The sequence below is a fragment of the Tasmannia lanceolata genome, unplaced genomic scaffold (assembly GCF_043159265.1).
Source record: "Tasmannia lanceolata isolate RefF3 unplaced genomic scaffold, GAP_Taslan_0.1 ptg000023l, whole genome shotgun sequence".
Classification (NCBI taxonomy): Eukaryota; Viridiplantae; Streptophyta; class Magnoliopsida; order Canellales; family Winteraceae; genus Tasmannia; species Tasmannia lanceolata.
Window position 1 is genome coordinate 25731801 of NW_027518700.1, and position 144179 is coordinate 25875979.

General features: G+C 39.9%; 1 non-coding gene and 1 pseudogene across 2 annotated transcripts; one reads left to right on the forward strand and one right to left on the reverse strand.

Annotated features, from left to right (window-relative positions):
* Positions 1 to 25024: 25024 nt before the first annotated feature.
* On the forward strand, positions 25025 to 83377 carry LOC143856252 (protein yippee-like; annotated as a pseudogene). Its single transcript, XR_013238138.1, has 6 exons — positions 25025 to 25115; positions 25211 to 25383; positions 81041 to 81084; positions 82821 to 82929; positions 83010 to 83065; positions 83142 to 83377. The product of XR_013238138.1 is annotated as a protein yippee-like (transcript).
* On the reverse strand, positions 59588 to 59688 carry LOC143856863 (small nucleolar RNA R64/Z200 family). Its single transcript, XR_013238405.1, has one exon. It is a non-coding gene; the product is annotated as a small nucleolar RNA R64/Z200 family (small nucleolar RNA).
* Positions 83378 to 144179: the final 60802 nt, after the last annotated feature.

Below are 144179 nucleotides of genomic sequence, written 5' to 3' on the forward strand. Positions count from 1 at the left end.
CAAGTTGCATCATGTAGGGGATCTCTTGACAATAAGCAGACAAGTCTCTTCCAGTGCATTAATATGCTCTGAACTATAATATAACCTTTTTGAGATGACTTGTTTCTTACTCATAGAGATTTACACATATCAAAGTGAAAGTCCCCCTGACTGTGTGCATCTAATCTAAATGTTAAAGTTCTAAGAACATAGGCCCTTGATTCACATTTAATCACCTTTAACCACTGAGATTGCTCCATTCAAATGATAATTAAAGTTTGAATTGTAATGATGATTATTAGACCAAGGATATGATCTTGAGGAAAATAGTCAAATAAACACATGGATAAAAGAATGAAACCAATGAGGTACATATCCATGACAGCCAATGATCATGTATATATACATAATAACTACAATACTCCATATTCATGAACAAATGATGGAAGATTGATACCAAATTTCAATTAATATTTCTTAAATGATAAAAGTGGTATTTGAAAATCTCTCGAGAGAAGCAAAGTTGAACTTCACATTCTTCTATCGGGAACTCTTCTACAGATGAATGTTTAGAAGAGCTTAGATCAATGCTTGACCCTTTCTTTCATGTAAGTGTAGCATTTTTAAAAGCTCTTCCTGAATTGAGAGATTGGCTATTTGTTTTAAATCTTCTCCTTCATCAAAAGATCATCCTTGGTAGGATTCAGAAAATGCACATGCCAGTAATGAATCTTCAATTTTTCTAGTCTCTGTTCATCCTTCACCATAGGATTGGATAGAGGAAAATTATGTACATCTATCATCTTATTACATCTGGCATGATAGAAGGGGAAAAGTACTTTAGACAAGCTATGAATGACTGATTATCTGAAATCAATCAACTTGAGGCCTTGAAAGCTAAAATCTTGGAAGTGATGATAGGACATGATAAGCTTAAAAATATTTTTAATACTTTATCAGCTCAAAGAATAGACTTTCTCCCAAGAATTTGTCATTGGCCTTTGATAGAACTTAAAAGGTAAGGCATGACAATATATAATGGCTATAGATAAAACTGTAAAAGTATAGCCATTGGATCTTATCATGATGAATTATATGTTTTCTTTCAAAAACTCATGATAAGAGACTCACTTCATAGGCAATGAGATAAATAGTTCAAGCACTATCCTATGAAGGAGAGTTCTATAGAGTTTTAAGACTCTAGAACAAGATACTTATCATTGGAAATGATGAAACCATAAGAGTACATCCAAGATAAGTATAAAGCGAAAGAAGATATGGCACTGAGGCACAGGCTAAGGGATTTTGTCACAAATGAGAGATGATCTCAAAATGTAAGCACAAAACAAATTCCAACTACCACACATATGAAGCAATAAAGCTCCATATGAGTGAACTCATCACATGTAGTGTGATGCTCATATCAACCTACATATGACAAGATGGAAAGGACAGATATTTTCATGTATTGCTCCTCCTTTGTTAGAGACTCATACATGGTATGAATCCAAAGGGATGTCCTAACACAAAAGCACCAAGGAATTTTGGGGTGAGTGATTGACAAACAACCCTTGGGCTACTAATGCATGATTGTTATAGGTAGTCATATGATATTAAAAGAGATGACAACCTATGTGCATATATATATATATTATGTATAAGTGACACTTTAATGCACATATGGCTTATCATGGTGAAGATGTTGGCTAGAAGCCAAAGAGATTAGTTGTTTTAATTAAAGGTGAGTGTACACTCTCTAACTTACTAGCTAAGAGGACTAAGAGTACCATTTGAGTAGCTTTTAATTTTAAGTTTACAATCTTTACCATGTAGCTAATACCACACAAGGGGAATTAACTATAGATTATATACATATGTCTATTTAGCACAAATCTATAGGACTCAGACAAATAACAAGTAAACTATAAAGGATTATGTCTGAGAGAGACATACATGGCTCATGCAAGTGATAATATATCACTTATGGGAAAACATGAGCAAGATATGGCATTTAAAGCCTCCATGGATAGTCTATGAAGATTGGACACAAGTAACATGACACATAGGGTTTATGGTCCAAACCTCTACATTTACATCCACAAACTATAGATGAACGAGTAAGGCATTAAGCACAAAGTGCATAAGCCCATAGAAAACTAAAATGTGAGGGAGACAAGTGTTCCCATCACAAGGTATTGCATGTCAACTACATTAATGTGTGAGTGCCCAACAATGATACTAGATTCCTATGACATTTTCAATTTTACTTAATATGAGTTTCATACATTGAATCTAGATCATTTTTAACTTCCGTATATAATATATTATTATATGAATTTAGGGAGAGATCAAGGACTCTTTTAGAGTATATCAAGAGATGAACACATTGGGCAAATGCATTCCAAAATGAACTACTATGACTAGGTAATTTCATCTTAGTCATGAGAGGATATTCATTTTAAACTTTTGGAACACATCTATTATAACCCATCAAGATTTCTTATGCATTTAATGATAATCACTAAGCACACAAGAATGGGTTTGAAGGACACCTAAGTGCAAAGTAATAGATATGATTACTCACATAGGGCACAAGAGATGTCTAGGAAAGGATTTGAGTGGATTTCCTTAGACATGGCTTTAAACTTCTTAATCTAGCTAGAAATGATATTCAAACCAAGTTGAATATTCTAAGATCTAGCTAATGCCAAAATTGTCCTAGATAGAGTTCAAATATGGAGGAAATGGACTTGATAGATTAAGTTGAACTCAAGGGCAATGGAGTGGTTGATTTTCATAGAAGCACACACATAGTTTTCACTTTGAGATTTTCTATTTTGGATTTTCTTTGTGGATGAATACTAAGTGCAAGAGGAAATGAGACAAAGTGTGTGAACTTAGACTAAAAATTTTAGAATGATATTCAATAAAGTACAGAGATATAGTCTAGTATAGCATTGTTTTGGCTTATAAACTGTAGCATGGATATGATGTGATCATTAAAGCACAATTTGCAAAGATCCATTCTATTAAAAACATGAATAATGGTATGTATCTTAGCTCAAAAATGAAATGATATAATATTAAAGCACATGTATTCTAGATACAAGGATGCAACATTTGAAATAAAGTATCTAGAGAGAATTCAAATGATATAGCAATTAAAGCACAACCCCATAAATCAATATGTTCAATAAATGGTTTGAGTGGGGGATTTTGGAACCCAAAATACTTTGATTCCGACCAAGTTTGTTTGCAGGAGTGTATCTTTTCTTCCCCAAACAAACTTGTTTGACTTCACAAATCTAAGCTTACACCTAGATTTGTGATGTCCTAATCTCCACAATATGAACAAGAACAAACATTGATAGATGATGAACAACTAGAACCATGAGAATACATATGATGACAAACATGTTTGTCCTTTTCTTCTTGTATTCTTTGGTTCTTTATAGAGAGTTCTTCATTTACTAATTTTATCTCATTTAATTGATCTTCAAGGCAATTTATCTTATGAGATGAATTAGTTTTTAATTTTTCTTCATTTTCACAAACAAGTTTATATTTTTCATTTAAATCCTTGTTTGTATGTTCAAGGCTTTTATTTTCTATTTCAAAGGCATTGCACCTTTTAATTAAGTCATCATTTTTATTTATCAAAATTTTGCTCAAATGATTTAATTTTTCATTTCTTTTCAAACTTTCATTTACTTCTGATTTAAATTATCTATTTGACTTTCCAAATCAGAAATTGAATGTTTGAAAGACTTTTCATTTGTAAAAAAATTTTGTAATCTCTTTTTGTCCATGAATTTTATCATTTGAAAAGAGACAAATATCTTTCTCAAAAATATTTCTAATGTGGTCCAAATATCATTTGCATTGATGCAAGTAGAAATTTTCTCAAAAATATTTGGTGTTATACCACAACACAAAGTAATCATTGCCTTTGAATTCAAGAAAAATAATTTTAATCATTTGAAATAGAAAATCCCCTTTCAATGACATCTAAGATGTCATAATTTTTTGATTTGAGATAGGCAAGCATTTGCACTTTTCAGGCTCCATAATTCGTTCAATCAAGAAATTGAGGAATTTGGGAGGCTCGGCCTCTCTCAAAATCCATTTGGATTGTCATGGATCTTTCTCTTGTAGATTTTAAATTTAAAAATCTCTTTAAGAGCCTAAGCTCTGATACCAAGTGAAATACAAGTGTGACAACCCAAGACGGGGGGTGAATTGGTCAATTAAAAATTTTGGGCTTGATTAAATGGATTATTAATTTACTAAGTAAGCACTTATTAATCTAACCCTTGTTCAAATATTCATGATAATGAAATTTAGGGTTTAGATATTACTTTAAGTCTATTTGCCCTAACCCTTGTTTTAATAAAACATAAATACAAGAAAGGGTAAAGTTTACCAATCACCACAAAGTGCAAAGAGAAGGAGGAGAGAAAGCATCCACAAGGTACAAGATTTATAGTGGTTCGGTCTATCACAAGACCTACTTCACTCTTCTAAGTTTACCTACTTGGGGCTCTCCACTAAAACAATGAAATTCTTCAACGAGCGAATCCCCAACCCATACACCTACTCCTCCAACTTCAAAGGGGACACACCATTTCTGCACGAAGCATTGCCGATGAGACACACCCTCTTACAATGATTCACCTTTGTTAACGGGCCGAATCGAAGACCCTGAAGAACAAATGAAGAAAATAAAAATAGAACTGTCTCTTGCCTCTTGATAGGCGGATTACAAAGATTAAAGCTCACAAACTCTCCAATGATAGAAAATGTAAGAAGCCTAGTGGAGATCATCTTGATAGAATGTAAAAATCAAGTTCAGAGACGTTTTGCTTTTGATAGAAGATTTTAGCTCAAAGAAGATGGTTTTTTATCTTTCTCAAAATGTTTAAAAGCTTGTTTCGATAGGTTTTAATCATGTATATATAGTGTATTTGAAAATATGACCGTTTGGGGGTAAAACTATAAAAAATAGGGTTGAAAAAGTCAACCCGGAAAAGCCCCAACGGCTAGTTTGCCCGACCGTCGCGGTTGCCCGAGCCACAGCGGTCACCCGCTCCTATCGGGCGCCCTTTTATATTTTTAAATTTCTTACCGTAGCAGTCGACCAACCCATGGAGGTCGCCCGGCGAGGGCTACCTGTTTGTTCAAAGAATTTGACTCATAAAATTATCTGCGATCGACCGACCCATGACCGCCCGCCCAAACCATGCTGGAATAGTTATGTTTCAACAGAACTTATTCCGTGGTCGCCCGGCCCGCTATTTTTCGCAATTGCTGGAATTCCAACTACCTTGTCGTGGTCGCCCTGGACACCCCGGTCGACTGGCCCTGTATAAAATTCTATTTTAACTTTAAAAACTCAGGGGCTTTTGGGCCATTGTCTTTGGGCTTAAGTCTAAGGTTTTCAAACATATTTTTTGAGTGTGTTGATGGTTTTCAAAGATGTAAAATGCTAAGTATAAAAGCTATTTGAAAACCTTTTGAAAGTGCATTTAATCATAAAATCAAGAAGACTCTAAATACATTCTAAAAGTGTATACCATGAGTCTTCTTGGAATGTATCAGCTCCCTTGCACTTTCTTGGACTTCTTCAGCATGTGAGTGAACTTCTTTACCTTATTTGGCTCTTCTGACTTCTCCTCCAATCTTCAATGCATGTTGCATGGTACATGAGGTGTTACCAATGGCATGTTCAAATCCAAGCTCCTTCTTGACACTTGCTTAGGGAACTTGTGAGATCTTCATGTTGAGCTTCTTAACTTGAACATCTGCAAATGAGGATGTCTCCAATGTAGGTGCAAGCTTCTTGGTTCATTTGATCCTTGATCCACAAGCCATGTGTTGAGAGGGGTTGTGTAATGGCGATTATGACATGAAATCCTGTAAACAACACAACACCTCAAAGCAACACATCAGTCCATAAATGCTAATCAATTTGAGTTTGCTAGCATCAAAATAAGTGGTAAGGTGGATGATTAGACCCATGGGAACCCTTGGGCTTACACATGTAGTGTCACTAGGTGCATCTCTGATCGTCATGATCCCTTCATCTGGAAATTCACGGCTTAGCTCTGTATCTTCAATGGGTGCATCAGCAAACTGTTCTACGACAATTATGCCTTTGACAGACTTCTGGGTGACATGTGATGTCAAATTCTGAATCAGCTCATGTCCATGATAAGTAGATAAGGGGAGTCATTATTGCACTGCTTGGCACTATATCTTGAACTTTCACTGGTAAAACCTCCCTTTTTGCTACTGCCTAAAGGGGGAGAATTTTGGAATTGATTAGATAGTCCACAGTCTATATGCATTTCTAGCTTTATATTGCCATGTTACATTTGTCCATATAGTGAGGGGGAGCAATGCTTCATTGCTTATATTATTTGATGCTTATTTGCGTACTATTGTGATATATCTTGCCTCCTAATCAATTTGGTTTGCCATTATAAAAAAGGGGGAGAATGTAAGCCCATGGGTTCAAACATTCACCTTTACCTTCTTATTTTGATGCTAGCAAACTCAAATTGATTAGTCTTTATGGACTAATGTGTTGCTTTGTAGTGTTGTGCCTTAGACAGGAACCTGACAGGTCATATCGCCATTATACAACACAACACAACTCAACACATGGCTTGCGGATCAACATGCACAAATGCACCAACGAGCTTGTACACACATGGGAGACATCATCCTCGGAAGATGCTCAAGTCAAAGAGATCAAGTAAAAGATCCCACAAGCATGCCGAGCAAAGTGCTAATGGAAGCTTGGAGTTGAACAAGCATTGGTGACCACCTCATGTACCTCTCGAAGAATGGAGAAAGTCACAAGATCCAAAGCAAGTTGAAGATGTCTAAGAAAGTGCGGAGGAGCCAAGACATCAGGAAAACTCAAGGTCTACACTTTTAGATTGTATTGGAGTCCTCTTGTTTTAAATGTACTTGCACTTTCAAAGGTTTTCAAATGGTTTTTCATAACAAATTTGACATCTTTGAAAACCATCCACACACCCTAAAATGTGTTTGAAAACCTTGGACAAAAGCCTAAAGACCATGGCCCAAGTCCCTGAAATTTTGATATGTAAAATAAGATTTCAAAGCAGGGCCGGTAGACCGGGGTTCCCCGGGCGACTGCGGTAAGGTGGCTGGAAGTCCGGCACCTACCGAAACAAAGCAGGCCGGTCGACCGCCATAGGGCCGGACAACCGCGGATAGGAACCTGGCCAAAAAATAAAAAGGTCTAGTTAGCCCTCGTCATGCGACCGCCTTAGGCCGGTCGACCCGACGATATAAATTTGAAAATTAAAAAGGTTTGCCCGATAGGGGCGAACAACCGTCGTAGCCTGGTCGACCGCGCTGGTCTGAAAAACTAGCCGTTGGGGCTTGCCCTGCTTGACTTTTTCAACCACGTCTTTTACGGTTTTGCCCCCAAACGGTCATACCTTTCCATGGGCTATTTAAACCCTATCCTAGACCAACTAAACAACCTTTTGCAAGATCATTTCATATCCTTGTCAGCTTAAACTTGAAATCTAAGGTTGTTTTTCAAAATCCGCTTCTATGCTTTGATTTGTGTTTTTACATTCAACAAGAGGCGCTCCTTAAGACTTTTATTTGTTATCATTTAGAGTGATTGATGAGCTATTCATTGTATTATTTTCCTATTTAGAGGCTTGAGAGAGCTTAAACTTCTTCCATTATTCATTGTACTTGCGAAGAGGAATCACTACCTTGGAGGTGGTTTGCGAAGAGGTATGATTTCCTTGGAGGCGGTTTGCGAAAATGTGTGATTTCCTTAGAGGCGATATTGCGAAGAGGGGATTGCTTCTTAGAGGCGATTTGTAAAAAAGGGGTTTGTTCCCTTGAAGGAGTTGATTGTAAAGCCCGGAGATTCGGCGTGCAGAATCTCAAATCGTGAAAGAAAATCCCAAGGAAAGAACAAGTACTTGGGTAGTGGAGTATGTCCGTTTGTGACCGAACCACTATATATGATCATGTCGTCTCCTATCTTCTTCCTCCTTTTTCTTGTGGTGATTGGTAATATCTAACCTTTCTTTATGTTTATAATTATTTGAACAAGGGTTAGATTTAAACTTATAATGCTTTTCAAAACCCTAATCAAACTCATTATTGTTAATTGTTAAAATTGGTTTTAACATTATACTTAATTAAGATAAAAATTTAAATAACCCAATTCACTCCCCTCTTGTGTTGCCTATTTTTATTTCAGACTTGATTCGTCGCATTTGATGCGAGGGAATAGATTTACGTAGATCCTTTGGTATATACACACCGTAGGACGCATTTGGAATACCCAAAGAGTTAATTGTTAACTTAGGAATATTTTGAAAATTATAGAATATTATGTATGGAGCTTTTATTCCATTGGATGGAAGGAAATAAGTTTATTTAATTAGAAAAATTAAATAACAAGTTTGTATTTAGCTTATAGACTTGTTTTACTAAAACAGTCATAACTTTCTAACCTCTAGGCCAAAATGAGTGTCTAAGTTCTCGCTTCGAACAACTTTGAAAGGGATACAACTTTTTAGTTTATTAAGTTTCCAAATTCGGCCACCTAATAGTTCAAAAATGAAGTAAAAAATTGGCCATCAACTATGTAGTGAGAAAGTAAAAAAGAGAGAATGTGGGAGAAATTTTAGGAGATTTTTTTGGAATTTGATTTGACCATTTGAGCCAATTGGGAACATTTTTCTGAGTGGAAATAGGTGTTTTCACTTGTGGGAAACACGTCCAAATTAGTATTAAAGATTTCCAATTAAATCTTGTTTCTCTTTAGTGAAAAAAGATAAAAAGCTAGTTTTAAGGAGAATTAATTGAAAACTTTAAAGGAGGAAAGCAAAAATTATATTAACACATATGGCAACTTTTGCTACAGATTTTTTGGCTGGGAAAAATGTTCTCCCTTCTCTCTTCTTTGGAAGAACGTCTAAAATTTCTCCTCTCTTCTCTCTCTTTTAGTTCTTCTAGTTTCTCCACTTCTAGTTGTAATTTTTGGAAAAATCATCAAAGCTCCATAAAAAATTCATTTTTCACACCCAAAGGTGATGATATGATCAGCGTACGCAGTTTAATAAAAAAAATTCAATTTCACTTCGTGCAATTTGAAGGAATTCATCGGTTCAACTTGTGAGACCACAGCGATGAGATTTATCATGGCCGTTCGAGGAATAGATCGAGCAGAGGCTATTATTGCAAATAGTCCCAAAGGTAATAATTATAACATTTTTTTTATTTAAATCACCATCGGATCATTTAGACCCTAAGATCCTGGGTTTAAAGACGAAATTGACAAGAAAATTTTTGTTCTACGCGATTTGTAGTTCCGCTGCGCGTAGCGATTTCACGCGGGGGTTACAACCCTTTTAACATTTTCATAATCTTATTTGTAACCTACTTTTTAGGCAACAAATCTTTTTTGTTTGGCTAGATTTTGGTATGATTATACAGATTTTTTCTAACGAGCCCAAGATCACGCAATATAGACGTGATTTGTTGAAGTTATCGATAATTTATGGATGTGGTACTTGTCAATTAGAGTTTCTATTTTTTGTGTTATTTTAGTAATATTTTATTTGCGTTACTTTGAATGGATGACTGAGATTAATTGTTTAAGTTATCATTTAGGGTTTTGGCAATCTATATAATGGAATGACATGAGGAAGGAAAGAGAATGATTTGAGTAAAGTAAATTTTTGGAACAATCTTTGTGATGAGAGCCTTAGCTTTTCCATGTGGTTGAAGGAGCATGGCTTCTTCACGTGTCATATTGGACTTTTTCTCTAGAACTAGAGTATAGATTTTTCAAACCCCCATGAGTCACTCTTTGTGTGATCTTCATTTTGTGTTGTTGGTCGACGGTCCTGCATCAGTTGGTATCAGAGCGTAGGTAAGAGAGGATTCATCATCCTTTGTAGTCCTAGCCTCCTAGGTCGGGACATTAGAGCTAGCTTACAAAGTTCCATCTATTGTGGATCTTTCAGAGTAGGTGTGACACTGAGTTATTAGTTTTTCGTCGACTAAATTCAGCTCTAAGTCACGTCTATTTCTTTGATAAATCAACATGAAGTATACTTCTTGGCTATTTCTGAGTGAAATCAACAAGAAGTACTTCCTGGCTATTTTCTTGTGAAATCAACGAGAAGAAATTGTTGGACGAACATTGCCCAACCTGATCTAGCCGTAGAGAATGAAGAACTCTAACAAGTGAAGACTATAACCCATAGTTAGCACTACTTGAAGCTTACATCCATGTGGAAGATACCTGTGAATCTGAGAGTGCCTTCAAGAGCCCTTTTCACGTCTAAGCGCCATGTAGGGGATCAAAAAAATATAAGAAATGGAAGAAGAAAAGGTTGATGCAACAATATAGTTATGATGTCTTTGTTGAGATATAATGAAAGTTGAAAGATAATGGCCTAAACTCGAGGTTGAGTTTTCTTTTTTCAAGCGAAAGTATGCAAGCAAAACTGCCAAGAATGTGCGGCATGGAACAAGTGTCTTATTCTTCAATTTCTATTTTCTTCATCTTATTTGTAGTGTACTAATTAGGCATAAAATCTTGTTCGTTTGTCTTGATTTTCATACAATTGAATTTTTTTTCCGATTATATATCTAACGAGCCCAAGATCAGGCGTTTTGGACATTATTTGACAGAGTTATGAACGATATATGGATGTGGTAAATGTCTATTACAGGATTTCTTCTTTTAGATTGTTTTATTTATATTTCTAACTTTTATTTATATTGCTTTAGATAGATGAGTGTGATTAGTTGTTTATGACCAAAGTTAGCATTTGTTGTTTCTTTTTTTTTGGGTTTTGACTAACTATATAATGCATTGACATGTACAAAGAAAAAGATAGATTTGAATAAAGTAAATTTTTGGAACATTCTTTGTGAAGAGAGCCTTGGCTCTTTGAAGTGGTTGAAAAAGCCACATGTGTCCTATTGGAGTTTCTTTTTTCCAAAATTGTGGTATGGATGTTTTTAATATCCCATGAGTTGATTTAGTACTCTTTGTATTATCTCCATTTTCTGATGTTGCTCGACGGTCATGTATCAGTTGGCATCAAAGCACATATCCTGGTTTGCGGCAAATAACAACAAATAACTAAAATGAAGAAGTTTCTGACGGTTTCTTAATGTTCACGATGGCCGACAGTTCCTTCCTAGAAATTGACGACAGTGGCCCCCATGGTTTTTATGTTTTCCAGACAAGGCGAAGGCACGATGACAAAAAAGCAGGGGGACGACATGGTAGTAAGGTCATTAGTAAAACTAATTTGAAATTGTGAGAAAAGGAAGTCTAAAGACAAAAAATGTGTTAAATAATATTAAAAAGACATTTGGCTTTTTTAATCCTAAGATAGAAAGACCTGAAATCATACAATAATGCCATTCACCTGTCATTTCAAATGTACAATGTAATTTCATTTTGTAAATTTCCATAAAATCTAATCAAAATGAATTTTAAATAACGCTTCAACATATATGAAATCCCAAGGGGCAACACACAAGAGGGGGGTGAATGGGTGTTGTTAAAAAAATTCTATTTGAAAGGCAAGGGCAAGTTAGTTTAGCCTAGTTAGTTCTAACCCTTGTTCAACTTATATTCAAAAATAAAAAGGGAAAGAGATTACCAACACCAAAAGAAGGAGAGGAGAGAGAGAGTAAGGAGACCACACAATGATTTATAGTGGTTCGGTCATAACTTGACCTACTCCACTACCCAAGTACTTCGCTTTTCCATGGGATTTTCTCCATTATGATGAGACTCCTTGATGCCGCCTCACAAAGCATATACAACATTCACCACCTCAACAAGGGGACACATCCTTGTATTACAAATCCAACTCCTAGGACGTTCTTCTTCGTTGCACTTTGGCCTTGAAGCAAGAAACTCCTCTTTTACAATCTCAACAATCAATGAAGAAGGATGAAGGAAAATGAAAAACACTCAAGCCTCTTGTAGGCGTATACAACTCTCAAAGCTCACAAATCTCCTAATGATTGAAACTAAAAGCTTAGGAAGAACCTCTTGGAAAGAAATGAATGCAAGTTTGAATGCTCAAGAGATTTAAAGAAGAATCCTTTTGATTTCAAAGAGTAAAGCTCTAGGGTTTAATAACATGCTCAAAAGGTGAAAAATGATATTTCTCTTTATGTTTAAATACCCATAGTTGATTTAGAAAACCTCAATGGCAAAACCGTAATAAAACTGCGTAGGTGGGATAGTTGCACCTACCACTGACAAGCTCAAATGACTCTTTCGCCGAACCGGCGCGGTCGACCGAGCCACCGCGGTCGCCCGCCCTTATTGGGCGCCTATTTTTATTTTCAAAAATTTTATCGCCGCGTTCGACCGGGCTAACCGCAGTCGCCTCCCGAGGGCTACCTGTTTGAAAAACTATTTTCGCTTGAGTTCAATATCGCGGTCGACCGATGGGGTCGCGGTCGTCCGCGGAGACCAACCTGGCTGATTTCTCAAAATTGAGAAATAATCCTGCAGTCGACCGAGTTAGCCCGGTCGACTGGCCCGATAAATTTCGAGATGCCCTGGAATTCGAGGTAACATCCCGCGGTCGCCCGGCCTAGCCTGGTCGACCGACCCTGCTTTAAAATCTTATTTTAAAATATCTGTGAGAGGGACTTAGGGCCTTGGTCTTTGGGCTTTAAACATTTGTTTTCAAATACATTAATACACTTAGAAAAATAGTTTTAAATATGATTTGAAAACATCAAAATATGCAAACATTAAATGCCAAGAGGACTCCTATGCATTCTAAACATATGAACCTTCAGTCTTCTTGAGCTTCAATCTTCTTGGGTGCTCGCATGAGTCTTCATTTGTCTTAAGATAGTCTTCAAAGACATTATTGCACTTGTGGCTTCCTTGATTCTTCAATACACCATACGGCTTGAAGGATAACCACCAAGACTTGACTTTCTCCAAGACTAACCATTGTTCTTCTCGCTTCAAGTGTTGACATGAATGAAACATGCCTAAATCACAATACTATAGAAGCCATTAACATCTACCATCAATTTGGGTTTGTTGATCATCAAAACATGAGAGGGATGTAACCTTGGGCTTACATTCTCTCCATTTTTTATGATGACAAACCTAAATTGATTATGGGGTTGGAGGCTCCCCCTTAATAAGACATTTATGCAAATTGCGCCTCCCCCTCAATATATGCTTATCATAAATATGATTATTAAGATATTTATGCAATCATTTGGACCATATGACAATTAGCACAAGATAAGCATAGGTAGAGCTAACATGGTGGCTAGGGAGATCATATGCATGGAGAACAACGAATGAAACAAGTGAGCATACAAGCATACATGCATACATAATTAATTTTCCTTCTTCTCCCCCTTTCGTCACATAAAAAAGAATGGGGAAAGATAAAACAAATGAAAATTCTCCTCTCTTTTTTAAATGTAAAAGCTTTTTCTCCCCTGTTTTATAGAATACATACCTAAGTAATTATAGTACTAATCAAGCAAATAGATATGTTCATGGTCTTGAAGCGGCAAAAAGCCAACTGATTAAATATGTTAATTAAAAAATGAGTGTACACTCTCCAACTTACAAAGTAAGAGGACCAAGAGTACAAATTGAGTAGATTTTAAAATTAACTTGACATCATGACCATGCACTTCATACACACAACCATTACAGTATATAGAATATATGTATATGCATTCCAGTTTAAAATTATTTTACCTGTTGAAGTGACCACATATTCAAACCACTTCTAAGATCACATAATCTCTCTTCAATTAGAGGTTTGATGAATATGTCAGCAAGTTGAGCAACAGTATGAATATACTCAATTGATATGTCACTCTTTTGTGAATGATCTCTAAGAAAATGATGCCTTATTTCTATATGCTTTGTCCTAAAGTGTTGAATAGGGTTCTTGGTTAGATTGATCGCACTTGTGTTGTCACAATGAATTTGAACACAATTAAATTTTAGACTATAGTCTTCCAGGGTGTTTTTCATCCAAAGGACTTGTGCGCAACATGCTCCTACCGCAATATATTCGGCCTCCGTAGTGGATAAGGCAACTGAATTTTGCTTCTTACTAAACCAAGATACAAGGGATCTACCAAAGATCTGACAAGTGTCGCTTGTAATTTTTCTATCCACTCTACATCCGGCAAAGTCAGCATCCGAATACCCTACTAGGTTAAAATAATTGCAACTTTCATACCATAAACCTAGGCTAGGAGTCCCCTTGAGATATTTGAATATTCTTTTGACACCTTGCAAGTGAGATTTCTTAGGGTCTAACTGAAATCTAGCCCATAAACAAACACTAAAAATAATGTCTGGTCGGCTAGCAGTCAATTATAGTAGACTCCCTGTCATACCCCTATACTTCTTTTGATCAATAGATGGGCCGAGAGCATCTTTGCTTAGTTTGGTGGATGTACTCATAGGAGTAAGCTTTGTTGAAGAGCTATCCATCCCAAAAATTTTAAGCAATTCTCTAGTATATTTTTCTTGATTAATGAATATGCCATTTTTCAATTAATGAATTTGTAGACCTAGAAAATATTTGAGTTCTCCCATCATGCTCATTTCAATTCATCTTGCATGCATTGAGGAAGCTCTTTACTCATACTCTCATTTGTTGATCCAAAGATGGTGTCATCAACATATACTTGTACAATGAGTATGTCATTTCCTTGACGTTTGATGAAAAGGATTTTATCAACCTTACCCATATCAAAGCCCTTTGTCTAATAAGAATGAGCTAAGCCTATCATACCACTCTCTAGGAGCTTGCTTTAATCCATACAAGGCTTTGTCCAATCTATAGACATGGTTAGGAGATTTGAAATTGAAAATCCGATGTAGGGGGGTCCCAAGTTATACTAGATTGGCAACACAATGAGGAGGGAGAATATGGTTGTTTAAGAAATAGAATCTACCAATTTAAAACCTTTAAACCGATTTTAAGATTAAGAGATCAAGAATCAATATTCAAGTTAAATCTAATGGTGCAATGCAAATAAAAGAGCAAAGAGATAGAAAGAGTGCACCCGAGATTTAAAGTGGTTCGGTCCTCAAATCCGAGGCCTACTCCACTCCACCAACCAAACTCGTTGATGGCTTCACTATTTGATCTTCTTAACCTTGGCGAAGATCGAATGCCAATTACAATAGCTTTAACTTTGGTGGCTATCCTCACCCCAATAGCTTTAACCTTGGTGGCTATCCTCACCACGGAGAATGGGCTACGCTTCTCCGAATACTCGCCCGAATACAACACTCGAAGGTTGAAAGAAAGAAACGAAAAATCCCTCACAAGGGTTACAAAATGGATGTACAAATTTGAGCCTATGATCTAAATCCTAAAGATGGTGATGAGAGGCACAATTGAAGTTTGATTCACTCTTGGATATTCAAATGAAGTTTTAGAGTGTTAGGATTGATTGTTTGTATGTTTAGAACACCCATATTTATAGGAAAAACAAAATATGACCGTTCAGTGGCATTACGGTAATTTCTGGAAAAACACCAACGGATATAAATCTAGCCGTTATTAGTGTTCTCGGAGTTCCGAGAATATTTCTCGGAGTTCCGAGAATTCTCGGAGTTCCGAGGAAAAATCTCGGAGTTCCGGGAATTCTAACAGAAGATGAAAATGTCTACTGGACCATTTCTCGGAGTTCCGAGAATAATTCTCGGAGTTCCGAGAATTCTCGGAGTTCCGAGAATTCTCGGAGTTCCGAGAAAAACTCTCGGAGTTCCGAGAAGCCTATGCAGAGCAGATTTTCAATTCTGTTTTGGGCTTCTAGTTCTCAACCATGATGGGATTGCTATGAGGGTTCCAAGGTGTTGGAACTCCACAAATACAATCACTTGTTTATTTAGGGTGTGTGAGATTAACTTAATTATGCCTCTAAAAGCCTAATCTAGGTTTGGATCAAATACATTCTAAAAGACAAAAAATGGTCTTCAATATGAATTTCTTCATGTCTTCAAGTCTTCATGACTTCTTGCTTGATGACTTTGGCCTTCCAATTGGTGGTCCAATGTGAGCTTCTTGGCCTTCAATCCAAGCATCCTTGATCTTACTTTATCATAATCTACAACTTAGACATTCAAACACATTAGTGATAAATGATCACTTGTGTATTGGAATCATCAAAACAAGATGGGAATGCCAAGGTAAAAACCATTGGGCTTACAGAAATCTTCAAATCCGGGAGGTTGTTCAACATAAACTTCCTCCATTATGTATCCATTTAGAAATGCACTCTTGACATCCATTTGATATAACTTGAACCATTTATGGCAAGCAAATGCAAGAAGCATCCTAATGGCTTCCAACCTGGCTACGGGTGCAAAGGTTTCATCATAGTCGATTCCATCTTCTTGATTGTAACCTTGGGCTACGAATCTAGCTTTGTTCCTTTGAATCTCCCCTTGTTCATCCAACTTATTTCTATAGACCGATCTAGTGCCAATCACGGGATGGTCTCTAGGTCTAAGCTCTAATTTCCAAACTGTGTTTCTTTTGAATTGATTTAGTTCCTCTTGTATGGCAATAATCCAAAAATCATCTTTCTCCGCCTCATCTATACTCTTGGGCTCTATATGTGACAAAAATGCAGCAAATTCACACCCATTTCTATAGTAAGACCTAGTTTTGACTCCTTGAGAGGTATCACCGATGATTTGGGTACTTAGGTGGCCGGATAGAATCCGTTTTCCTTTTCCTTGATCATCAACCTCTTTAGGAGGACTTTCTAGCTCTAGTGTCTCTAAGGTTTTACTAATATTATCAACAAGCACTTCATTTTCAGTTTCGTTTTGGTTTGTGTTTCGAGAGGTAACTTCATAATCTTCATCATCATGTGATCTCTTCATTTCGTCACTAAGTTCATCACATTTCACATGAATGACTTCTTCAACACATAGTGTTCTTATATTGAATACTCTATATGATTTACTTCTAGTAGAGTATCCAAGAAAAATTCCTTCATCGGATTTTGCATCAAATTTGTGAAGGTTGTCTTTGATATTCAAGACATAACACTTGCACTCAAACACCATGGAATATTTAATGTTTGGCTTTCTATCATTCTAAAACTCATAAGGTGTTTTGTGAGTGTGAGGCATAATCATGACTCTATTTATGATGTAGCAAGCCATATTAACAGCTTCTGCCCAAAAAATTCTAAGAACATTTTTATCATGAAGCATAGACCTAGGCATTTCCTGAAGAACTCTATTTTTCCTCCCCACGACACTATTTGGTTGTGGGGTTCTAGGTGTTGAGAAGTTGTGATCAATTTCATGTTCTTTGCAATATGAACTAAAGTTAATATTTTCAAATTCGGTTCTGTGATCACTCCTAATTTTTAAAATCTTGCAAAACCTTTTTCAACTTGTAATCTATTGCATAACGTACAAAATCTTTCAAAAGTTTTATCTTTAGAAGTAAGAAAACAAACCCAATTAAAATGAGAAAAATAATCAACAATTACAAACACATATCTTCTACCATTTAAACTACCAGTAACACTACATGTTTTCATGGGGCCAAATAAATCCATATGCATTAATTGTAATGGCCTAGAAGTAGATATGATATGCTTGGATTTAAAAGAATCTTTATGTTGTTTATCAAGTTAACAACCTTTACAGACAAGATCATTTCCATATTTCAACTTAGGTAAGCCTTTCACAATCTCTTTTGAGGCAAGCCTCAACATTAGATCCATATTTGCATGGCCTAGCCTTTTATGCCAAATCCATGGATTGTCTTCTACGGAGGAGAGACATTTCACATCTTGGTCATTTAGCTCTTCCTTGAACAAAGAATATAGACATTCGTCTCTAGCAGCTGCAAATTTGATTTTGCTTTCGTTTTCTTTCTTAACTATGCATTTGTTATTTTTAAATAAAACTTCACAATTAACATCGCATAGTTGGCTAATACTTAGCAGGTTTTGATGCAAGCGTTCAACAAGAAAAATATTTTTATGCTAAGGTCTTTGAATTTAATAGTACCTTCCCCATGATTTTTCCTTTGCCATTGTCTCTAAAGTGGCATGTCCTTTGTCTCCCATGATAATGCTTGAGAATTTAGTGGGGTCTCCCGTCATGTGTCTTGAGCATCCGCTATCCAAATACCATTTGTCTATTATGGATCTTGAGCTCAAACACCCATTGAGCTTGGAGGAATCACTTGCCATGTAGCATACAAAGTTGGATTTCTCGTCTCCACTTGATTTGCTCTCTGATGTGTCGCTTAGGCCATCCCAATTAACACTAAAACTCTTTTTCTTTTTGTCTTCTTTTTATTTTTTTCTATCTTCCTTCTTGTTCAATAACGGACAGTAAGTGTGAATGTGACCCTCTTTGCCACACTCGAAGCACCAGATGGGATCATCATTATTGTCTCTTCTTCTTCTGTCTTTATCTTTCCTTGGGGAGGTGCTCCTTGTTGAGCTCCTATTTTTATAATTGAATCTCCCAAACCTAGAGATCATTTTGGAGAGCAAGCCTCTTGTAGGCGTATACAACTCTCAAAGCTCAATAATCTTCCAATGATTGAAACTAAAAACTTAGGAAGAACCTCTTGGCAAGAAATGAATGCAAGTTTGAATGCTTAAGAGATTTGAAGATGAATCCTTTTGAGTTTAAAGAGTAAAGCTCTAAGGTTTGATAAAATGCTCAAAAGGTGAAAAATGAGATTTCTCAAGATGTTTAAATACCCATAGTTGATTTAGAAAACATCAATGGCAAAACCGTAATAAAACTGGGTAGATGGGGTAGTTGCACGTACCACTGACAAGCTCAAACGGCTCTTTCGCTGAACCGGCGCTGGCGACCGAGCCACCGCGATCGCCCGCCCTTATCGGAAGCCTATTTTTATTTTCAAAAATTTTATCGCCGCGGTCGACTGGGGTAACCGCCGTCGCCCGCCGATGGATACCTGTTTGAAAAAATATTTTGGCTTGAATTCAATATCGCGGTCGACCAAGGGGGTCGCGGTTGTCTGCGGAGACCAACCTGGATGATTTCTAAAAATTGAGAAATAATCCCGCAGTCGACCGAGTTGGCCCGATCGACCGGCCCGATAAATTTCGAGATGCCCTGGAATTCCAGGTAGCATCCCGTGGCCGCCCGGGCTAGGTCAGTCGACTGGTCCTGCTTTAGAACCTTGGTTTAAAATATCTGTGAGAGGGACTTAGGGCCTTGGTCTTTGGGCTTTAAACATGTGTTTTCAAATACATTAATACACTTAGAAAAATAGTTTTAAATATGATTTGAAAACATCAAAACATGCAAACATTAAATGCCAAGAGGACTCATATGCATTCTAAACATATGAACATTGAGTCTTCTTGATCTTCAATCTTATTGGGTGCTCGCATGAGTCTTCCTTTGTCTTAAAATACTCTTCAAATACATTATTGCACTTGTGGCTTCTTTGATTCTTCAATACACCATACGGCTTGAACGATAACCACCAAGACTTGACTTTCTCCAAGACTAGCCCTTGTTCTTCTAGCTTCAAGTGTTGACATGAATGAAACCTGTCTAAATCACAACACTAGAGAAGCCATTAACAACTAATATCAATTTGGGTTTGTTGATCATCAAAACAAGAGAGGGATGTACCCTTGGGCTTACAATATAAAAATGGACTAATCGATGATAACACTTATCCGACGATTTTTGACAAGCTTCATGAGCTGGTCTAGTCTTTTTCTTTGAAGGACCAGTTTGCCTTGTTAAGGGACAGTTCTCCACCCTTTCAAATCAAAGGTTACGCTAAGTTTTATCTCATGGTATCAGCAATATCGAACATATGGGAAGGAAAGAAAGGTTCAACTGCTAGTAGGGTAATGTTGAATGAATAGACCAGATATGAGATTTTGCTATTTCTTTTTCTTCCGAGGAAGATACTAAGGGTGTGTTTGGATCACTGGAATCAGGTATCGGTATCTGTATTTGATACCGATCTAGGCAATTCAAGTGTTTGGCTGAATTTTTCAAATGGAATGGGTATTTGTTAGCCCAAGGGTTCCCCATGGGTTCATTCAATCACCTTATTTTGATGATTAACAAACGCAAATTGATTAGTCTTTTATGGACTAATTGTTTGCCTTGAGTGTTGTGCTATGGATAGGAAATTCACAGGTTAATCCATGCTAGCACACACCATTGATGGCATATGCTTGAAGATGAACCAAACACGTGTCAAATGAGCTAGAGCATAAAAAGGATCAATCATACCTTTGAGGATCAACCAAGGAGAAGCTCAACATTAGTCATCTCAAAGCATTGAACAAACAAAGAAATATCAATGAAGGCCAAAGCTTGGAGATCAACAACTTGAAGGAGTGATCCATGCAAGAGACCAAGACTTGAAGATGAGCTTTAAAATTGAAGATGTGAGTAATGAGTCTTGTGTTAGATTGTATAATTTAATCCCACTTAGGTATCCCTTGTTGAGACATAATCAAGTCACTAATAAGGTCCCAAATAATATTAGAATATAAGAAAAAGACCCGTGGACCAAAGCCCTAGTGCCATAGATAGCTTAGAATTGAAAAAGATTCAAATCGGCACACTTAGCACTTGAATTTTGAGATCAGGTCATAAATCCTATCATAACTGATCCTAAACATTTTTAAATATTTTTGAAAATATTTTTAACAGAAAGCGCTCATCATTTTCATTCAAATCGAGTATAAGAACGTCGAAATCTGACGGGAAACGAGTGAGATATGAATTTTACAAAACCGAGTCTGAAATCTGGAAAATGTCAAAAATGCCATGAAATAGATCCGTAGGGAAGTTGCCTAGAATTACAGAAATGCCCTTGTAACGGCTAGTTTTGGGTTTTCTCTATATATATGGGTTCCCTAAGCATGTGAACCAATCTCTCTCATTCCTAAACTTGTTGTAAACATATTAGAGAGTGGAAAACACCCTTGTGCCTCAATTTGGGAATATCTAAAGGGATTAGACCTAGGCTTATCTTTGTAATTATCTTTGAGAGACTCTTGTGAGCTTTACATTGTATCAAGCCTTCAAGAGGCTAACGAGTGTGCTCCAATCTTCTTCTTCATTGTAAACTTGGCAACAAAGGGCGCCGTATTTAAGACCCTTGGAGCTTGGACGCTCGAATTGTACAAGGCGAAAGGAACACCGTATTTAAGTTCCTTGGAAGATAGTGGATTCCTCAAGGAGACAAAACTTGAGAAGAGTGGAGTAGGTCTTGGGGTTAAGACCGAACCACTATAAATCTTCGCGTCTCTTGTGTGGTATTTATCTCTCACCCTCACTCTTATTTATGCTTGCATTTATACACTTAGAATTGAGTGAGTAGTTAGCAATGGTAATTAACTTGCTTATCTGGTACCTTGCTAATTAGCCCATTTAATCTTGTTAATTAAGTTTGCATGAGCCTTCCACCAAGTGTTTGATAAAAGGCCTAAAAGAAACCATTCATCTAATTCATTTACCTTGTTGTGAGATTTACAATATTTAATCAACCACCATGTATTTTCATAGAAAGATTAAAAAGAGAATAATCAACTAGGGTTTTTAAAAGTCATCTAACAAGTGTTTGACAAAAGGTCTAAGAGAGGATATTCATTTAAGATTTTGAAACTAATCTTACAAAAGTTTTTAAAGAGGATAAATTTTTTTAAAGACACCCAATTCACCCCCCCTCTTGGGTTGCCTAGTGGAATTTCAGTATTGATTTCTTACTCCGGCGGAATAAATGGTGCAATTTTAGGTGTCTTTTGATACCCACCCAAGGGGGGGTGGTATTTTGATTCCGGGAAACAGTGAAAAAAGTTGCGTCAAATCTCAAATCGATTTTAACTCTATTATTAGGTATTTCCTAATTATAAAAATACCTCTCTCTCTCTCTCTCTCTCTCTCTCTCTCTCTCTCTGACTTACCTCTCTCATCTCGTCTCTCTCGCCTCCTCACCCCTTCTTCTCTATGCAAATTGACACAAATCTCTCTCTCTCTCTCTCCCGTTTTTTTAGTTGAAACCCAGAGATGTCTCTCTCTCTCTCTCCCTCCCCTCTATTCTTTAGTTGAAACCCAGAGATGTCTCTCTCTCATGCTCTGTTTTTTATTCGCATCATAGATATGTCTCTCTCTCATCCTCTGTACTTTGGTCAAATCACAAATGGGTTTCTTTCTCTCTCTATGGATTTTTCTAGACCTGGCAAAAAGTGACCCGGACCCGCGGGTCCACCCGGCCCGCCCGTAAATTACAGGTCCAGGTCACCAATCATTGACCCATTTGAAATTGACTTGCGGGTCCACTCGGCCCGTCAAAACTAGGTCGGGCCGGGTGGACCCGCAGGTGCCCGTAGAGAAGTGCAAAAGGTTTTTATTTTGTCACTTTTGACTTTTTTCCGTAGTTGTTATATTTTTTTCTTTTTATTTATAGTTTTTTCAGTAATTGTCATATCTTAGTACATTCTTTCGGTTTTTTTTCTTAATTTTTCTACTTTGCTACAATTTTTCCGTAATTTCTCATTTAAAACTTAGTACCCCATGATTATTATTTATTGCTAGCCAAATTTTCACAAATCGTACTTCTGCCAATCTTTGCAGTTTGTACCACGTCGATAATAAGACAAATCTCTCAAACAGTGAACATAAATGATCGGCGAAAGTGGCTAGCAAATCCCTGTACAAACAAAAAAAATCTTAAAAAATATGAAAAAATCCAGGTGATCCGCGGGTCCACCCGGCCCGGCCGGGTGCGGGTCCAAGCTTAGTGACCCGTAAAATTTTCCAAGTGATTTTGACCCGGTCCGTTTGACCCGGACCTATAGGGGCTGGATCAAACCCAGCCCGCCCGTTTGCCAGGTCTAGATTTTTCATTGTTCTTTCCGTCAAATCACATATGAGTTTGACTGAATCCTTAGAAATTTGGTTTAGAATTTTATTTGTTCTTGATTTGAATTCGTTTTTCTTAGAAATTTTGTTGATAGATAAAGTGGGTTTTGAAATTTTATTTCGTTTTATTGTATTCTTGATCGCATGTAAACATAATTTAGGGAAGAAATTCATGTTTTTCAATTAGTTGTCAAATGGGAAACTTATGTTTTTCAATTTTATTCTTGAAACTTAGGTTTTTTTCATTCAGTTTTTGCAGTGTCTCTCTAATTCTTTGTTGAAACCCAGCTATGGGTCTCTCCCTATTTACTACACAGAGAGCAAGTGGATTCATAACATTGGTCACCATTTGCAGTATGAGCAACATGCACATGTAGTTTGTTTTTGAATAGAGACAATCTTACTTTGAGTGCTATGCTAATAAGGGTTAGTGGGTTTGGTAGTCTGCTGGTTTCATGTTGAACTGCAATCTTACATATATAATTTGGCAACGTTTGTGGTTTGTGGGCCTGTGCAAGCCATTAAAAAATTTGTTGAATTGATCCCCATTAGTCGCATGTTTGGTTAATATTTACTATTTTTTGCTGATTCTTTTCCAGGAGTTTTTATATGGTGCCCGACCGTGAAGTACTGTCAAATCGGTATCACCATTGATATTTGATCCTCCAACACCATCACACTTTTTAAGAGGCTGCTGTTGGATCAAATATCAAGGATTGTACTTCCATTGTACCACTTTCACGTGACTTGACGGTCAGCCACCATATAATTTCTCCTTTTCCAGAATGGCTTCCCAAATTTTGTAGAACTTTATTTACCTTTCATTAGAATGATGAAATAATTATTGAAAATTTGATTCCATTCTGGCATGGGTATGGAGTCTTGATGGTACCAAACGCTAGAATGGGAATCACGATTGATTCCCTAGATAAATTCCGACGCTTACACAAACACTAGAATTGGAATCATTATCCGGTTACGGAGGGAATTGGAATTGGATAGGAATTTGATACCGATTCCGGCGATCCAAATGCACCCTAATAGTAGTGAGAATGGAATCTCTACAATGACTTCAAAAACTTTTAACATCATTTGAAAATCAAAATATTTGTTGTTCCTAGTCTCACATTTGCCATCTCCGGGTGTTGTCACTAAAAACCTTCTCTGATTGATAGAAACTCCCGCCGTTGTCACTAAAAACCTTCTTTGATTAATAGAAATCCCACCGCTGACAATTGAAAAAGCAGCTTTCAAGGTCTCGTTGATTTGACGAATCAATGAATCACTCGAGTCTTGGTACATTTTCCAGGAGAGGGTCCCATCTGTGTGCTTGTAGGCCTCACCTTTCTTGCATTTTTATATCTTATATCATTGGAAAAATGATATCACCGCTACCGTATTTTAATGATCGCACTCCTCTCATTATTAAAATGTACAGTATGGTCCGCACCATAAGATGATCCAAACCGTCCATTAGATGGGTTAAAGGCTAAACAGGTTGTGCCCCAAAAATCATTTCCGTAGGTTGATCCATCCTCTCGATCTATGGAGGGACTGAATATTAGAGGATTGATCCAAACCCTCTATAGATCAAAGGGTTAGTATTAGGGGTGCAACTCAGGCAGGCCCAACCCGAACCCGACGGGTTCAACCCGGAAAAAACTCTGGTTGGGTTGAGTTCAAGTCAGGTTCGGGTTGGGTTTTCTCAACCCAGGTTGAGTTTGAGTCGGGTTAGGGTTGAGGGCTTGGGCAACCCGACCCGAGTTCAACCTGAAATTTTTAAAAACACTTTTTAAGCTTAAAATCTCGAGTTGGGTCGGGTCAAACCTCGTCGGGTTGGAACTCGGGTCGGGTTCGGGTTGGGTAAATGGTTGCTCGGGTTGGGTTTGGGTTGGCCTCAACCTGAACCCGACCCGCGCGAGTTGCACCAACCTATGGAGATGTTTTTTTGGGGCACAACCAATTTAGGCTGTGGCCCATCTAATCGACGGTTTGGATCATCAGAATCAAGATGAAAAGCGTTCATTACAGTTGGGAGTGCCATTATCAACACAACGCTAGTGCAGATATTATGGCCCCGGTATAACGCTCGAGGAATGCCCATTTGATACATCTCCCACTTTTGCTGTGGTCTTCATCTCCACGTTTCTTGCAGGCTCTGGTAAAAGTCCATTTCTTCGACCCTAGTTTATCTTTCTCTTGTATTACCATTGTTAGTTCTTTTCTTTTCTTGTTGTATTTTTTCCCTCTTTACAGAGAATGGTGTTGTACCTTTGAGGGCAAGAACAAAAGAAGTGTGTGCATTTCTCCTGAGAAAAAGAGAGAGGGGAGATATGGGTCGGCTTTTTGTGATCCAACTCAATGGCAAGATCTATACCTGCAAGTACTGTCAAACCCATCTTGCGCTTTACGAAGATATCCTATCCAAGGTATCTTTATATTTGTTACTTTTGAGTACTTTACTTTCTGTTGTAATTCCTGTCTGGATCCTTTCTTTCTGTTATTTTTATCTTTAGTTGAAACTCCATCATGCTTGATATGTCTTTATCTTGTAAGTAGAAGAGAACCCATTTGGATCTTTATTCTTTTGTTCACTTAAATCTTTAATTGATGCTTTACACACAGTTTGATTGAATTTTGTGTGAGTGAAGAGGTTAATGAAAACCCATTAGGGTTTTATTTCTCTTTTAAGTTCTTGATAGATGTCTGATCACACGGATTCCCAATTCTTTTTCCCATCGCATATTTCTAATAAATGGAGAAGTACATTGTGTTTTGTCCTCCTGTATTAAAGTTGCTCACAATTAATTGATTTTTCCAATTTTTTTTTGATTTAGTAATCAGGCAGTGTTTCTTTTTATTATGTATTTTGTTTCTCATAGGTTCCATTGGTGATAACATGTTCTTTGTACAATTATGTAACAAATTTTGGATAAGAGAAAGATTTGTTAAGGGGTCTTATCGGTGTCTATTTTTATGCGATGAGTTCAGTTTGTAAACTGTATAACCAACATTTTCTGTCTGGGTTAGTACACATTCTTGATGGGTAACTGAGTTATGTGTATGTTGATGTTTGTCTGACATTTTGTGGGGAGGTGAAATCCTAAGTCGAGAACAAGAATTAATCAGAAGCCTATTTGGACTTGTATCACTTAATGTAAATTTTGTTGCGGACACTCCATTTTGTTTTCCCTCTTTCCCATGTCAGTCAAAAGTTTCTTTAATGCTCTGCTTTATTATTTTGCATAGCTTCGTCTACAACAATATGCTATTTGTAGAATCCGATAATGAGTTTTTTATGCCAGGCTTTTGTTGAAAGTGATATCCGAATCAAAACTAGAGCAATTCGAAAGGGTAATCTCTAAATCTTTAGTCAAGAGAGCATTGAATGTTTTTTTAGAAAGGATCTAATAGGAAAGAAGGTTTGTTGGGCTTACTTAGCTTTTATTTAAATAATAATAATTAAAAATTCTCCTCATTTTATTTTCCTTCTCCTTTATACAGACCATATTGGTCGCGGGGTGCCCCATTATTTTTTTCATTAATATATTCTTTGCTATTTCACAAAAAAATAATAATAATAATTAAAAGTTAAGATCCGGACTATGATTTAGTGGAAGCCACTCAAGGAAGCCCTTTCAATAGATTTGGTTCTCCATCTTGTTTCAAAAGACACCCAAGATAGCTTGAGGCAAATAAAGATCGATGAAACATCGATATAAAACTGTATTTTGTTCTTCCTATGAGACGTTAGTCCCTTCTATTAGTCTTGAACAAAGATATTGAGGAAACCCCTTTTATTAAATGGAGCATTTAAAGTAGAATTGTATACCTCACAAATTGTCCACCTATATACTTTAATAGTTCTTGTTCACAAATTTTCCAGAAGTGCGTATCATCTTCCTGATGGAATTTCTTAGGATCGTGTGAAGAATGTGTCCAAAAATCTTTTAGTAAACAGTTTCAACCATTGCAATCTCAATTGACAATGTTGAATGCCATCAACTAAATTAATAGAGAAACTCTCCTTCCATCAACATAGTCTTCATCCTCTACAATAGATTCATCAGTGTCCATAATTTAGATAATTAGAAATTTCTTGTAGATCCACCTGTTAATCATAATATTCATTCTTTTAAAAAGTGGCTTTTATTCAATATTGTAACTGCACATGCAATGGGGACAAGATGTCCCCAAGATGGTTACAAAACATATGGACCGATGCCCAACAGAATGACAATATTATATCACCGGCAGAGAGGGGTCGTTCACCATGACTGGCATCTCCGTGATACCCCTTCCTTCGCCAAACTATCCGCCAGGGAGTTGGCCCAGCGCCTCATATGTGAACGTTGAGGCTTAATGGTCCGTATAGTATCTCGGATCTCATCTATGATTCCGGCCAGTCTCCAAGAGCCTACGCACTGGTTCTTTGCCCAAGCAATTACGTTAGAGGAATCCCCCTCCACTATTAGTGGTCCCAAATTGTTCTGTTTGAACCACCTTAGTCCAAAGAGTGAAGCTTTTGCCTCAGCCTCGTTCGCATCGCATGTTCCTTTAGGACCTGAGTAGCTCATTACCATGCTGCCGGAGTCATCGTGAATAGCACCTCCGATCCATGCTAAACCCGTGTTGCCTCGTGAACTTCCATCGAAATTCAATTTGAGCCATCCATTTGGGGGAGCCACCCAACAGGGCGTGATTTTGACCTTGAGTCGCCTCTCCCTCATAACGGTGATGCCATTCCGCAAGACATGTTGGACTGCATATGGAACCCCCACCCTTCTTAGAAGAAGCCCACTATATAATGGCAATCTTGATGGCCAAGCGAAGGTCCCGGGCTGTCCTCGCTTTATTATTAAAATCCTATTGTTCCTTTCATCCCATAAGAACCAAGTCACGGCATACGGGATGGCCGACAACATTTCATCACCATTGCAGCCGTGGACGGCACCTGCACAGTGAATTACCGTCCTTGATACGCTCTTGTGTAGGACCCAATCCATACCAAAAAAATTGAACATTCCCATCTATATAGGAAAGAGTACGGACATAGCAGTAGAATGTGATCCAAAGTAGCGATAGTTTGGCGACAAAGCATGCACTAGTTTGCCAATCTGATGCATATCTTTTGCAGTCGATCACATGTGTTAATGCATCTGTAAGAAACTGTCCATACGAAAGCCGCTATTCTTGGAGGAATTGAAGGTCACCATAAGCTTTTCCTACTTGAGTTAGGTCTACTACCGTCGCTTAGTTTGTAGAAAAAACTGCTAACCGAGAAGCCCCCCAGCGTGTCCGGTGTCTAGATCCATTGACCTACTAGGTATGGCAAGAGGTGGGTGATTGTTAGGGGTAAAATCGGTCTCGTCCTTCATGATCTGGATATGTGGCGAAGAATGATCCAACGGACTGTGTTATATCACCTTTCATTTTCTCTTAATAACAAACCTCATGATTCCTTTAGCCATGTCAGCCAAAGTCGTTAGAGATCGGATCTCACGATCACTTGACAAAGATCGTAAGCTTCAACCAGCACATATACTGAATATGATTCAGTTAGCTCCATACCAATTAAAGAGTGACACATGGACCATATACTGAGGTAAGATGTATGATCCCCTTTTGAAAAGAGGACTCTCCCGCTCTTTTGAGGGGAAGAGAAAGTAAATCAGTAGAGAATTTCCTTCTGGTGGAAAAGTTTCATTTTCTTCGGTTAGCATCCTATCCAATTTTCGATCACCAAAAGCTACGTTTTCTGATTAGCTTCCTTTTTGTTATTTCTTAATCAGTTTAGTTCTTAAATGTATTCATTGAATTTTCATCTAGTTAATTGAGATCTTTTACTACTTGTGATCTTTGTAATATTGATAATCTTTGTGATTTGTAAGATATCTATCAATCATCAGATCTACAGGCCATAATTTAGTGATAACATTTTGGCGCCATCCATTGGACCTCATCATTTTCCAGAGAGATCTCCAGTAATGAAGAAACCTAATTCAAAACAAACTGATAAGATGATTACGAGAACAAGCTAATCAAGGTTCTAGAAGCAACATTCACTCTCCTCAACTGGAAAAGCAGTACCTTCCTCAAACAGAAGAATCTCCGGCCGGATCTAATCTAGAGAACGATCTTCCGACTAGAGAAATGTATAATGATCTCTCCCGCCAAGTCTCAGAGATCCTTCGTCGATTACTGCCCTTGCAAGATATTCCGAAAGAAGCTCAAGTTCTGGTTAATCGATCTCCATCGAAAATAGATCTAGATGACAACGAAGATTTTCAGGAAGATCGCCATCCTCATAGAAGACGCAGTAGAGAGCGTGCGGCCTCTGTCTCCATCACTAGTCCGATACGGACTAATTACAATGTAGATCCGCCGGATTATCGCCGAAACATGCAGCAGAGACGTCGATTTCCCGCCGAGCCCTGAGATCATGCGCTTGCTACTACAGATCGACAGATCGCAACAGATTTGCCAATTTCAGCCATCGATCCGAACTTTGACCAGATTGCCACGCTCCAAAGTCACATCCGAGAGGTGCGTCAAGAGTTGAAAGCTCCCTATAATATAGATCTACTCGACGAATGGGAGAAAGAAGCAATTTCACCATTCACACCAGAGGTAATGTTTGCCCATGTGGATCTAACGTTTGATCTAGCTCGTTTCACGTCTTATGATGGAACTGCCGATCCGTTGGAATTCCTTAAGACCTATAGAGGGTAATGTATCTTCGAGGTGCTTCAGACGCCTTCATGTGCAAGGCCTTCTCCTCCCTCCTTAAAGGAAATGCCAGCACATGGTATTCTAGTCTAAAGCCTAATTCAATTAGATCGTTTCATGAATTAGGAAGCAATTCGCTTCCTACTTTGCAAACAACCGGCCCCGACACAGACCAGCTGATGCTTTGATTGCATTGCGACAACCAAAAGAGGAAACTCTACTGAGTTTTATGAGTCGCTTCAACGCTCTGGTAGTGCAGATTACCAATTTTGATCTTGATATTGCAATCGCCACTTTGAAATTCGCCACTCACAATCGAGATCTGAAGCTTTCACTTCATGTCGAACCTCCATGCACTCTACAAGACCTTATGACGAGGACGGACAGGTTCGTTGATGCTGAAGAATCGTTGGAATTTGACAAGAATCCCGATCCTCAAAAATCGCAAGACAAACCGAAGGAAGAGAATCGTCAGGCCAGCAGACCGAATCGGCCACCAAGACTTGAAGATAAAGATGGGAACCGAGGGTTGATCCCTTCCTTCGAAAACTTTTACACTCCTCTTAATACAACGGTCTCTAACATTTTGTATGAGATAAGGGATCAGGGACTGATTCAATGACCCAAGAAAATGAAGCTGACGAGTAAGAATCAGAAGAGTCAGAAATATTGTCATTATCATGAGGACCGAGGACATACAACAGACGGATGTTTTTACCTTGAGGAGGAAATTGAAAGACTGGTCGCAGGAGGACAGTTGCACTGTTATGTTTGAAACCCACCTAATAACGATCGTCCCCGGCCAAGATCAGAAATCCGAAGATCTGCTTCTAGACATCGTTCGCCTGACCGTCGACGATCTGTCTCCAGACATCGTTCGTCTAGTCGTCAAGGATCCCCCTCTTATCATAGAGATTCCGACAGAGTTCGTGAGGGTACAGACTTTAACAATCATCACCAAATAGCTGGAAACATTGATATTATCTTTGGAGGACCAGCAGCTGGTGGCCCCACGATTGCAGGAAGAAAAGCTTATCTGACAAGAATAAACTCTTTGGAAGCTCCAGCCAAAAAATTGAAGCCGGATGGAGAGAATGCTGATCAGGTCATCACCTTCACTGATGCAGACTATAAGGGAGTCACGGTGCCGCATGACGATGCAGTGGTGATTCGTCTGGTCGTTGCCAATTTTAACGTTAGCAAAATCTTGGTAGACACCGGGAGTTCGGTAAACATTCTTCATTATAAGGCATTTGGTCAAATGGGAATCGGTGTGGATCGCCTAACTCCGGTTGAATGGTCCGTCTACGGATTTTCGGGTGCTTCTGTGAAAATAGACGGACAGATAGATCTCCCGGTAACCCTCTGTACCGATATGTGTCAGAGAACACTTATGCAGACCTTCCTTGTGGTCCAAGTACCCTCCACCTATAATGCAATCATTGGACGACCTGCGTTGAATGAACTCCAAGCAGTTGTTTCCACACCTCATTTGAAAATGAAATTCCCCACCCCTCACGGTATCGACATTATATGTGGTGACCAGGATCAGGCCTGATCTTGCTATTACGGCAGTTTGAAAGGCATCAACAAACCAAAGGAGGCTTTTCATATTTACTCGACAGACTCGAGATAGAAGAACTCAGCAAAATACCGTTGTTTGAAGTTGACGAGGAAAAAACCGTCCAGATCGGCTCCTTACTTTCGGGTAAGATCAAAACTGACTTGATTGATTTCCTTCAAGCTAATGCGGATGTCTTTGCATGGTTGGCATTTGATATGCCTGTAATGTCTCCCGAGGTAATCGTCCATAAGTTAAATGTGGACACCTCGTTCAAGCCAGTTAAACAGAAGAAGAGAAATTTTGCCCCGGAAAGGCAAACCCATATCAAGGAAGAAGTGGATAAGCTCTTGAAAGCTAATTTCATCAAAGAAATTCATTACCCGGAATTGCTCGCTAATGTAGTCATCGTAAAAAAAACAAATGGCAAATGGAGAATTGGTATTGATTATACCGACCTCAAACGAGCTTGCCCGAAGGACCATTTACCCCTTCCAAAAATAAACACATTGATCGATGCCACTTCTGGTCATCCGTTATTAAGTTTCATTGATGCATTCTCCGGTTATAACCAGATACAAATGTATGCTCCTGACATTCCAAAGACCTCCTTCATCACAGAACATGGATTGTTCTGTTACAGAGTAATGCCATTCGGCCTGAAGAATGCAGGAGCTACCTACCAACGATTGGTCAATAGAATATTCGAAAACCAAATTGGTCGCAATATTGAGGTATATGTAGATGACATGCTGGTGAAAAGCTTGCTGACACAAAACAATATTTCTGATCTTGAAGAAACCTTTTCGGTTCTCCGAAAGCATCGAATGAAGCTAAATCCGGCAAAATGTGCATTGGGGTTACATCTGGGAAGTTCCTAGGGTTTATGGTGAGCCATAGAGGAATTGGGGCTAACCTGGAAAAGATCATAGCCATATTAGACATAGCTCCACCAAAGAATATAGTGGAAGTTCAGCGCCTCACTGGAAGAATAGTGGCTTTGAGCCGCTTTATGTCAAAATCAGCTGAGAAATGTCTTCCCTTCTTCAAAACCCTCAGGATTGTAAAAGATTTTTCCTGGACCGATGAATGTCAAGCTTCATTTGAACAGTTGAAGTTGTATCTCCAGTCTCCATTGTTGACGAAGCCAACTCCAGGAGAGGAATTATACTTGTACTTAGCAGTCACCCTGGCAGTGGTCAGTGCAGTATTGGTCAGTGAAAAAGAAAAGCACGAACGACCGATCTACTATGTGAGTAGAATACTTCATGATGCTGAAACAAGCTATCAGAATATAAAAAAAATTGTTTATGCTCTCGTAATTGCTGCTTGAAAGCTCAGACCCTACTTTCAAGCACACTCCATAATCCTCCTCACGGATCAACCTCTCCGGAAGATTCTTCAAAAGCCAGACACCTCCGGCCGGCTTATCAGTTGGGCGGTCGAATTGGGGGGATTTGACATCCAAGTGCGCCTAAAACCATCCATCAAGCCGCATGTCTTGGCCGACTTTATTGTGGAATGGTCAGCACCAACGCAAGACTCGGGGAAGGGGGGGCGGGGGGAAGGGGGCAGGAGATCACCTTGGGAGTAAGCATGAAAATCCAATTTCCTTGAAAATCCCTTCCAGGAATCCGTGGATGTTGTACGTGGACGGCGCTGTTAATGCAGGAGGATGTGGTGCTGGCATAGTATTGGTCGGTCCCAACAGTTTCCTTGTGGAATATGCGATTAAGCTAGAGTTCAAAGCTTCTAACAATGAAGCTGAGTACAAAGCTCTTTTGTCAGGACTTCACCTGTCAATAGAAATGAATGCTGAATGCTTAAGACTCCATAGTGATTCTTAGTTGGTAGTAGGGCGAGTAAATGGGCATTATGAAGCAAAAGAGCTAAGAATGCTGAAGTATCTAGAAAGAGTGAGGGAAAAGTTAAAACAATTCCGAGTGATAGAAGTGGTACGGATTCCAAGAACTATGAATGCCAGAGCCGATGCTCTCTCTAAAATGGCTGCTTCGGATACTACTGATGTTGGAGTTGTTTATATTGAAATTCTGAAGCAACCGAATATAGATCGTGATGAAGTTTTAGAAATTGAGTTCGAACCAAGTTGGTTGGACCCCATATTGAAACACCTAAGGGACGACCTAGCTCCAGACGATCGGAAAGAAGCTCGTCGCCTAATCACCAAAGTCGCCGAGTATGTCTTTGATGGCAAAACCCTCTATAAACGATCTTATTTGTGGCCTTATTTAAAATGCGTCAAACCTCCTCAGACGGAGTATGCCTTAAGAGTGGTACATGAAGGAATCTGTGGTGACCACTTGGGGGGCATTGTCCTAGCGCAGAAGATCCTCAGGCATGGTCATTTTTTGCTGACTCTTATTGAAGACTCAAAAGAGTTTGTGAAGAAATGCAAGAGTTGCCAAAAGTTCGATGAAGCACCTCTCAAGCCTCTGCTAAGTATACGCCCGTCTCCAGTCCCGTGCCTTTTGCAATGTGGGGAATGGACCTTCTTGGCCCGTTTCACCGATCCAAAAGAGGTTTTACGATGTTTTATGTAGCAATTGACTATTGTACTAAATGGGTAGAGGCAAAAGCGGTGGTCAAGGCCGACTCAAAGTCCACAGAGAAGTTTGTCTATCATGACATTATTTGCAAGTTCGGAATTCCCCAGATCTTGGTAACGGACAATGGGACACAATTTTCTAGCGAGTACTTTGAAAACTTCTGCGAAAGGCTCGGTATCGAGCAAAGATATTCTTTGGTAGGCCATCCTCAAGAGAATGGCCAAGTAGACTAATAGGACGTTTCTACAGAGCTTCAAGAAACAACTCGAAGATGCAGGATCTTCCTGGGTAGAAGAAGTCCCGAATGTACTATGGGCATAGCCAACTACTCCCCGGACAGCCATTGGAGAGTCCCCATTCAACCTTACGTTCTGGGTTGAAGCTGTCATTCCGGTAGAAATCAGAATTCCCTCGCCACGAATAGAAGCGTACAATGAATTACTGAATCCTGAGCTTCTGAGAAATAGTCTTGACCTTGTGGAGGAAAAAAGGGAAAAGGCTAGGATAAGGAATGCTGCCTATTAGCAACGAGTCGCCAGATATTACAACTCCCGAATGAAAGAACGATCTCTCCGAGTAGGAGATCTGGTCCTTCGACGAGCGAAAGTTTCAGATCCTCGTAACTACGGAAAACTCGCCCCCACTTTGGAAGGACCATGTTGAGTCGCCAGGATGTTGAGACCAGATGCATATCAACTGGAACATCTGGACGGATCTCCTAGTTCCTGAAGCTGGAACATCGGGAACTTGAAAAAATACTACTTGTAAGTAGTTACTTCTGTTAGGATTTCTTTTTGTAAACAAATTCTCTTTGTCTCTGTGTTGTGTTTGTGTTTGTATCCCCTACAGGAAGTTTCCCATTTCGTAATAAAAGAACGTGTTCCGTCTCTCTCCAATCAATTTTCCGGTTTTCGTCATGATGTGCCTCGCCTATCAGATATGGCATAGCCACTCAATTAAGCTTTTAAGCTAGTTGAAGATGGGAAGAGGGAGTGTAGTACACTCTCCAATTTAAGGCCTTATCCTTTTTAGGATAGGAGGGCAAGCCAACTCCCAGCTGATCATTCGTGTGGATAGGCTGCTGACGTGTTAGAAAACACAAAAGGAATACCCGGACACCGTGCCTTTTAAGGCATGGTAGAGGTATTCCTTCTCCAAAAAGCGAGAGGGAAAAGGAATTGAGTCCAACTCCTCCAAATGAACTTCGGATCAGACTCCCGCTATATATGGTTCGGGCGTTCGCCTTAAAAGATTGAAATTCTTATAGCGTAAAAAGTAAGACTGAAGCAGTCAATCTCTCCATTCCAAAAAGGAACAAAATTGAAATATAAGTTCAAAAAGATCAACCTTCACAGGAGTTGATCCCACTGCATGCATTGACATTACCGTTTAATAACCATCAGACCAAAGTTACCCCTCTGGAGGGATTTAAGTGTAATCACAACCCATTGTTTAACATCGTTCAAAACCAAAACAAAGAAAGGGAGAGTTATGAAATACCACCTATTGACCATTCCCATGATCGGCTTCGTTGTCATCTTCTCCCACCTTACTTCCTCCGCAGCATCCTCATCTTCAATCACCTTTTCCTTCTCCTCTACATCACCGTTCCCGTTGACTTCTTTGGTAGCCGTCTCACCTTTCTGCTCGGCTACTTTCTTTTCTGATTTATGAAGAAGCTTGGAAACGTCAAAGTTCGGATCAATATTTAGCACCTGCTTCCTGCATTCGAAAAATCCCCGGAGGTCAAAAGGCACACAACTCAAGGCAATTGTGAGCCTGTATTCCTCGGATTCAAGAAATTGATCCACCGCCTTTTCTTCGGCCGCTTCAATTTTCTTGTGAGTAGAAACTTGAAGGATGACCAACTCTTTTTTCTGCATCTTCTCTGGCCTTTTTCAGCTTTCAACGACTCATAAGATTCTACCGCAGTCTTGTTCGTGCTCGCTGCATTTTCGTACTCAGCCAGTGAATTCTCCAAGTTCTGAACTCGTTCTCGTAAAAGATTCACCTCCCCCAGACTTGAACATTTGGCCTACTACCTTCCCTGTGAGACTTTGAACTTGTCACCCATAACATGTAAATATCAAGACACCCTCCCAGCTTACCAAGAAAAGTAACTGAAGAATAGAATACTCACACAATGTAAATAATGATAAGCAGTGGCGGATGGAGGGGAAAGAGCCTCTAATTCTGCTTTCTCTCTAGGAAGAGCAATAGCGAACCTCATCTCAACGCCGACCCTGGGATTCTGAACACCATTATCTTCTTCCCCGATCTTCCAATTTGGCTAGTATATAACTCCTTTCATTTTTTCCTTTATCCCTTCAAGATGTGAGTGGCTCATCACCTTCATAGTCATCTCACACCCATCAAATTTACTCTGATTCTTAACTGGGGAATTCTCGGGAATTTTTAGGCTCCCACATTTTCCTGAAACCTTCGTCTTCTTAGCTGTAGATTCTTTAATAGGAGTCGGAGGTCTCTTCTTCCTGATAGTTTGAGAAGGGGCATGGGATTGCCCGGACTCTCCTTTAGCAGAAAGTTCCAGTGCTCGATTCATTAAATCATCAGCTGATTGAACCGCCCCGACTCTCTTCTTTGAAGCCATTGTTGCACATAATAACAGTAAAGTAAATAACGATTTACAAGGAAAAATTCATAGACAGAATGATTAGTTTAGATTGTAAAAATTACCACTATGATCGGATGTCTTTTCTTCCAACTGTCTTGATTTCTTTCCAGATTTCCTCTTACCCGACTCATGCTTAAATAAAAATAATCTATATTTCCTTAGAGTTTCCTCTAATTTAAATTCATTGACGTCAATTGGGCTACCTTCTGCCATTTGACGGAACTCATAATCCTCTTCTGCAATAAGACTAAGATCAAACCCTTTAAGTTCCTCCAGGATTGGCCCAACTTGAAACATGCTCTGAATACTGCCGGATGTAGTTGAAGCTTTTTCCCCCGTGTTTTAGCTATAAAGGCGAGCATGTTTCTTCAGCTATTGGGGTAAAGTTGGGTCGGAGCCAATCATAAGTAAGTCAACATTTCTACCAAATAGCCTACTAGGGGAAACCGAACTTCGACTTTGAAAGTTTCGAGATAGAAAGCAACCTCTTCAGGCCTTGAGCTTTTGCAAACGTATTCATGTACCGAAGGGATTCGAATGCGATATTCCTTCGGAATCCGATAGTCTTCTGGGATATTCAGAGATGACTCTTTTAATGTGCATACTGATTCTCGAGCCTCCTTTGGACAATAAAGTTCTGCCTCCTTCGATCCCATATCTCCTCGATGCTGAAACATCTTGGACAGAGGAATAGTATCCACCTCTTCGCTCGAATCTCCGATAGTAATGGGTTCAGCATCCACCTCTTGATGAGAGACAATATCCGTTATCCTAGAAGCATTACCAGGACTTTTCTTTGACAATCTAATACTAAGGGTTCTGGAAGGATCAGACCTATTCAACCTAACCCTAGTTTTCCTCTCTCTAACGACTACTGGACTTTTGAGAGGTTTGGAAGACCCTTCCTCTTCACTCTTATCCCCTATTCTCCTAATAGGAGATGAATCCGATTCTCTTTCAAAGGGTGGCTCCAATGATTGATTTTGTGAATCCGTGGCATCATACATTGTTTTCAAAGAATAACTTTTAATATAAACTAGAAAGAAAAGCTTGGAAAGTAGAACAAAAGATATTTGAAAAAGGAAGGAAGAGTTAAAGACTCACCGGAAATTTCTGTAAAAGTTGCCGGAAAACCTCCAAGAGAAGCTCGCCGAAAAAGATTCGTAGAAACTCCCAGTTTTTCTCAAAAAAAGGATATGGAAACTAAAAGGGCAAGGTTTAGGGTTTACATTAATGATTTTCTTGCGTCCGCACGTGGGAAACGTTCCGTCGCATTAAAATACGGAATCTATTACACGTGGCACTCTCGGGATGATTCCAGAAATTGAGATATTTGATATCCTTTTACAAGAGCTATGATTACCCTGATGCTGTTACCTTGCGAAATAACACTACTGCCTTCAATGAAGATTGATTATTACAAATATAAAATATTATAGAAAAGTGTTACATGAATAAAAGTATCGGAACCGATGCATTCACAACCATGAAAACTACTAATAGCAGGGGGGCAAGTGACTCTTACAATAATATGAAAACTTCTATTTTTCACTAATAAAAGAGGAATTACAAGAAAAAAGCCATTCACGGCTGATTACATAACATCCATTGCTCCGAACTAAAAACCTATGGATAAAAGGAAAAAGAAAGCTCCTGATCTGGTATAAGGCATGTACACCAGACAAGACTTGACCGACGAAAAGAAAGGCTCCCTTGCTTACAGAAAGATAGGCGCCCACTCGCCCGAGTCACCTTCCGCCACCCATCCTACTCCAGGTAGGCGGGAGGAACTATGGATCGACGGTCAGAGTCCGGAGGCTTTCGCTGGAAAAACCAGGAAAGCTCAGTCATCGGAGGAAGCCCTCCGATGATCGTCCTTGGACGAATCTCCATTATCCTCGTCGGTTCGAAGCCTAAGGGCCTCGATCAAATCATCTTTGGCCTCTAGATGGCCCGCCAAGGACTCCTCTCTCTCTCTCTCTCTCTCTCTCTCTCTCTCTCTCTCCTCTGCCTCCTTCTCCAGCTTGATGATTTTTGCCTTAAGGCTATAAACCTCATTGCCGAACTCCAAGAGGCGAGAAACAACAACTTTGTGGCGAAGCTCTCCTTGCAAGAAAGAAAATGAATGAGTGCTAAAAAGCTCAAATATGAAAAGAAAGATGATAGAAAAGGAAAGAAAGAAGAAGCATCTCTTTAAGGAAAAGTTGATACCCTCCACAAAATGCCTCAGCACATTCCTCTCCACCTCTATGGATGGGAGAGGAGAAGGCCGGCTGGAAGCTTCTGCTTCTTCCTTTCCCCCTTTTCTTCTTCTTGTTCTCCTCGCCACTGGTTCCGGACCGGGTCTTCATTGTGTCTCCTCGCTCCCTCCTCTTGAACTTAGTTCAATAATTGGGGCCCCAACCTGTCTACCTCGAACAGATGAATGAGAGTCCATGGGAGTTTCTCAAAAAGAGGAAAAAATGAAGTAAGAAATTTACACCGGAAAAGTGAAAAGAAAGAGTCTGAGAGTTTGATAAGAAAGAAGGGCTGCAATCCTTTAATAGAAGATTTGGCAGCTGGAAAAGCATCGCGTCCCGTTGGAACCCATTACTGATTTGACACGTGGCACCACAGAAGATGCAACGGGACTAACGCCTCATCATGACAGTGGTGTTCCGTACTCACCATCAAGTGCTTTCAGCCGGCGTTTCGAATCCCCATAAAGGGATAATAATTTCACCCGCAGACTATTAATTCTTGAGCTTATCTGAACTTATTTAGATAACTTTTCAGCTTCTCCGATAAAAGACTCGGATTCTTCATTGATACAAGTGAAGATCCTCCGAGAGAGACAATCGGTTCCGAATTCCCAAAGATCCCAATACTCTGACTTCCCTTTTTATAATTACTTAAGTAGGGGGGCAATATGTTAGGGGTAAAATCGGTCTTGTCCTTCATGATCTGGACACGTGGCGAAGAATGATCCGACGGACTATGTTAGATCGCCTTTCATTTTCCTTTAATAACAAACCTCATGATTCCTTTTAGCCACATCAGCCAAAGTCGTTAGAGATCGGATCTCACGATCACTTGACAAAGACAGTAAGCTTCAACCAGCACATATACCGAATATGATTCAGTTAGCTCCAGACCAATTAAAGAGTGACACATGGACCATATACTGAGGTAAGATATATGATCCCCTTTTAAAAAGAGGACTCTCCCGCTCATTTGAGGGGAAGAGAAAGTAAATTAGTAGAGAACTTCCTTCTGGTGGAAAAGATCCATTTTTCTCCGGTTAACATCCGATCCAATTCCCAATCACCAAAAGCTACGTTTTCTGATTAGCTTCCTTTTTGTTTTTTCTTAATCAGTTTAGTTCCTAACTGTATTCATTGAATTTTCATCTAGTTAATTGAGATCTTTTACTACTTGTGATCTTTTTAATATTGATAATCTTTGTGATTTATAAGATCTCTATCAATCATCCGATCTACAAACCATAATTTAGTGATAACAGTGGTGGATAGAGTATTTAGAAGCTCCACAAAAGAGTTAACTTCCTCGTCCTTCATATCCTGTCTTAGACGGATGTCCCAAAAATCTTTCCGGCATCCTTACTCCGAACCAAGTAATTTGAGTTTTTTGCTTCTTGATTGACGGCCAAACGGAATAAATCTGAAAAGGAGGTGCTTAGGCTTGAATCCCCGCACCACAAATCCACCCAGAATCTAACCTCCACCCCACGTCCTGCCTTGAATCTAACCAATTGTTTGAAACGTTCCCAAACCAGATGAATGGATCGCCACGCCCCAGATCCCTTCCTCCCAGGTGGTGCACCACATTCCCAATTTCCCCAAGCCCTGCCGTATTTATCGTCCACAAGGTCATGCCATAATGCGTCCTTTTCGACCTCGAATCTCCATAGCCATTTACCAAGAAGCGATATGTTTCTTAGGCGTATTTTTCTGATGCCCAAACCACCCCAAGGCTCTGTCTTACATACAGTCTTCCACTTTAGGAGGCGTTTGAGTCTCTTCTTTCCGGTTTCTCTGCCCTCCCACAAGAAGTCTCTTTGAATCTTCTCAGTTCTTGAAGCTACTTTGGCAGTGATTTTGAACAGTGACATGTAGTATCATGTAGTATACTGGCATGTTAGATAGAGCAGCTTTGATGAGCAATACTCTTCTGCCAAAGGACAAGTATGTTTTTTTTTAAGTGGCAAGCTTTCTTTCGACTCTTTCGATGACTGTATCCCAAGGAGCAGTTTTTGGTATCTGAAAACCCAGAGGTAGACCGAGATACGTGATAGGAAGTTGACTAACTGTGCAACCGAGAATATCGGCATGCGATCCCACCGCTTCAGAGTCTAAGTTTATCCCGGCAATGTTGCTCTTAGAGAAATTTATTTTCAGACCGGAAATCATCTCGAACTAGCAGAAGATCCTCTTTAGGTTAAGTATATTCTGCACTCCTTTAAGAAATACGACCGTATCGTCTGTGAATTGGAGGTGTGATATACTGATATAGGCTTTGAATTCTTGCTCGGCTTCAGTCTGTGAAGAAAACCTTTTGATTCAGCCTTAGAGATGAGTTGACTGAGGGCTTCAACGACGACGATGAATAGGTAAGGGGAGAGCAGGTCTCCTTGCCTAAGGCCTCGAGTGCTGCTGAAAAAACCGTGAGGGGAGCCATTGATTAGTATTGAGAAGGATGCCGTGGAGATGCATGCATTGATCCACTTTCTCCATTTTTCCCCAAAACCCATCCTTTCCAATATGAAGTTCAGTGCTCCCCACTCGACATGGTCCTCATACGCCTTTTCAAGGTCCACTCTTGCTATGATGCCATTCTCTCCTTCCCACTTCATTGAGTTGAGCACCGCGTTGGCAATTAGCACACCATCAAGAATCTGTCTGTTGTTCACGAAGGCACCCTGAAACTTTGAGATAATGTCACCCATGACAGTACTGATTCTTCGTTCTAGAACCTTTGCAAGAAGTTTATATAAGCTGTGGATAAGGCATATTGGGCGGAAGTCTTTGAGCTCCACAGCCCCTTCTTTTTTTGGTATAAGGGTGAGGAAATTAGTATTCATTCCCTTATTCAGAATACCGTTTTCATGAAATTCTCTGAAGAATTGCAATACTTCCGCCTTGATCAGCTCCCAGTACCGGGTGTAAAACACCATCAGGAAGCCATCTGGTCCAGGCGCCTTATCTTTTTTCAGCGAGTGTAGAGCCCCTTCTATCTCTTCCATTGGGAATTCCCTCTCCAACCATTCCTTTTTCTGCTCCGTGATTCTATCGAAAGGTAAATCTCCTAACTTTGGCCGCAATTGATGTGGAGGACTATAGTCTGTTGTAGAAGCCGACGATGGAATTTATAATGCGATTTTTGTCCTCCACCAACACCTTATTTATTTGTAGACACTTTATCTCATTGATCTGCCTCTGGGCGCTTGCCATCTTGTGAAAGAATTTGGTGTTCTTGTCACCCGCCGATAGCCATACTGCCCTTGATTTTTGCCTCCTGCTAATTTCCTCCCTTCTTAGGATTTCATCGTTCTCCATTATTTCCGCCCTTTGTTGTAGCTCGCCATCTGTCAGTGGTCTGTCTTTCTCCCTGGTTTGGATATTTTGCAATTCCAATAAGAGTTCCTCCTTTTGAAAATCCCTCTTGCTTCGTTCCTTCACCGCCCATTCTTTGATCTTGAGCTTTATGGCCTTCAACTTCCGTCCGAAGACATGACCAATCCAACCCTCGTATTTTGCCAGTCCCCACCATGTCTTTGATTTTTGCATCAAAGCTCGGATTCTCGCACAGGGTCATGTCCATTTTAAATGGACGGGGTCTGTCTTCGTCCTCACCCAATTCCAGCAGCAGAGGTTTATGGTCCGAGATGGGTTTTGGAAGAGCAGGCTGTGATATATTTCGGAACGACTCGTCCCACTCTTTGGATATCAAGATTCTGTCGATACGAGATTGAACCAATCGTTCTTGATTCTTCGACCAAGTATGTCTAGCGCTTTCCAAAGTTAAATCCACGAGCTCGCAGTTATGAATTAAGTCGGACAGATTGTGCATACTCATTGTGATGTTGCTGGAGGGGCTCTTTTCATGTGGGTATCGAATGGTGTTAAAATCCCCGTAGATTATCCACGTTCCCGGCCATCCTTTTCTAATGCTTAGAAGTTCAGGCCACAGAGCATTACGTTCACGAGCATGCGGTGGTCCATAGACAACAGTTAAGTTAACATCCACTGATGCCTGTGCTTCAAGATGGTGCTAGATACTTAATCATACTCAGCTCAACTCAACTAAGCCTTTGTCCCAAACTAGTTGGGGTCGGCTAATGAATCCTTTAGAAATTTTTCATGAAGAAAGTGAACGGATCTACCCAGTTCAAATTGACTAAGTCTAATCCTGACACTAGTTAGGTTTGTACATGGAAATCAAACTCCCCATAAAACACCATATCAATAATATTCATAATATTTAATCAAACTAGTTGGGGTCAGCTAGATACCTAATCATAATATTCATTAAAATAAACTCTCCATAAAACACCAAATCAATTGCCTCATCTTTGAGATACTCAATGTGGATCATAGAGGCCTTCTGATTTTTTTTTAATAATTTGGTTCATCTTTAGTAGCATTTTGGGTGAAGTTGAACTCTTCATTTTTTGTTGAAGCTTGTATCTTTTACTTCCGATGTTGACTTTGATTCCATGACGTCCACCATGCTAATTTCTCCAATTCAGATCCCTATTGCTGCCTCATGGTTGGGTTGGGGGCTAATGTCCACCTTAATTACCTTTCGATTGATTGTTGGAATCCTTTTAGACATGCCCATCCTCAACAAAAGAGTTAGAACCCCTGCATTACCCAATCCACATCTTGTTAAAGACTATACTTGCCTTGTCAAGGCATGAATTGTGTTGAAGCATTGGTTGATATTTTCTCTTGCTGCATGCAACTTGATTCCTAGGACCTAGCTAACTCGCAGCCATGGCAACTAGAAACAGATCCTGGGATTGAATTTGCTCTTATACCAAATAATGTCAGAATTAAGTTACTCTAATACCAGATTTGGTGTAGCAGGAAATTCACAATTCTATGATCTAGCCATTCAAAACCAAAATGAACAACTACTTGGACGAAATAATTTAACTCAAATCTCTTCTCAAAATGAACTTTTTATCCTAATTTTTTTTTAGTTATAAACTATAAAACAGTCTTAAACCTTCTTTCACCAACTTAAACTTTCTCAATTCAACATAAAAATTTTATTGATTTCAAAAATTTCTCCTTATTTTAGAATAAGCGATTTCTAAAATAAAAATATTCAAAGAATTAAAAAAAATACCAAGATTTTTGAAACTTCCTTCAAAAGTCATATTTCTTCTCTACTTTTGGTTTGAAAGGCATGCTAATTTGCGCTGAATTAGACACTCCTTTTTGCGTAGCAGTACATTGATCCTCTGGGTTTTCCTCATAGGCTAACCATTGGCGAACACAACTTGAGGTTTTCCTACAATTTTGAAAGAAAGGTTCATATCCAGATTAAAGGATGTGCGAGTAATCTTTTTAAAAATTGACTAGTGAGTATGGAATCAAGGGAACAAAGCCTTGTATTCGTCCAGATAAGTTCTTTTATTTCTTCCACGCTTCAATCCGATGTAGAGTAGGTTCAGATTTTGAGTCTGAGGTTGTTCTGGTATCTCCTTGGATCAGTGTAGCTCATCCTATTTTGTTCCACGGATTCTTTGTCCCATAAACAATCTATTTGTTATAAAGATACTGAAAGAGGAGTGGGACTGATATTTTCTTGAACTCTACATATTCGCCTCTAATTGCCTCTCCATGGATAATCGGCAAATCATTGAGGAACTCCTCTCTTCAAGGCTGCATATTGCAGGTAAGGTTTCTTATTAAGTAGGAGCTTCACAATGTTGGTGCTTAGTGTTGACTTCTCTTTAGAGACTCTTGATATGTTTCTCAATAATCAAATGTTAAAAAAGGAAAAGATAGGGACCGTAAAAGCTAGTAAAATGAAATGGATGGTGTTCTCTTCTTGAAATGGTATGTTGTATATCACTTCACAAATTGATTGTATCATTCTGTTTTAGAAGCAACCAAAACTTGTTCCCATATAGACGAGGGTCATAAACTTGCAAACTCAACTCAACTTAACTCAACTCAACTAAGTCTTTGTCCCAAACTAGTTGGGGTTGGCTAATGAATCGTTTAGAAAATTTTCATGAAGAAAATGAAAGGATCTACCCTGCTCAAATTGACTAAGTCTAATCTTGACACTAGTTAGGTTCGTCTACATGGATCATTTTCTTCTATTCTATTCTATCCAAGGTCATGTTCTCTGTTATGTTCCTAGCCCTCAAGTCTTTCCTCACTGTTTCTACCCAAGTTGTTTTCGGTCTGCCCCCCTACCTCTTTTTACTCCATCAACTTTGCACGAGTCACTTCTTCTCACTGGAGCATCCAAAGGCCTACGTTGGATATGCCCAAACCATCTTAAGCGGTGTCTCTAATCTTCTCCTCAATTGGTGCCACCCCCACCTTTTTTCGGATGTCTTCATTAATTCGATCTAACCTTGTGTGGCCGCACATCCATCTAAGCATTCCAATCTGGTCATAAACTTGCAAACAAGGTTTTAAATTTTGGTTTCGGTGTCGGTTTCAGTGGTGGCCAAAATTGAAATATTTTGGTTTCTGCCGAAATCATGTAAAAATTATGATAATGATTTCCTTTTTCTAAGTTTGATTGAATTGTCTAAAATTTCGGTGTGAATTGGACGATTTCGGGGGAAATTTCGGCTATTCCGTTGGAAATTTCATAAATTTCGGTGGAGATTTTTAAAATTTCAGTGGATGTATGGCTAAAAATGAATTTTCAACCGAAATTTCGGCGACATTTCAACGAAATTTTGCCGGAATCTTGTAAAAAAACGACTTAATGTAAATTTTATTTTGCCCGTGGCCGAAACCGAAATATTTTGGTCATTTCATGTCTTTTCGGCCAAAATTTAAAATCATGCTTGGAAAGTGAAATCCCAAAGGGCAACAACCAAGATGGGGTGAATTGGTGTTTTCGAATTTTTCTATTTGAAAAGCTATGGCAAATGAGATTAGCCTAATTAGTTCTATCCCTTGTTCAAGTTATATTCAAAATAAAGGGCAAAGAGATTACCAACATCACAAGAGAGGAAAAAGAGTAAGGAGTCCACACAATGATTTATAGTGGTTCGGTCACAACTTGACCTACTCCACTACCCAAGTACTTCGCCTTTTCTTGGGATTTTCTCTACTATGATGAGACTCCTTGACGCCGCCTCACAAAGCATATACAACATTCACCACCTCAACAAGGGGACACACCCTTGTATTACAAATCCACCTCCAAGGACGTTCTTCTTCGTTGCACTCCGGCCTTGAAGCAAGAAACTCCTCTTTACAATCTCAAAAGTAAATGAAAGAAGGATAAAAGAAAATGAAACAAACGCAAGCCTCTTGTAGGCGTATACAATTCTCAAAGCTCACAAACCTCCAAATGATTGAAACTAAAAGCGTAGGGAGAACCTTTTGGCAAGAAATGAATGCAAGTTTGAATGCTCAAGAGATTTTGAAAAAGGATCCTTTTGATTTCAAAGAGCAAAGCTCTAGGGTTTGAAAAATGCTCAAAAGGTATAAAATGGGGTTTCTCAACATGTTTAAATACCCATAGTTGATTTAGAAACCCACAATGGCAAAGACGTAATAAAACTGGGTAGGTGGGGTAGTTGCACTTACCACTGGCACATTTAAACAGCTCTTTCGCCGAACCGGCGCCGTCGCCCGCCCTTATCAAGGGCCTATTTTTTTATTTTCAAAATTTTTATTGCTGCGGTCGCCCGCCGAGGGCTAAATGTTTGAAAAAATATATTGGCTTGAATTCAATATCGCGGTCGTCCGCGGAGACCAACCTGGATGATTTCTCAAAATTGAGAAATCATTCCGTGGCCGATCGAGTTGGCCTGGTCGACCGGCCTGATAAATTTCGAGATGCCCTGGAATTCCAGGTAGCATCCCGCGGTCGGCCGGCCTATCCCGGTCGACCGGCCTTGCTTTAAGAACTTGTTTTAAAATACTTGTGGGAGGGACTTGGGGCCTTGTTGGGCTTTAAAAATGTGTTTTCAAATACATTAATACACTTAGAAAAATGGTTTTAAATATGATTTGAAAACATCAAAACATGCAGACATTAAGTGCCAAGAGGACTCCTATGCATTCCAAACATATGAACCTTGAGTCTTCTTGATCTTCAATCTTCTTGGGTGCTTGCATGAGTCTTCCTTTGTCTTGAGATAATCTTTGAACATGTTATTGTGCTTGTAGTTCCGTTGTTTCTTCAATACACCATATGGATTGAAGGTTAACCACCAATACTTGACTTTCTCCAAGACTAGCCCTTGTTCTTCTAGCTTCAAGTGTTGACTTGAATGAAATCTGTCTAAAACACAACACTAGAGAAGCCATTAGCAAACTACCATCAATTTGGGTTTGTTGATCATCAAAACAAGAGTGGGATGTACCATTGGGCTTACATTCTCCCCATTTTTTATGATGACAAACCTAAATTGATTATGGGGTTGGAGGCTCCCCCTTAATAAAACATTTATGCAAATTTTGCCTCCCTCTCAATATATGCTTATCATAATTTTGATTATTTAGATATTTATGTAATTATTTAGAGCATATAACAATGAGCACAAGATAAGCATACGTAGAGCTAACATGGTGACTTAATGAAATCATATGCATGTTGTACAACAATGGAATGAGAGAGAGCATACATGCATACATAATTAATTTACCCTTCTCCCCCTTTCGTCACATAAAAAAGAATGGGGAAAGATAAAACAAGTGAGAGTTCCCCATTTTTTTGTTTTTTTTTATTTAAACCTTTTTTTCCTCCTGTTTTATAGAATACATGCCTAAGTAATTATAGTACTAATCAAGAAAATAGACATGTTCATGGTCTTGATGAGGCAATAAGCCAACTGATTAAATATTTTAATTAGAAAATGAGTGTACACTCTCCATCTTACGAAGTAAGAAGACTAAGAGTACAAATTGAGTAGATTTAAAAAAAAATTAAATTAACATCATGGCCATGTACTCTAAGCACACAACCATTAAGTATATAGAATATATGTATATGCATGCATAGTTTAAAATTCGTTTACCTGTTGAAGTGACCACATATTCTAAACCACTTCTAAGATCACAAAATCTCTCTTCACTTAGTGGTTTGGTGAATATGTCAGCAAGTTGAGCATCAATGTGAATATACTCAATTGATGTCACATTTTTGTGAATGATCTCTAAGAAAATGATGCCTTATTTCTTTATGCTTTGTCCTAGAGTGTTGACTAGGGTTCCTGGTTAGATTGATCGCACTTGTGTTACAATGAATTGGAACACAATTAAATTTTAGACTATAGTCTTCCAGGGTATGCTTCATCCAAAAGGACTTGTGCGCAACATGCTCCTACCGCAATATATTCGGCCTCTGTAGTGGATAAGGCGACCGAATTTTGCTTCTTACTAAATCAAGATACAAGGGATCTACCAAGGAGCTGACAAGTGCCGCTTGTACTTTTTCTATCCACTCTACATCCGGCAAAGTCACCATTCGAATACCCAACTAGGTTAAAATAATTGCAACTTTCATACCATAAACCTAGGCTAGGAGTCCCCTTGAGATATTTGAATATTCTTTTGACACCTTGCAAATGGGATTCCTTAGGGTCTGACTGAAATCTAGCACATAAACAAACACTAAACATAATGTCTGGTCGGCTAGCAGTCAAATATAGTAGATTCCCTATCATACCCCTATACTTCTTTTGATCAATAGATTGGCCGAGATCATCTTTGCTTAGTTTGGTGGATGTACTCATAGGAGTCGGCTTTGTTGGAGAGCTATCCATCCCAAACTTTTTTAGCAATTATCTAGTATATTTTTCTTGATTAATGAATATGCCATTTTTCAATTGATGAATTTGTAAACCTAAGAAATATTTGAATTCTCCCTTCATACTCATTTCAGATTCATCTTGCATGCATTGAGCAAACTCTTTACACATACTCTCATTTGTTGAAGATGGTATCATCAACATATACTTGTACAATGAGTATGTCATTTCCTTGACGTTTGATGAAAATGGTTTTATCAACCTTACCCATATCAAAGCCCTTGTCTAATAAGAATGAACTAAGCCTATCATACTAAGTTCTAGAAGCTTGCTTTAATCCATGCAAGGCTTTGTCCAATTTATAGACATGGTTAGGAGATTTGAAATCTTCAAATCCGAGAGGTTGTTCAGCATAAACTTCCTCCATTATGTATCCATTTAGGAATGCACTCTTGACATCCATTTGATATAGCTTGAATCCTTTATGGCAAGCAAATGTAAGAAGCATCCTAATGGCCTCTAACCGGGCTACGGGTGCAAATGTTTCATCATAGTTAATTCCTTCTTCTTGATTGTAACCTTGGCTACTAATCGAGCTTTGTTCCTTTGAATCTCCCATTGTTCATCCAACTTATTTCTATAGACCCATCTACTGCCAATCACGGGATGATCTCTAGGTCTAGGAACTAATTTCCAAACTTTGTTTCTTTCGAATTGATTTACTTTCTCTTGCATGGCAAAATTCCAAAAATCATCTTTCCCGCCTCATCTATATTCGCTTTCTATGTGACAAAAATGCAGCAAACTCACACACATTTCTATAAGGAGACCTCGTTTTGACTCCTTGAGAGGTATCACCGATAATTTGAGTACTTGGGTGACTGGATAGAATCCGTTTCCCTTTCCCTTGATCATCAACCTCTTTAGGATGACTTTCTAGCTCTAGTGTTTCTAAGGTTTCACTGATATTATCAACAGGCACTTCATTTTCAATTTCGTTTTGGTTTGTGTTTCGGGGGGTAACTTCGTAATCTTCATCATCATGTGATCTCTTCATTTCGTCACTATGTTCATCACATTTTACATGAATGACTTCTTCAACGCATAGTGTTCTTCTATTAAATACTCTATATGATTTACTTCTAGTAGAGTATTCAAGGAAAATTCCTTCATTGGATTTTGCATCAAATTTGTGAAGGTTATCTTTGATATTCAAGACATAACACTTGCACCCAAACACCTTAAAGTATTTAATATTTGGCCTTCTATCATTCCAAAGCTCATAAGGTGTTTTGTGAGTGTGAGGCCTAATCATGACTCTATTTATGACGTAACAAGCCGTATTAATGGCTTCTGCCCAAAAAATTATAGGAACATTTTTGTCATGAAGCATAGACCTAGCCATTTCCTGAAGAACTCTATTTTTCCTCTCCACTATACCATTTTGTTGTGGGGTTCTAGGTGTCGAGAAGTTGTGATCAATTCCATGTTTTTTGCAATATGAACTAAAGTGAATGTTTTCAAATTCGGTTCCATGATCACTTCTAATTTTTGAAATCTTGCAACTTTTTTCAACTTGTAATCTATTGCGTAGAGTACAAACTTTTCAAAAGTTTCATCTTTGGAAGCAAGAAAACAAACTCAAGTAAAACGAGAATCGTCAACAATTACAAACACATGTCTTCTACCATTTAGACTACATGTTTTCATCGGACCAAATAAATCCATGTGCAATAATTGTGATGGTCTAGAAGTAGATATGATGTGCTTGGGTTTAAAAGAATCTTTATGTTGTTTACCAAGTTGACAACCCTTACAGACAAGATCATTTTCATATTTCAACTTTGGTAAACCTTTCACAATCTCTTTTGAGGCAAGTCTCGACATTAGATCCATATTCGCATGGCCTAGCCTTTGTGCCAAATCCATGAATTGTCGTCAACGGAGGAGAGACATTTCATGTCTTGGTCGTCTAGCTCTTCTAGGACCAAAGAATATAGACTTTCGTCTCTCGCCGCTGCAAATTTGATTTTGCTTTCATTTTCTTTCTTAACTATGCATTTGTTGTTTTTCAATAAAACTTCACAATTAACATCGCATAGTTGGCTAATACTTAGCAGGTTTTAATGCAAGCCTTCAACAAGAAACACATTTTTTATGCTAAGGTCTTTGAATTTAATAGTACTTTCCCCAATGATTTTTCCTTTGCCATTATCTCCAAAAGTGACATGCCCTTTGTCTCTCATGATAATGCTTAAGAATTTGGTGGGGTCACCTGTTATGTGTCTTGAGCATCCGCTATCCAAATACCATTTGTTTGTTGTGGATCTTGAGCTCAAACACCGCTACAAGAAAGATTTAGGTCTTGCCCTTAGGTATCCAAGCTATGTTGGGTCATCCAATGTTAGTATCAAAAGACCAATCTTTTCTTACCCAAACAATTTTAGATAATTTTCTCTTTCTACATGCAGAGTTGTAATGTCGAAGTTTTCCACAAAAATAGCATGTAGGGGAATAGATGTTGAAATTCTTGCAAGGGGTTTTAGACTTTACAAACTTGTTTTTGTAAGTAACTTTCTTTTGGGGCTCTTGGTAGTCAAGACCTTATTTCCCAATAGAAACCTTGCTTGCTAAAATCTCATCAATTTTGTCTTTTCCACATGCATGTCTTAAGAACAAGTTTATCATTGTCACTTTTAAGTTTCTTGTTCTCATCACATAATTTTTCAATATCAATATACAATTTTTCATTCTCTTCTTTTAAGTGATCGAATTTACACCTTAAATTTTCATGCTTCCCTTTAGGCAAGGTGTTTTCCATGAAAAGTTTATCGTTTAAGGAAGATTTTTCATCGCGTTCATTCTTCAAGTTTCCAAAGTCCTTGGTAATCATTTCATTGGACTTCTTCAATTTTTGATTTTTGGAAACTTCAAGAAGTAGTGCTTTGTTGACTTTTTGAGTGTTTATTAATTCATTCATGGTAGGTTGTTCATTTTCGTTATCGCTTTCACTACCACTACTATATTTGCTATCACTACTTTGAACTAAAGAGTCTAAGATTTGACTTATATTGAGCTTGGAGGAATCACTTGCCATGTAGCATACAAAGTTGGATTTCTCGTATCCACTTGATTTGCTCTCTGATGTGTCGCTTAGGCCATCCCAATTAGCACCAAAACTCTTCTTCTTTTTGTCATCTTTTCCTTTGCTTGTATCTTCCTTCTTCAATAACGGACAATAAGTACGAATATGACCATCTTTGCCACACTCGAAGCACCGGATAGGATCATCATTATTGTCTCTTCTTCTTCTGTCTTTATCTCTCTTTGGGGAGGTGCTCCTTCTTGAGCTCCTATTTTTCTGATTGAATCTCCCAAACCTAGAGATCCTTTTGGAGAGGAGAGCCATTTCTGAAGTTAAGTTTTCCATACTTAACTCTCTCTCACTGTCTTCTTCTTCACTGTCAATCTTGGCTTGAAAGCCACATCTTTCTTTCTTGATTCTTCCTTTTTCCCTTTTCTTTTGCTTTCCCTCTTCTTCATCTTCATCTCATGAGTGATGAGGTTACCCACGAGATCATCTAGTTCAAGAGAGTCCAATTCTTTTGATTGCTCTACTGTCGTGATCATTGGATCCCATGAGTCCGGGAAGCATCTTAAGAGCCTTTGGACCAATTCATAATTTGTATATGTCTTTCCTAAAGCATTCAACTCATTTACAATATTAGTAAACCTTGTGAACATGTTGGAGATGGACTCTTCTTCATGCATCTCAAAAGGCTTCAAAATCACTTATAAGCATATTAACTTTAGATTTCTTCACTTGAGTTGTCCCCTCATGGGTTGTCTCAAGTGTGGTCCAAACTTCCCTAGCCGTCTTACAAGTTGAGACTCTATTGAATTCCTTAGGAGAGAGAGCACAAAATATTAGTGTCACTCTTTTGGCGTCTAATGTAGCCCTTCTCTTGTCGGCGGCACTCCATTCCTTCCTATCCGTTGTGGGTTCAATGTACCCATCTTGGACTAGCTCCCAAATTTCAAAGTCTACGGATTTTAAATAAAATGCCATTCTTATTTTCCCATATCCGTAGTTTAATCCATTGAAATAAGGAGGTCTATTTGAGGCATGACCCTCCATGTATCCGGAGGAAGTTATTGAAAGAGGAGGGGGAATAGACGAGGAGGTCTCTTCGGTTGCCATGGATCTTTCTCTTGTAGATTTTTAGATTAAAAATCTCTATAAGAGCCTAAAGCTCTGATACCAAATGAAATCCCAAAGGGCAACAGCCAAGAGGGGGGTGAATTTGTGTTTTCAAATTTTTCTATTTGAAAAGCTAGGGCAAGTGAGATTAGCCTAATTAGTTCTATCCCTTGTTCAAGTTATATTCAAAATAAAGGGCAAAGAGATTACCAACATCACAAGAGAGAAGAAAAAGAGTAAGGAGACCACACAATGATTTATAGTGGTTCGATCACAACTTGACCTACTCCACCACCCAAGTACTTCGCCTTTCCTTGGGATTTTCTCTACTATGATGAGACTCATTGACGCCGCCTCACAAAGCGTACAACATTCACCACCTCAACAAGAGGACACACCCTTGTATTACAAATTCACCTCCAAGGACGTTCTTCTTCGTTGAACTCCGGCCTTGAAGCAAGAAACTCCTCTGTACAATCTCAAAAGCAAATGAAAGAAGGATAAAAGAAAATGAAACACACTCAAGCCTCTTGTAGGCGTATACAACTCTCAAAGCTCACAAACCTTCCAATGATTGAAACTAAAAGCTTAGGGAGAACCTCTTGGCAAGAAATGAATGCAAGTTTGAATGCTCAAGAGATTTTGAAGAAGGGTCCTTTTGATTTCAAAGAGTAAACCTCTAGGGTTTGAAAAATGCTCAAAAGGTATGAAATGGGGTTTCTCAAGATGTTTAAGCCATAGTTGATTTAGAAACCCACAATGGCAAAGACGTAATAAAACTAGGTAGGTGGGGTAGTTGCACCTACCACTGGCACGTTCAAACGGCTCTTTCGCCGAACCGGCGCGGTCGACCGGGCCTCCGCGGTCGCCCGCCGAGGACTACCTGTTTGGAAAAATATTTTGGCTTGAATTCAATATCGCGGTCGACCGAGGGGGTCGCGGTCATCCGCGGAGACCAACCTGGATGATTTCTCAAAATTGAGAAATCATCCCGCGGCCGACCGAGTTGGCCCGGTCGACCGACCCTATAAATTTCGAGATGCCCTGGAATTCAGGTAGCATCCTGCGGTCGCCCGGCCAATCCCAGTCGACTGGCCCTGCTTTAAAAACTTGTTTTAAAATACTTGTGGGAGGGACTTAGGGGGCCTTGGTCTTTGGGCTTTAAACATGTGGTTTCAAATACATTAATACACTTAGAAAAATGGTTTTAAATATGATTTGAAAACATCAAAACATGCAGACATTAAGTGCCAAGAGGACTCCTATACATTCCAAACATATGAACCTTGAGTCTTCTTGATCTTCAATCTTCTTGGGTGCTTGTATGAGACTTCCTTTGTCTTGAGATAATCTTTGAACATGTTCTTGTGCTTGTGGTTCCCTTGTTTCTTCAATACACCATATGGCTTGAAGGTTAACCACCAATACTTGACTTTCTCCAAGACTAGCCCTTGTTCTTCTAGCTTCAAGTGTTGACTTGAATGAAATCTGTCTAAAACACAACACTAGAGAAGCCATTAGCAAACTACCATCAATTTGGGTTTGTTGGTCCTCAAAAGAAGAGTGGGATGTACCCTTGGGCTTACATAAAGTTACTTGACTTGGCCAGTCCCCTACCTAAAACATAAAGGTGCTAGAAATGGACCAATCATATGTTTGATTGTGTCATGGGGTTGGGCCTGTAGCTCAATGGTTTAGACTTTGTACCTCAACCTAGAGGTCATAGTTGTCATGCTATGTTGCATAGCTTACCTACCAAATAAATGTTTGATTGTGTCGTGCTATGTTGCATCAGTACGGTACGCGTGTCGGCCAAAATTTAAAACCATGCTTGGAAAGTTACTTGACTTGGCCAGCCCCCTACCTAAAACATAAAGGTGCTAGAAATGGACCAGTCATATGTTTGATTGTGTCATGGGGTTGGGCTTGTGGCTCAATGGTTTAGACTTTGTACCTCAACCTAGAGGTCATAGGTGTCGTGCTATGTTGCATCGCTTACCTACCAAAAAAATGTTTGATTGTGTCATGCTATGTTGCATCAGTACGGTACGCGTGTCGGAATCTGACACGAATATCAAGTGTCGGATTCGTCAAACCTTAAAAAGAAAGATTCTTGGATTGGCCAAAATTTTTTATTCTTTTCTCAAATTTTAATTTTTTACTTCATAATATGGTTATAACAAGTAATATATTGAAATTTAAATGGAATAAGTAAATATAATATTTTAAGTCCATATAAAAACATGCTATTAGGATGATAAGACTCGAAATATGCAGTAATTGTAAAGTTATGGTAATAGTATTTAGAAAGAACTAGATAAAGATATCTAGAAGTGTTGCAGAGAATCTCAAAGTATTGGAATCCGATTCATGTCTGACATGGGTACTTCACCCATTCAGAAGAATCCGTGTAATATGGGTGTCATGCTATCTGTGAAGCAGGACCAAAATGTGTACCAAGCAGACAAGGATCATGCAAAGTTGGTAAATTGACTTGGCTTACCCTTGACTAAAACTCGGAGGTGTTAGAAACAAACCATTCTTGTTTTGAATTTCCTTTAGTTTTTGGTCCTACTCATTGCGTGTCATGATATATTAATTGATATAATAATGCATTCTCGTAGGACATTTCCTACCTATACTGTTGAAGAGTATGTAATGGTACTTTAGGTATTACTTGTAGTAGTGAGGGTATTATAGTCTTTGTACTTATGTTGCCCTAGATGGCCTATTTATACATCATTTACATGAGGAGCTCCCTAGTGGAAACTTCCCATCTTCTCTTCTTCTTCTTCCTCTTCTCTACTCCTAATCTCATTCTTAATATGGTATCAGAGCAAAGATCCTATGGGAAGGGAAAAGAAGAAGACTTTATCTTACCTCATGCCATCCATGGCTCTCTCTATTACGATTTCAGTTTTGCCGTAGAAATTAAATCCACGCCCAAATCCTCTCCAAACCCTAAAATCTCTCCCCACAATCCTAAGAATCTCTCCCTAGACTTTCTCGTATTTCTATCTCTCCTTACATCTTTTTTGACCTTTTTTTTTCGGAGATCTCTCTCTTAGTCTTGGACAACCCCTTTTTTTGTGCGCACCCTTCTCCACTCCAGATTTCTTTCCTTGGTTGTATCTTTCAAAGATCTCTCAAATCTCTCTTTCTTTTTCGTAAAACCTTGTTTTGGGTTTCCCTCAACCACAAAACCCCTAAAAACTCTAATCACACTCCATTTCTCCATCTCCCCTAGCAATTAAAGTAGTTAATCTCATATTCACACATAAAAAAAGAACTCTATGCTATCTTTCTCTCTTGCGGTGAACCTCAACCTAACTTGTATGTTCATGGTTGCCGTAAATTTGACCGGAAAAAAAAGAAAATCTTTCTCCATTCTCGGATTCTCTCTATCTGTCTATGGTGTGCGCATATGCGCACAACCCATCTGGGTTGTCTTTCTTTGTCGTAAACCCCCTTTTGGTTTGCAGTGAACCCTATTTGGCTTATTTTCTTCTTTCTCATTAACCTAATCTCTACTCCAACCCTTTATTTTTTCTTTTCTATATTTTTTAGGCTCTTTGGCTCTCCACTCAAAACTCCCACTCTCAACTCATAATCCTAAATCTCCTTTTCGACCATACTTTTTCACCACCATCCCATTTGGGGAAGCCAAATGGCTCCCAATATACCCAAACTCGCTCCAATTCTGTTTATTTTCTCTTCATTTGGGTTGTTATTCAAGGCGCGCACCAGGTGTTCGATGAAATGTCCGAGAGAGGTGTGGTGCCTTGATTGTCTTCTTTTCACTGCAAGTTGAAGGTATTCGACTTTCAACTTGAGTGTTGTATTGTTATCATGTAGTTCTTCTGTTGTCTTTTTCTTGGGGAGTGTTGTCTTGTTTTGTTTTTTTTCATGTCTGTCTTCTTTTCATGTCTCTTCGTGTTGTCTTGTTTTTTTTTTTTTTTTTTCCAGTCTACCTTCCTTTCATGTCTCTTCGTGTTGTCTTGATATTGTCCTCCTTGTCTTGTTATCTCCAGGTTTATGTAATCTCGCCCAAGATTGCCAGAGAGGGAATCGAAAGCAAGAATCGAAACGAGAATCGAAAGCGGGAATCGAAGGCTCCCAGGGAAGAATCCTGCTCAAGGTTGCCAGAGTGGGAATCAAAAGAGGGAATCGAAACGGGAATCGAAGGCTCCCAGGGAAGAATCCTGCTTCCTTGGTCTCGCCCGAGGGGGAGTGTTATCTTCTTCTCTTTATGATCTTCGTTCGTCCCCTTAGTGTTGTTATCGTCTTCCTTGTTTCTTTTTTTTATCTTATCCGGGCTCATGTAGTTTCACCCGAGGGGGAGTGTTGTTGTGCTCCCTAGTCAGTCATTGTCTTTTCGGCTTTATGCCTTATCCCCTCTTTTCCGGGCGATGGTTTCCATATCCATCGTTGGTCGGCTCTCTTACAGGCGACGGTCTTTTCCCATCGACCTCTATTTTCCGGGCGATAGTTTCCCCATCATTGGTCGCCTCTTCAAGCGACGATATTCATGTCGTCGATCTTATCTCCAGACAATGGTTTTCCCATCGTGGATTGGTTATCTTCTCCTTCATTTTCCGAGCGATGGTTTCCCATCATAGGTCGGCTCTTTTCAAGCGACGGTGTTCAAGCCGTCGACCTAGTCTCTAGACAATTGTTTCCCCATTGTTGGTTGTTTATCCTTTTTCTCTCTATCCCTTCTTTCCAGGCGACGGTTTTCTCTTCGACCTTGTCTCTGATGGTTTCCCCAATTGGTTGTTATCCTCTTCACTTAGCGTTGTGTTGCTTCGCCGTTGTTCACTGTACGTTCCTTTGTTGTGCCCCTTTTGCTTGCTGGATCGTAGTTCTTCCTTCCATGGCGCCTCCATTGCTCATGATATGCGGATCTGTTCGCCGTGCTCTCATTCAGTGGGAGGCCTCGTTTGATCGCTCTTGCTGTTGTGCTACTTCAGGGGAGCTGCTCTGTTGAATAACATGTATTAGGGGTATTTTAGTCATTAATTATAGTGTAGAGGTTATTGTAGTCAGTGTACATTGTTGCCTAGTTTGGGCCTATATATACATCATTTATATGAGGAGCTCCCTAGTGGAGACTCTCCATCCTTCACTCCTCTTCTTCTTCCTCTCTAATCCTAATCCCCATTTGTAACATTTTATTAAAGCAATGATCCTAGGGAAGAAAGAAGAAGAAGAGTTTCATCCATCACGCCATTCTCATTTTCTCTATCTCTCTCGCAGGCTATTCTCTTGGTTTTATTTTCTCTTTTTTGGAGTTGCCGTAAATCCCAAAAGAAAAAAAGAAGGAAAATCTCCTTAGTTGCGGCAACCCTTGCTGAGAACCCATTTTGGGATCTTTCCAGTTTCTTTTACCTCTCTTTATGCTTCAAATCCTTTCCTTCTTTCATGTTTTGAGTCTCTTTCCCCATCCACCCCATCCTAATCTTTGTCCTTTCTCCTCTCGATTCTGTCTTTTGTGTTATATCCAAGGTGTATACCAAGTGTTTGGTGAAATGTCTAAGAGAGGTGTGGTGCCTTGAAGTCATTCATTTTTTGTCGAAACCCTCGTGTAGTTCCATGGATGGAGTGCGTTGTATCCTTGTCTTGTTGTTCTCTTATTGTTAGCTTGTTGTTGCCTTATGCTTGTCATGTTGTTGTTTTCTTATATCTCTTTCTTTCCCTTGTCTTCTATTTCTTTTGTGTGATGTCAAAGGCGCCCACTAAATGTTCGACGAAATGTCCGAAAGAGTTGTGATATCTTGTTTGTCTTCGTTTCTTTGTGTTCTTCTCCAAGGTGCCCACCAAGTGTTCAATGAAATGTCCGAGAGAGGTGTTGCGCCTTGTTTGTCTTTGTTTTTGTTGCAAATTGAAGGTATTCGACCTTCAACTTGAGGGGGAGTGTTATCATGTTGTTCTTTGTGGTCTTTTCTTGAGGGAGTGTTATCCTCTTTGTTGTCTTAGTATTGTCTTCTTGAGGGAGTGGTCTTATTTTCATGACTCTTCGTGTTGTCCGGTTTTACGCCTTATCTCTTCGTGTGGCCTTGATATTGTCTTCCTTGTCTTGTGATCTCCGGGCTCATGTAGTCTTGCCCAAGGACAGTACATGATGTTCTCCTTATGTTCTTCGTCATGTGTCTTCTCTTTCATGTCTTCTCTTGACATAGTTTTACGCATTAGTTTCCGGCTTTATGTAGGGTTGCAACTCGGGTCGGGTCGGGCCGGGTTTTTTTTTAGAAAACCCATGATTCATAAACCCGGCCCTACCTAAGATAGTTCCCCGGGTCGGGTCGGGTCGGGTTTTTCCATGTTGTCGCGAAAAATTATCTCTTTTTTGTTCCAAATTGTCCTAATTCACTCTAAGATTATCTAAAAACCTGATTTATGCTGATAAGATTATCTAAAAACCTGATTTAAACTTATCCTAATGCACGCTAAACTATGTCCATGTGACAAATTCACCCTAAACCTGATTTTTATTCCAACCTGTCCATTCATACTAAACCTACAGGTTTAAATGGTTAAACCTGCTCATTTAAACATGGTGATTGAAACCCGATGGCTTGTCTCTGTTTTTATTCTAACCTGTCGAGAACTAACTCTTTTTACAGGATTGACTAGTTGTGTTAGATCCAACAATTGGGAACAAATGAAGGTGTAAACAATGTAAAGGAACATGGGGCAGATAAATTATTAAAACTACACTTCTTATCATGATACTGAAGAACTCGGAATAATCTGCAATTAAGGTACAACGAGTCAATTTCAAAATTGCGCTTTGATTACCATAAAAATAGAAGGGCATACTGTAAATTTGATGGCAATGATTTGAGAGTTGAACACAATGAATATCAGGCAACCCAAGAACCGACATGAATCATCCATGGTCACGTAATAACATGTGTATTTAATGATAAACCAAGATGACGTAGTATGAAAACATTGGAAATGAAATCAAAATCAAAACTTCTGCCCAGAAAATGAAATTATCTTGTCATTGATTTTGTGAAAAATCTTTGTAGTCTGACATGTGAAGATATTCATAATCCATCCCAGATTCCCAGCAGATAACAAAAATGAAACCAAGCAACACAAAACAAAAATCACAAAAAAAGCAAACGAAGAAAGAATAAAGAATAAAAGAAGAAATAAAAATTAGCTCTCATATCCTCATCTCTGTTTTGATCCCTTATCATCTTAAGAATAGCGTGTATACTATATTGCCTTTAATGACATTCAATCATTGAGCCAAAAGGAAAACCCTTAAAAAATTCTATTTTCCATGGTAGCTAACATAGGGGGGTTTTTTTTTCTTGCTTTTCTGGTATCTTTCTCTTCTCTTATTATTGTAGATAAGAAGAAAAATGTATCAATCACGATTTATTCATAAACATGGATAAAAAAGATTCATCATCAACTCCATTGTTAGTTGTTACCAACGAAAAACAAAAAAGAACTGCCAAAAGGAAAATATCGTACAAGAAAAGAACAACCTAGAAAGAGGGTTTTCAGATTTTTTGGCAAATCATTGCTGCAGAGAGAGAGAGAGAGAGAGAGAGAGAGAGAGAGAGAGAGAGAGAGACTTCTAATCTGACTCGACCGGAGAGGGAGAGAAGACGAGACGATCGCAAAGCTTCGCTGTTGCAGAGTCTCGCCGGGAAAGAGAGGGAGAAACGAAAAGTAGGGTTCAGGTTTGGAAAGGAGGAAAGAGATGAAAAATAAGATCCGTTGTAGTGAAAAACAAAAAGTCGGGTAAATAAGTCGGGCCGGGTTTTCCTGCTTTAAAACCGACCCGACTCGAGAATAAATCGGGTTTTTGAAATCCAAAACCGACCCTACCCGAAGCCTGTGATTTTGAAACCTGCCCCTGTGTATTTTCGGCTCGGGTTGACGCGGGTCGGGTAAAACCCGACCTAAGTTGCAACCCTAGCTTTATGCCTTATCTCTTCGTGTTGTTTGGCTTTATGTCTTGTCTCTTACAGGCGATGTCTTCGTTTTTCCACCGACCTCTCTTTTCCGGGCGATGGTGTCCCCATCGTTGGTTGGCTTCTTTCAGGCGACGATGTTCATGTCGTCGACCTTGTCTCCAGATGATGGTTTCCCCATCGTTGGCTGGTTATCTTCTCCCTCATTTTTCAGGCGATGGCTTCCATATCCATCGTTGGTCGGCTCTCTTATCGGCGACGGTCTTTTTCCGTCGACCTCTCTTTTCCGGGTGATGGTTTCCCCATCGTTGGTTGACTCTTTTCAGGTGACGATGTTCATACTGTCGACCTAGTCTTCAAACGATGGTGTCCCCATCGTTGGTTGGTTTATCTTTTCCCTCATTTTCTTCTTGTCTTAAGGTGATGATGTTCATGCCGTCGACCTAGTCTCCAGACGATGGTTTCCCCATCGTCGGTTGGTTATTCCTTTTCCTCTCTCCATCCCTTCTCTCTAGACGACGATTTTTCCATTGACCTTGTCTCTGCTGGTTTCCCCGTGGGTTGTTATCCTCTTCAGTTGGCGTTGTGCAGCTTCGTCGATGTTCGTTGTATGCACCGTTGGTGTGTTGTTTGCTGGATCGTAGTTGTTCCTGCCATGATGCCTCCATTGCTCGTGATATGCGGATCTGTTTGTCGTGCTCTCATTCAGGGGGAGGCCCAGTTTGATCGCTCTCGTTATTGTGCTACTTCAGGGGAGCTGCTCTTTTTGATAGACATTGATCTCGGTCATGTTTATTGTGGTCGCTGCTGTCCTTTTTAGTATTATGCTTTCGTTATGTATTCGCCACACCAGCTTGAGGAGTGTTATACCAAGCTGGATGTGTGTATGTGCTTATTGTACTTATTTTATATATGGTCTTTTATTGTACTTTTTAGTTGTTGTAGTTCTTTGTAGCAAGCTAGAGCTTTATATTATATACACTCCAGCTTGAGGGGAGTGTTGAATAACATGTATTAGGGGTAGTTTAGTCATTACTTATAGTGTAGAGGGTATTGTAGTCATTGTACATTGTTGCCTTAGCTTGGGCGCATATATACATCATTTACATGAAGAGCTCTCTAGTGGAGACTCTCCATCCTTCACTCCTCTTCTTCTTCCTCTCTTTCTAATCCTAATCCCCATTTCTAAGATGCTCTTTTTATGGCCATTGATCACGATTCTGTTTATTGTGGGCGCTGCTGTCCTTTTTAGTATTATGCTTTCATTATGTATTCACCACACCAGCTTGAGGAGTGTTTTACCAAGCTGGATTTGTGTATGGGCTTATTGTACCTTTTTGATGTATGGTCCTTTTTTGTTGTACTTTTTAGTTTCTGGTGTAGTCTCCCTTGTAGCAAGCTGGAGTTCCATAGTGTATACACTCCAGCTTGAGGCTGGGCGTTGAAGAGCATGTAAGGGTAGTTTAGGTATTACTTGTAGTAGTGAGGGTATTATAGTCTTTGTACTCATGTTGCCCTAATGGGCCTATATATATACATCATTTACATGAGGAGGTCCTTAGTGGAGACTTCCCAACTTCTCTGCTCCTCTTCTTCTTCCTCTCCTCTAACCCTAATCTCATTCTTAACAAATACATTAGATTATGTTGTTCTTCTCTCGCTATATATATATATATATATATATATATATATATATATATATATATATATATATATATATATGAGTATATAATATTCTGCTACCTTTTTTTAACATCCACCCCCTTATGTATTTTTTCATTTGTCTCTTGCAGTATTTTGTAGAATTTCCAAAATGCTCTTTTATGGTACAAAATTGCATAAACAAGTCGAGAACATGGATGAAAGACACGAATGTGGAAAAGAGAGAGAGAGAGAGAGAGAGAAGTGGAAGACATAGAGGGACAAGACATCTCTAAGGGTTTTGTGAAAAACTATCGGAGTTGTTCTTCTCTCGCTACACACACACACATAATGAGTAGATAATATTTATGCCACCTTTTTTAACATCCACCCTCTTCTGTATTTTTCATTTGTCTGTTGGAGTATTTTGTAGAATTTCCAAAATGCTCTTTTATGGTACACAGTTGGATAAACAAATTGAGAACATGGATGAAAATCACGAATGTGTAAATGTGTGTGTGTGTGTGTGTGTGTGAGAGAGAGAGAGAGAGAGAGAGAGAGAGAGAGAGAGAGTCTAAAAGCAAGGTTTTAAATTTCGGGTTCAGAATGCGTTTTGTTCCTCCCCGAAATTGGAAATTTCGAAATTTCGGACGAAATCAAATAAATACTATTTTGTCCCGTACAAAATTTCGGCTAAATTACCTAAATTTCGGGATAATACTAAATAATGAATAAAATCCAGATTTTTTGGTGATAATCCTTAAATTTTGGGGGGAAAATGAAATTTCGATCGAAAATTTGAAATTTCAAAAATTTGTAACGTTTCGAGTTTACCCAATTTCGGTTTCGGTTTCAACTGAAACCCTAAAGTTTGGACCGAAATTTCGGATTTCGGTCTAAATTTAAAACCTTGACTAAAAGTGGAAGAAGTAGATGGACATGACATCTCTAAGGGTTTTGTCTAAAACTGTCGGATTAAGTTGGATATGGTCTTTGATGATGAGATTGTTTGATTCAACTGGACCTTCACCTTGCCTCATCCAATTTCCTTAGTCCCCCATCTCTTGAATAACAATGGAACCTTTTTTTCCCATCTGGATTCGATGCCGTCTCTATCATCACATAAGGTGGGGGTCATCGCTTGTGGTCTTGGCCATGGACGTCAAGCTCGCCCCATGTGGGTGGTACCAAGTTAATATTCTTCCCATTTCGTTTCTCATGATGGGTGGAATTTGAAACTGCACCAAAACAGAAAAAGAAAGAGTCTTATCTTCAACATTATTTTCTTTGGGTCTTGATTTCTACCTAAAAGCCCTTCAAGGTAACAAAAAGCAAAGGAGAGATGAAACAATTCACTTTCTCAGGCTCGTTTTAGTTCCAGTGTGCTATGTTTATAGAGCTGGTATACTTCTCTGTCCATCTCTCTCTCCCCTATTAATTATTGTTTCAATGATTTAAAGGTGGGAGGATATTGATAGACTGTTTTGGCCATGGACGTCAAGCTCGCCCCATGTGGGTGGTCACAAGTTAATATTCTTCCCATTCCATTTCTTATGATGGGTGGAATTTGAAACTGCACCAAAACAGAAAAAGAAAGAGTCTTATCTTCAACATTAATTTCTTTGGGTCTTGATTTCTACCTAAGCCCTTCAAGGTAACCAAAAGCAAAGGAGAGATGAAACAATTCACTTTCTCATGCTCGTTTTAGTTCCAGTGTCTGCTATGTTTATAGAGCTGGTATACTTTTCTGTCCATCTCTCTCTTCCCCTATTAATTATCGTTTCAGTGACATAAATGTGGGAGGATATTGATAGACTGTTTCCCCAAGTTCAATTCTTGGTGGATCTTTTATTCTCGTTTATATTTCTTTTTCTATTGAATGGTTATGTTTGCAATGCCCGAAGAACCAAGAGGAACTGTGCATAGAGATCTCCCTTTATGACACTTCCATCATCTGAAGAGATGCCAAGGTCAGGAGATAAGTCTTCAAATTGTTCGGCACTCATCTCCAGGTTGTCAGTCTTGATTTCTTAACGCCCTCACTCCAACACTTGGTCATTGCCAAGCATGGCACCACTCATCTCCATCACATCCCCTTTTCTTATCTCCCCCCTCTCCCTCTTCTCTCCCTCTTCTCTCTCTCTCTCTCTCTCTAGTTATGATGGGGCACAAATACGGCTACGCTCCCAGATATCGCCACGTGTCATCCATGCACGAGCAGAGCCCAACCATCATGAAGAAGGGTGTTGGAAAACGGCAAAGACCACACATTCATGACACGTGTCGCCCTCTCACCACCCAGGCCTCATCATCACAAATTAGGGAAGGAAATGGCCGCCAAAGCCACACGCGCCGGCGAGGCAGAGGGACGGCCCAATCCTGCAAAGGAAGTTTTTCCCTCCATAATGATGAAAAGGGCCGCACACCTCCCTTTAAAAGGGGAGGGAAAGGAAGAAGAAGGGGACCCTTTTTCCTTTTTACCCCCGAAAGCAGGGAATTCACCCATCCTCCACCCCGCAATACCGGAAAAAGAGGCGAGGCAACAACAGAGGAGGCCAGGAATCCCATCCTGCCCTCCCTGCTAGTCCCCTCCGACTCACTCATTTATGCACCCAGAAATGTCCCCGCGCACCGGCCCTGGTAACCCTGATCAAAACCCCTTCCCTTTCTAGTTGTTCTTTATATTGACTGGTCGAAGGATCTGACTTGGGTGTCGAAGTGGTCGTCCGGGACCCACCCCGGACCCCCTGACCCCCTTTTTGTTTGTGATTGCAGACCCCGCGGAGGCCCTCTACCGACCGCGCGATCGCAGACCCGGATCCAGACGCCATCATATTGGCGCCATCCGTGGGACTCGTCGAGTAACTGAACGCCTTATGGCGATGAGAAACCACACCCAACAGCCAGAAACAGGGGTAATAACCAGGAGTCAGGCCCAGCGCGCACAAGCCAGCTCCTCAAGCTCCCAAGAGCGAAACTCACCGCCTTCGGACCGATCCCGACCCTCCTCTAGCACGCCGCAGATGGTCCCCACCATGGAGATGTTCAACGAACTTCGCAACGAACTACTCCAGCGTTTGCCTCTTCCGGCTTCGAAAAAGCCCGGGACGACACAGGACCGGACAGAAGCCTACGACGAAGGCAACGAGGAACAGTCAGGGGAACGACATCCCCGGCGAAAGCGAGCACCGACTCGCAGAACGCCGTCCCCATCAACAAATAGCCCCTTGCCCCACGCAGCCGGGGGACACCAGCGAGGCAGCAGGAGACAGGTTACTAACAGCCGCGCCCCCCCTGTCCAAGATACCCAGCTCCGGGAACCGCCCTTGGCTCGGGCAGAAGAAGTTGCAACCTCGGCACAACCGCCCAGCTTGGATCCAATAGCGGACCTGCAAAGGCAAATCCGAGAGGTAAAACTAGAAATGAAAAAACCCTACGCCCACGGCATCCTCGATGAGTGGGAAAGGGAAACGGCATCCCCGTTCACCTCAGAGGTCTTAAAGACCCCCGCAGAAGCAGGCACAGACCTCTCCCGCTTCGGTCTATACGACGGGAGCACGGACCCCCTCGAGTTCCTCCAGACTTTCAAGAGAGTAATGACGCTTCGAGGCGCGTCAGATGGATTCATGTGCAGAGCCTTTGCATCCCTACTAAGAAAAACCGCCAACGACTGGTACATGAGATTGGAGCCCGACTCCATCGCATCCTTCCACGAATTCGGGCGAAAGTTCAGCACAAGGTTCGCCAACAACCGCCTCCGCCATGATCCTGCGGACGCCCTCCTAGCCCTCCGCCAAGGCAGAAACGAGACCCTAAGAAACTTCATGTTGAAGTTCAACGCCGAATTGGCCCAACTCTCCAACATGGACGTCCAGATAGCGGTCGCCACACTAAAGCATGCCACCACCGATCCGAATCTTAAGCTGCACCTCACCCTCAAGCCCCCGCGGGACCTATAGGAGCTTGAATCAAAGGCTGATAAGTTCGTCCGAGCAGAAGAAGCCTGCGCTCGAGAACAGAATCGGCCCGGCCCCGACGAAAGAAAAAGCGACGGCCGAAGGGCCATAAGGCCACGAACCGATGAAAGACAGACGGGCCGTAACCCTGTCCCCGTCTTCGAAAGGCTGGGAACCGCCCCGCTAAAGTTCCCCCTCTCCCACGTTCTATCAGCTATTAGGGATCAGGGTCTCCTGACCCCCCTCAAGAAAATGGCCACAGATCCAAAGAAGAGGTCCGCCAGGAAATTCTGCGAATTCCACGGGGACCACGGCCACGAAACTGACCACTGCTTCCACCTCCGCCTCCAGCTGGAAAGGCTGGCCGAAGAAGGACACCTAAACCAGTACCTCAGGAGTCCTGACAAAAGCCCATGCGAGGCCCAGCGCCCGCTCGACGAACCCAGAGGTAGGCATTGGTCACCAAACCGCCGCCGGTCCACAAGCCGACACCGTTCCCCCAGTAGGCATCACTGACGAAGCCGACGCCGATCCCGCAGTAGACACGACACGAGCCGCCACCAGCGCCCCCGAAAAGGTGAGCCCCCCGAACAGCCACAGGCTCGCGAGCAACCGCCTACCATCATAGGAAAAATCAATATCATCGCAGGTGGGCCCGCGGCGGGAGGGCCGACAACAGCCGGTCGGCGGGCATACGCGGAACGGGTATTCTCCATGGATATACCTTCCAAGAAGGCCCGAACAAATCCGCCCCATGAAAACCAGATCATCACTTTTTCCAACAAAGACCTCGACGGGCTACAAGTCCCGCATGACGATGCACTGGTCATCAGGCTAGTCGTCGCCAACTTCGATATAGGAAAAATCTTGGTGGACACAGGAAGCTCCGTCAATGTGCTACACCTCGAAACTTTCGAAGAAATGAAACTGGGCAGGGAAAGCCTGGGACCCGCGGAATTCTCCATCTACGGTTTCTCCGGGGCATCCGTACAGGTAGACGGCAAGATCGACTTGCCCGTGACTTTCGGGGCGTACCCCTTGCAGAAAACCATCCTGACCACCTTCCTGGTCGTAGACATACCGTTCACCTACAGCGCCATCATTGGGCGCCCTGCTCTCAGAGACTTGGGAGCCGTAGTCTCCACCCCCCATCTCAAGATGAAATTCCCCACTCCGGACGGAGTAGGAGAGGTCAGGGGACAGCAAATGATAGCACGCCAGTGCTACGCGGCAAGCCTGAGAGGAACCAACGCCCCAGCCGAAAACTTCACAATCGGCAGTGAAGACCCTCGGCAGCGGGCTCGCGCAATCAGAGGAGAGCCCGCCGAGGAGCTAGACTCCATCCCCCTGACCCAAGATCAGCCGGAGAGACAAGTCCGGATAAGTTCCATGTTAACAGGCCCCCTGCGAGACCAGATGATCAACTTCCTCAGAATAAACAAAGACATGTTCGCATGGTCCGCCAAGGACATGCCCGGGATACCCATGGAAATGGCCGTCCACGAGTTGAATGTGAACCCCGCCCTTAAACCCGTCCGGCAGAAAAAGAGGAACTTCGCAGTAGAGCGCCAAACTCACATAAAGGCCGAAGTGGAAAAACTGCTACAAGCCGGATTCGTCAGGGAAATCCAGTATCCCGAGTGGCTGTCAAACGTCGTGATGGTCAAGAAAGCTAGTGGAGGATGGCGGGCCTGTATAGACTTCACCGACCTCAACCGGGCCTGCCCAAAAGACCCCTATCCCCTCCCGCGCATCGACCAACTCATCGACGCCACCTCCGGACACGAACTTCTCACCTTCTTAGACGCGTTCTCAGGCTACAATCAGATCAAAATGCACGAGCCAGACATCCCGAAAACAGCGTTTATCACCGATCAGGGCGTCTACTGCTACACTGTCATGCCCTTCGGGTTAAAAAACGCAGGTGCCACCTACCAGCGGCTCGTGAATAAGCTATTCCAAACGCAAATTGGAAGGAACGTAGAGGTGTATGTCGACGATATGCTGGTAAAAAGCCTGGAAGCCGCCAGACACATCTCCGACCTTCAGGAAACTTTCGACACCTTACGACGAGCCCGAATGAAGCTGAACCCCGCGAAATGCGCCTTTGGGGTAACTTCCGGAAAGTTCTTGGGGTTCATGGTCAGCCAAAGAGGGATCGAGGCCAACCCAGAAAAAATCCAGGCCATCCTAGACATGGAACCCCCAACGACAGCAGTAGAAGTACAGAGGCTCGCAGGACGGATCACGGCCCTCGGCCGATTCATGCCCAAATCAGCAGAGAAGTGCCAACCCTTCTTCAAACAATTAAAAAACATACGGGAATTCGAATGGACCCCGGCCTGCCAAGAGGCCTTCGACTCTCTGAAGCAATACCTCCAGACACCGCCCGTACTCGCCAAACCCGAGCCGGGGGAAGAGCTATTTTTATATCTGGCCGTCAGCCCCACGGCAGTAAGCGTGGTGTTGGCCAAACAAAGCGACAAAAAGGAACACCCTGTGTACTACGTGAGCAAGACTCTCCACGGTGCAGAAATCCGATACTCGAACATAGAGAAATTCGCCCTCGCAGTCGTCAGTGCCGCTCGAAAGCTCCGCCCCTACTTCCAGGCCCACCCCATAGTCCTGCTAACCGACCAGCCCCTCAGGAAGATTCTCCAAAAACCAGAGACCTCGGGTAGGATGGTAAGTTGGGCCGTCGAGCTGGGCGAGTTCGACATACAAGTCCGCCCAAGGCCGGCTATCAAATCTCAAGCCCTCGCTGACTTTATAGTGGAATTCACGGCCCCGGCCGAAGAACCAGCCACAATGGGGAGCGGCGAGGGCCCCACTGCGCACACGGTTTGCTACGACGGGATGCAGGACTCCTCGGAACACAACAACGAAACCCCTTGGATCCTGCACGTTGACGGCTCCGCCGGCAATAAAGGACACGGAGCGGGAGTGGTCCTCCACGGCCCAGAAGAGTTCACACTGGAATATGCCCTCAGGTTGGATTTCAAAGCCTCCAATAACGAGGCCGAATACGAAGCCTTACTAGCAGGACTAAGTCTAGCCGCGGAGCTCGGCGCGGGCAAGTTGAAAGTCTATAGCGACTCACAGCTTGTCGTTAACCAAGTAAACGGAATATACAAAGCCAAGGGCTTCAGAATGAAAAAATACCTCCACAAGGTAAAAGAGAAACTGCAGGGGATGGGAGAGGTAGAGATCCTCCAGGTGCCGCGAGACATGAACAACCGAGCGGATGCATTATCAAGAATGGCCGCCGAAGAGACCCATGACTTCGGCACCGTGCTCACAGAAATCCTACCCCACCCCAGCATCGACGAGATACAAGTTCTGGAGATTCCACCGGGGCCAAACTGGATGGACCCCATCATACGATACCTGAAAGACGGTATACTACCCGCAGATAAGCTGGAAGCCCGCCGCCTAACCGCAAGAGCCGCCCATTACGTGGTCCACGGGCACAGGCTCTACAAACAGTCATACACATGGCCGTACCTCCGATGCCTGGTACCCTCCGAATCAGACTACGCGCTACGAGAAGTACATGAAGGGATCTGCGGAGACCATGGAGGCGGCAGGACCCTAGCCCAGAAAATCGTAAGGCAGGGCTACTTCTGGCCCACGGTCCTCAGGGACGCCAAGGAATTCGTCAAAAAATGCAGCCCATGCCAAAGGTACGCAACCACCCCCCACCAACCGGCTACACCGTACACCGCGATAGCAGGACCCCTGCCTTTCGCCATGTGGGGCATGGATCTACTCGGACCATTCCCCAAGGCCCCCGGGGGGCATACAATGTTATACGTCGCCATCGACTACTTCACCAAGTGGGTTGAGGTCAAAGCCGGGGTGAAACCCAATTCCAAAGCGACGGAGAAGTTCTATCACGACGTCGTTTGCCGTTTCGGCATTCCAAAGACCCTTGTAATAGACAACGGTCCCCAGTTCGCAAGCGCCGAATTTGGCAGATTCTGTGATAGCCTAAGCATCGAACACCGTTTCGCCTCCGTAGCACACCCGCAGGCCAACGGGCAGGTCGAGGTAACCAACAAGATTTTGCTACAAAGTCTCAAGAAGAGATTGGGAGAAGCCGGAAAAAACTGGCTGGACGCACTCCCTAGCGTCCTCTGGGCCTATCGAACAACACCACGGACCGCAACTGGAGAATCCCCTTTTAGCTTAACCTTTGGGGCCGAAGCGGTCATTCCGCTAGAAATTGGCCTCCCTAGCTTCCGCACCGCGAATTACGACGAGCAGGGAAATTCCGAACTCCTCCGGAACAACCTCGATCTCGTGCTCGAGAAAAGAGAGCAAGCCCTCTTCCGAACCGCCTCCTACCAGCAAAAGGTGGCACGATACTACAACGCCCGGGTAAAAAAGCGTTCGGTAAAACCCGGAGATCTGGTGCTACGGCGTGCGGAGGTATCAGACCCCCGCAACACGGGTAAGCTCGCACCCAAATGGGAAGGACCGTACAAAGTCGTTCGAGCACTTCGACCCGGGGCCTACCAACTAGAACGCCTCGATGGGACCCCGGTCCCTCGCAGTTGGAGCATGGACAACCTCCGAAAGTTCTATCAGTAAAACGACAGGGTAAGTTCCGTGTCTTTCTTTTAAAAATATGACAAGTGTTTTGGTTTCCTTTTTTTGTGTTCTAGAAGCAAAGATGTATCGTTGTCAACAAATTAATGGAAAAGCACTTCTACAAAAGCAGCGTACATCTCCACTTTCCGGCCCACGATAAATGAGGGACCCGAAAGAAAACAGGGAGTGAGACAGAGGTAACATCGGGGCCGATCCCCCCGAGAATACCCTAAAACGCTCCCCATGAAAAAAAAGACCTCCCCCTTCAAGGGCAGGCGGGACCCATTAACCCCGAACTGATCATTCGAGGGGAAGATAGTCCTCCCATAAACAGACGCCCTACGGGGTGCACTAAGAATACCCTCACCAACAAAATTCGCAAAAGCCTGAGGACCAACAGCAAGAACTCGAAAACCTCGCAGCGCATCGTATATATGCAGAGATGTCAATACGGTTACATACCAAACAAAAAAATAGGTAGTTCAAAAGTTATTACAGACCAAATAACCAGGAACATTAAAAGAAAAGAGCAAGCCCCCCGAGGCATTCACAACATCACTGGGCCCCCTCGGAAGTCTCGGCAACTACGCGATCCACCGGGGCGGCCACCTCCTCTCCTACCGGCTCCACCACTTCCGCCGGTACCGGCAAAGGATCAACCTCAGACTCATGCATCAGTTTATCGAGAGGGAAGGAAGGATCGACCTCTTGAACGCGCCGCCGGCATTCAGCAAACGCATCAATCTCAATATCCACGCTGAACGCAGCCGCAGCCTTAAAAAACTCCGCAGAGTCGCGCCATTCCTCCCGTGCCTTCGCCAATTCCCGGGCATGAGTTCGCTGAGCCAGCACCAATTTGTCCGACGCACGGCTCCTCCCCTCCACAGTTACCCGGAGATCTTCCCGGAGTTGAGCAACAGTGTCATCAAAGGTCGCTCTCTCCGCCCGGGCTCTGTCCAATTCCTCGCGTAACTGCCGGTTTAGCTCCCCCGCAGCACTTATCTCAACCTCATCCTCAAGAAGGCACTGCACCATCCTCCTGGCATAACTTTGGGACTGCAAAAGGCAAGTTATCAGAAAACTTCCAACATGCAATCTCGAAAACAGCGAGGAGAGAAAAATACCATCAGAAAACCGGCCACCCGTTACTTACGCAGGAAGTTGATTGAAAATACTGAGCCCCCAGGGCCCTACGATCGTAGCCCTTCAGCTCAGCCTCGTCACAAGGGCCCGGCATACACCTCCACAAGATGGAAAAAAACCACGTTCGATGGCAAAGAGCTCGGAACCCGTCATAAAGGTACAACCAGATACCCCATACAAAATACCACCGGGCCAAAATATCGAACGCAGCGACAAGGGCTCAGAAACGCGCGAGAAAGCAAGCATGTAAAAGAAAAGCAAACACGTAAGGAGAAAACACACATCAGAAACAGGAAAAAGAAGGGCGCCATTCATAAACCACTTCCTCCTGGCCCAAAGGCCTACAAAAAGGGGAGTAAGGACAATAGGCACGCAGGCCCGAAGCCCCCAAGACCCCTAAGACAAAAAAAAGAAAGCGCAAAGACAAGAGGCTTCCTCAAAAAATTCTGAAATCCCACCGCAATCAGCTCAGAGGGACTGGCCGCTGAAAGAGTTTTCCGCATCAGAAAGCTCCCTATCACTCTGTTCCTCGTCCGAAGAGCTTCCCCAACGCCGATTCCCAGCAAAACGGGCCTGGTCATTTAACCAACGCACCCGGTTCCTCAGCAGATCGTTCTCCGCGCGCAAAGCAGCAATCTCCCGATCCATGTCCCTCATCCGGCTAAAAACCTCCATTCCCCTACGATGGACGCAGGAAAAGAAGGAACAGTTGCAGTGAATAAACGCTTCATGAGACTCCCTCTCGTGCGGGGGAGGAGGATGATCCATGTCCCCCTCCGGAACCCCTCGCTGAGGCCCCAGCCCGCCAGAGTTTGCCTCGGGGTTATTCGGACGACTCCCGTCGCGATCAGACCTACGATCGCCGCTCACAAAGAGACCCTGGAAAGGCGACGACATCTCGGACAAGCCTGAAGAAAGGCCGGAAGAAATCAAAAAGGCAAAGAAGAAACAAAGGGCGATCTTCCTGACTTCAGGAAAGCTCACCCCTTATAGAACCCTTATAGGAAACCCCGGTGTGAAAAAATGAAGCACTTACTACCCGCGTGTTCGTTTCCTACTGAATAACCAAGCGGCGCCTCGGGAAGGAGCCGCCGGACAGAGCAGAATATCCGCTCGCACCCCAATGCTCCCATAAACGCCTTCACCACATTATCCTTTAACTACGCCAACGGGCCCGCTCCCCGAGGCCAATCAATGGACTAAAGGTCATATCACGATAACATACAAAGACGGCGCTATCACCGAAGCACGCCACGTGTCGCCCCCAGATCTACATAAAGCCTAACCTTCATAAAGGAAGTAGAGGGTAAAGGGCAAGATCATACGAATTCGACACGCTTCGCTATCCCGACCCCACGCAGGTTCGGGCCTCAGAAAAAAAAAAAAAAAAAAAAAAAAAAAAACAAAAGAAAAAGAGAGAGCGCCCGGAAGGGTCGGAGCATCGCAAATCCTTGCAAACACAGAGATTCTCCATCACAAGCCAAGAACAACATTAAGAGATACGGCCCAAATACACATAAACTACCCATTGACATCCTCCTGGCTCATAGGCCTACAAAAATAAAGGGAAACCAAAAAAACAGCACAGGGCACGCAGGCCTCAGAAATCCCCGCCAGAGAAGGGGATAGACACGCAGGAAAACATAGAAAGCCAAAGCTTAATCGGAGAACGACTCCTCTCCAGAGGAGTTCCCCTCCTCCTCCCAAGAGGTCTCCAGCAGGGGGTCCACCTCATATTCCAACAGCTGCTCGTTGAGAAGATGAACTTTCTTCTGTAGAACCTCGTTCTCCCGCTTCAAGTCCTCGATCTCCTGACCCATCTTCGAAACGTGTCCACACAGTTCCGTTCCCTGACGATAGGCTCGAGAGAAAAACGACCACTCCCGGGCAACGCGGGACCTGGACAATCTGTCCTTCCTAGGCAGGGAAGAAAGGCGAAGGGGGGGGGAAGCCCGACGAAGCGCCCGGGCCCCTCTTAGCCTTCTTCCGACGAGCCACGAGATCCTCCCCCGGATCGGAGGACAAGTCAGGGTCGCTCGACGACTCCTGGAGGAAACAGGCCTTGCCCCTAACTCGTGAAGAAGAGCCAGACATGTTGCTGGAGAATATACGAAAAGAACCCCTACCGCAAAGGAAAGAAGAAGAGCGACGAAGAGCCACAAAAAGGCACCAGGGTAATTCCCCTCTTTTAAACTCGGGAAAGAAATCCTGGTGCCTCGAGACAACGCAGCCTTCGTAACGACGCTGCCGCTTCCCAAGGACAGCCGCCGGATAAAACGGCACGTCTCCTCGCACCCCGGAGCCCTCGTAAATATCCTCATCATGACTTAGCTCGAACAAAGCGTTACTCCCTTGGCCCATTCAATGGACCAAAGGAGTAAGGGGGAGTTATGATGGGGCACAAATACGGCTACGCTCCCAGATATCGCCACGTGTCATTCATGCACGAGCAGAGCCCAACCATCATGAAGAAGGGTGTTGGAAAACGGCAAAGACCATACATTCATGACACATGTCGCCCTCTCACCACCCAGGCCTCATCATCACAAATTAGGGAAGGAAATGGCCGCCAAAGCCACGCGCGCCGGCGAGGCAGAGGGACGGCCCAATCCTGCAAAGGAAGTTTTTCCCTCCATAATGATGAAAAGGGCCGCACACCTCCCTTTAAAAGGGGAGGGAAAGGAAGAAGAAGAGACCCTTTTTCCTTTTTACCCCCGAAAGCAGGGAATTCACCCATCCTCCACCCCGCAATACCGGAAAAAGAGGCGAGGCAACAACAGAGGAGGCCAGGAATCCCATCCTGCCCTCCCTGCTAGTCCCCTCCGACTCACTCATTTATGCACCCAGAAATGTCCCCGCGCACTGGCCCTGGTAACCCTGATCAAAACCCCTTCCCTTTCTAGCTGTTCTTTATATTGACTGGTCGAAGGATCTGACTTGGGTGTCGAAGTGGTCGTCCGGGACCCACCCGGACCCCCTGACCCCCTTTTGTTTGTGATTGCAGACCCCGCGGAGGCCCTCTACCGACCGCGCGATCGCAGACCCGGATCCAGACGCCATCATCTCTCTCTCTCTCTCTCTAGTGGAAAAGATACCGATGAGTAAAAGGGTATTTTTGACATTTATGAAGAAAACCTTAAATGATTATAAATACGGAATTTAAGGGGCAACTGAATGAGATGAATGTGTGTGTGTGTGTGGGATCGTAGTTCGGGACAGGAGCTCGTGATTCTCAAGCTGGACTTTGAAAAAGCAAGAGAATGGAATTTTATATCCCGCATGCTGGTTTTGGCCCGAAGTTCTTTTTATTGATCCAGCCTGAGCTGGTGCATCTCCATCCTCATGCGGATCATGCCTACAACTTCCTGGCTAATTTTGGCTTTGGCGCGCAGAGTTGAAGTCTAGAGTAGACTCCCTGATCTCTTTCTCAGAGTCAGTGATTGAATTACAGGGTACCATCTGCCCTGAGGCCATAGAGAAGGCCAAGAATGCGAGGCTTTTAGAGGTGAAGACCATGAGAAATATGAGAAAAGATTAGATGTGAAAACCGTGTGTGTGCGTGTGTGTGTGTGTGTGTGTGTGATGTAAAAGTAGTCTTGAAAGGATTAAAAAGGCTGTGTGGAGGCACTTAAGTACAGTTTCATACAAGAAGAAGCAATGGGCTCATCAAAACAAAGTTAGCTGAGGATTTCAAGCAAACCCTTGGCATCCTCAAGTGTTATTTACTCCCTTTCGCACTCCCTCTGAATGATTGCATAAAATAGAGTCCACACTAGACTGGCTATTTGACAAGTCTCGAACTTCCCCTTTCAGTTCTTAAATTTCATCTTTCCCCAATCTAAGATCGTTACTATTTTTTGGGTATTTACTCAAGAAGAATTTAACTCCATCGAATCAATGTTTGGGTCCCATAAAGGTGAATATTATGCTTTCGAAGAGCCTGACAGGTATTATTTTGACAAAAAGAGAGCCTAGGAGGTATACCTTTTCGTAGTTTCTTTTACATACTTCAACTATTTGTTTTCAATAAATCAATCTCCTTATTGAAATGGAAAGGCAGGACAAAGCATATTCAATCTCTAGGATGGGCAGGAGTGCAAATACGGCAATGCAGGAGCCCAGCCCCAGTTAACAAAAGAATTTGCATGAGCCTGCCTCTCTTTAGGCATCCTAAATATCATGGTGCCATACCATATCTATCAGAAGCCACATTAATCCTCCACAAGAAGTCAATTCTGTTACTTCCCAGCAGATTGCATTGAGGAACTCAATTGCTCTGAACAACAAAATAACTATTTCTAAATAAAGCTCCATTAGCTTTAAGGAGTTTCACCAAATATTGTAGCTTTCCATTGTTTATCATTAGTTAGTCATGTATTTTGCATACATCTGGGACCCACCATCTTAAAACACCCATGAATCATGTGAACTGTGGTCGCTTCTTATCTTAGGCCATATTTGGGTGCCACCAAAATTGGTCCTTATTTGCATATAATATCATTGTAGTTTAATCTTATTTACAAATAGGGCATTAAGGTCTCTTTGGAAGCCATTAATTATATCATTTCTAAATATATTAGAACCATTATTTGTAAATAATCATATTTAATTTCGAATTCATTTGCATATATTATGCAAATACTTTAATATAAATAATTTTTGGAGGCATCTAATGGCCAATGATCATATTTAACTATTAGTCATGAACAATTGAAATGGGCATGTGTTCTATTTGAATTACCGAACTTGAATTGTGGTCTCTTAGACTTGTGGTCTATGAAGCACGGGTGCGGGTGCAGGGTGCGGGTGCGGGTGCGACACGACACGGGTACGCGGGTACGTGATTTTCCAAAAAACTTGGGTGCGGGTGCGTTCGGGTGCGTTGAATATAATAATATTTTTATTATTTTATTATATATTTATAAAAATGGAAAAGAAAAAGGAGAGCAATCAAATAACAATAACATTACCAAAATGGAAAATTTTAATATTACTCTTCATTTCATACGTGATTAAGTTCATCATTAAAGCACCAAAATAACATAAAGCACCAAAATAACATAAAGCATCAATGCATCATCAATTCTTATTCCTAGAAGTCCGTCGCCTCATCTCCAATATCGACAACATCGTCCTCTACGTCGTCGGTAAAAACAATGGACTCCAACTCCGGCTCATCCAAAGAAAGACTAGCAACTTCAAGTACCCCTACATCCTCGAAGGAATCAAATGTATCGCCACCTATGTCCCACATCTTTGTCTCTCCTTGTTTATATTGTGGAGTTTGTCTTGAGAGAAGCCGAAGATTGCTATGAACGAAAACTAAATCTTGAGCTCGTTGTGGAGTTATCTTGTTCCTCTTGAGAGAATGCACAAAAGAGTAAGTGCTCCAATTCCTCTCGGCACAAGATGACGATGAAGGTTGCATAAGAATCTTCAAAGCTATGCTTTGAAGCATAGGGGCACATGTACCATGGATGGCCCACCACTCATGAGGCTTGATAGTGAACCGTTCATTGATGGAATCAACATCATTGAATAATCCGGACTTCATGGAGAATTTGGCGAACTCCACATTAGCTCTCGTGCGGTCCTCAGAATTGGTGACGTACCTCTTGAAGCACTTTATCCTCTCGGTATAAATTTCTGCATCCTTATGTGGAGGCACCCGACTCGAATCTTCATTGAGCCATTGCTGACTATGATACCTTTAAGAAAGGAAAAACTAATTTAGGTTCAAATTTCTAGTCAAAAGTTAGAACTTAGAAATAAATATAAATAGCTAATAATCTAAATAAATTTAAAGTCACCTAACCTTGGATTCAATGAATGAGCCAAGCAATGAAGTGGAGTGTTGCTCTTGTTCCAACGAGCAACAAGAATCTCGTGCACCACGTCAAAAAATTTGGACTCCTCTTCTTTCCTCTTTCCTTCCTTCCTATATATCGCCGCCCTTACTTTCTTTATCATGGTATCCCACAAATCATAAACCAAGTGAAGGCAAGGCGTATCCCTCTCACACTCTCTAAGCATGTCATAGATGGGGGATGTAAATGCGAGTATGTAGTCAATAGAATCCCACCATACGTCATCTAACACCTTCTCTTTTACAAACCTCGCTTTCCCCGCGTCATCCTCTCTATAACAAGTCCATTTGTCGCTAATAACCATTGCTTGAAGACCTTGCTTTAAGAGTTTCAATCTCTTAAGCATAACAATAAAACTCGCGAATCGAGTCTCCGCCACGGAAAGCAATTTCAAAGTGTTGAACTCGTTGAATATGGCTAGTCTCATGGAATGATTCATTATGAAATTCTTAATGATGCTAGCATCTCTCGAAACATCCGTTATCCAACTACATTCGTCATATGTAACTTGATTTGCTTCCACATTCTTCGCCGCACATATGTTCTTCAAAGCAAGGTTTAGGGTGTGCACCACACATGGGGTCCAAAAGATGGAAGGAAATTGTGCCTCAATAAGTTGCCCGGCCGCCTTACAATTTGCGGCGTTGTCGGTAATTACTTGGACAACATTTTCATGCCCAACTTTCATAATTACCTCCTTCAACAAGTTGGCAATGAAATGTTTGTCCTTTGTCTCCCCCGAACAATCTACCGCCTTGAAAAACATAGGGCTATCCTCGGTTATCGCCATGAAGTTAATGAGAAGCCTCCTTTGTGAGTCACTCCATCCATCACTAACAATGGTCACCCCTTTATCCTTCCATGTATCTCTAAGGGGTTGCAACAACATATCAACATTTGCCCTCTCTTTTTGTAGTAGAGTCGTCCTTAGCAAGTTGTAACCCGGAGGCAAATAACCGGAAATTGGATTGTTGACCGCATAAGAGTATGAACTCGCATAGTGTGGGTTCCTTGCTAGGTGAAATGGCAAGCCACCGGAGTAAAACATCCGAGCAATCTCGCCATGTAGGCGATCACGGGCCGCCATGTTGAATGCTTTTTCAATAGCACTCACACTTCCACTTGGACCACTTGTCTTCCTCCTCTTTAGATCAAAACTTGGAGGGACAGGCATATTACTTGGGCAACTCAATGATCCACTACTTGATGATGGCTGCAATGGCACTCTCTTGGGAGCATTTTGCTTCATACGCTCTTTGCATTCTTCCTCAAACCTTTGCATTGCAAGTAGATCACTTGCTTTCACTTTAGGACATGGTCCGATTCGTTGTCCCGCTATCTTCAACAAGTGCGCCCTAACCCTTGTGTAGGAGCTACTGAAACTCTTACTGCAAAAATTGCATTGCCACCTCACATTCCCTCCACCCTTAAGATCTTTATCAAATCTAGAGACATGCTTCCATAAAGGCTTCGACAAATCTTCATCAGTAGAAGATGTATGTGCGGCTTGGGCGGCGCTACTAGCACCGGATGAAGACATTCTAAAATCTATTAAACAACAAAAACAAAAATTACTCAGTTATTGTACATTTGTACCCAAAAATGTAATGAGCCCCAAATAGATTTTTGGATTCAAAATTAAACAGAATAGGGCCTAAACTGAACAAGTGAATAGGGCCTAAAATGAACAGGGCAAAATCATTAAATGTAATGAGCCCCAAACAGATTATTGGGCTCAAAATTAAACAAAATTTTGAATCCAATAATCAGTTTTGTAGAATTATTGTAGAATTCAAACAGATTATTGCACAAATAATTAGTAGTGGACTGGAAAAAAAAATAAGGGCAGCAGTAAAGCCTATTCTCTAGCAAATCCCATATACAAGCAAATACCAAAATTCCATATACTAGCAAATTAGCAATTAGCAAATCTCATATACTAGCAAATCCCAAAATACTAGCAAATCCCAAAATTCCATAGCAAATTGCCAAATTCCATATAAAACATTTTTCAGATTTAAGGCCCTGTTCGTTTCAGATTTTGACAACCGATTGTGCTCCCAAAAGGGAAAAAGCCCAAAACCTATTTGGAGATTATGACAACTGATTGTCAGCCCTAAATAGGTTTGAGGCTGATAATCAGTTGCCAAAATCTCAAACGAAAAGGGCCTAAGTTTGGAGATTATGACAACTGATTGTCAGCCCTAAACCTATTAATCTGAGGAAATAGGTTTGGGGAACACAATCAGTTGCCATAATCTGAGGAAGGAAAAAGAAAAAAAAAATGGGAGGAATAGAGAGAGAGAGAGAGAGAGAGAGAGAGAGAGAGAGAGAGAGAGAGAGAAATACCTTTAAGAGAGTGGAAGGGAGAGCCGGAGGTTCCGTCGGAGGAGGGAGCCAGAGGGAGAGCCGGAGGGAGAGGAAGAGGAAGAGGGAAAGAGAGAGATATATATGCGTTAGGGTTTTAAAAAAACCCATATCGTGGTTTTATTAAAGTTTTTAAAGACCCCCCCCCCCCCCCCCCTTTTACTCCACACACACACCCCTAACTTAACTTTTTTTTTAAAAAAAAAAAGTTAAACGTGTCGGGTGCGTCGGGTGCGCACCCCAAACGCACCCGACACGCACCCGATTCACAAAAGTTCGTTTTTTTTATATAATTTCTAGGGTGCGTACCCGGGACGTACCCGAGACGTACCCGAGCGTACCCGTACCAGATATGCACCCGACACGGGTACGAGGGCTTTTTAGGGGTACCCGTGCTTCACTGCTTTTGGTTGTATTCTGAATTGTTTTCTAATGAGTAGGAAAGTCCGTCTCATCATAATTGCGAAGAACAAATTTGATGTCATCCATTAACTCCTTAAATTCCTGGATGTCAACCTGTGAACCCTAGCATTGCACCAACATTTTAAGGGTTTTGGTTGCCACCCATAAAGTTTAGGCACTCTCAACCACGTCAGTTTGTCCTATTTGATATCACTGAGGGAGATGTAGATTGGACAAACTGAAGTGGGTGGAAGTGTCTAATTCAGGATGGAAATACCAGCCCCCAAAACTATATTTGCAGATAAAAAGCATTGAATATGGAATCACTTGCAGATCCTATAATCTAGAAGTGCTTGGAAAGATATGACTTACAGCTAAGATATAAACCACATAACTTTTCTGCATCTTTAAGAGCAGTTTTTGCTGGAAGTTTTTCGAGTAATCAGTGTCTTTAACATTTGCAAGTTTGTATGATGTGAGGCGCGGACATTCTGACTCAAATTTTTTCTCTGTTATTTTATTCAGTCTTTCCATTGCAGGCATGGGAAAGCTTATCTCTTCAGTAAGGTGTAAGTTTCTTGATTCCCTCTACTTTTTATTAGCTCGGCATTGATTGCCTATAATTCTTTTTATAAACTCAGTATTCTGTAAACTCATTTTTTTCGTACTCAGTTATCTTCTTCTTGAGAAAAAGTGCAGGTTTTTTTTTTGACCTCCGGACTGTTGCATTCATGTTTTTTCATTTCTCTAAGTGGATGAAATATATTTGATTATGTATGTGCTGAGTGATCATTGGATTTTATCTGATGCCCATGATCTTTTCCATAGTTATAAAGATAAAACCCACCAGACTATTATATTGTTCAATGGATCATCTACTTAGGGTGTTCATTGTGTCAAAATGTGTGAATCATAGTTTCAAGAATCTTAGGACATTCTGACTCAGTTTAGCTTATTCTTAGTAGAGAAGACTTGGAAGTTTCTTTTTGAAAACTATGATATTTTCCTTTTTTGAATGCTTTTACCTCTGATCCATATCTTGTTATATTTTCCTTCTTAGAAAAGCAGATGACGCCCAATTAATAATCCCCATTCATATTGACAAAAGCATATCATACCCCTGGATACTCTTGATTTGAATCCAACCTAGGTTTCAATGATCATTATCCATATTTAACAAAAGTTTATCATATCCTTGATTTGCCCGTATCCTAAGATTTTGGGGTTTAAGGGATCCCCATACCCAATCCCTAGTCATATCGATTGTCCAGACACGTATCCGAGTAGCATGGTTCCAAAATCAACCACACCTATACTATTTGGCCACATGTAACTTGTTTTTCCTTATTTCAGTAGTTGGTTGCATCTGAAAATCCAAAAAATGTGTCAGTATCACCCACAACCCACATGCTCGCACCACTTATGGTCTATCCCATAGTTACCAGGGTTGGAAACGGAAACGGGAAACGAAACGTGAAACAGAAACGGGAAACGCATGAAAAAAATATAGGAGAAATGAGAAACGTGAAACAATAGAAAATGGTACGGAAAACGTCTTAGGAAATGATGTGTTTTTTCCAAAATGATTTTCGTAAGTTCCACACATGTTTCCTACACATTTTATATGCGTTTTCTAGGAGTGTTGCACACGTTTATCATGCGTTTACACATTATTTACATAAGTTTTCCATATGTTTCCCATTTGTTTCAGAAATATTTCTCCAATTTTGTATCATATTTTGGAAACGTTTCCGAAACGTGTTTCCCTCAGTTTCCCAACCGTGAGAAACACATTTTAGGGGAAACGGGTTTCCCACCCGCCCAAGGAGTTTCCGGCAACTATGCTCTATCCAGCCACCCTGCTTGTCAATGACATGGTTTAGTGTCGATGTTTCCTGGATAGGTGTTTCAGCTCAACCCTGGAAAACCCAACGTGCTGATCTTATGACACTGTCAACAGCTATATTACATCAAAAAACATATCCAGATGAAGGAAAAAAGCAGTCACTGTACAAAGAGAATATAAATAATATGATAAAAACAATAGAAAAAAAATAAAATTAAGGTCTTCCCTCAAATAACATTGGCGTGGGTCAGACAACACCTCTTAAGATATGGAGGTTCCTTGTTATGTTTTGCTAGCATGGCAGTTACATAAAGAGGCAATGTGATTTAAATGTTTATGTGCAAATTACAATGACAATAAAGAGGGTTTGTTTCTCTTCTAAACATCACCTATAATCCAATTCACTCTTCCCATGGCAGTGAATGATGTATTTCTCTCTCCTCTTCCAATGTTTGACAGCGTCAATGTCTCAGTTGGACCTAAAGAAGAGAGGATGATGTTGACGGGAATGCACACTGTTTCCGACATATTCTGCGTCTGTTGAGGAGCGATTGTTGGATGGAAATATGTGAGGAGGCAAGGTCTTTAGAATTGTAGTCCAAGTATAATCTTACAGCAATGTTTAGTAACTTGGCTATTTGCTTTTAGGAGGCTGCACATGAGAGAAGCCAGAAGTACAAGGAAGGAAAGTTCATCTTGGAGAGGTAGGTAAATTTGATCAGATTCCTCGTAATGGTAACATAGAAGAAAACTTTACTGAGATAGGCTTTTGCTTTACAGGTTTAACATAGTTGGTCCTGATGGTACCAACTACTGGATCGGCGAAGCTCAGGTTGGGAGTGATGATGCTGATGATGCTTGATCGGCGAGCTCGGAGAACTGTACATTCTCTCCTTTGTTCTTGTTTCATTGCTTGGATTCTGAGAATTGATATGTTTACTTCTTGGCAGCTCACACAACTGACCCAATAATGTAGATTGTCATTCCTCTTGTTCATTGTATATTGTTGGTGCCTATTTCCATAAACTTGCCCAATGTGTCACTTCAGCGCTCCGACCCTTTTGAATGTAGGCCTGCGTTATATCATTACGGGTAGAAGTGTTGGAATCTGACATGGGTATTGAGTATCGGATTCGGCAAACCCGAGGAAACTGATTCATGGATTCGCCAAAATATTTTAACCCATTTTTCAAATTTTAATTTTTTTGCATAATAATATACTTATTAGAAATGATGTATTGAAAATATTAATAAGAACATGTAATGTTTTACTTTCACCATTTCAAAAAATATATCTAGTAGTATCGTGTGAAAAATAAAATTATTGGAATCCTTGAAAGGATGAACTTTAGATTAGCCTTTACAGGTTCAATTTGATTGCACTTTGTTAGGGCCACTTCTCTTTGTTGGATGAGATGATTTGCATTTTGTCTCAGAAATCTTGATTTCTGCTTCAATGAAAAAATTAGCATCTCTAACCTATTGTTCATAGAAATACTGGTTTGAAGTTTGAACAACCTCTTAAGCTGATGTTAAGCCCAGCCAGAGAGTTTTGGAGTCCAAGAACAACTGTTCAAAAGCTAGTACACCTCATTTGCATTGTGTGAGTAGAAAGATACGGTGGCGCCCACATATTTGGGTGATCTAAACCATTCATTTGTTGGGCCCCCGATGTAGATACAACCTATCAGCTGTAGCATGACCCTAACCCACCAATCGGTAGATGTTTTTGTTCTGTTCTGTCTATTTAAAACCTCAACAAATCGGAGGGTTAGGATCCGCATATGGAGAAGATTTTTTGGAGGCATGGCCTATCTCTACATTCGGGCGCTACAAATGAATGGTTTAGATCACTAAATTATGTGGGCCTCACTATTTTCAGTACACTTGCAAGTATGTGAGAACCATATAAAAACTCTTTTGTTACCGTATTTTTTTCTCGTCCGGGAGTTAACCATATAAATATGGCTAGGCTATGTGGGATTTATAATCTCAGATGGACTTCACGAACTATGTGTCACTCTAGGGGAGTCCAGCAGGCTCTGAGTGACTTTGGAGAATCAACAAGGACTTCAGAGTGATCAGGTCTTTGAAGTGATGCATTAGCCACGGCCTTACGGTTGAACGACGACCGGAAGGACCACAAATTTCACCAATTCACTCACACCACTTGGATTTTGATCTTGGTTGTGCCCAAGACATTCCTTTTAGCGTCATCGTAAGCACGCACTGAAATCTCCGTCTTAGTCAGGAAGAAATGGGAGAATTTTAAGTCCTAAAAAGTTTCTATTTCATTTTTTGACCATTTTCACAGGAAGTTTGGGCGCCCTAGTAGTAGGTCAAAATAAACAATGTTGTGGTCCTACCCATGATGGAGGTGGGCTACACTGTACTTGTCTAATTTGGTTATTTACCATGAGGCAAGGGCATTTATGTCATTTTATATCAAATTAGGATGCTTCGAGCATTTTATAGCATAATGATATTTGAAGGTTTCTCTCTTTTTAGGATTTTTGTATCTTTCAATAATTAAAAAAAAATTCTCTTCTTTAATGAGATAAGGATATTTTTGTTATTTTCACATTATATAAGGGCATTTTGATCATTTCCCATGACGTATAGGTATTTTAATATTTTCCTTATTTTATGAATTTTTCTATTTTTATTTGTCCATTATACAATTTTCCATTTTAGAGGGTATTCTCAGCAATTTTTTCATGAGATAAGGACATTTATGGTATTTTTCATGATGTATCTGTATTTTAGGAGTTTGTCTTTTTAGAATTATCTTCATTTTCCTGTTTTTTTCCATGTAATAAGGCTATTTGTCATTTTATGAGATAAGGCCACGCTTGGATAACTCATATTTTTTGTATTTGGATTTGGATTTGAGTTTTGGATACAAATTACATCAATAATCCTCATGCTCATGTTGTACGAGAGGGAGGGAGGGACGTCTGACTGCATCGTCGAGGAGCATCGAGGTGAAGGAAGTTGCCACAAATATTGATTTCCAAATAATATCCTGCGGTACAGATTTCAAAATTGGATTTTAATTCACTATTGTAGCTGATTTGGAAATCTAAGGATATGATCCAGTTCCAAATCTCAACTGCAAATGTGAGAAATCCAAATCTAAATCTTGTGGGTATCCAAACGTGGCGTAAAGGCAATTTGGTCATTTTATGGCATGGGGTGTTTTACGAGTTTTTCCTTTTCTTCTCATAAGGGTATCTTTGTCATTTTCTTGATGTAACTGTTTTTTAGCGTGCAAAGGATTGCAGCCCCCGGGTGTACGTCATTTTTTATAACTAAGTAAGAGGAAACATAGTAGGATATATACCCTTAACCTCAATACATGACAAGAGAGGAAAAAACCTCCACCGAAGAAGAGAAAATAAAGAAACGCCCCTACAACGTTCAGAGTTCGGGCGGAGATTATGGAAACTGAGAGTGTCACACCTTGCAGCACCTCTGGCTTCGAAGGGCATCTCCGACCATGCTTTATAGAATCAATTTTCGTTAGAATAGCACCCTGAGTTTGCAAGGGCGTCCACCACTGTGGTGCCCTCTCGGTATTGGTGTTGGGTAGTTGCGGATGCATGGTCAAGAGCATAGAGACGTTTGGCCAATCTGTTTGATATATACCATGAAATTCTGCCTTTTCCTTTGGTCATCTATATAAGAATCTTGCTGTCTGCCTGATGTAGGCTAGGAAGAGAAATAGAAGAAAGAAGAGAAAAGAGAAGAAGATAAGAGAAGGAGAAGATTAGAAGAAGAATATGTGAAGAAGAAAAGGATATCAACAGTCTTACCGTTTTAATAAGATGCACAAAAGGATCTTATCGTTGACTATTTAAAGGGCTGTTAGTGGGATATTACATTTCTCAAAAAGCTCTTTCAAGCTCTTTAAATACTAAACGACAACATACTTCGCGCATGTTATTATGACGGTGGAGTGCTAATATCATTTCCCTCAATTAATCATCAAAACTAAAAATCCCCAATACATATATATATATATATAGGCAATGGAATTAAAATTCCATGAAAAATAAATAAAGCCTTATTTCTAAATAACATGGAAAATAAAAGCCTTAAAAACTAAAAACATGGAAATATAAATCTTATAAACTAAATACTATGGAAATAAATCCCTTAAAGTTCTAATGGGCAAATATGCCTCTTATTGGGCCTATAATTTGCATCATTCTCCCCATCTTGAAAAAAACTCGCCCTCGAGTTTTTGTCCGCCTGGATCAAATATGTAGACTATCAACTCGAGTATTAACAATGGTAACTCATCAAAGTATCTTATGTGTAATGCTTGTGATATCTGCAAGAGGTGGTATGGAACACGAGCGTAGTGGTATAGAAGAAAGCATCCATGTAGAACCATAAAGACACGAGCCTCTCTTGACAATCAAAGAAGCTGGACAGATGGCAACATACTCCTCCTGGGCTGACGCGGTGACTATAGGTAGTACCATTATATGACCATCGTCCGTAAGGTTAACACCAATAAGCTCATCCGTGGGTATCTTATATGGCTCGGTGACATCGGACTGACAAATCTCCTGTTGATCATCATATACACTGAAATTCTCAGTCTCAACCAACACAATCATCTCGATCAGAGCATCTACTGTGGAGTCATTCATGCCACTGTGCTCATATAAAGATATGGAACCGGCATCCTCAATGGATTGCTTGTGCTCTTCAGGATCTGGCAATGCATCATTCGTCACTGTAGACACCCCCATTTTGCTACACTTTAAAAAGCAAAAGATTCGATAGTTTATCAAGTCCCGAGTCTATATTTCGCAATAGATTAGGCATCCATGCATTCCAGGGTAGATTTCATCTCATTTTAGGTGTTTGGAAGTTGATTCGCAATCCTAAAGGTTTCTAGGGTGTTCCAATGGTATCTGGAAGATGAAAGTACAAGTTTCCAAGCAAGTGAAAAAACCTGTCATTTTTAGAAATTTCAGGGTTTCCCTCATTTTTGCCCATTTTTGCATTACAGGGGTATTTTGGTCATTCTCAATGTGTCCCGTTTGACCCCCGAGTTGTGTTTGAGAAATCTTGAGCGATTCCATGAATTTTCGGAAACCTGCTATTTTTGAAATTTCTCAGGATTTTTCCTAGTTTCACTAAATTTTTGCACCTCGGGGTAATTTGGTCTTTTCTTGTGTGATACTTTGATCCCCGAAATGTGTCTGAGAGATTATGAATAATTTTCTGAATTTTGGAAAACCTGCTAAATTTTGAGTTTCTCAAGGGTTTCACTTAACTTGGAAATTTTATGTGTCAAGGGCATTTTGGGTATTTTCAGGGGGTACCAAATGATCCTGTTTGATATTGCTCACAAAAAGGACCCAATTTTAAAAGTTTCAATTTTTGAAGTTTGACCACAAAGACTTTCCATTTTTAACTCCCCCTTTTAAAGGGTGAACCAATTTGAGGGTGTTTTGGTCGCATTTGGATGTGTAATGGTCGAATAGGGGTATTTTGGTTCGAAAATTATTTTTGCTAAAGGGGATGGTTCGACCATATGTCGATGGTGCACCATAAATGTCATATCGGTTGGGTTTATCAATAAAAATTTAAATTTAAGGAATTTTATTGAATTTTCATTGAAAAAATCCAAAATACATGTCATAAGGCCCACTGGGCTAAAGCCCACAAGGTGGGGGTCCATGTGGACCCACCCATGTGGGTTGGCCACATAAGTGGACGCCCCACATGAGAAGGCCACATGCAAAAACGTCCAACAAGGGATGAGGTTGTTGGTGACATCATATTTGTTTTGAAAAAATAATAAAGAAAGGAAGAGTTATAATTAGAAAGGGTTTGTATGATCATGATACTAAAATAGCCATAACTTTTTCTTTCTCCTCCAAAATATTTGTAATTATACTTGTTTCGAACGTATTGAAAAGATCTACAACTGTCTAGTTTATTTATGACTTTTTCCTGAATCAGCCTCTAAATAGGTCAAAAATGAGTTCAAACGTCGGGCAACCATTTTTCGACGAAAATCATTCACAAAAGCTAGTTTCCTATGTGAGAGGGCTTCTATATTGATCTTGAAGGATCTCCATTGTGTAATTTAGCATTGCTTGGCTTGTAAGAAACGAGGTTTAGAAATAAGTTCAGTATGGAAATCAAAGAATGAGAAAGTCAAAGCACAAAAAACAAAGCAAGCACAACCTTTGGCTTTTCTCTAGAAAATTCATCTATTTCTCTCTTCCTCTTTGGAATTCATTCATCTTTTTTGTTGCTTGGTGTTCATCTCTTCTACTTGGTTCTTCACAAAGTGCTTTCACATATTCAATACATTCAACATATTGGAGGCTTGTTTATGATTCTTTGGGGTTTCTTTTGCGATTAAAAGGGTAAGTCAAAGCGTATATCTAAGGATTATTTACCATAGAGACAAGGAGAGCTAGCAAGGTTGGTTTTCCAAAATCCTTTTTCATGTAGTTTAAACTAGAAGCATGCTAGGATTGAATTTGTGATTTTCTTTGAAAAGCTATGAAAATAAAATTGTTTGCATGTGAAATTTTGAGGAGATAAGGTCAGGTTTAAGTTATTTAATAATCTACAAATTTTTCTTGAAAAATCTATTTTTTAATATTAAAATTCAATTTTTGGAATTAAGAGGGTTTAAATCCACTTTACAAAACAACTTTAATAAACCTTTGAAATTTCTTGAATTTTTTAATCTCTGAGTCTTTTGTGTATTAAAAAGCATAGAAATCTGGAATTTTTAAAAATTTTGACTCCATTTTGACCATGATTTGACCTTTGGAACTTTACCCTTAAAGGGGTAAAATTCTAAAGATCGAATTTAAAAAGATGTCAAAACAGATCAAAAATCAATGAAAATTTAAACATAATAGAATTTTAAGGTTTTGAAATAGTACGAATTATTTGAAGGATTTTGGATTTTATTTAAGGGGTTTAAAAATTTATTTAATCCTATGGGTATTTTTGGAAAAAACTAATTTTCGAAAAATATATAGAGTTTCCAGAGATGAAATTTGGATGCGAAGTAACTAAGACTTGATCTAATCTCTTGTGAATGTTTTAAGATTTTTGGTTGCCGTTAGATACTTGTTTATGATTTTTTATGCCAAATCAAGCCCATATTAAATCGGAACAAAATAGCAAATTGCCATGAAAAATTCTGAAAATATTTTATTACGATTTACTGCTAGAATTACATGTTTCACAAAGTTTGGATTGATTTGGATTAGATTTACTATGTGTTTCTTTGTAAATTTATAATATGGATAGAAATCTTTAACATAGGAAAATTAATAGTAAATTACATTTACAATTCATGAAAATTGTACAGTAACCTTCTCTGGTCAAGATAAAATTACTGTAAAAATTTGAACTTATTTAGATTAGATTTGCTATGAGTTGCTGTTAAATCTATAATCTGGACAGAACTCTTCAACATTGGAAAACTGATAGCACAACATATTTATAATCCTTAAAAATTTTACAGTAATCTTCTCTAGTCAAGAGAAAGCTACTGTAAACATTTCAGCTTAATCCGAATAGATTTACTATAAGTTGATGTGTAAATCTCTAATCTGAACTGAATTTCTTTAAAATACTTAAGAAAATCAAAATAAATTCGAATTGTTATAAAAAATTTCAAAGAATTCTAATGCTCTATCATGTATTCAATCTTTAAACTATTGAAATAGAAACTTTAGGAGTCATTGATTTTCTTTTTAAATTTGCAATGTTATGATAGTTTAATCGCACAGATTGTGTTCATAATCGTATCCAACTTGCGACCAATCCTTGATAATTTGAGCATTTAAATTATAGTATGTTATTAGCTCCGAGGTCCACTGTCCACGGAAATCTTAAGAAATATGCCAGGCAATATCATACTATAACTTACGTGCCAAATTACGCAAGGGTGGAGAGCACGATTCCCTTTTATGAATGCAACTCAAGGCTGAAATTCATCAAGTCATAGAGCCTTTGGTATTCCTTAGATGTTAGGAATCGAAAATGTTTGAAAAATTAAAAATCTTTAACTTAATAAATTAAGATCATTTGATCCATGCTTTTGGAACCGTTGGATAACAGTACCTCTTCGTAAGGACCTTTAGAACCAATTAGGAACACTTACGTTATGTTCTAGGTTTTATGATGTCCTAAAGTTAGAGAGTTCAGCCTCATCACGACCGATTGCTATTATTAGCAATTGAGTTATAGATCTAGTTACACTAGTTACCCCTTTTTCCTATAGGACAAGCCTAGTTACCTAGGATGTAGGTTCACCTGCATTAGTCTAAGATATGTCTTGCACTTAGATAAGACCATATAGCATCTTAGATGGAGTCTTAGGATAATAAAATCTACTCAACTTGAACTAAATAATCTCTCTTAAACTGTTGAAACAGTCATTCCTGTCTAGATTGGTGTCCTAGATGTCTTAAGCATGTAGCTTAGTTCAGGCACCGAACTACGATCGACTCTGATCCCAGTGAGGCTTGGAAACGTCGGCAGCTTTGGATGCTTTGAATGGCATACCAAGCACGAGTCGGCACACCACAAATGGTGGGGTTTTGTATATTAGTTTTTTCTAAATTCTTAACTAAATTAATTAAAATATATAGGATTTTTCTCAAATTAGAATTTTAGGAGAACGTTCACTTAGATTGAATCCAAACAAATTAAGAAAATCAAGATACACATTAGGGATTACATTGAAATTAGATTTTAGGATGTATGTTACATAGTTCGCACATTGATATAGAGTTAAATGAGCAATTTAAAAGAAATTCAAAAGAGTTAACTTTTGAAATTTCGACCGGATTATCGGGCAAGAATAGTGCATGTGGTGGTAATTTCCCATACCTTCCATTCTCGTAATCAGGTAATGAATCTAGATTTATGGTCACTTATGGGTCTTAGATCTCTCATCTAGGTGGCGACTCTGTCATTCTCTTTTACGTGGAGTTCGGATTGCTTTAGTAGTTCCAAGTTCAAGGAAAAGACGAATTGAATCAATAATAAACGGCACACGCCAACCGCGTGGGTACGAGAGACCAAGAGAGAGGGAGGCGGTTCACGAGCCATTCCCCTCACGCGGGATCGGGTCCCACAGATTGACGACTCTGCTGGGGACCACCTAACTTCATTAAAATTCCAAAGGATAACTCATTTGAATTAATTTTAATTGGCTCATGAAAACTCAATCTTATATCTTATATGTTTGACATATTAGTTTTTATGTTTTATTTTCTCATCACATCATACTGAAATTTAATTTAACAAAATCTGAAGGCATCATAGATTGCGCAAACTTATTTCACACACTTACATCAGTTGCATCTAAACCCTTGCATCTCACATGCACACACGTCCTATTTTAGGAACCCGGAGGGTTATCTAGCACGGTTGACTGGGATTTCATCACCTGGTGCCTCTGTGCTAGAGAAGCATTCCACTCTTAGTCTAGGACCTTTATGGTGCGTAAACGGATCTCTTGTTCACGTGCTGATACGCCGGACACTGATACAGTATATTGAGCACAGATTTGCGCTAAGGAAACTCTTGGCCTTACCCCTAGATTACCCCATACATGCATATAGTATACAGACACGTGTGTGAGCCTAGTTTAGGATATCCTACCCATTTGTGTCTAGATTAGGCCGTAGTCCATCTTCCAATGGCTACGATCGGTTTAGGTACTGTAGACACCCCTATTTTGCTCCGCTTTAATCAACGAAGAAGTTAGTGTTTTCTTATCAGTTTTTCAGTATTTTTTATTTTCATGTCCGTCTCTTATGTTTTCTCAACCTTTTCGGTCATTTCCGTCATGTTTCGTATTTTCCTGCTAAGTGCTGAGAAAGGTTATTCACGAGAATCCGAGCAAGAGAGAATTTTGACCCATTTGCTGGACCCGCATTGAGCATTTTGATTAAATTTGGATCAAGCAAGTTGGCGCATGTAAGAAACATTCAAGTCATCTGTGGAGCTTACTATGGTTTTTAAAGATCAAATTTTACAGGAAGAATAAGTTTGCCCAACATGGAATGAGGACCGCATTATGATGATCTAAGTCACTCACTCGATAGTCCATAAGTTGATCAGTTCGGATCAGCCTATGGATATGATTTAGGAGGGCACGAAAAATTTGAATTGTGGACTGTCAATTGGATGCTGTGGATCAGCCCATGGAGGTCATTTTGGAGCACAACCAAATCGTACCGAGGCCCACTAATTAGACATTACGGATTATCCTATGGCGGTGGGTTACGGGGTGCGACCAATTTATAGTGCAGCCCATTAAATTGAAGGGTTTGAATCGTTCTAAGGAGTGATTTAGGTGGGCACAACCCATTTATGCCGCAGCTCATCTAATGGATGGTTAGATCGCCCTATGAACATTATTTATGGGCGCAACCCATTTATGTAATGGCCCATCAAATGAGCGGTTTGGATCATTCTATAGAGGAGGTATTGAGGCACGACCCATTTGCATTAAGGCCTGCAAATTGAACGATTTAGATCGTCCTATGAAATTGATTAAGGAGGTCCACCAATGTCCCAACATTAGATTTTGGGTTCATATTCAAATGGAATCCAGCCACTCAAGTGGGGCCCATATTATGAATAATTTAAGCCAATGGATGCTGCGATCCATCATTTGGATGGTTTAGATTAACTAGTGGAAATAATGTTTTGGGATGTAATCTTTATGGCCAATTAAATGGACGGTTGGATCATCTCATGTCATCTCTCTCAACCAACCTAATTTTTGTAAATGGGGTGGATGTATATTGAAAGAAAACCATTTAAGAAAGCCATTCAAAGTGGGGCCCACTATTGCCGAATATTGGAAGATGTGGATATGCATGTGAATCTGAATGAGAAAGTTACATATGATAAGGATACCATAAAAAGGGCGGAAAGTACTGGAAACTACATATATATAGAGGAATGAGGAAGATGTGGGAATTAGCATGGGATGTTTTCTATATATAGGTTACCATGCAAAAGTAAGGATGGAAACATTACTAATTGTGGGGCCCACATGGATTGTTTTTAATTGGTTAATGGATTGATTTGAATTAGACGAGTGAGAGAGGAAACATTGCACTGTAAGGAAATAACCAACGTTTTTAGTTGAATTAGAAAGGGAATAAATACATGGGACCCACTTGAGTGCATCCTTATTCAACGAGGATTGATTGCCCTTTTCACTCGGCAGCCCAAATCCAAAGCGAGCAAGCAACTGACCAATTTTATCTCTTATCTACAGATAGAAGATTTTTATGAATCCTCTAAAATTGGAATGAGAGCAGCCCCATTTGCCTAATTTTATCTCTTATCTAAAGATAGAAGATTTTTATGAATCCTCTAAAATTGGAATGAGAGCAGCCCCATTTGCCTTCTTTTCAAGATTCGACTTTTATTCCTTTTCCCATCGAATTGAAATTAGCAACCCTCTTGCCTTTTTGTTGATAATTCTACTTTAATCCCTTTCCCTTCTATATCAGTAACCTGTTTTGCCCCACCAAGGGAGGCGAGTAGCTATTTTTGGGGAAAGCAATGTGTATTTGGAGGAGGCATCTTCAAAAAAAATTTAAAAAAGGAGGAGAAGGACGTTGAAGAAAACACCATTCGGCTGCTGAGAGAGGGATTCTAAAAAGAAGCTGACACGGTTTTTACTTGGGGTGGTAGTCACAACACCTTTTTGGGGGGTAACTCCCCACATCTCATGTCTCTTGGAGTATCTCTCTCTGATCTCACACAGAAACCCGTTTGGATCCTATACGAGATTCTCTTCCATACCTGTGATTTATTCAATCCTTTGCCCCAAAGCGTTGTGGCCGAATCACCTTGTGTGGCTAAAAACCCTGTTGCTGAGTCACTTTTCGGCTCCAAAGATCTTGTTGCTGAATCTGAGAAGTTCCGTTGAAACAACTTTCATCCAATCTTCGATTCGCTCCGATCATCCATCTCCAAATTGGGCCGAATAGTCATCTTGAGGCATCAGATCTCCCGGTGGATCGTCTTCAGAAACTCTTTCTCGGCTCCAGATCAAACTTCCCACGAGGTAGGCCATGCACTTAATTTCTCTAGATTTTTTCTTTATATTTTTGCATGATTTTACATTCTCGGTTAAATTTTATGCTTTCTATGATTGTTTGCATGACTTATATTTTGTTATAAGTTAATTAAGTTCTAAAACCCTGATTAAAAACCCGTTAAGAAAACGTAATTAGGATCAATTTCGAATCCAAAGCTCTAGAGATTTTCGAGTTCCTTTTGGGCAGAATCAATCTTCACAGGCCAAATCCATCTCGATTTTGATTTTCAATATGGCCCACTTATATTTCAATAAGCCCAGATTTTTCAAAACCATTCGTACCTGTGGACCCCGTTCCGAGGACGGTGAGGGAACTGGTCCCTAACACCCTCTCGATCATCCACGTGAATGGAGAGCTCTACCAAGGAACTCTCGAAACTGATGCCACCCTCATAGCATAGCACGAGTGGCGATATAAAAAGAAAGAGATATGTCTTGATCCGGAGCCAAGGCTCGAAACCAAGACATACCTAAAATAAACTCAAAGTTGCCATCCATGGATAAGCCATGGAACCCCAAAATCAAATCCTCTGTCCAATGGATAACCAGAAATATATATGGGTTCGTGCCTGATTACGAATGGAGAAGGTCTGAAGAGCACCCCCAATTCGTCCGAGTGCAAGCACTTGGTCTCTTATGCCATTTTCATTAACTCCAAAGAAGTTTGGGTAAAAATCATGTGAAATGGGAACAAATATCCCCGAGTGAACGTCTACCTAATCATGCATGACTTGTGGATGAAATAATAAGCACACATAAAGTAAGATAAAAGATGTGTCACCTAATGACAACTAAGTTGTGACTGACATGCCTAACTGATGTCTAAGTTCTGATGTGCAAACACATGCATGCTACAACTAAAGGTATAGGGTCAGTACAAGAAAGTAAGAAAACATAACAAAACACACAATAACAAAACAACAAATCCTAAGACTCTAAATGATTTACCCGAGTCTTCGGATGGTCTGATGTTCATCCAAAGAAACCTACGTATCCCCGCCTCCACAAGAATCAGAGTCACGTAGTTCTTCGTGCCTATTCTAAGCTATGATGCCTAAGACACCTAGACCTCTATCCTAGACTCGATCTAACAGACCGGACTAGTTATTAAAATTTCTTGTACGATTATTTAAATTCTAGTGAATTGTGGATTTTAGGACACCCTATATGCCCTAACTAAATGCAAATTAGCCCTAAGCTAATGCAGGTGGTTCCTACAACCTATGTGTAACTAGGCTGTGTATCCTAAGGAAAACAAAGGGTTGACTAACGCATCCTATTCTAGTCATCACTCAGCGATGTGGATCGTCGACTGACCGGACGGAGGCGCTCCTATAACTCTAGGACAGACCCCTAACTCTAAAACAAGCACACAACAAACAAACAAACAAACAACCTATCAAAAAAACTCCTAACTCTAAAACTCTCTATCTAGGAGAAACTCCTAACTCTAGAGGAAGATATTTTGAAAACAAGGTTTTAAAGGTTGCTAATTCAAAAAGATTTAAAATGCTATTTACAAAAGTTTGGTTGGACTTGAGATATAAATCCCAAGCTGTACTACGTACCTCATGGAAGAGGATCAAGCCAACGTAGTTCGAAACGAACTCTCCTAATTGCTAATTCTAAAAACACTCAACATTTTAGGCTTTTGATATTTTTTTTAATATTTTTGATGTTTTAAATTTCTAATGTTTTTGAGTTTTATATGTTTTAACATGTTTTTGAATTTTAAGGTATTTCAATATTTTTCGATTTTTAAATGTTTTAACATGTTTTTGGATTTTAAATTTATGATTTCACCATTTTGGTCAAAGACCGGAGGGAATATAGAAAGCAAAACCCTAGGGCCAAACCCTAGGACAAATAGGGGAAACCCCTAAAGAAGGTAAACTAATGATCAGGGATAAAGACAACGATCTAAAGTCCTAAAAGGTAAACTCTAATGAGACTGTGCTAGTCCCTAATAAACAAGAGCGACGACAATACTAAGGAGAAACTCCTAACAGATAATACAAAGGGAGGAGCACGACTGAGACAGAGGCTCTCTAATAAAATTGCTAAAGAAAACAAATGAGTCAAAGATTCTCTAATAATATCTTCTAAAGGACAAACGAGTCAAAGACTCCCTAAAAAAAAGAGGCATCCAAAGTACGAGTGAGCCAAAGGCTCTCTAATACTACAACTTAAAGGAGGAATGAGTCAAAGGCTCTCTAATACTACCACTAAAAAGGATAAATGAGCCAAAGCCTCTCTAATACTCTATAAAGGGGGACAAATAAGGCATAGCATGTCTTTTAGCTCAAAAGAGAGACAAACCGGGGAGGTTCTATAAATGAGGCACTGTATGCCTCCAATGAGAAAAGGCGGGCTCTAAGCAACGAGGCTTGCTCCCAGAGGAGAGCTGCCTAACGAGACAAAGTGTGTCTCCTATGATGAAACTCGCTAATAGGACCACAATGGTCTCCTAAATGAGGAAGAGAAAGTATCATCTAATGGTTTCTAAAAGACTAAAGAAGTCTATTAAATATAGAGGGGGACACTACTTGGACTAAGCAAGTCCCCTGAGGCTGGGCTTGCTTTATAGAGACACAAATTGTCTCTCTAAAGGGGAGGCTCCGACTATCGCCATCATTGCCCATATGCTTAACACTCACCTTCGAGACAACTTTCAAACTATGGTTTTCCACTTGTAGTAAGTTGGTCAACCGAGAACTCATACTACCATTCAAATCAAACTCTAAACGTCCTAGACTAACACAGTCTCTATCAGGACAATCTGGAATTCCATGACTAAGCGAATCCATGAATTGATTCATATAGATATCATCATTAGAAACCTCATAATAAAGCATGTCTTCCACACCTGGCCAACTTCATTTTTCAGCTCAAGGCCGATGCATGAGCATCCCATTAATGACAGGAGCAAAATGCCTAGCACAATTTAAAGCTACAGAAGCTTTGCCTTTCCAAAATGATGAAAGCTAAACCACTAGGAATCTATATCATCTGAAGTCAGCTAGGATATTCAGTAACCAAATCAAGAGTTATTATGAGAGGGTACGATTACTACTTCAAAACTCATTGAGTCAACAGATGCTTGCTAACTTTTTTAAAAACAAATCTACACCTATAGCTTCAGATCCAAATGAGTGATGTGCGTATACAACCACCTCATACATGTGTAATCGTAAAATCCAGAAAGAGCAAACAAAGAGAATTAATTATGTAAAATTGCAGAACTTATAGATTAAACGATCTATGTTAGACATGAGTGAGATTCAACAAAACAAAGATCATATAAGAGAAGACAAAAACACACCACACTTGAAATGATGACATCTCTAAAACCATCAAACAAGAAAATAAAAAGATCAAGGCATTTAGATAGAAAACACATACCAAGACAAGGTAATTAACAGTCATAGAGAATGATCAAGAGTGAAATCTGAATCTTAAAAATGCTCGAAATTAATGAGATTGCCAGAAACAATGTATTGGACAGATTCCTGCTATACTTGTTCATGAAAATGATAAACCATCAGCAATTGATAGAAACAATCTTAGTTTTTGTCTCAAAACAGCAGAGATTTTCCAAATTTGGGCATGACTGGATCAGTGAATCCTGAAATTGAATTGAATCCAAATAAATTTACTAAAACTGGAATTAATTAAAATTTCAGCAAGATTGGCCTGATTTATGTTGAATATGAAAGCAAGTATTTATTCAAACAATGAGGTAGAAGATTAGCATTACAGAGACAATGCCAGGGGAAACATGTATTGTGCGTGTGAACCATATATTACAACTTGTACACAATCTCATGAAATATTTCTTAGCATTAAATGATCACTAGGATAATTCAGTAAACGATGCAAATACACTACAAGTACTTGAAACTATTTTATGCAAATACCGAGGATCCATAGCAAACATTCCCATGCTACAACATCAATACTACCACCCAAAGGGCAGCTGCACTCGCACTTCTAATTATCTACCATATAATTTTGAATGACACTATTCAGCTCATTTTCATTTGATCCTTCGAACAGGCTAACATCATTTTTATTTATTTCTACTAACAAAACTTAACAAACAACGTGATGATGTAATAAATAATGATGAAACATATTACACACTTCAAACCTAGTCATCAGGTTAAGCATAACAACTACTCTATTTAAAAAAATAATAATAAAAATACAAGCACTCCTTTTGACATAAAAAATAAATATTTTTCATGTAGGCCTACTTCAAATTATCAATCAAAGATAGCCTTGTTTTTAATAGTAGTATAATCACAAGTACTAGATTTCGATAACAACTCACAACTTTCAGCTTGGGCCCATTTTGACTCTAACAAGTTGATTACTAACATACGATATAACTGAGATATAAATCTAAAGGAAAGTGACTCTATTTTATATGTATACCAAAGGTCAAGAATCTGAGATGGACAACTAGAAAACCAAAAGGAAAAAAAATGAGCTCACAGAAAACATATCAACAATAAGTTCACAATCTGCTCTTCTAAGCAACATAAATTCTCATAGACATACATCATAATACTCTGATTTTCAAGCATCCACCAGAAAATTAAAATCACAAGTCTCATCTCACATCAGTATATTAAAATAACAAAGATATATTACATGAATAGCAGTAATGAAGAATCTCTGAATTTTCTTTGAATTTTCTTTTATTAGAAACCATCTGCTACTTGCTTAATTATCAGATCCCCTGGAAACACAATATTTTTTTTTTCTATTTTGGATATGAAAACTCAAGGATCTCTTTTATTAGATCACAAATTCTATCAACTCTCTCAGCTCTTTTCTTTCTCTCTGAGCTTAGCAATGGCCAAAAGAATTTGATAGAAATCACGGAAATTTGTCAAAACCCTTCATAGTCCGATAAATCTAATGCAATTTGGCCATAAAAATCCATCTAACGGACCAATCAACCACACAAGAATATTTGCATAGATCAAAAGATAGATCTAAAATTTAACCACCAAGATCGAGATTTGTTTATGTAGCCACAGAAAGAAAATAACCAGATCTCATATTTTGTGAGAAATAGCTCAAGGATTTGAGGTTTTAAAGTCTTGATCTAAGATTGAACTAAAATTTTAAGATAAAAACCATCTGGAAGTAAATCACTAGATAAGAGAATCATTTGAAAGGATCAAGTACATGAAAAATTTATCATCATCTAACCTCAGCAATATGAACACAAAGTAACAAACACAATCATACATGAAAATTCAAATCAAAGTAGCGAGATACCTTGAATCTGCTCTAATCCCTCCTTCTCTTTTTTTTTTATATTATGCTTAGATCCATGCTCTTTTCCCTCGGTACTGAGATTTTATAGACATGGATCGGATGAAATCTGCCGGATCTGAAATAATTCCACCGGATCTGCGACAACTCCACCGAGCCCGGCTGATGTGAGTAAAGAAATAAAAATCCTCTTTCTTAACCACAACCGATTCAAAAATGAGATCCTAGTCGGATTCCAGTAGAAACCCACCGGAAAAGATGAATTCCAAGGGTTACGGTTTCTATTTATGGATTTTAAATGATAAAAATGAAGCTATGGTGTAGATCTAGGGGAAATTGCAGATCTAGCACTAAGGGAGATGGAGAATAGGATTGAAATCAACATAGATCTAAGATTTAGTAGAGACAAAGTTTCAGATCTAGGATTTAAGGCAAGGATATGGAGCTAGGGTTTAGAGATTGGAGTAGAAGAAGAGGTGGTGTGATCGGGGATGAAAGAAGGAAGCACGGGTGGATGAGCTCTCAGAAATTGGTGGTCGGAGCTCTGGAAATCCGCCGGAGAAGATGAAGATTGGCGAGATTTACTTTCCCTCTCTAAATTTCTCTCTCTCTCTCTCTCTAATTTTCACGAGAAAATGAACAGTTCCCTCTTTGATTTTTCGTTTGATTTTTTTATACTAAAAATCAGGCTGCTGATATTAGCACTACTATAATTGATAAACGCACAGAATTTGATGAGCGCGCCAATATTTGATGAGCGCGCGAAATTGGCTCGGGTCTGGACGGGATTATGCACCCCTCTTTTATACACAAATGATATATTTACCTCCTTTTTTTCAATGGACAACCCCCTTTCCAGATGTTTCACCCCCTTCTGGTCTGCATTGCTCTCACTCTCTTGGCTCGTTTACTAAGCAAACAAGCTCGAATTTCAACAAAATTTTATGAGGATTTTAGTGAGACCCTAACCTATCTTAGGGTAGAATTTGGGGTCCTAACTCATTGATTGGATAGGGCTTCGTACAAACATCGCGAACATGGGTCAGGTCAAAATGGGGTGTCTACATATGCCCCTCTTTGGCATAGCGTATTTGTCACGCGAATGCCAAAGCTGAACAGACAATATATTTTGATCGACCCGAAGACAAAGCAGAAGCAAATTTTTGGGTTTTTTGGGTTCTAAGAACGGTATTCACAAGGGTAAGACTCCACCAACAATAGGGAGATAGCCTCTCATCGACTATTAACTCGGCAACTAAGACATCTCAAAGAGATAGTCTCTCCTAATACTCATGACTCAACTATCTAAACTAGTTAACAAAGATGAACAAACAATTATAAAACACAAACATATTTTTTTATCAGGCTAGACCAAAGTGAACATAACAATTGCTCAAAGAGCACAAATCAAACAAACAAACTAATCACTTCAATCACTCAAAGAGCTTTCATTTTTCCAATTTTTAGAAACCACATTGCGACTTGTCCAGGACAAGCACAAATCCAAACACTCAAAGAGTTTTTTCTTTTTAGAAACCTGCAAAATAGGCCAAAGACCACTGTAGTGAAACTCATCCAAAATAATTTCAAAACTAAACACTCAAAGAGAGATTTTTTATTTATTTTGTCGATCAGTCCAAAACTTACTCGACCAATTATCAGGGTACTCGAATATTTGAGCTAAACTCAAACATCTAATACCGAGGCGAAACTAAGTCTCAAGCCTGGCGATAGATATACAGACCATTGCTGAAAATAAATCTGTTTAACTATCCGAGTAACTCTGACTCCTCTCTTTCAAGGTAGCGAATCACTCCGGATCACGCGGTTCTGTTAAACAGTTCCACATAAACCCAAATTCGTATGTCTTGCTAAACAGTCCCATACAAACCTCTTCACAGATACGCATGACTCCTAACTCGTTAGGAAGCTGCACATTGCGGAACGATGATTAGGCAAGTCACTACGTGACATTACACTACTAATCATCAGGGTACTAAACACCCGGGCGAAGGAAGAAAAGACCAATCCGTGTAGCACATGATTAGAAATATTTTCCTTATTGCAACCCTCAAAATGATCGAAGAAAATTCCAAACCGTGCAACACAGGTTTGATAATTTTTCCCTTTTAAAACGAACGAAGAAAAGAATGAACTGTGTAACACAGGTTCAGCGATTTCCTCTATTAAAAACCTTTCAAAAAGACCAAACCGTGTAACATAGGTTCGGTAATTTCTATCTCTATTAAAAACCTTTCAAAAAGACCAAACCGTGTAACACAGGTTCGGTAATTTCGATCTCTGTTAAAAACCTTTCAAAAAGACCAAACCGTGTAACACAGGTTCGGTAATTTCCATTTCTGTTAAAAACCTTTCAAAAAGACCAAACCGTGTAATACAGGTTCAGTAATTTCATTTCTGTTAAAAATCTTTCAAAAAAACCAAACCGTGTAACACAAGTTTGGTAATTTCTCTCTGTTAAAAATCTTTCAAAAAGACCAAACTGTGCAACACAGGCTCGGTAATTTCCATTTCTGCTAAAATCTTTCAAAAAGACCAAACCGTGTAACACAGGTTCGGTAATTTCTATCTCTGTTAAAAATATTTCAAAAAGACCAAACCGTGTAACACAGGTTCGGTAATTTCCATTATTAAAAACCTTTTTCAAAACGAAGATTGAAAAAAACAACCAGATAGTGCAACACTAAATCCGGCAATTTCTTACTCTATTAAAGCCTTTTAAAATGAACGAAGAAAAAGATCAACCGTGTAACACAGGTTCGATGAATTTCCTCTCGTAAAATCTTTCAAAGTGATTGAAGAAAAATATCAAACTGTGTAACACAGGTTTGATGAATTCCCTTTATTAAAAACCTCCTTCAAAGCGAAGATTGAAAAACAACCAGATAGTGCAACACTAAATCCGGCAATTTCTTACCATATTAAAACCTTTAAGATAGCGAAAGAAAAGGCTAGACCGTGGAATACGGAATCTGCCCATTTCTATCTTTATTAAAATCTTTCAAAACAACAGGAAACTGACAAACTCACAATGATTTCATTAAAGAACCGTCATCTTTTCAAAGAGAAATTGAAATGCATGCTTTTGGTCAAAGACCGGACTCAAGTAACTTGAAAGAATTTTAGAGTACCAACCCATTTTCAAAAGATGCAAAGCATTTGACTGAAGTTTAAAAATCACTGGAGTAGATTCTAGACTCCGCTGGGATAAAGATTTTTCAAAGAAATTCAACTCCAAAGGAGAATAACTTGACTAAAAAGCTCAATACAAAGAGTGTTCGAACTTCTCTAGTCTTTATTTTATGAAAATATTTATCTCAAGTATCAATGATTACTTGACATCGTTTATGACATAGGTCATAAAAGATGCCCCTAGTATGATTACTTCCATGACAAAATTCATTAGAGAGCAACAAAAAGGGAATGGGCCAAAGGCTTTTACTACTGAACATTTGGATTACAACAAATTTTTCTGATAAACACTTGGGTTTACAAGGCTTTTCACAGGTACAAGAAACTTGTTCTATTCAAAATTTTCTCATCTCTGCCATTTGCTGATGCTGGAACTGAGCCAAAAGCTTATCGACATCTGAACACTGCTCTGCTTTACATTATCCACAGGAACCACAAATTTTATGCTTTTCTCCGAGTCTCTGAGCTTTTATCACCCCGGCTTTGGGAGGAATACTGACTAAACAGGACTCTGAAAATTGACTTTGACTCGACAACTGACTGACTTTGATAGACAATGACCAAAAACTTTGACGAGTTTTAAACAAGACTCCAAAAGAGACTGAATCTGCTTCTTAAACTGATAAACATTTTAAAATGGCTAAAGGTCCATCACTCTTAGAGTCTTTTAAATACCATGTTTAAAGATGTTTCAACCTCTTTTCAAGATCTCCGTTATGGTTATTATCCCTTCAGATTGCTTAGTTTCAATCTACCTAACTCAAAGAGTAACGAAAGAAGCTCTGATGGCACTTACTCAGACATTAGAGAAGAGCCAAAGAGATAATAAAAGCTCGACCGGCTTTCAGAAAGCTCTGTCCTTCATGAAATCCTGCCATGACCAAATCGCCCTTTTGGATTTTTGATTTAGCGGACCACATGCCTTAATTTTTGCCTGGACTGTCTGCCCTTGCAGATTCTCCATCCAGCAGGCTTAACACCTTGATTTTTGCCTAAACTGCCCTTTCGGGTTTTCAGTTTAGCGGGTCTAAGACTCCATCATTTTTTTTCTTTCTGTTTCTCTACAAACCTGGGCCTAAATACACCAGAAGGAATTTCAGGTAGGCTTAGGTTCAAAAAGGCTAAACCCTAATGTATTTGCATGTCATTGGACCGAATCTGGACCCTCTAGACTACCTACGTATCCCTGAAGAAAATGGGAATCAGGTCTGCGTAGTTCACTCCATTTGGACTTGCAAAAGACGTGACCGAACCTGAATTGATCAGGCTACCTACGTACCCTTAAATGGGATCAGGTCATAACGTAGTTCAAACTACTCTTTCTTTATATATATATATATATATATATATATATATATATATATATATATATATATATAATGCCCCTAGTTTTATCAAAGAAAACAAGTTGTTTTATAGGCCCAAAGGGTTTGCAAAACGGTTTAAAACATTTAGGCTGTCAGCTCAAAGCTCAGGTCGATCAAAGACGGCCTCCTGGCGTATTTAAGCATAATGCTTTTTTAACTGATCCAGGTTTGTAGGTTCATTTAATTTTTCTACATTTTCATTGAGGAGTCTTACGGCTTTTCCAGGCAGGATTTCATCGACTATGTAAGGACCAGACCAGTTTGGCCTGAATTTACCTCTCGGGTCAAACACCGGCGCCCTGTAGGACTTCAAAACAAGATCTCCAAGCTTCAAATCTCGGACACGAACTTTCTTGTTGAAAGTTCTCTCGATCCGCCTCTGATATCCCTGGATATGATATAAGGCTCTCAACCTCTTCTCATCTATCATCTGCAGCTCATCATACCTGGCTCTAGCCCAATCAGACTCTGGCAAGTCAGCTTTCATCATCACTCTCAAAGAGGGAATTCTCAGCTCAACAGGGAGGACTGCCTCCATTCCGTACACCAAAGAATATGGAGTTACACCCGTTGAAGATCTGATCGATGTCCGATAAGCTCATAAGGCATATGAGAGCTTATTCGACCAATCCTTATAAGTCTCGGTCATCTTGCTAATAATGACTTTAATATTCTTATTTGCTGCCTCTACTGCCCCGTTTGTTTGAGGTATGTAAGGAGATGACTTGTGATGTCTTATTTTGAACTCTTCACACAGGTGTAACACCTCTTTCTTGAAATGCGACCCATTATTTGAAATCAGCTCATGAGGCACTCCATATCTGCAAATAATGTTGGCACGGATGAACTTCGCAACGGTGTTCGAAGTTAAGGAAGCGGATGAAGCGGCTTCAATCCATTTCGTAAAATAGTCAATCGCGACCAGAATGTATTCATGCCCGCTCGAGGATCTCGGATAAACCTTTCCAATTATATCAATTCCCCATACTGAAAACGGCCATGGAGAGGTCAAAGAATGCAACTCCGAAGGAGGAACATGAATAAGATTTGCATAGACTTGACTGTGGACCCCGATCCGAGATAGAGGTGAGGGAACGGGTCCCTGACACCCTCTGGATCATCCACGTTGTGAAGGAGAGCTCTACCAAGGAACTCTCGAAACGGTTGCCACCCTCATAGCATAGCACGGGTGGCAATATAAAAAGAAAGAGATATGCCTTGATCCGGAGCCAAGGCTCGAAACCAAGACATACCTAAAATAAACTCAGAGTCGCCATCTATGATATGCCATGGAACCCTAAAATCAAATCCTCTGTGCAATGGATAACTAGAAATATATATGGGTTCGTGCTTGATTACGAATGGGGAAGGTCCAAAGAGCACCCCCAATTCGTCCGAGTGTAAGCACTTGGTCTCTTATGCCATTTTCATTAACTCCAAAGAAGTTCAGGTAAAAATCATGTGAAATGGGAACAATCCTCAGGAGTCCTCTACCTAAGCATGCATTTCCAGAGAATACAAATAATAAACACATATAAAATAAAATGAAAGATGTGTCACCTAAGCATAGCTAGGTTATGAGTGACAAGCCTAATGGGTGTCTAAGTTATGATGTGCAAACACATGCAAGCTATAGCTAAAGGTATAGGATCAGTACAAGAAAGTAAGAAAACACATCAAAAAAAAAAATACAATAACTACACAACAAATCCTAAGACTCTAAATGATTAGCCCGAGCCTTCGGATGGTCTGGTATTCATCCAAAGAAGCCTACGTATCCCTGCCTCCACAAGAATCAGAGCCACGTAGTTCTTCGTGCCTATTCTAAGCTATGATGCCTAAGACACCTAGACCTCTATCCTAGACTCGATCTAAAAGACCGGACCAGTTATTAAAGTTTCTTATACGATTATTTAAATTCCAGTGAATTGTGGATTTTAGGACACCTATATGCCCTAACTAAATGCAGATTAGCCCTAAGCTAATGCAGGTGGTTCCTACAACCTATGTGTACCTAGGCTGTGTTTCCTAAGAAAAACAAAGGGTTGACTAACGCATCCTATTCTAGTCATCACTCGGCGATGTGGATCGCCGACTGACCGGACGGAGGCGTTCCTATAACTCTAGGACAGACCCCTAACTCTAAAAACAAGCACACAACAAACAAACAAACAACTTATCAAAAGAAACTCCTAACTCTGAAACTCTCTATCTAGGAGAAACTCCTAACTCTAGAGGAAGATCTTTTGAAAAACAAGGTTTTAAAGGTTGCTTATTCCAAAAAGGTTTAAAATGTTATTTACAAAAGTTTGGCTGGACTTGGGATATAAATCCCAAGCTGCACTACGTACCTCGTGGAAGAGGATCAAGCCAACATAGTTTGAAACAACCTTTCTAACTACGTTACTAAAAACACTCAACACTTTAGATTTTTTTAAGATTTTTTATGCTTTCAAATGTTTTTGATGTTTTAAATTTCTAATGTTTTTGAGTTTTCAAATATTCCAATACTTTTGGACCTTAAAATGTTTTCACCCTTCAAGGAGACACGCAAGCATAACCACAAACTAGGGCAAAGTCCTAAATCAAAAGGGAAAACCCCGAACCAACAACAAGCGTCTCAAAGAGACGAACCACAACACGTAAAGAAGTGTCCCAAGAACAGAGAAAACGAATCTAAGATCTCAAACAAGCAAAGCTCTAATAGGACTGAGTTAGTCTCTAATCAAAGTGGAATAATGACAACTCTAAAGGAGAAACTCCTAACTAATAACAGTAAAGAGGGGTACAAATGAGTCAGGGACTCTTTAATAACACCACGAAAAGACGAATGAGTCAAAGACTCTCCGATAATACTGCTAAGCAAGATAACCGAGTCAAAGACTCCCTCCTAAGGACAAATGAGTCAGAGACTCTCTAATAACCACCTAAAGACAACTAAGTCAAAGACTCTCTAACAATACTACCTGAAAGATGAGGGAGTCAACGACTCTCCAACAATGCTATTGAAATAAACAAGAGGGGGGTGAATTGATTTTAACACTTAATTAGCCCTTTTGAAAATTAATTATAAACCCTAATTTGAATTTTCTTCTCTTGATTGAATTTTTGGTTAGTGCAAATAAGATTTAAAGACAAAGTGAAATGTTAAACCAAAAAGAATGAAAGTGCAAGATAATGGAAGAGACACACCGATGTATAGTGGTTCGGGCAAAGCCCTACTCCACTCTTCTTAAGATCGTCCTTAAGGATTTCCACTATGCGAGACCTCCACGATGCCCGGCTCCGAGGCGGTTACACTTCCAAGGGATATTAAATGAGGATGCCCTTACACCTTTACAATGACTCTCCTTCTTCGCCGAGTTCTAAGCGATTGCTCTCTAGGGAATTAAGATAGGATGCCCTTACACCTTTACAAGAATTAGAAGAGAGATAGCTTGGCTTCTTCTTGAAAGCTTGATGCTCTTTGTAGTCCCTTGATTGCTCTTCAATGATGGTTGCAAATGATAGCTCTAAATCCAAACTCAATAGATTTGCAAGTGCAAGGCAAGTTTGGAAAAATCAAAATCTTAAGCTTGAAAGGGTTGCAAGTTTGCTTGAATGCTTAAGGGAGTTTTTCAAATGATCAAGAGAGAGGAAATAATCCTCTTGATGTTATATATATAGTCCCTCATCAAAATATGACCGTTTGGGGGTGTAGATAACAAAAACCAAGAATTAATTCAAATCCCAACGGCTATATTTTGGTCTGTCGCGAGGTTCTCGGAGTTCCGAGAGAACGGTCAGAAGAAGAAAATATTCTACTGGACCATTTCTCGGAGTTCCGAGAAAATGGCCAGAAGCTACTGGACCATTTCTCGGAGTTCTGAGAGAACTCTCGGAGTTCCGAGAAGCCTAAAAATCAGCATATTTTGAGTTTTTATTGCTTGTTTGATTTTTGGCTTTTGGAACTCAACTCCTATGATAATTTTGGAATGTTTATGAAGGTCCCAACATGTTGGTTTACCACATAACCATTCACTAAACCTTTAAAGTTCTTTAAGTGTTTTTGAAAACTATTTTTAAAACACTTTGCCTTGACTTGAAAAGCTAAAGAGAAGGGATTTACAATGATACCTATGTAGCTTTCAATTTCTCTTTACTCTTGGTCTTCAATTGATCTTCCACCTTGTGTATGCTAGCTTGAGAGATGAGGTGAGCTTCACTTAGCTCCTTTGACTCTTGTATGGGACATCTCCAAGCATGACCATGTAGTGTATTGGTTTCTTCAATGATCAATCCTATCTTAAACACAACACTTCAAGGCAAATTGATTAGTATTCAGTAACACAATCAATTATGTTTAGAATCATCAAAACAAGATAGGAGAGTAGACCCTTGGGCTTACAGCTATCCAAAGGACGAGTGAGTCAATGACTCTCTAATAAACACCACTAACGAAGACAAATGAGCTAAAGGCTCTCTGATACTACAACTTAAAGGAGGAATGAGTCCATGACTCTCTAAAAGGAGCTGCTCTAATATAAGGCTAGGTAAGCCTTCTAAAAATGGAAACCCTCTAAATGAGACAAGGCTTGTCTCCGAATAGGGGATCCACAAATGAGGCGAGGCAAGCCTCCTAAGGGTACACTATCTGTCAAAATCAAGGCAACTTCCTCGAGGGTGAGCTCTAAATGAGGCTTGTCTCCAAAGGAGCAAGGCCTAATGAGACATGGCATGTCTCCTAGTAGGGGTCTAATTTCTACCGGTATCTAAAAGACTAGTAAAGTCTACTATATAAAGGAGGGGAGCTCTACTTGGACTGAGCGAGTCCCCTAAGGATGGGCTTGGGCTAACGCCTTCATCGCCCTTGCAATGAAGGGGCTACTAATGTCTATGGGCGTCTAAAAGACTGAGAAAGTCCACTAAATGGGAGAGGGGATTACTATTAGGACCAGGTAAGTCCCCTATAAGATGGGCTTGGGCTAGCGCCTTCATCGGGGAACAATCCACAGGGTGCCAAGATATCAGCTTGATGAAACCAAAGATATTTCAGAAGCTAGACATAAAATCAGGCAATTTATGCCCTTGCACCCACAACATGGGACAAAGAAATCATTTAATCCCTATTATCCATTCAGCATACATTATCCTCCGATAAAGAAATAAGAGAACAAGAATGTAACTCAACAAAGACACTGCCAACATGTACTGGGGAGTGCCAAATTTAAGAAATCTGCAGACACTCCAGAATCCAAGAGAACAAGCAAATCGGTTATCCATCTAGTAGCACCCACAGCATGGGGTCTCCTGTGAAATCAGATGATACTTGTATCATCTGATTTCCTACATCAATTATGCATACATCACTTCACAATCCATTCATCGCAGAATCTTATATTTTCATCTTGCATCCAAATATCAAATCAGCATCCAAATCATAGTGTAAAAAAATGGGCCGCATATATGATAAATTCAGATCAAAGAATTTGATTCGGATTCACATCAAAGTGTAAAAATAAAAAAATAAAGGGTGCAAAGAAATCAAGATCAAAGATCTGATCCAGATCTAAAATCACAAAGCCAAATGGGCTACAAATATGAGAGATCTAGATCAAGAGATCTGATCTGGATCCAGATCACCATGCCAACGGGCTACGGATGTGAGAGGTCCAAATCAAGATTTTCTCGGCATCCAAACAGGCCCTAATGGTGAATAAAATTCTTTTTCAAACATGATCTGCATAGAGGGTGATAAGATTACCTGTACCGATTAAAAAAATTGGCTGAAAATCCCAGACACCACGAATCCAATGAGACGATGATGATTTGATCCTCACCGCAGAAAAATGAAAACAATATGTAGATGAAAATCTGCTACCGATCCTCCTCCTCTTCTTCTTCTTCTTCTTATCCTTGCTCCCTCTCAATCTCTGTTTTCTCTCCCTCTCTATTTCTCTCTGAAATTCAAGCCCAGATCCCCTTTCTACTCCTCTAATTTTTTTTAATATAAATAGAAGAGATTATGGCGGATGCGGTGAAGGTAGGTGGTGATGGAGGTTGTGAAGGTGGGGGGTGGTTGGAGATCCGGTGGGTTGGAGAAGGCACGGCCGGATTCCGGTGAGGAACCCACCGGAGAGGATGGGTTTAAGCGTTTTGGATTTTGCAGAAGAAAAGAAAAATGGAGGAGAAGATGGAGAAGATCGGAAAATAGGACGAGCTTACCGGAATCGATGGGGCTTGCCGGAGTTTTTACCAGTGCTAGGCCGGATCGACATGATAAAAAAAAGAAAAACCTCCCTCTCTCTTTCTCTCTCTCTCTCTTTCTCAGATCTCAGATCTCAGATATGAGATTTCTCAGTGTGATCGGAGCTCCGGCACCGTTGCCGGAGGAGAAGAAAACCCTCCCTCTCTCTGCAATCTCTCTCTCTCTCTTTGTCTCTCTCTCTCTCTCTCTCTCTCTGTGTTTTATGGTTGAAGTTGGAGGAGCAGCGGCGGTGGCGGTGGTGAATCAATGGTGGTGGAACACTCCAGTGGTCGGATCTAGGTAATAGCAATGGTTAGAACTCCGGCAATCTTGCTGAAGAAGAAGACCGAGGCTCCCTTATTTTTCGCACAGATCTCCTTTTATGAGATCTTTCTCATTCAATCTCTTTCTCTCTTCTCTGCCAATCGGAAATGTAGATGTAGACGTAAGATAAAAATCTTGGGTTTTTATCAATGACAGAGGTTAAAAATAGGGTTTAATGATGAGAAAGGAAGATGAAATAGTAAGATCTAAGAGGTGATGGTGTTTGCCGGAGCTTCGATTCGTCGGCTATGGATGCAATCACCGAAATTTGGCCGGAATTGTGACCGAAGAAGAGGAAGTTACCGGAGAGTTAGGGTTTTAAAGGGAGAAAAGAGGGGAAAAATGGGTGTTCACAATCTCTCTATCTCTCGTTCTCTGTTGTAAAAACGAGAAATGATGAAAAAAACCCTGATCTCGTTCTTTGTGATGATTTTTTATATATTAAAATAAGGGTTCTGATATCCGCACCCCCACTTGATGAAGCGCGCAGGAATTGATGAGGCGCACCTGCCAGATTTGTCTTATTCGGCTTGGGCGCGCCCATCACAGGATAACTCACCCCCTTCTCAACTGGATACTCCTTGATGCGGCTAAATCACCCCCCCTTTAGGTTCGCACCACACTCCTTACATTGCTCGTCTTATTTGACAAATCTGCTTGGATTTCGATGAACTTTGGTGGGGGCCTCGGTGGGACCTAAGCTATGCTGGGGTTAAATTTGGGGCACCCATTCACTCTTTGGACGGGGTTTTGCACAATCAACATGAACTTGGGTTCGGTCAAAATGGGGTGTCTACAGACAATTATGGCATTCTTCACAAAGGCGAAGCAGTCTGCTTCCATTGTGGGCCAATAGAATCCAAGTCTCAAAATCTTTCTTGACAGCATTTTTCCATTCATATGAGGTCCACAAACTCCCTCATGAGTCTGCTCAATAAGCTCTGCGGCTTTGTCTTTATCAACACAGAGAAGCTGTATGCCATCAAATGACCTTCTGTACAGCTCTTCACCGCAAATAATAAAGTTGGCAGCCAACTTCTGAAGCGTCTTCCTCTCTTTGCTTGAAGCTTCTGGAGGATGCCCTTTACCTGAAATAAGGTTCCTGATATCCGTATACCAAGGCTTCCCATCTGGGCACCTGGCTGAAATCTCTATAGCATTCACATGCGAACGAGCCCATTGAAGTCTGACAACTAGCGGCTGAACCTCCATTGATACATAAATGTCTAACATCGAAGCCAAAGTAGCCAAAGCGTCAGCAAAATGATTTCTGGTCCTTGACAAGTGAGTGAACGTGATGTTCTTGAACTTTCTGACCAAAGATTCCAAATAAGTGTTATAAGGGATCAATTTATCTTCTCGAGTTTTCCATTGTCCATTAATCTGGCAAATGATCAAGATAGAATCCCCAAACACATCAATATCTTGAATCTGCAAAGCTAAGGCTGCCTCTAACCCGGCGATGCAAGCTTCATACTCAGCCATATTATTGGTGCACTCAAACTGCAACTTGATAGAGACAGGAATATACTTCTTCCGAAGGGATATAAGCACAGCTCCTACTCCTTGTCCTCGACTGTTTACAGCTCCATCAAAGTACATAAGCCACTTAGTACTCGAAGTTTCTTCTTCGATATCTATGATCTCTTCGTCAAGAAATTCTGCCTTCAGAAAAGCATTCTCTTCAATAGGTGCATCAGCCAACTGTTCAGCAATGACACACCCTTTAACTGGTTTCTGAGTGACATAGGTGATGTCAAACTCAGACAATAACAACAACCACCTTGTGGTTCTTCCTGTAAGGGTGGGCTTCTCAAACAAGTGCTTTAGCGGATCCATCCGTCAAAAGCAAAAGGATCTTGCTTGAAAGCAAATAATTTCTAAGCCTCTGGGTAGCCCAAACTAATGCTAGACATGTCTTTTCCAAAACAGTGTATTTTAACTCGTAATCTAGCATCTTCTTTCTGATGTAGTAAATGGGCTTCTCCCTTTTAGATTCTGAATCTTGCTGAGCAAGCATGCAACCCATCGCTATATCTGTGATAGACAAGTACAACAACAACGGCTGACCTGGAATGACAGGCGATAGAACAGGAGGCAAGGATAGACATTGCTTAACCTTTTCAAAGGCCTCCTGACATTCTTCATTCCATTTCTTTGAGGAATTCTTCTTCAGAAGCTTGAAAATGGGTTCACACGTCATCGTCAGATGTGCTATGAACCGTCTCAGATACTGAACTTTGCCAAGGAAACCTCGGATTTGCCTTTCTGTCTTTGGCGGCTGCATTTTTTGAATCGCCTTGATCTTTTGCGGGTCCACTTCGATCTCTCTTTCGCTGACCATAAACACTAAGAGCTTTCCTGATGTAACACCAAAGATGCACTTACTCGGGTTTAGGCGAAGCTGATACTTCCTGATTCTTTCAAAGAATTTTCTTAATGCAATTGTATGTTCAGGTCGAGTCTTGCCTTTTACAATCATGTCATCGACATATACTTCGACCTCTTTATGGATCATATCATGCAAAAGAGTTGTAGCAGCCCTCTGATATGTAGCACCAGCATTTTTCAGACCAAACGGCATCACCCTGTAGCAGTAAGTACCCCACTAAGTAATGAACGTTGTCTTCATCATGTCCTCTGGCGCCATCTTAATCTAGCCTGAGAATCCATCCATAAAAGATAAAAGAGCATTACCAGCTGTATTATCTACCAGGAGATCAATGTTTGGAAGAGGAAAGTCATCCTTAGGACTTGCCTTGTTCAGGTCTCGAAAATCGACACACATTCGAACTTTCCCGTCCTTTTTGGGCACCAGTACAATGTTCGCAAGTCATTCTGGATATTCAACAACTTGAATAAATTTTACTTCTAACAGCTTCTTTACTTCTTCGTAAACCTTCAACTCCCATTCAGTTTTGAGTTTTCAGAGTTTTTGCTTCTTTGGCTTAATACCAGGCATTAGGGTAAGCGATGCTGAACAATTTCTTCACTTAATCCTGGCATGTCATCATATGACCAAGCAAAAACTTCCTTGAACTCTTTGAGTAGGTGATTAATTCCTTGCGTTCTTCAGGAGATAAAATTTTGCCAATTCGAATCTCCCGAATCAAGGTTTCGTCACCTATATTCACAGTTTCAATTTCCTCTTCGAGTGGTTTTGCTCGGCGACTCTCCTTCTGTTGAATCATGTGTTTGATTTCAGGGGGAGTGTCGTCGGCATCCTCATCAGAGGGGGAGTCTTTATTGTTATTATTAAAATTATCAGATTCTGAAGCAGAAACATTAGAAACAAAAGTGGAGACAGGAATGTACACAGAAAAAGAATCCTTTATTTCATTGAATGTTGAATCAAGTACATCAAATGATGAATTACTCACATCGGGCTTTACAGTATACTCTTGAGACACATTTACAGACTCAACAAATATGTCGACATCAATGTCGACTGACTCTAGACTATGTACTGAAATAACATCTGAATCAATGATAGAAACAACATTTGACTCGATCCCGCTAGAAGAAGGGGAATCACCATCGACTTCAGGAGACTCAACCTTTATAGTACTTGCATCAAAAGAATCGTTAGAATAAACAGATTCAAAATCAGACTCAGAGACTGACGCATACTTACGGACAACCGATTCTTTTGAAGGGATACAACTATATAGGAAAGTAACCTGAGGTATGACCTGAGAGGTCCAGTTAGTCAATGGTTCCTCTGCTGGGGTGATTAAATGAGTAGGGTTTAGAATCAAGGCCTTCCGATTAATCACGGCAACAGTCTGTGAATCTTCAAGAAATAGTGAACTCAGAAGGCTTGGCTCTACATGTTCTGCCCAATCAGCTTCTGACTCAGCTTCTGTGATCTGCACACCTGTCTGCTTATCTTCTAATTCCAGATCAAAGAAAATTTCAAAGCCTGGCAACCTCTGTCCTGAACTCTCGTCCAACCAAGTCTCGGCAAAGCCACAGAAAGGGACATCTGCGCCCTCTTTTCGGAACCGGCCGTTCATTGTCAAGTTAATTGGCGCCATCGGTAATTCTATCCCTCTTCGGCGACATTCAGCCCATTTTTGCATCAGCTGTTTCATCTCTTTGACCTCTTTCTTTGAGGGTTCATACCCCAGTCCAAATAGGCCATTGAAGGATTTAAACTCAGGGAACTCAGTCAAACCCTGGTGGTATTTACCCAGCCCTGCACCTGGTATGTACTGCTGTCGGCGGATCATCTTGACGACATTTGAATTTGTGTTGGTCAGGAAACAAATTTCCTCATTCATAGCTTCCTTGAAGGTGATGGCAGTCACCCCTAGTGAGAACCCAGTTAGACTTATATCATCTGCCATTTCCACAGTCAAATCATGAGTAATAAGCCCTACTTCAAGGTCTGGGTCTCCCTTTACAGTTATCGTTCTGTTTTTGCGAAGAAACTTCAACTTTTGATGAAGAGAGGATGGGATAACCCCGAACTTGTGCAACCAAGGGCGGCCAAGTAACAACAGAAATGAGGCTTTGATGTCCAAAACCTGGAACTCTATTTCGAAGTCTTCTCCTCCGATCTGTATTTCAGTGACCAGAGTTCCGATCACATCTCGACGAGTACCATCGTATGCCAGAATACCCTGTTCAGATGGGATGAAATCCGTAGGACCAAATCCAAGGGTTGTCGCAGTACTCAGCGGGCAAACATTCAGAGCAAAGCCGTTGTCAACCAACACCTCTGGTACTCTCTTCTTGTTACAAACAACTGTGATTTCCAGAGATTTAGTGTGGTCTCGGCCCTCAGGGGGCAAATCATCATCAGTGAAAGACAAGGTCTTAGACACTTTTCTCATGGCGACCAAATTCACCAGCTCATCAGGAGTAGTGTCTACAGAGACTTGTGCTGAGTTAAGCTCTCGAAGGACTAACTTTCTGTGCTTAGATGAGGCCATGAGTAAGCCCCATACTGAGATATTAGCTTGAGTCTTTTTCAGTTGTTTCAACAAGCTCTCTTCTTCTTCTTCTGCGCTGACTTTATTCTGCCTCGGATTCTCTGCATTTCTTGCAACTTCTGCAGGATTTTCTACACACAATTCTTGAGGTTTGAATACACGTCCGCCACGGGTCATATGACGCATCTCATCAAAATGGTCATTTAACAATAGTAGCTCATCTTCTTCAAAGTCCTCAGCCCTTAAGACATACAGAGTTTTCTTTGCTCTTCCTGCATTATCAGTCTGAAATACACTAGACTGATATGAAGACGGTTCAGCCAATTCATCGTCGTCAAATGAGATTACATTAGGCTCCCTCCTTTCTGCTGCTTCCAGCTCCCCTTCGTCAAACTTCATGACATAGGTTTTTTCTGTGGTAATGGCACAAATGAGGGTGGATGGATCAAGCAGAGGTTCATCAGTAAAAATTGCATTGGTAGTAGGAGGAGGCATGTCATGATGGTTAGGAAGAGGGTTCTGAGTGACGTTTGGTCTCTCAACTGCAAGCTCATCCTTGTCAATCATGTTCTGGATTGCATGTTTCAAGGCCAAGCAATTTTCTGTCAAATGTCCAGGACCTCTGTGATATTCACAGTACTGATCCATCTTCCAGAATGCGGGTAAGGGATTGAGTGGAGGTTTGATATCCGGCAACCGGATCTTCCTATCTTTCATCAGCCTCTTGAATATCATTGTTATAGGATATGGAAGGGGATCAAACTTTCTGTCAAAGGTACCTCTCCTTGGTGCCCTTGCAGCTTCTGTAACAACTCTGGCCACAGGCCTGGTGTAACTGACAGCATGAACTTCCTTGGGCTGGACCATAGGTCTTTTCCCTTCTCGGATTTCAGAAGAAACCTTGGCTCTCAAGCCTTTTACTATGGCATCCTCCGTTTGAGTACCAGTCTTGATCAGATAATCAAAACTCCGATAATGCTGCGGCGCCAAGAAATAAAAGTACTGACGAGACAAACTCTTCAGAACTAACTTTATCTGCTCTAATTCAGACATTCTCTGGCTTAGCTGGGCAGATTTACGTCTCCAGCGCCTGATAAAGAAAGTGAAGGTCTCCTGAGGACCCTGCTTTAATTGATTTAGGTCTCTCTTCGTGACCTCAATGCCTACTTCCATCGAGAACTGCTCTATCAGTTTCTTAGAAATGTCTTCCAGGGTCCTCACCTCTTCCGGCTTCAGCCTCAAGAACCACTTCTTGGTGATTCCTGTCAGAGAGATTGGAAATAACTGGGCCATCTGTTCACGGCTCAAACCATACTGCTGCGAGAGAATGATAAACCATCTCATGTGATTACGCGGACACCCGGTTCCGTCATACTTATCATAATCATGAGCTTTGAAGTTTGGAGGCAAAGAAACTATCGAAGACAGTATCAGTTCAGAGACATCGAACTTCTTAGGCCCCTGGACTTTCATCTGTTCCATCTCGTGAGCCATCTTGCTAAACTTCTCAGACATCTCTTTTTCGAATTTTTCAAATTTCTCTTTTTCTTTATTAGCTCCAGTAGCACAATATTCTGGAGCGTACTGCTCTTCGTCTAAATCAACCTCGAAAGGCTGGATAACAGGTCTACGTGCTTCCGGAGATGTAGCACGAGGAGGCTGAAGTAAGGGACTTCTAGATGTAGAAGCTTTATCACTCATCTGAGTTTTTATGTTTGCCATCTCTTCTTTCATTCCGGCCATGTCCCGAGTAAGATTCTTCATCATCTCTTGCATGCTCAACAGAAGGTCAGTTGGGTCGGCCATTTGGTTTACTTCAAAGGAATTTGAAGACTCTGGTGAAGAAGGTAAAGGTATTGTCGATGACATAGGAGAATCAAATTGACGAACAAGTCTAGACACTGAGGTAGGTCTAGACCAGGTAGGTATAACCTGGGAGTCCATTTTCGGAGCGATGGTTGCTATCATTCAGAATCCTGATTGGAAGTTAACAAACTATATTAAATGATTGACAAATGAAATAAGATAGTTTGCACCAATAGAGAGAAAATAAAAACAAACATCCTTTGTATTGATTATATTGACAAGTTACAACGTCAGCGATTGGTTACATGAAAAATGATGAAACCCTGAATTGCCAATTGTCTATAACAGGTATCATGTAAAATTCTTTTCTTTAAATTTTCATCTATAATGAAACCAAATTTACAATCTTTGACTCTGATCATATTCAAGTAAAACAAATGAAGATAATAAAGAAATGATAATCCCAAGCCGAAGATCCTCAAGATTCTGCGATCCGACCTCTTTTGGCCGCAAGATTTCCCAGTAATTCCCCACATTGAACCTTAGATGATAAGATAAATATCTTCTCTACAACCTTATTTCTCCAAGCAGCTATAATGGTTCTGATATCAGGAGACAATTTTTCACAAGGAGGAGGTGTTACAGTCCCAGGAGAACATGAATGTCCTGTGATCTGATGAAGTAAACGGATTGGTGCATAAAAGGTTGACTTTTCTAAACCCATGAGATACACAAATGGATATGGGTAAGTGCTGGTGACAACTTGTAAACATGGATGACTCACACAGCAAAACTAACTTTTCTCCACGTGCTGCAACCAATTACACCACTCATCAATGGATTGCAGTTGGTTGGCCATCGGTTGCCAGGACGAAAAAATTTTCAGGGTGTACTTGTCGTGGCTTTTTGGCTGGAGGATAGTGAGTTTTTCACAAAGCCATACGTACAACAATTTGACACACCCATAGAAACTATTCTGAACCTTTTGATGGTCAATACGGTCTAGTCCAGAAAAGGTTTCTGCCAGCATAACAGAAACATGATTCCTTCCTTTGTTAATTTGGTCTACTACACCGAGCAAAGCCAACGGGGCAGCACGGGAGTCTCCACGAATGACATGACGCGCAAAAACTCCGAAGATTAAGGCGCTACGCCTACAATTCTGAAAATGGGAGTTAGCAGGGTCAATGTTCTTGGAAAAAGTTTAATGAGATCATAAACTTCCACGTATGTGCCCTTGAAACAAGGTAGAGCATCAACAGTATCATTTTTGAATAGCTCATAAAAGAGGGAAGGGGAGTCCATGTTTGAAGGTCGAATCCAGAGTCCTTCAGGTGGGATCTCTAACAAGGCGCACCAATCTTCAAAGATTGGACAGAATTCGAAAGGACCAAATCGAAAAACATGAAGCGTGGGATCCCAGAATTTTGCAGCTACTTGGAGAAATTTCCAATTCACATCGGATACGCTCAAATGATTGAATGTGCTTATAAATCGATCAACCATACTCCTCTCATGCTCCCGCGGGAGAGCTTTGGTAGCCTCATTAATCCAATCCTTCAATACATTATTTGACATGGTTAAACCTAACATAGAGATAGGATAAGATTATTAGAAAATGAAGATAATCTGGTATAAATAAATGACAAGGATAAATTTAAAGATTAATCACATGGGAAGGATACAATTGACGACCCAGAATTTTTCATCACTGATCAAGATGATCAGCAAATCAGGAAGGTAGACGATGGCCACAAAATGACAGAAGTAGGTCATAGACCAGATCTAAATCTGATGATGGATACCAACAATTATTCGATCAATATGATGAAAAATGATAGACCATGGTCATAAAGACAGCAGACCAGCCATCAACCAGATCTAAGACACCACGAGTAGACAAGTAAGGATCTAATCCTACTGAGTGATGTATACATAAGATGAATTTATGATACAACCAAAGAATGGATACATAACCAAAGGGTAGCCAATAAATTGTGACCACGAGAATGACTAGTACAGGCCACCAACCCAGTAAAACTGAAAGGAATGCAAATACAACTGATCAAACCAAAAGTTTTCACTAGAAATGGATTTCAAGCTAATCGAGGCTACACATGAGAATTGAGGCAAGGTAAACTGACTATAAAGAATAATAGTCATGCTTAAAAACATTTTGCGAAAAAATCAGCAGCATAACGGCTAGACAAGAAAGTCAAGAAAAGGTAAACTCATGGTTTTCCTAACTCTAAGAAATAGCGGTTATGCTCAAAATGCTTTGGACCAAATCTGGCACCATAACAGCGCTAAACAAGAAAGTAAGGTAAGGTAAACTCATGGCTTTCCTAACTCTAAGAAATAGCGGTCATGCTCAAAATATTCTGAATAAAATCTAGCAGCATAACTGCGTTAGACGAGAAAGTAAAGTAAGGTAAACTCATGGTTCTTCTAACTCTAAGAAATAGCAGTCATGCTCAAAGATGGTCTGGATAAAATCCGGCAGCATAACGGCTATACAAAGGATTCCCACAGCTTAACCAAAGGGTATGTGAATGAAAAGAATAGTAGTACAAAACTTTCAGTAAGGCCACTAATACTCAACTGACAGTAACAAGGTAAGCTTACAATCGGTAAACGAAATATGGTCACAAGAGAAAAGATAATCAAATGAATGACTGACTGCAGATGAGAATGTATGACAACGGATCAACTCCTATAATCAACAGATCAAAGGGCAAATCATGGCCAAGGTAATGGCGATAAAAAGTCACTGACTAGATCTAGATCTGAATAAGGAATGGATATAACCGCTTGAAATAAATAAGAAACTCTAACTTAGAGGAGAACCCTAATATACATAATCAGTATATATAGGTATATATACATACACATATATCCTAACCAGGGGCACCAGCCCTAATTCTAATCTAGCTGAGTCAAGGAAGTCTCGACTCAAGACATACCGGTGAGTGTACTAGGACCGTGTTGTAGCCATATAAAATGAGCTACCCTAGTCTATAAGTAGGACAAAGCTCCTAACTCTAGGCTCCACATCTGTAAGCAACACACGTTCGACCTCTATATGAATGCAATATACTTATATAAACACGGGTACTTCCTAGGTGGGTTTCGCTAAGTCAGTAAGTATATATATAATATATAAAACAAAGTATGGCTCCAGACTCAATCTATCGCGTACTATGCGTATGAAACATACTTAATATGTATAACTCAAGTGCACCGAGTGTTATACATAGTATGCTTCATTGCTCATCGGCTGCTGTAAACACAAGTGCACCGAGTGTTTACGGCTGCGGCACTGGCCTCATAGCTTGGAAATAGATTCAATAGTACCATCAGGGTAATAACATCCCAGTCGGGCACGCATTGAATCTATCCCGTGGAGCCAATAATAATGAAAAATAATAAAAGAAATAAACAATAAACAATATAATAACATATGATGTGCAGTGTGTGAATCCCTTGTTTTAATTATGCACCTATCTGGTGCCCCTTGATTCTAACGATAGAGTTCCCATTTAAAATGATTTCAACTCAAATTTCTCCAAAGTTAGTAAAAATGGCATTTTTAAAGAGTTAGGCAATGTTTCAAGAACTCCCCAGCAGAGTCGCTAGCCTGTGGACCCCGATCCGAGGACGGTGAGGGAACTGGTCCCTAATACCCTCTCGATCATTCACGTGAATGGAGAGCTCTACCAAGGAACTCTCAAAACTGATGCTACCCTCATAGCATAGCACGAGTAGCGATATAAAAAGAAAGAGATATGTCTTGATCCGGAGCCAAGGCTCGAAACCAAGACATACCTAAAATAAACTCAGAGTCGCCATCCATGGATAAGCCATGGAACCCCAAAATCAAATCCTCTGTGCAATGGATAACCAGAAATATATATGTGTTCGTGCCTGATTACGAATGGAGAAGGTCTGAAGAGCACCCCCAATTCGTCCGAGTGCAAGCACTTGGTCTCTTATGCCATTTTCATTAACTCCAAAGAAGTTTGGGTAAAAATCATGTGAAATGGAAACAAATAACCCCGAGTGAACGTCTACCTAATCATGCATGACTCGGGGATGAAATAATAAGCACACATAAAGTAAGATAAAAGATGTGTCACCTAATGACAACTAAGTTGTGAGTGACATGCCTAACTGGTGTCTAAGTTCTGATGTGCAAACACATGCATGCTACAACTAAAGGTATAGGGTCAGTACAAGAAAGTAAGAAAACATAACAAAACACACAATAACAAAACAACAAATCCTAAGACTCTAAATGATTTACCCGAGTCTTCGGATGGTCCAATGTTCATCTAAAGAAGCCTACGTATCCCCGCCTCCACAAGAATCAGAGTCACGTAGTTCTTCGCACCTTTCCTAAGCTATGATGCCTAAGACACCCAGACCTCTATCCTAGACTCGATCTAAAAGACCGGAACAGTTATTAAAGTTTCTTGTACGATTATTTAAATTCTAGTGAATTGTGAATTTCAGAACACCCTATATGCCCTAACTAAATGCAAATTAGCCCTAAGCTAATGCGGGTGGTTCCTACCACCTATGTGTAACTAGGCTGTGTTTCCTAAGGAAAACAAAGGGTTGACTAACGCATCCTATTCTAGTCATCACTTGGCGATGTGGATCGTCGACTGACCGGACGGAGGCGCTCCTATAACTCTAGGACAGACCCCTAACTCTAAAATAAGCACACAACAAACAAACAAACAAACAACCTATCAAAAGAAACTCCTAACTCTAAAACTCTCTATATAGGAGAAACTCCTAACTCTAGAGGAAGATCTTTTGAAAACAAGGTTTTAAAGGTTGCTTATTCAAAAAGATTTAAAATGCTATTTACAAAAGTTTGGCTGGACTTGAGATATAAATCCCAAGCTGCACTACGTACCTCGTGGAAGAGGATCAAGCCAACGTAGTTCAAAACGAACTCTCCTAATTGCTAATTCTAAAACACTCAACATTTTAGGCGTTTGATATTTTTTTTAATGTTTTTGATGTTTTAAATTTCTAATGTTTTTGAGTTTTATATGTTTTAACATGTTTTTGAATTTTAAGGTATTTCAATATTTTTGGATTTTTAAATGTTTTAACATGTTTTTGGATTTTAAATTTCTGATTTCACCCTTTTGGTCAAAGACCGGAGGGAATATACGAAGCAAAACCCTAGGGCAAATAGGGGAAACCCCTAAACAAGGTAAACTAATGATCAGGGATAAAGACAACGATCTAAAATCCTAAAAGGTAAAGCTCTAATGAGACTGTGCTAGTCCCTAATAAACAAGAGCGACGACAATACTAAGGAGAAACTCCTAACAGATAATACAAAGGGAGGAGCACGACTGAGACAGAGGCTCTCTAATAAAACTGCTAAAGAAAACAAATGAGTCAAAGATTCTCTAATAATATCTTCTAAAGGACAAACGAGTCAAAGACTCCCTAAAAAAAAAGAGGCATCCAAAGGACGAGTGAGCCAAAGGCTCTCTAACACTACAACTTAAAGGAGGAATGAGTTAAAGACTCTCTAATACTACCACTAGAAAGGATAAATGAGCCAAAGCCTCTCTAATACTCTATAAAGGGGGACAAATAAGGCATAACATGTCTTTAGCTCAAAAGAGAGACAAACCGGGGAGGTTCTATAAATGAGGCACTGTATGCCTCCAATGAGAAAAGGCGGGCTCTAAGCAACGAGGCTTGCTCCCAGAGGAGAGCTGCCTAACGAGACAAAGTGTGTCTCCTATGATGGAACTTGCTAATAGGACCACAATGGTCTCCTAAATGAGGAAGAGAAACTATCATCTAATGGTTTCTAAAAGACTAAAGAAGTCTACTAAATATAGAGGGGGACACTTCTTGGACTAAGCAAGTCCCCTGAGGCTGGGCTTGCTCTATAGGGACACAAATTGTCTCTCTAAAGGGGAGGCTCCGACTATCGCCATCATTGCCCATATGCTTAACACTCACCTTAGAGACAACTTTCAAACTATGGTTCTCCACTTGTAGTAAGTTGGTCAACCGAGAACTCATACTACCATTCAAATCAAACTCTAAACGTCCTAGACTAACACAGTCTCTATCAGGACAATCTGGAATTCCATGACTAGGCGAATCCATGAAATGATTCATATAGATATCATCATTAGAAACCTCATAATAAAGCATGTCTTCCACACCTGGCCAACTTCATTTTTTAGCTCAAGGCCGATGCATGAGCATCCTATTAATGACAGGAGCAAAATGCATAGCACAATTTAAAGCTACAGAAGCTTTGCCTTTCCAAAATGATGAAAGCTAAACCACTAGGAATCTATATCATCTGAAGTCAGCTAGGATATTCAATAACCAAATCAAGAGTTATTATGCGAGGGTACGATTACTACTTCAAAACTCATTGAGTCAACAGATGCTTGCTAACTTTAAAAAAAAAAATCTACACCCATAGCTTCAGATCCAAATGAGTGATGTACGTATACAACCACCTCATACATGTGTAATCGTAAAATCCAGAAAGAGCAAACAAAGAGAATCAATTATGTAAAATTGCAGAACTTATAGATTAAACGATCTATGTTAAACATGAGTGAGATTCAACAAAACAAAGATCATATAAGAGAAGACAAAAACACACCACACTTGAAATGATGACATCTCTAAAACAATCAAACAAGAAAATAAAAAGATCAAGGCATTTAGATAGAAAACACATACCAAGACAAGGTAATTAACAGTCATAGAGAATGATCAAGAGTGAAATCTGAATCTTAAAAATGCTCCAAATTAATGAGATTGCCAGAAACAATGTATTGGACAGATTCCTGCTATACTTGTTCATGAAAATGATAAACCATCAGCAATTGATAGAAACAATCTTAGTTTTTGTCTCAAAACAGCAGAGATTTTCCAAATTTGGGCATGACTGGATCAATGAATCTTGAAATTGAATTGAATCCAAATAAATTTACTAAAACTGGAATTAATTAAAATTTCAGCAAGATTGGCCTGATTTATGTTGAATATGAAAGCAAGTATTTATTCAAACAATGAGGTAGAAGATTAGCATTATAGAGACAATGCCAGGGGAAACATGTATTGTGCGTGTGAACCATATATTACAACTTGTACACAATCTCATGAAATATTTCTTACAATTAAATGATCACTAGGATAATTCAGTAAACGATGCAAATACACTACAAGTACTTGAAACTAATTTATGCAAATACCGAGGATCCATAGCAAACATTCCCATACTAGAACATCAATACTACCACCCAAAGGGCAGCTGCACTCGCACTTCTAATTATCTACCATATAATTTTGAATGACACTATTCAGCTTATTTTCATTTGATCCTTCGAACAGGCTAACATCATTTTTATTTATTTCTACTAACAGAACTTCACAAACAACGTGATGATGTAATAAATAATGATGAAACATATTACACACTTCAAACCTAGTCATCAGGTTAAGCATAACAACTACTCTATTTAAAAAAATAATAATAAAAATACAAGCACTCCTTTTGACATAAAAAATAAATATTTTTCATGTAGGCCTACTTCAAATTATCAATCAAAGATAGCCTTGTTTTTAACAGTAGTATAATCACAAGTACTAGATTTTGACAACAACTCACAACTTTCAGCTTGGGCCCATTTTGACTCTAACAAGTTGATTACTAACATACGATATAACTGAGATATAAATCTAAAGGAAAGTGACTATTTTATATGTATACCAAAGGTCAAGAATCTGAGATGGACAACTAGAAAACCAAAAGGAAAAAAAAAGAGCTCACAGAAAATATATCAACAATAAGTTCACAATCTTCTCTTCTAAGCAACACAAATTCTCATAGACATACATCATAATACTCTGATTTTCAAGCATCCACCAGAACACGTATAACCTTCATGGTCATATCTGCAATATCTCACATTTGTATTGAACATGTAGCCACAAGTAAATTAAAATCACAGGTCTCATCTCACATCAGTATATTAAAATAACAAAGATATATTACCTGAATAGCAGTAATGAAGAATCTCTGAATTTTCTTCGAATTTTCTTTAATTAGAAACCATCTGCTACTTGCTTAATTATCAGATCCCCTGGAAACTCATTATTATTATTTTTTCTATTTTGGATATGAAAACTCAAGGATCTCTTTTATTAGATCACAAATTCTATCAACTCTGTCAGCTCTTTTCTTTCTCTCTGAGCTTAGCAATGGCCAAAAGAATTTGATAGAAATCACGGAAATTTGTCAAAACCCTTCATAGTCCGATAAATCTAATGCAATTTGGCCATAAAAATCCATCTAACGGACCAATCAACCACACAAGAATATTTGCATAGATCAAAAGATAGATCTTAAATTTAACTACCAAGATCGAGATTTGTTTATGTAGCCACAGAAAGAAAATAACCAGATCTCATATTTCGTGAGAAATAGCTCAAGGATTTGAGGTTTTAAAGTCTTGATCTAAGATTGAACTAAAATTTTAAGATAAAAACCATCTGGAAGTAAATCACTAGATAAGAGAATCATTTGAAAGGATCAAGTACATGAAAAATTTATCATCATCTAACCTCAGCAATATGAACACAAAGTAACAAACAAAATCATACATGAAAATTCAAATCAAAGTAGTGAGATACCTTGAATCTGCTCTGATCCCTCCTTCTCTTTTTTTTATATTATGCTTAGATCCATGCTCTTTTCCCTCGGTGCTGAGATTTTATAGACATGGATCGGATGAAATCTGCCGGATCTGAAATAATTCCACCGGATCTGCGACAACTCCACCTAGCCCGGCTGATGTGAGTATAGAAATAAAAATCCTCTTTCTTAACCACAACCGATTCAAAAATGAGATCCTAGTCGGATTCTAGTAGAAACCCACCGGAAAAGATGAATTTCAAGGGTTACGGTTTCTATTTATGGATTTTAAATGATAAAAATGAAGCTATGGTGTAGATCTAGGGGAAATTGCAGATCTAGCACTAAGGGAGATGGAGAATAGGATTGAAATCAACATAGATCTAAGATTTAATAGAGACAAAGTTTCAGATCTAGGATTTAAGGCAAGGATATGGAGCTAGGGTTTAGAGATTGGAGTAGAAGAAGAGGTGGTGTGATCGGGGATGAAAGAAGGAAGCACGGGTGGATGAGCTCTCAGAAATTGGTGGTCGGAGCTCCGGAAATCCGCCGGAGAAGATGAAGATTGGCGAGATTTACTTTCCCTCTCTAAATTTCTCTCTCTCTCTCTCTCTCTCTCTCTCTCTAATTTTCACGAGAAAATGAACAGTTCCCTCTTTGATTTTTCGTTTGATTTTTTTTATACTAAAAACCAGGCTGCTGATATTAGCACTACTATAATTGATAAACGCACAGAATTTGATGAGCGCGCCAATATTTGATGAGCGCGCGAAATTGGCTCGGGTCTGAACGGGATTATGCACCCCCCTTTTATACACAAATGATATATTTACCTCCTTTTTTTTCCAATGGACAACCCACCCCCTTTCCAGATGTTTCACTCCCCTTCTGGTCTGCATTGCTCTCACTCTCTTAGCTCGTTTACTAAGCAAACATGCTCGGATTTCAACAAAATTTTATGAGGATCTTAGTGAGACCCTAACCTATCTTAGGGTAGAATTTGGGGTCCTAACTCATTGATTGGATAGGGCTTCGTACAAACATCGCGAACATGGGTCAGGTCAAAATGGGGTGTCTACAGTACCCACTTCAATTAATATAAACAACCGTGTTTCTAATTAAAAATTTCACAATCCATAGCCTCTCAATTGATATTTGCAGCCCCGCTTCCTAATTGATACTCACAGTCCATTTCTTTCATGCCAAAAAATACTCAATTTGATGAAGCCATTTTCCACACCTAAATCCCTTCGAGTGAACTGTAAGAAAAGAGCATGAGATTAAAAACTCATACATGAAAAGAAGATAAATTGGAAGGGTTGCATTCAGCCCCTTTTCTTCCCTTGGGTCATTCTTTGAGTGTATACCTTGGATTTACGCACCCTAGAGAGAAGGAGCGCGATCAACGGTAGGTTCCTCCAATTTTATAATATCAAAGGTAGAAAAGCATACTTAGGGCTGTTTCTTCTTTGTTTTCTTCATGATTTTCGTAAAAGCTACCATGCATGATCTAATATGATTTTGGTAGGTCAGTTTATTTGATTATCAATTTTGGTAAAAAAAATGAATCGTTAAATGAGAAAATTGGACGTTTGACCGATTGGGATATATAGTGGCTTTTGAATCGTTTTTACAAAGTGAGTGTTTTAAAACCAAGGGTTTTTCGTGAAGCTACGTTTTCTGAGTCTTAATGTGATTAAAATAGCACCAAAAATCTAAAAATTCTTATAGGTTTCATTTGTTTTGATGGCTCAAAAAAATTCGTTTAAATAATACCCGGAAATAGGATTTTGATGGTTCTAAAAATCGTTCATATAACAAAACCATTCAAAACTGATTGAAATTTGATTCTCAGTAGATTTTCAATGTTTAAATATCATATAAAAAGTTTCAAAAGATTTGGAGTTTATTTATTATTTTTACTGAAATTGTTTTGATAAAATCATTGATTTTCATGAATATGAAAGACATATCATTAAACGAACTCCATAAAAGCTGAAATTTGGTAGCAAGATGAACTGACCAGTCAGAATCATATTGTAAATTTCTAGGAAATTTTGGGCGTATTTTAATATTTTTATTGATTTTTAATTGCTCTGATCCAGAACATGAATATGTCTGTTAAAAATAGAAAATTATCGAAATAATGTCTGAAGGTTTTCTTATAATTTTCTATTTGTCCGAGAATGGTCTAGTAAAAGTTTGGTTGGATTTGGAATTAATTTGCTATATTTGTTAGTGTAATGTCATCAATCTGACCCGAAAGTGGAAAATCAATTAAAAATCGAATTTCAATCTTTAAAATCATGAAAAATTCAAGCTGCATATATTTGTCAAGAACACATCATATCCTAAAGTTTTGGGAACAGAGAACTTAATTAGCTATAGGCTTCTTTGTAAAATCATTAATCGGATCCAATTGTGATAAATTCATTTAAAAATCCAAATTAATTCAAAGCACCTTGAAAATTTTCAGAGAACTCTAACTTTTCATCATATATTCAATCACTGAGCCATCTGAAACAGAAATCTTAGGAGTAATAGATTTCCTTTGTAAAATAACATGCTAGGATAATTTAGATGCCGAGATCATAACCATAATCGTATACTAATTGCCATCGATCTAGCATAATTGGAGTGCATAAATTATAGTATGTTATTAGTTCTGAGGTCCACTGTCCAAGAAAATGCTGAGAAATATGCCAGGCAATAAGATACTATAACTTACGTGCTAAATTATATAAGGGTTGAGAGCACGATTCCATTCCATGGTTGCGATTCAAGGCCGAAACTTGCGAACCATAGAGCCTTTGGTATTCTTTAGATGTTTAGGAATCAAAAATCCTTGAAATTAAAAATCATCAAGTTCAACAAATTGAACTAGCTCACTCCATGTCTTTGGAACAGTTGGATTACAGCTTCCCATCGTAGGAACCATTAGAGCCCCATTTAGGAACACTTGTGTCATGTTGTATTCTAGGTTTTAGGGTGTCCTAGAGTTAGGGAGTTCAGCCTCACCATGACCGATTGCTATTATTAGTAATTGAGTCATAGATCTAGTTACACTACTTATCCCTTTTTCCATAGGACAAGCCCAGTTACCTAGGATGTAGGTTCACCTGCATTAGTCTAAGGGACGTCTTGCACTTAGCTAGGACCATATAGCATCTTAGATGAAGTCCTAGGATAATAAAAGCTACTCAACTTGAACTAAATAATCTCTCTTAAACTGTTGAAACAGTCAATCCAGTCTAGATCGGTGTCCTGGATGAGTTAGGCATAAGTAGCTTAGTTTAGGTGCACCGAACTACGATTAACTCTGATTCCAGTGAGGCTGGGATACGTAGGCAACTTGGATACTTGAGTGGCATACCAAGCCCGAGTCGGCTCCACACATAAGTGGTGGGGTTTTGTACATTAATCCTTAAATTAAAAGCAATTAAATCACTTAGGACTTTTCATGAAATTAGAATTTTAGGATAACTTTCATTTAGATTGAATTCAAACAAATTAAGAAAATCAAGATACACATTTAGGAATTACACTGAAATTAGATCTTAGGATGCATGTCATGTAGTTCGCACATTAATATAGAGTTAAATGAGCCATTTAAAAGAAATTCAAAAGAGTTAACTTTTGGAATTGAAGACCGATTATCTGGCAGGAATGGTGCATGTGGTGGTAACTCCCCATACCTTCCATTCTCGTACCAGATAACGAGTCTAGATTTCTGGTCAATTATGGGTCCTAGATCCCTCATCTAGGTGGCGACTCTGTCACTCTCTTTTGCGTGAAATTCGGATTGCCTTAGTGATCCCAAGTTCACGAAATAGATGAATTAAATGACACCTTGCTAGGCTCGGCGGCTTACCCCTGCCCTTATGGGTACTGGGTTGCACGTTTGTTTGCACCCTATGGCTTGGTTGCTGCCTGCTTGGTTGGGTAATTAAAATCAATAATAAAAAGCACACGCCATTCTCGTGGGTACAAGAGACCAAGAGAGAGTGTAGCTCCTCGCGCGCTCGCGACCCTCTCGCAGGATCAGGTCCCACATTTTGGCGACTCTGCTGGGGACCACGTAACTTCATTAAAACTTCAAAGGATAACTCATTTGAATTTAATTTAACTGGCTCATAAAAATTCTATCTCTTATATGCTTGGTAGATTAGTTTGTTTACTTTCTCATCACATAATACTCAAACTTAATCTAACAAAACCTGAAGGCATCATTGATTGCGCAAACATATTGCACACACTTACATCACTTGCATTTAAACCCTTGCATCTCACTTGCACACACATCCTATTTTAGGAACCCGGAGTGTTATCTAGCATGGTTGACTGGGATTTCATCACCTGGTGCCTCTGTGCTAGAGAAGCATTCCACCCTTAGCCTAGTACCTTTATGGTGCGTAAACGGATCTCTTGTTCACGTACTAATACGCCAGACACTGGTACAGTATATTGAGCACAGATAGGGGTGTAAACGGATCGAATTCGAATCGGATATGGCTATATCCGAATTCGATTACAGTATACAATATCCGAATTCGGATTCAGATTCGAATTTGACGGATATTTAATATCTATTACCGAATTCGTATCCGTCGGATATTTTTCGAATTCGGATATTATCCGTATCCGTTTATCCGGTAAATTCGAACATTTTATTGCAGCACTTTATCTTTCTTCTCATTCTTACTCCTCGAATAAATTTTCCAAACCCTAAAACCATACCTCTACCTTCTCTTCACAAAATTAACTCTCAAACCCTAAAATATATGAGATTCTCTTCTTCCTTTTAAAACAAAGGCAGAGAGAGAGAGAGGCGGTGGGGATGGATGATGGTAGTGGTAGTGGTCTTTGGGTTTTTTCTTTTTTTATGTATATGATGGAATGGGTTTGGGCTATTTTGAACAGTGGAAGTGGGAGTGCTGATTGTGGAAGATGAAGAGAAATGGGGATGGAGATGATGATTGGGTTAGAGATGGAGGTGACTGGCGGTGATGGAGGTGGCTGTGAGAAGGTGGAGAGGGGCGGCGGTGGATTTTGGTGGGATTGGAGGCACCAAGGAATGCCGAAGATGGTGTCTCAGCCTCCTCCTTTCTCTTGCTTCTCCTTGCAAACCTTAGAAGTCCCCTCTTTTAATTGCATTTTGGGTTTTTATATAACCCTAAGTTGGAAAATTGATCTGAGCCGTCCATTTACCATCAATGACTATGGGCTTTTTGCTCTATAATTCTCTAGAAACTATGCCATCTTCTTTCAATCACCATCATCCATTTGTCTTTTTCATCCTACAACCGACATTTGTTGCTTCATAAAGAAGCCATGTGAAACTCCAAGAATGCCCTTAAAATGAGAGATTACTTCCTTTCCTACCCAAAACACTTTTTGTTTTTGTTTTTTTCTAAAAAGAAAATTTACTTTTCTTTTGGAAACAAAAGATAGTGTGTCATTACTAAAAATAAATATTAATGATATTATTAATAATAAATAAAAAGAATTTACTTCTCGGATTCGGATGTTAAACGGATAAGATATACCATTTACCAGATTCGCATCCGCTAAGAGCCGGATATCTCATAAACGGATTCGGATAATATCCGCTTGAAACAGATCCAGATAATATTCGCTTTAAACGGATTCAGATGAGGACGGTAATCGAATTTTCAAATATCCATTTACACCCCTAAGCACGGATTCGCGCTAAGGGAACTCTTGGCCTTACCCCTAGATTAACCCACACATGCATGTAGTATACGAACACACGTGCATCACGTGTGTGAGCCTAGCTTAGGATATCCTACCAATTTGTGTCTAGATTAGGCCGTAGTCCATCTTCCAATGGCTACGATCGGTCCTTAGGTACACAAACAAAGTCATGAGTCGAGATCCTCTCTCCACTCCGCTAGATTAGGATTAGGGTTTGATGCCTTCAGGTAGCACTGTTAAAATGTACGAAGATTAAAAAACTTTCCCTTTGGGGTTAGGATATAAATCCCATCTTTCCTAAGATCTCATAGGATTAGTCATTCTTGATCTACCCGTTGAAAGTAATCTTATGTAATCTTATCTAATCTTTTGATCAAGTGTCTTTCATTCATACGATTCGATCATGTCTTCATATTTTCTTTAAACTGGCAGGAACTTGTCCCAATCTCATGTTTATGTAATCTTGATCCTTCTTGTATCCCTTCTCTTGGCATACAGGCACCATGTCTACTAGTAAAATTCTTGATTGGATCCGTGGTACATTAAAGGAATCACACATCTATGGTGAGCAAGAGAAAAATCTCTTTGGCTATATAGCAACCATTAAGCTCGATTGGGGATTACTCTATGCCGCATCAGAGTGTTGGGATCCCAATCATCATGTCTTCCGTTTTGGCAACTAATAAATGTATCCCACTTTTGAAGAATGGTGTGCCTTATTGGAATATCCTGTGGATGGCCCTTTGGTGAAGCCATCCTGTGTGCCGGATTATCGTCCTTGTTCCTTCGCTTAATGAATAATCCAGATGAATCCATGGACTCTTTCATAAAAGGCCAAGAAGTGTCCATGCAACAGCTGATCGACACTTACCCTCCTATTGGACACATTAGCGCTGTTGATATTCAAAAGGCCCGACGTCGCGCTTTGAGATTCTGCTCTTTTGCTAGGTTCCTCACTGTCCAGCCTTCTCGCTTTGCGTCAGCTGTTCTTTTGGATCTCGTTGATCAAATGGATCGTGGTGCCAATCCAATTCCGACTATTGAAATAAACAAGAGAGGGGGTGAATTGGTTTAAACACTAAGTTATACCTTTCTTAAATTAATTATTAAACCTAATTTGATTTTTCTTCTCTTGATTAGATTTTGGTTAGTTCAAATAAGATCAAAACAAAATGAATTGCCAAACTAAAATCAAGAATGAAAGTGCAAGACAAAGAAAGAACACACCGATGTATAGTGGTTCGGGCAAAGCCCTACTCCACTCTTCTTAAGATCGTCCTTAAGGATTTCCACTATTGTGAGACCTCCACGATGCCCGGCTCTGAGGCGATTACACTCCCAAGGGATATTAAATGAGGATGCCCTTGACACCTATACACCGACTCTCCTTCTTCGCCGAGTTCTAAGCGATACTCCCTAGGGTATTAAGATAGGATGCCCTAGCCACCTTTACAATAATAGAAGATGAAGATTTTGCTTGGCTTCTCTTGAAAGCTTCATGCACAATGTTGTCCCTTTGATTGCTCTCCAATATAGGTTGCAAGTGAAAGCCTAAATCCAAACTCAAAAGATTTGCAAGTTGCAAGGCAAGTTTGGGGAGTAGAAAACAAATTCTCAAGCTCAAAGGATTTGCAAGTGTTTGGATGCTTAAGGATGATTTTTCAAATATTCAAGAGAGGAAAATAATCCTCTTGAAGGTGTATATCTAGCCTCTTAACAAAATATGACCGTTTGAGGGTGTTAATATCAAAAACCAAATTTTAATTCAAATCCCAACGGCTCTTTTCTGTGCTGTCGCGAGGTTCTCGGAGCTCCGAGAAATTCTCGGAGTTCTGAGACAAATTCTCGGAGTTACGAGAGAACGGCCAGAAGAAGAAAAATTCTATTGGACCATTTCTCGGAGTTCCGAGAAAATGGCCAGAAGTTGTCAAAAGCTACTGGACCATTTCTCGGAGTTCCGAGCTCGGAGCTCCGAGAAGCCTAAAAATCAGCAGACTCTTTATATTTTTGTTGCTATTTGATTTTGGGCTTTTGGAACTCAATTTCTAAGATAATTTGGAATGTTTTGAGGGTCCCAACATGTTGGTCCACCACATAACGATTCACTTAACCATTTTAGCTCTTCAGTGGTTTTTATAAACTATTTTGAAAAACTTGCCTTGACTTAGAAATCTAAAGAGAAAAGATGTACAATGAAATCTAGGTAACCTTCAACTTCTCTTTAGCCTTGGTCTTTAATTGGTCTTCCATCTTGTGTATGCTTGCTTGAGAGATAATGTGAGCTCCACTTAGCTCCTTTGACTCTTGTTTGGTACATCTTCAAGCATGACCATGTGGAGTATTGGTTTCTTCAATGATCAACCTATCTTAACACAACAGTTCAAGGCAAATTGATTAGTATTCAAGAACATAATCAATTATGTTTAGAATCATCAAAACAAGATAGGAGAGTAGACCCTTGGACTTACAATCTCCCCCTTTTTGATGATGACAAACAAAATTGATTATGAGGTGTGTGTGGAGTGACATCATAGGCAAGTGAATGCAGGAACTCCCCCTCAATATATGCACAATGATAAACAATAACAATTAAAAGCATATAGTGCATATAGGCAAGTGAATAGATAATCAATTTCAAACTTCTCCCCCTTTTGTCATCGACAGAAAGGGCGAACTAAAATGTAGAGCAATTTAGGAGTGAATGAAGATTGAGTTAGGTACTCCCCCTAAATCAATGCTTATGGTATAAAATATGTAGCCAAGTAATGCACATATAACTGTTCATGATCGAGATGTTGACATATTGTCAATTTGTTAGGTATTTTAATTAAGGTGAAGGTACCTCTCCATCTTAAAGAACTAAGAAGGCTAAGAGTACCAATTGAGTGATTTTTAAGATTAATGTTTATGACATCTCATTCATGCAGATACTACCAAACAAGGATGATATATATATACTTTATAGATAAGCTGTTGAAAGGCACAAAGTATTTATTTGGCAATTTCTTTGACTTGATCCGCACTCCAAATGTTTAAGGCACTTCGGATATAACATATTCTATCATCACTAAGGGGTTTTGTAAAGATATCAGTCAATTGTTCCTCAGTGTTGATATATTTTAAGCAAATATCCCATTTTTGTGAGTGATCGCTAATGAAGTGGTGCCTAATCTCAATATGTTTTGTTCTAGAGTGTTGTATGGGGTTCTTTGTTAAGCTTATAGCACTAGTATTGTCACATTGGATGAGAATATTTTCCATTTTAATTCCATAGTCCATCAATGTGCTTTACATCCATAGGACTTGTGCACAGCAAGCTCCAGCTGCCACATATTCTGCTTCTATTGTGGACAGAGCTACTGAATTTTGTTTTTTGCTAAACCACGAAACAAGTGATTTGCCCAAGAATTGACAAGTCCCACTAGTGCTTTTCCTATCCACTCTACATCCAGCGAAGTCTGCATCTGAATATTCAATGAGAGTAAAGGCAGTAGACCTTTCATACCATAGTCCCAGACTTTGGGTTCCTCTTAAGAACTTGAAGATCTTCTTGACTGCCGATAGGTGAGACTCCTTTGGATCCGATTGAAATCGGGCACAGAGACAGACAGTAAACATAATGTCTGGTTTGCTGGCTGTCAAATAGAGTAAGCTACCTATCATACCCCTATACATCTTTTGGTCCACAGATTTGCCAAATTCATCTTTTTCTAGCTTAGCAGTTGTACTCATGGGAATTCTTGATGTCTTACTGCTATCCATGCCATACTTCTTTAATAACTCCTTTGTATATTTTTCTTGATTTATAAATATCCCATTTTGGTATTGTTTAATTTGAAGTCCTAAAAAGTAGGTTAACTCACCCATCATGCTCATTTCAAATTCATTTTTCATTAGAGTTGCAAATTCATCACACATTTTTTAATTTGTTGAGCCACAGATGGTGTCATCCACATAAATCTAAACAATGAGGATATCTTGATTTTCTCTTTTGATAAATAATATTTTATCCACCTTTCCCATCTCAAAACCTTTTTCCACTAGGAATGTGCAAAGCCTCTCATACCAAGCTCTAGGAGCTTGCTTTAATCCATATAAAGCTTTATCAAGCCTGAAGACATGATTTGGATGTTTGTAGTCTTCAAAACCTGAAGGTTGCGCAACATACACTTCGTCTTGGATATAGCCATTTAGGAAGGCACTTTTGACATCCATTTGATATAGTTTAAATCCTTTATGAGATGCATATGCCAAGAGTATCCTAATAGCTTCCATACGGGCAACAGGAGCAAATGTTTCATCATAGTCTATTCCTTCGTCCTGATTGTACCCTTGGGCTACAAGCCTAGCTTTATTTCTAGTGATAATTCCATTTTCATCCATTTTGTTTCTATACACCCATCTCGTGCCAATGACTGGGTGATCACTAGGTCTAGGCACTAGCCTCCACACCTTGTTCTTTTCGAATTGACTCAACTCTTCTTGCATAGCCATCAACCAATATTCATTCTTTTCGGCTTCCTTGATGGACTTAGGTTCTAATTCGGATAGGAATGCCAAGTTGTTACTCACACTTCGATAGTATGATCTAGTTCTTACCGGTGATGTGGCATCACCTAAGATTTGGGATTTAGGATGATCTACCAATATTCTCTTATCCCTAGGTAAGGAGTCATCATCTACACTCTCAACTTCCTCAATAGGTAATGTATTACTTGTAGATACATGGGGAGGAGCATTTGTCTTAGGTAAGAGATGTTCAATAGGTTCATCTTCATCATGTGGCATTTCTTGAGGTGTTGGCTCTCTCTCATCAAATGTCACATGCATGGATTCTTCTACAACTAGGGTTCTTCTATTAAATACTCTATATGCCTTGCTATGTGTAGAATACCCTAAGAATATGCCATCATCCGACTTCTTATCAAATTTGTGTAAGTTATCTTTAATGTTCAAGATGAGCACTTACAATCAAACACTCTAAAATAAATTATATTTGGTTTCAAGTTTTTCCAAAGCTCATAAGGTGTTTTCTTAGAAATTGGCCTCATATATACCCTATTTATGATATAGCAAGCGGTGCTAACCACCTCCGCCCAAAAGTATCTAGGGAGATCATTCTCATGCAACATAGTTCTAGCCATTTCTTGGAGGGTTCGGTTATTCCTTTCTACAACCCCGTTTTGTTGAGGTGTCCTAGGTGCAGAAAATTTGTGTTTGATGCCATGTTCATTACAGTAAGTGTCAAATTGTACATTTTCAAATTCCGTTCCATGGTCACTCCTAATGTAAGATATGGAAATACCTTTCTCATTTTGGACTTGATTACACAACTTAAGAAATTTTTCATAGTTTCATCTTTATGTGCTAAAAATATGACCCATGTATATCGTGAGTAGTCATCCACAATGACAAACACATACCTCTTTCCACCTAGGCTACTTGTCTTCATTGGTCCAAAAAGATCCATATAAAGTAGTTGCAAGGGGTAGGTGGTTGAGATCATATTTTTAGGGGTAAATGAGCTCTTCAATTGTTTGCCTAATTGACAAGTTCTACAAATGTGATTTTTGGTGTATTTGAACTTAGGCAATCCTCTAACAATGTCTTTTGACGAGAGGGTTGAAATGAGATCCATTCCGGCATGACCCAATCTCCTATGCCATAACCAAGAATCTTCACTAATGGCATTAAGACAAGTTACATTTTGGAGTCTATGATCATGTAGCCCAATAGTGTAAATGTTATTGTCTCTAGAGCCTATGAATTTTACTTTTCCATCTATCTTATTTTTCAAATATTCAAGAGAGGAAAATAATCCTCTTGAAGGTGTATATATAGCCTCTTGACAAAATATGACCGTTTAGGGGTGTTAATATCAAAAACCAAATTTTAATTCAAATCCCAACGGCTCTTTTCTGTGCTGTCGCGAGGTTCTCGGAGTTCCGAGAAAATGGCCAGAAGTTGTCAAAAGCTACTGGACCATTTCTCGGAGTTCCGAGGGAACTCTCGGAGCTCCGAGAAGCCTAAACATCAGCAGACTCTTTATATTTTTGTTGCTATTTGATTTTGGGCTTTTGGAACTCAATTTCTAAGATAATTTGGAGTGTTTTGAGGGTCCCAACATGTTGGTCCACCACATAACCATTCACTTAATCATTTTAGCTCTTAAGTGGTTTTTATAAACTATTTTGAAAAACTTGCCTTGACTTAGAAATCTAAAGAGAAAAGATGTACAATGAAATCTAGGTAACCTTCAACTTCTCTTTAGCCTTGGTCTTCAATTGGTCTTCCATCTTGTGTATGCTTGCTTGAGAGATAATATGAGCTCCACTTAGCTCCTTTGACTCTTGTTTGGTACATCTTCAAGCATGACCATGTGGAGTGTTGGTTTTTTCAATGATCAACCTATCTTAACACAACACTTCAAGGCAAATTGATTAGTATTCAAGAACATAATCATTTATGTTTAGAATCATCAAAACAAGATAGGAGAGTAGACCCTTGGGCTTACAACTATACTTGCAGAAACCTTCGATGGATTGGATGATATGGCTCGTCTTCGTGCCAGCTCAGGTCCAGGCTCTTACGTTCGCTCTTTAATTGGGTCCTTCTCAGGATGTCCTGCATTACTCGAGGTGTGGTTATGCCACAAGCTAAAAATCGCAGCTCCTGTACATTTCGATCATAAGTTGTACACCTTCAGCGATTGGCGTCATGATGTTTCCTTCGATCATAAAAGCGAGTGGGCTGATTGGTTAAGTTCTCGCCAGCAAGATTAGATTTGTTGGCAAATTCCTGGAATCCAAGAAGCTATCTTCAACACTGGAGAAGCTAACTACGTTCGCCTTCTTGGTCTCAAAAAGTCTTCCTTTTATGTTCCTACCAGGATTCTGCGTCAGTATGGAAGGGAGCAATCTATTGTGCCTCCCCTTCGTCATTTTTATCCGCCTGAGGATCTCAAGCCCAAGATTGTCAGAGCCGTTTCATCTGCTTGGGATGTCAAAATCATCAAACCTTTAAAGGAGTCAGTTGAGGAAGATTATCCTCCGAAGAAAAAGTCTAGAAAGAATGTTTAGTCTTTTTAGTCCTGTCAGTTTATCTGTGATTTAATAAGAGTGAACCATGTACTCAAGCTTTAATGATTGATCAATAAAGTTCATCTTTCTCTCTCATTATCCTGGTCTATGTATGTATCATTATCTCTTCCTTCTGTGATTTTAAAATATGTCTTTCAAATATTTCAGGGCAGTAACACCATAGCTAAGCCTACTACTCATTGGGTTTGGATTTCTTCACGGTTGGAGAGGAAATTTGTCTCTCCACCACCTTCTCTGAGGACCCGGTCATCTGCTTCTTTCTCACCCTCGTCCTCACCAATGGCAGAAAACTAAGATAATCCTCCACCCGTTGCTGTTACCGATACTCTCACCTTAATTCTCCAGCAACTTCGAGAGCTCAAAGAGGAGAACCGAGTTATCAAGGCTCAGCTTTCTGAGAAGTTGGGCCGTCGTCTTCCAAAGATAAAGGGCCTATGCACCATACAGCTACTTCAGCAGCACCTGCCCAGCCAGTGTTCATCCCTATCCCTCATAAAATCGAAGAAGACTTAGAAAAAGAACAGTACAGCGAGGATCGCAGTAAGCCTTCTCAGTCCACGGTTTATAAGATAGTTATGGAGAAATTAGAAAGTCTTACCAGGAAAGTTCAAGACATCCAGCTTCAAGACCAGGGTGGTTTCAACCCAAGTGATCTTACATTGTTTCCAGAAATCCGTCTCCCTGCCAATTTTCAAAGGCCGGATTTTGATAAATATGATGGTGTGGGTTGTCCAATCACCCATTTAGAGATGTTTACCATCATGTGTCAGCCTCAAGGCTTATCTCCTGAGCAGATGGCCCAACTATTCCCCGTTTCGCTCACTAAAGTTGCTAGGAGATGGTTCATGGTCCTAGACAAAACCCGTTATAAGACATGGAAGGACATTGGTGAACAATTCATTAAGCAGTTCAAATACGATGATGGGACGAAAATCACTAGACAAGATTTGGAGAGAACCAAGCAAGACTCAAAGGAATCTTTTCTAACCTTCGTAAAAAGATGGAGGAGACTAGCAGCTCAAATGATGGAGCACCCTTCTGAGGAAGAGCAGGTCCAAATAATTATGAAGAATATTTCCCCCCAACTCCAGTATCACATGTCTCTACAGTATTATCCGGATTTCAAACATTTCATCGTGGCAGGCACCCAAATAGAGGGGGCTATGGTACAAGGTGTATTCAACCATAGTAACCCAAACACCAGGGATTTCAAAAAGTCTCCCCCAGCCCAAGTTAGTAATATTTCTCGTTCCAATACTCAGTCATCTAGGTCCCAGGAACCTTTAGTGATGGACTATGCCCAACCCGCGGCTGCACCTTGTGGACCCCGATCTGAGAGGGGCGGGGGGACGAGCCCCACACTAGTCTCAGGATCATCCACGTGAATGGAGAGCTCTACCAAGGAACTCTTAAAAGAAGTGCCCCTCACAGCATGAGTGGCGATATAAAAGGTGAGATACCTCTCGATTCGGGGACTAGCCCAGATTCGAGGCGTACCTTTAAACAAAGAATAGTCGCCATCCAAGGAAGTGGGCCAAGGATCCCATACTATGCTCTGTTGCAACGGATAACCAGAGATATAAAAGAAGGTTCGTGCCTGGTTACGAATTTGGAAGGTCCGAAGAGCACCTCGTCCGCCCAAGGGCAAGCACCTGGTCTCTTATATCATTTATTATTAATTTTGAAGAGTTTTGGGCGAAATTCATATGAAATGGGAACTAATATCTCCGAGAATACGTCTATCTAATCATGCATGTTTCGGAGATGAATAATAAGCACATACAAAAGAAATGAAAGAAGTGTCGCCTAAGAATAGCTAGGTTATGAATGTCATACCTAATTGGTGTCTAAATTCTAGTGTGCAAACACATGCATGCTACAGCTAAATGTATAGGATCTGTACATGAAAGTAAGAAAACACAGCAAACCATACAACACAAATCAACTCTATATATGACTGGACAAGATGAATCCTAAAACTCTAATGCGACTTGACTCGGACCAAGATGGCCGTCCATCCCAGCTGCTCTATGTATCCCGGCCTCCGGAAGAATCGGAGTCAACGTAGTTCGATGACCTATTCTAAACTATGATGCCTAACCATATAGAACCGCTATCCTAGACTCGATCCACTAGACTCGACTGATTCTTAAAGCTTTTTGTACGATTGTTTAAGTTCAAGTGAATTGTAATTTGTAGGACTCTCTATATGCCCTAACTAATGCAAGTTGATTGGCCTTAAGCTAATGCAGGTGGGCCCTACATCCTATGTGTAACTAGGCTGTGCATCCGAAAGAAAACTACGGGCTGACTATATGCTTCCTAGTCTAGCCATCGGTTCGACTAAATGTCTAACCGATCAACTTGAGGCCTCCTAACTCTAGGGACACTCACACGACAGGACACACCATATCAATACAAATTAGGACAGACTCCTAACTCTAAAACACCCCAAACAGCTAAGATAGACTCCTAACTCTAGGGGAAGATCTTTTTGAAAAGGTTTTGAAGAATTTTTGAATTTTTGGAAGGTTTTGAAATGCTTATTTTGAAAAGTTTGGCTGGACTTGGGATAAAGATCCCAAGCTACACTACGTACCCTGTGGAAAGGGATCAAACCAATGTAGTTCGGAATAGAATTTCCTAACTATTCTGAATGACTCAAGATTTTTAAGATTTTTGGGTTTTGAAATATTTTTTGTTATTTTTGACACAAGAGGACAGAATGCTATCATCATAAGGGCAGGACAAGACTCCTGATATCCCGCAAAGGTCGGACAGCATCCTATGCTTTGCAGGAGAATGAAAAAGAATAACAACTTTGCAAGGGTTGGACAGGATCCTATACCTTGCAGGAGCGGATAAGAAATCACATGACTTGACGAGAGGTTGGAAAGAATCCTAACCCCTATGATGATAGGATAGACTCCTGAAAGACGGACTCTCTAGCTAAGGACAGACATCCTATGCTAAAGGACTGACTCCTATACGAAAGGACTGACTCTTAATGCACAAACCTAAAAGGGGAGTGCCAATGAGACTAGGCTAGTCTCCTAAAAGAAGAGGAGATAAGAATGGTGCTAGTGAGACTAGGCTAGTCTCCTAAACACAGAGATGGGCTCCATTGCCCTTATCATTGCCCTTGCAATGAGAGGGGATTCTAGTGTCAAAGATGATACACACCTAAAAGACTGGGCTAGCCTTAAAACAGAAGAGGGGAACACTATACAGACTGTGTAAGTCCCCTAAGATTGGGCTTGGGCTATCGCCTTCATCGCCCTTTCATAATGAGAAAGGGTAAAGGGTCAAAGGGTGTCTAAAAAGCTAAGAAACTTCTATCTAAAGAAGGAAAAAGAAAACAGGGGGGACTACCATGACAAAGTATGTCCCTCTAAATATGGGCTTACGCTAGCACCTTCATCGCCCTTTCACAATGAGAAAGGGACAAAGGCTCAATTATATCTAAAAGACTAAGAAAACATATATACAAAGAGAGAGAAGGGAGAGGGTACTATCATAACTTGGTAAGTCCCTCTAAATATGGGCTTGGGCTAGCGCCTTCATCGCCCTTTGCAATGATAGGGAGGATACACATATTTCAATTTTACATTGAAACAACACCAAAATTCTTGAAGCCAAAACCACCACAAAAATGTGAGACACATAAATGCCAAGCCTTGAAACTATTTTAAAATTCTAACATTAGAGAACCTACCTAAATCATAATTCATTTCCTTTAACATCTAAACCAATTCATTGTATTAACAAGTCTTATACCAATTTAGAAAACTTTCTTCCTAAACACAAGAATGACTTATCTGCTATCATCCTAACAAAGCTGAGAAAACACACTTTTAATTCCAAAATATAGCAAATCTTCTTATACTTGCCCATATTAGATTAAAAAAAATGAAAAGAAAATTTTATCAAAATTTGTAAATGAGACAAACATATTTGAAACCCAAGAGGTACTAATCAAAGCCTGGGGTATCCTTCAAATCCTGTGTATATCAAATTCAGCTCATTGTAACTACCTTATGCTTTCATCTGACACATCTTATGACCATTCGTGCATAAACTACCATCTAATGCATAGGAGTAAGCAAAGGTGGAAATTTTCACCCTCTCATAACCTAGACAACAAGAATTATAAGATTTACATTATGCATGGGGTATGGGTAATGACAGTAACCACACTCCCATTACAACCCTTGTTGTACAATGGGATATACTTATGATATGACACACTAGCACCATCTCCCTGCCAACATGAAATATGAGCTGGGAACTCCCCTTCTCTATACTTAGGTTTGCTTAATTAAAGTGAATCCGTCTCATCCAATCCTTTGAAATAAAAGGTGTGAAAGTCCCTCTCCTAGGTTATTCTAAAAGATTGACATAACTACTGCTGCTGCTTTCCTAAAGGAACATGACTTCTATTTCTAAATATATGTAAACTCAACAAGATGTATAGAAAAACTAGTCTAATGGATTCGAGAGTTTAAATAATTTCACATTCTAGGACAAATAAGTAGAATTTGGATGAAAATTTCTAAATTCCCACACTATAAAATTCACAAATTGATAACCACATAATAATGATAAAGTATGAAATACAAATTCCTTATCAAGGATCATCGACCAAAATCAATTTCAACCCCTAAATTCATCTTAAAAACCTCCAACCATTAGCTTATCATTCAAAAATATATATAAACACTCATAAGATTAAAGGTAGAAAAAAGAAGAAGAAGCAAACAACAGTACTTGAGAGACCTTTCATAGGGAGCAAAATAAAAGACGCAGGAACTTGATTCAAAGAGACCTCAAATAGATAAAAAAATATATATACAGATCCTTGCCTATAAAAATCAAATCGCATTTTGAATGATTTTAAGCATAAATTTCAAACCTAATTAAAGAATCAAATCATCTCTCTAAGCTTTTATCATGATTTTCGATATAATCAAGCTAAGAAAAATGAACAAATCACAGGAAAGCCATACC